The 144179-nt window shown below is 40.8% G+C and overlaps 2 protein-coding genes across 2 annotated transcripts; both read left to right on the forward strand.

Moving 5' to 3' along the window:
* The first annotated feature begins 23571 nt into the window (after window positions 1-23571).
* On the forward strand, window positions 23572-114359 carry UBR5 (ubiquitin protein ligase E3 component n-recognin 5). Its single transcript, XM_059815611.1, has 59 exons — window positions 23572-23633; window positions 43718-43762; window positions 44255-44336; window positions 44518-44594; window positions 45396-45515; window positions 48560-48749; window positions 50945-51104; window positions 57836-57985; window positions 59954-60165; window positions 63277-63393; window positions 63472-63582; window positions 64314-64468; window positions 66451-66568; window positions 67423-67607; window positions 68404-68513; window positions 70010-70122; window positions 76933-77076; window positions 77170-77281; window positions 77474-77628; window positions 78574-78771; window positions 79895-80105; window positions 84103-84229; window positions 85730-85881; window positions 86279-86374; window positions 86814-86937; window positions 87264-87361; window positions 88246-88394; window positions 88830-88921; window positions 89863-90009; window positions 90105-90223; window positions 90304-90430; window positions 90531-90660; window positions 90886-91046; window positions 91594-91833; window positions 92071-92194; window positions 92924-93035; window positions 94182-94313; window positions 95228-95485; window positions 95836-96104; window positions 98282-98493; window positions 98887-99117; window positions 100989-101062; window positions 101655-101827; window positions 101927-102040; window positions 102595-102815; window positions 103470-103590; window positions 103691-103789; window positions 104064-104307; window positions 104883-104994; window positions 105524-105668; window positions 105962-106092; window positions 106330-106390; window positions 106709-106884; window positions 107286-107370; window positions 108752-108907; window positions 109288-109401; window positions 110700-110844; window positions 111401-111486; window positions 112626-114359. Exons 1-59 carry the CDS (start codon window positions 23572-23574, stop codon window positions 112836-112838), a joined length of 8397 nt encoding a protein of 2798 aa, XP_059671594.1. The 3' UTR covers window positions 112839-114359.
* Window positions 114360-120940: 6581 nt separating this feature from the next.
* RRM2B (ribonucleotide reductase regulatory TP53 inducible subunit M2B) lies at window positions 120941-139906 on the forward strand. Its single transcript, XM_059836186.1, has 9 exons — window positions 120941-120997; window positions 125864-126019; window positions 127701-127817; window positions 128765-128898; window positions 129968-130062; window positions 132449-132582; window positions 135787-135891; window positions 136992-137105; window positions 137590-139906. Exons 1-9 carry the CDS (start codon window positions 120944-120946, stop codon window positions 137740-137742), a joined length of 1062 nt encoding a protein of 353 aa, XP_059692169.1. The 5' UTR covers window positions 120941-120943; the 3' UTR covers window positions 137743-139906.
* Window positions 139907-144179: the final 4273 nt, after the last annotated feature.

The raw sequence follows: 144179 nt of genomic DNA on the forward strand, positions 1-144179 counted from the left end.
AGCTCTCTGTCTGCCACAGCTGTGAGGTTATCCCCCTGAAGGCAGGTACTGTGTCTTAAGGCATCACCATAAACAGGTAAAGAGACTTTCTGAGGCTGCTGGATCTCCACTGGAGACCCGCATCCGCTCCTGCAGAGCAACAAGGGAGACTAGAGGCATCTCCAGGTTAAGAGGATGAAGAGTATTGCAGGTGGAGCTGCTAAGAAGGCATTTCTTCAGCAAAGCTGGCATGAGAGATCAGCAGCTTTTGCCTTTCACTCCCTTATCAGGGTGGGAGGGCACCTCTTCCAGGGCAGCACCATGCTGGACCACCTCCAGCTGCTCCACTTATGGAACTGGTGAGCTGTGGACTCAGCACAGGAGCCAACCAAGTAAACGGGAAGTGGGGCCACACCAGTGTGAAACAGCTTCTCCAAAATGCCTGCTACCTTTTCAGCAATTTCTGAAAATACGCAACTCTGTAATAAAGGGTTGGGCTCCTGACTCAACGTGGAGCCGTTTAATTTGCAGAAGCAGCTCACTCCTGAGGCAAGCTAATCTGCCATATGTTAAACAAGCAGTTCTTGATGGGCTGCTTCCCACAGCCAGAGCCACGTCTGCTCCTCCCCTTCCTCCCCAACTTCCCAGCATTGACGTATGTCCTGGGCTTGACCAGCCCCAGATGGGAGCAGGCTGGATGGCTGAGCTGGGGTGTGAGAATCACGCTGGGAAAAGTCACCCACCGTGAGTAATGCTGCCGGTGCCTCCGGGATGTGTCAGGAAGAACTTCGTGCTGCAGGTAGGTAAGCTGCTCTGTAATTAACTCCCGTGAGCTGTGGGAGAGCTTGCCTGCCCTTCTGGGCATGGATGGGTAATTATGGGCAGACACTGGAGGAGTAACCAACCACGTGCAGGTGACTTGGCCAACATCACCGCTGAGGAGCTAGTGACTTCTCAGGCATGGGGAAGTGGCACTCACGTTTATGTGGGTCTGCCTAGCTGGCCCTGCTTGAAAGCGGCACCAAACACAGCTGAGAAGGTATGTGGATGGATAGGAACTGTTTTGAGCAAAAGCCAACTCCACCTTGAATGTGTGCTGTCTGTCATATCAAGAACCAGCTCAGCTCCGTTTCCCTAGGGGAAGGAGGGACTTCTGCCACACGGAGTGTTACTCCAGCTGCCGGTGGGGTTGTCCCTGTACTCCCTCTAGCACAGAGGGTCTTTTAGTGGTTCTGTTCACTGCAAGTCACCCAGTGCTGTAAATGCAATGTGCGAGTTGCTGGCAACATGCTGATACGTGGATGCTGTGTGTTACTGGGACATGAAGAATTACCAGGGTAAAATTGCTGTGGTATGATGCAGCGTTCAGCTTAGTCAGGTCCCTGCCCAGTGAATTCAAGGCGAATTTTGACTTCTGCTAAGACCGGGCAATGAAACGTATTTGGGGCTGTCAAGGAAGTGAGTCCACTATCAAGCCTAACTTGCAAATGCTGTTTTGAAATTGTCTTTTCTTACCAGTGGAATAGGACAACCTCCTGCCTCCAGTCTGCTGCACTCCTAGAGAGCCTGCACAGTCAGATCTAACCCGGTGTGAGGAGGAGGATGAAGGACTGCATATGCCACAGCATCCATCTCTGATCTGGCCCTTGTCAGTCTCACAGATTGTCTTGAACTGACTCCCACGGTGACCTTAAAGGCAACATCATCCCAACAGAGTGAAGTCAAACAGAGTATAGGTTCTTCGGCTCTTTGCTTCTGAGCCCTTTAGCATTCCTGGCTGTCAAGATCTTCCTGACATCCATGAAGCTGAGAACCTTTCTCTTAAAATGTAAAAGCAGAGTGGAGGGATGGAAACTGGAAGATGTCCTTCAGACCACTGCTTACTGCCAGGTGTGACTGCCTCCTCCTGTCCTCAGCACGGAGCCAGGGACCCCCCCACTCAGAGTCCACCTTGTCAGGGGAGTCCATACAGATGGACTTTAAGATACTCCAAATGACACGAAACTTGCAAAAAAAACCTAAAAAAAACCCCCCAAACCCAAACCCCCAAACCCCCGAAATCTAACCCTAAGGGCTGGAAGCACTGCTGCCTTCATTGTGCTTCCAAATATAATGCCTGAATTAGCCTGTTCTTTCAAAGCCTGTCTTGGTCTCTTTTGAGCAAGAACAGATCAAGTACAGCAAGTACCGTTTGGAGTTTTGTCAATATATTTTCAGACCTAGCAGGTTTTGACAGCGTCTGACATACTGATTTACAGATATCAGCCAGAACCTCTTAACACCCCAACCACGTTATTAAGTGTGGTGTAAGGATATCGCTTCAAGCCCAGTCCGGACTAATCCTGGTACAGAAAGCCAGACATTATTTAACTGAGAGTGCAATTGCATACAGAGCACTGCAGCCACACACTGAAATCAGGCAACCATGTGCTCAAATGGATAATAATGATAATTTTCCCCTCTCCTAATTTCCATATGGAACGGAAGTAATTAGCCATTTAACTGTACACCTGTGTGTCCCGCCAAGTATTGCTGAAAGGCTTGGAGCAGACCCAGGGTGTCAGGCTCCAGCTCAGCCTCCTGCTCTTTGGAGTGGCATTGACTTCCCACACAAACCTGTAGAATTAACTCCTGGGGATGGTATTTCTGGATTCCCAACACACTGTTTATGTAAATAAGACAATCCTTTGATATCCTCTTGGTTTTGCCGGCATATTTAACACTCTTTAACCTTCATGGGAAAAGATACTCATGTTATATCAATAACTGCTTTTTACATCTTTCCTCAAGGAGTTCTTCCTCCACTTGAAACTCATAATGGAGCAATTGAGTTCATCCAATTCAAATTTAAATGATTCGTTGAATATTTTACACTGACTCACTTGTCACTCTGCTGCTCAGACACACTGACGCTTAGTCAACTTTAAAAGGGTTTTCTTTTCCTTGTTTTCCTCGTGCTGTCCTAAGGTGTCTTTCTTTCAAATAATGCTTCCCGCATCATCTCGGGCTCTCTTCCACTTCGGCTCTCCCACTGGCACATAGCGGTGAGGACCTGAAAGCAGGGCCACGCTTTCTTACACCTAAATGAATAAATGTTCTTCTTCCTAACAAGGTCTCGTCTAAACAGGCCAAGTGGAAAAAAATGAGTGCTACCCTTCCCTTTTATAGCAAACCAGTTAATTAATTGCTGACCTGCTCATGGTATTATTCACTCTAGCCCTGCATGTTTGAATGCAATTAAAGCAGTGACAGGTCTTTCACCAGCATATTTCAGGGCACCACGGTATCCAGCATCATTGCTAAAGATGCTTTACCCTATGTGTACACAGGATCTTGACTGAAACACCCTGCAGCACCACACCTTGGAGAGCAAAAGCCTGTGGCGTGCCTGTCATGGCATGTCAGTTGTGCTCATTCACTAAGTTTGTCCTTTCTAGAGCCTCTTCTAACCACAAAATGTCCCAACATCTCCCCACTAGCTCTGGCTTTCTGCCTGCTCCCTGCTCCTCTTGTGTGATGGCCTCTGCCATTGCTCCTGTGCTGATGAGGTGGTGCAGACCACTTGGAAGGTGCACTTGCATCAGCTGTTTGCCATCATGCAGATTTGGAGGGGGTGATGCTATTGAAGAGCTCCTCTCTCCCTCCATCAAGCCAGTCCATTCTTCCCAGAGGTAGTATCTGAAAGCTGCTGCAATGCTTAAAGAGAACAGCCTGCTGATAAATTGAAATTTCTTCTCTATGTCACAACCAGAGTAATTTCCAGGCACCAACATCACCTTTCCATAGCGCAAATAGGAGGACTGCAGTAGTCTTCAGGCCCTAAAGCTGCTCCAAAAATCCCCTTGCATCAGCTTTTGTTTTCAGCCAACATTACTGTATTCCTACTGCTCTCATTTAGTTCAAATAGCTCAGTGAACAGCGAGTCTGGCACCCAGAAGAGATGTAAATTGTGGAGCAGCTGAAGATGGTTGCTATCTGTGCTTTCCAGCTCCCAGGTGAATGAATGAGAGAGGTGGGTATTACCCAGCAGTGCACAACTCACCCCGGGGGTACAAACTCCCATCTGAAAATGAGTGCCAGGAGCCACTGGTGCTTACACAGTGCGGTGGCTTGACCTTGGCTGGATGCCAGGTGCCACCAAGCCGCTCTATCACTCCCCTCCTCAGCAGGACATGGGGGGAGAAAATAAGAAAAAACCAAAAAACCTCATGGGTCAAGGTAAAGGCAGTTTAATACAGCAAAAGCAAAGGCCATGCGCGGAAGCAAAGGAAAAGAAAAGATTTATTCTCTACTTCCCATCAGCAGGCGATGTCCAGCCACTTTGCAGGAAGCGGGGCTTCAGTATGCGTAGCGGTTGCTCCTGAAGACAAATTTCATAAATAATGAATGGCCCCCCACTTCCTTCTTCTTCTCTTAGCTTTTATTGCTGAGCAGATGTCATATGGTATGCAATATCCCTTTGGTCAGTTTGGGTCAGCTGTCCTGGCTACGTCCCCTCCCAAGATCTTGCCCACCCCCAGCCTACTGGTGGGGGGGGAATGTTGATGCTGCGGAGCACTGCTCAGCAGTAGCCAAAACACTGGAGTGTTATCATCACCTTTCTAGCTACCAATACAAAGCACAGCACTATGAGGCTGCTGTGGGGAAAATTAACTCCATCTCAGCCAGACCTAATACATGCAGTTAAGTACGTAGTGTATTTGCTGGGTCTTGTTCTTCCATTTTAGGTATCTTCTCTACCTAAATGTAAATAAAGAACAAAATGGTTTTTGCTATAAAAAAGTGCATTTTATGTTGTTAGTTAACAGTCTGACATCCGTTTCTGTTCAGTCCTCTACAAATGAAACTCAGCTTTGCTGCAGGAGCAGAAATCAATGTGCTAGTGCAATGTAAGAGAGAACTCTTTTAATGAGAACTCTCTCATTTCTACAACATCCATGTTCACTTCAACAGAAAACAGTTTGTATGTGCCACGGCCACCTTTTGTTTTCTCCTCTGCAGGATGAAGGTAAGGCCTACCCACTTGTCAGAGATGTGCCAAGGTTACTCGAACGCCAGGAAAGACCTCTGCATTTCCATCAGTCTGCTTAAGAAAGTACTCCCCCAAAAGACGGTGTTGGCAATTGATGTTGCCGCCCTGGAAGATGGACCCTGAGCATCTGATAGGATGTGAATGAGAATTCCCTTTGTGGCAGGCGTGCTGCACTAGCTGCAGCATCACTGAGCACAGGAGGAGACTTGCCTGTCAGCAGGGATCACTGGGCTTCTTGAGGCTTACGCAAGGATGCTTAGAGCTGCATGAGTCTCAGAAGTCACGTCTTCTTGGGAAAGTTGATTATTTCAAATCTCCTTTCATTCCAAATTGGAACATAATAGAAACATCAAAACCAAGCTTATTGAAGTCCTTTGTTTAGATGCTGGTGTTTTGATATTTTATGGGATTCATATCAAGTTGAAAAAGATTTCAAGTGCTTGATAATTCTGTCACATCGCAGTGAAATCAGTGATTATGTGAAACATTTCCACTGTTATTTGTTCTGCTAAGAAGAAAAGAATCTGTCAGTTTTAATGAGAAATGAGTTACCAAATAAATCTATACCATTCACCAACATCGGCTGGACACTCCAAAGACTACTAAAGATGTCTTTCTCTGGTGGTCAGTTCCCACCAGCAGCCTCCCATCATTTCTGTGACAGCTTCTCTCTGCGTGGATGGAAAAAGGCATGGGCTCTGGTGATGACAAAAAAAACCCCAGCCCTAATTTTGCCTTCCTTCTCTCAAGCTTTTCTTCCCCATTTAAAGAAGGATGAGCAGTTCTTGTTTGCAATGAGGATGTCCCCGGCAAGGTGCAGCAATGGCAGTGGCCCAGAAGGATGAGCTGTGCGGCTGTACAGGTCCTACCTCATGACACTGGTCAAGAGGGTCCCTTGGGAGATGGTCCTGAAGGGCAAAGGGGTCCAGGAAGGCTGGGCCTTCTTCAAGAAGGAAATCTTAAAGGCACAGGAGCAGGCAGTCCCCATGTGCCATAAGAAGAGCCGGCGGGGAAGATGACCAGCCTGGCTGAACACGGAGCTTTTGCTGGGACTCAGGAAAAAAAGGAGAGTTTATGACCTTTGGAAGAAGGGGCAGGCAACTGAGGAAGAGTACAAGGATCTCGCTAGGTCATGCAGAGAGGGAATCAGAAAGGCAAAAGCCCAGCTAGAGCTCAATCTGGCCACGGTCATAAGGGATAGCAAAAAATGTTTTTACAGATATAGTAACAACATCCTTTACTGGATGCGGGAGGGAACATTGTCACCAAGGACGAGGAAAAGGCTGAAGTACTTAATGCCTTCTTTGCCTCAGTCTTTAATAGCCAAACAGGTATCCTCAGGGTATTCAGCTCCCTGAGCTGGAAGACGAGGATGGAGAGCAAAATAAACTCCCCATGATCCAGGAGGAAGCAGTTAACGACCTGTTATGCCACCTGGACACTCACAAGTCTATGGGGCCTGATGGCATCCACCCAAGGGTGCTGAGGGAGCTGGCGGAGGAGCTTGCCAAGCCGCTCTCCATCATTTATCAACAGTCCTGGTTAACGGGGGAGGTCCCGGATGACTGGAGGCTTGCCAACGTGACGCCCATCTACAAGAAGGGCCAGAAGGAGGATCCGGGGAACTACAGGCCTGTCAGCCTGACCTCGGTGCCGGGGAAGATTATGGAGAGGTTCATCCTGAGGGCGCTCACAGGACACGTGCAGGACAACCGAGGGATCAGGCCCAGCCAGAATGGGTTCATGAAAGGCAGGTCCTGCTTGACCAACCTGATCTCCTTCTATGACCAGGTGACCTGCCTAGTGGATGAGGGGAAGGCTGTGGATGTTGTCTACCTGGACTTTAGTAAAGCCTTCGACACTGTCTCCCACAGTATTCTCCTGGAGAAGCTGGTGACTCGTGGCTCAGAGACTCGTGGCACTATTCACTGGGTAAAAAACTGGCTGGACGGCCGAGCACAGAGAGTTGTGGTGAATGGAGTTAAATACAGTCGGTGGCCGGTCACAAGCGGAGTCCCCCAGGGCTCAGTTTTGGGGCCAGTCTTGTTTAATATATTTATCAATGATCTGGATGAGGGGACTGAGTGCTCCCTCAGCAAGTTTGCAGATGACACCAAGTTGGGAGGGAGTGTTGATCTGCTCGAGGGTAGGAAGGCTCTGCAAAGGGATCTGGACAGGCTGGATCGATGGGCCCAGGCCAACTGGATGAGGTTCAACAAGGCCAAGTGCCGGGTCCTGCACTTGGGTCACAACAACCCCATGCAACGCTACAGGCTTGGGGACGAGTGGCTGGAAAGCTGCCCTGCAGAAAAGGACCTGGGGGTGTTGATTGACAGCCGGCTGAAGATGAGCCAGCAGTGTGCCCAGGTGGCCAAGAAGGCCAATGGCATCCTGGCCTGTATCAGAAATAGTGTGGTCAGCAGGAGTAGGGAGGTGATCGTGCCCCTGTACTCGGCGCTGGTGAGGCCGCACCTCGAACACTGTGTTCAGTTTTGGGCCCCTCACTACAAGAAGGACATTGAGGTGCTGGAGCGTGTCCAGAGAAGGATGATGAAGCTGGTGAGGGGTCTGGAGCACAAGTCTTATGAGGAGCAGTTGAGAGACCTGGGGTTGTTCAGTCTGGAGAAGAGGAGGCTGAGGGGAGACCTCATCGCTCTCTACAACTACCTGAAAGGGGGTTGCAGAGAGGTGGGTGTTGGTCTCTTCTCCCAAGTGACAAGTGATAGGACAAGAGGAAATAGCCTCAAGTTGCTCCAGGGGAGGTTTAGTCTGGTTATTAGGAAAAATGTCTTTACTGAGAGAGTGGTGAAGCATTGGAATAAGCTGCCCAGGGAGGTGGTGGAGTCACCATCCCTGGAGGTGTTCAAGGAACATGTGGACAAGGCATTGCGGGAGATGTTTTAGTGGGCATGGTGGCGTTGGGTTGATGGTTGGACTTGATGATCTTACAGGTCTTTTCCAACGTTAATGATTCTGTTATTCTCTGACACTAAGCATGGGCCACCTTCCGCAGTGGTGAGACAGGAGCTGTGTCAGCCTTACCTTCTCCAGTGAGTCTATCCCAGGGCCTCAGAGATTTTATCTACAGTATCCTCAAAGCAGATGTAAATAACCCGGTGGTTAAAATTGAAGAGCTTCTAGTAGGTTGTTTCTGCAGCACTAGCAACAGTGGTGTGCATAAGGAATGGATGGTTTAGGGCCGCTCACAGGGATCTGAACCTCTACCTGGAAATATCTCTAGGCATCAGATACATCCTGACGTGCCACTCTGTGAGAAACACTTTCACCACTTAAGTATTGTGAAAGACTACGTTCCTCAATTTATGGGTTTTTCTTTCATTCTATTTTTTTCTCTTTTCAGTGGCTGACTTCCAATTTGGGGAACACCTGGACACAAAAACTGAATCAAGCCCAAAAGAAGCCAGTTCTGAAGCTACAAGTAAACTTCTCCAGGCTACATGAAGCCGCAACAGCTCTTACCAAAGAGGGCTGGAGCTTCAGAGCAGTGATGGTAGCACAGGTAAACATGTCACTGAACTGCAGCTGCACCTGGAGGAGGAATAGCGCAAGACAGCTCTGTGAAGTGTTGTTACCCAAGATTTGTTGGAATCGATTTTCATCCTCTGTGGGTAATTATCAAATTAAATGGTTTAAGAATGAAAATTGGAAAAATTCTTTGAGAGGAAAAAAGAGTTAGCCCTGGAGTTTGGTCTCCTCTCCCAAGAAGCCTGTGAAGTATCTCTTACGATGTGGCAACAGTAACTTGATTGTATTATAAAACAGACTGCAAAAATGCACAAATCGGACTGACAAGCACTTCCAGTCAGCGGTGATTACAAAAACCCCAGCTCACAGCATGAGCCCTCTCTAACCACATCCAGGGGTTTGTATTTGTGAAAGGGATCAAAGACTGGACAAAACCGTTGTTGTCATCACCTTCATTTTAGATGAATTCTGAATCCCTCCATATGCCACTGCGTAAAATTTCAATTCTTCTCCTCCTCCTTTGGCAGCACTGTTAGGGTGTGAGACAGGGTCAGACAGTAACTTCTTGTATTATGGAGGAGTTTAAAATTAAGCCTGTGCTTTGATGAACTGTAACGATCACAGCTTATTTCAGAAGCATTGATCTCTGAGATGGCCCACATGCGTCTGGCAGAGCAGGAGATGCTCTGCACCTCCCAGGCTCAAGTCTGTGAGGGCTGCTGCTTTGGAAGAGACAATTACCTATGCACATGGATGTTGTGGTGATGAGCAAGGGCTAGGTTTGCTCTGGTGCACTGCCTCTAATAGTCCTGCCTGTGCTGGATGCTTTAGAGAAGACCCTTTCTCATTTCCAGCTGGAGATGGTGCAGCTGCAGCATGTCCTGATGTGAGGGGTCCAATGGACACCAGCGGGTTGCATGGGGGGGTGTCTGCCACGTGCAGCAGCTGCTGTTTCTGCTGGCTTCGTGTTACTACCGTCACCTTTTCCTCTGTGTCACACCTGCCTTTGAACTTGCCTTTCCTGTTTCTCCTCACTACTCAGCAGCTCTGCATCCGAGCAGGACCTGCCCGGGCTCTGCTCTGCTCTGCACTGGCGCTAGGAACGTGGCCGCGGTGAATGCTGGGATCCAACAGACATGTGGTGACACATTAACATCTGTGGTTGAGGAGATGATTCACAGGAGGAGCACATCTTTGCTTCAGGGCAACTGTGTCTACCAAAGGGTAGACAGGATGAAGGCTGCAAGAGGCCACTGCTTCAGCCATCCGACACCAAGTGGGACCTGCGAGTCGCCCAGCGCCCCGTTCGGGGTGGCACTGCCTTCGGAGTGGGGACAGGCAGACGGCTGCCCGGCTACAGTCAGCAGGCGCCTTGATGGGGCTCGCTCACTTCACTTCAAACCTCTACGGCAAACACATCTATTCCCCTCTAAATTTCCTCTGCAGCCAATGCAGAAGAGAGGTGCTCCTAGGGCATGGTTAATCCCACCAGCAGCTGTACAGCTCAGTTTGATGGGCATGGTGCTGTGTGGTGTGGGTGGGTTGTTTTGGTGTGGGTTGTGGTGTGTTTTGTGGGTTTTTTTGGTTGTTTGTTTGTTTGTTAGTTTTTTGTTGTTGTTGTTGTTTGTTTGGTGTTTTGGTTTTTTTTTTGTTTGGGGGTTTTTTTTTTTTGGTTGGACTTGATGATCTTACAGGTCTTTTCCAACCTTAGTGATTCTGTGATTCTGTGAGTCTGCCAGGTCCCTGTTTCTCCCCACTGGCTGTAAAGAAGGTGCAGGGAACTAGCTCAGGTGTGGGCATCACAGCTGTAAGAGCAGGTGAGGTGTGTGCTGCTTTCCGAGTCCCAAAGTGTGGGAACTGAGAGTCTTTGGATGTAACCTTACTCCATCTAACACCACTGGAAATGCTTGCTGTGCATGTATGAAATCCTTTTTGAAATGCAGAAAACCTGCTCAGAGCTAGGAAAGCTCCAGATGTTGCTATAGCTCTTGCAAAGTTTTCCCATTCCAGAAACTGTATTGGAAGAAAACTCTTTTCTTTAAATTACAACTGAGTTTCTGCCATTACAGAATGTCTTGGAGCCCTTCCTCCCCCAGCCTCACACAGGGACACAGGGACAAAGCTAACAAACACTGCTAGACCATCAAGTGCAGAGCTAGTCTAAACCTGTCAGGAATATCCAGGGCTGATTTCATACGCTAATTATATGTTGTGTAAAAAAGGATTTCCTAAGAGCTTTTTTTAAGTTAAACTGGAGATCTGGATCTTTTCTTTTTTATGTGTCAAGGGACTAGATAAACGAGAAGGGAAAATCCTGTAACAGCCACACTTCATGTATCAGTATCGTATATAAGCATCACACCTTCTCCAGAGTGCCTCCTTTGCCATGTAATGAACCCTTGTGTTTTAAAACTAATCTTTCTTCAAAGGAGCATCTTCAGGCTTAATATGCATTCCTGGTTTCTCTTAATTTATTGCACATCTTTGAAGGAGTGGAGATCCCAAGGTCCAGCTTTTGAGTGCTAATGGCTTTTAGCTGTGATAGGTCATCTTGACATGTGGGCAGGGAGGAGTGGGGAATGTCCTGGGCAGGCTTTTACAACGTCGTGAGGAAGGGTGGTGGGAGGCAGGAATTTGTCAGTGGTGCACCATCAGGGGATCCACACGCAGAGCGAATCTCATGGAGACTCTTAAACCATGGCCAGCTTGCTCCGCTCATCGTGCTCACAGCAGCCATCACTCCATCACTGTGCCTCACATCACCCATTTTTGGAAAAGGAAGTGTACAGATAAGCAATCCTAGCTATACCTGATGTCTTTACCTGTTTTATCCTAGTCACAAGCTGTACTGACATATGACCTAATGATGAATGAAAAACATGTCCTTGATGATTCCCCAATCATTCAGCTACCTGTTTCCTTGTAGAAACAGGCTTAAATGGACGTGTTCAGCTATGAAGTAGCCACAGAAAAGAAATCAAGTGTTAAGGGGATTGAGATAGATATCATAACTATGACCACTTGGTACAGAAATGGGGGCTTTAACATGAGCATGTTGACAGTATCGACCTGCAGCTTTAACATTGTCGATTGATTCACCTCAACTTCCTGGAGCATCCCCATGCAGAAAAACGACCTGAGGTGGCAGCATGCCTGCATGAAATCTCCGCTGGCAAAACGCACCCTGAGACTCAGTGCAAAAGAGATGGGACTGGGTGGCCCTGCCTCCGGAGGGTTAGCCTGGCTTAAAGTTACCTTATTGAAATCTCAGCATGGGCAAGGTTAGAGCCCAGGGAAGCAATGATCTTTCCTAAGAACCTCACTAAGACGACTGCAGACGTGCTAGCAAAGCAGCGTGGTCAGACCTTGCCTGAACACAGAAGTCAGGGCTTCAGCGGTAGTGTGGACAGAACCTTGGTGTTAAGTGTTCAGGGATGGCTCTGGGAATGGCTTACAGTCGCCTGAAGCTGCACTGATTTAAAATGGATTGTGAGGCATTTCCTGATGCTTCATTTCTGGAAATGAATGTGGACTACAATTTTGCACTGCAGTTTTTGGGAAATGCCCAGGCTGGCAAGTGGTGATGACGCTCTTACAGGTGCCTGCATTGCAAAATTCCCCAGCACACTGACAGGTTTCCTAGCAACTTCCTTCCACAGTCTTTGTGCTCAGATTTGTTTTGAGATGTGGGCCATCATAAAACAATATTTCTGCCTATTTAAACTAGTTTAATTCTTTTAAGTTAGCAAGGCAGGTGCAGTACAGCAGCAGTGTCTGACTTATATCCTTTTCAGCTATTCCCTCCAAAACTAACACAAACCTGAACTAATGTAGGTGGATTTACTTGCTTTTTTTTTCACTAACCAGATCACCAATCCATTGCTCAAATTGCTGAGCAGCAGGAAAACTCCAAATCCATCTTTAAAAAAAAAAGACACAGGAACAATCTTTTCTCTGATCTCTGCATCTATTACATTCTTGCTGAGTTTCTCTGGTGTATCTGAGACCAACAGATGTTGATCATGTGCTTTGGACAACTCCTTCCAAATACGTGAGAGACATCACATTTTTGAGCCAAAAATGCTCTTAAAAACAAGCAAAATCGAAGTAGCTAAACCATGCTACCCTTTGTGCGCATGCATGTTTATCCAGTATAAAATTGGCCATAGCTTTTACTTAAGTCTGTAAATTCACTGATAGCATCCAGGTTTGAATACGTTGACATGTTTGTTCAGTATTTTGTACTGGCCCAGACAGTCAGTTTGAAATTACACCCTTAACTACGAAGGAGGTGAGGGAGCAATTTGGTGAGCGGAGCAAACTTGAAAGAGTTTGGGTGTAAGGGGATGCAGGAGAGAAACCCACCTTATGCCTATCTCCTAGAGCAGCACTGAGACGTTATTTGTTACTGGAGTCATTCACTACACAAATACATATTTCTTCAAAGATAGCAGAGGGGAAAAAATTACTCCCCCTCTTCATTTAGCAACTGGAAAGTGAATGCCAAGTGCCTCAGTGTTTTCCTTTTCCTTGGCACCTGCGCGGCTCTGTGAGCTCTCTCAGAGAGCCATGAGCAACTGAAGTGCAAGAGGAAATGTGGAATCAAGTCCCCCTGTGCTGCAGCCAGACTCATTCCTGCCCTCAGCAAGATTTGTCCCTGCCTGATGCTGAATAAACCCCATATTCACGGGGCTTGGCATCCCACCTGGGCACAGCTGAGGCACAAACCCAGCCCTTCCAAAACCACCCTATGGGAACTCTTTCCCTTTCTCCTAGGCTTGGCTGCCACCATGACTATTTTAACCCAGCAGCAGGCACCTCCATCAGAGATTAGCTGCACTTATGCCCCTGTGTGTGTTGGGGATTTGCCAGCTCCTGCCATTTGCCATACTTCACTGCTGTAAACCACTGGATTTCTTGCTCAGCACTAGTGTTTGCACCAATGTGTCTCTGTCAGCTGTTGGCATTGGTTGCAGAGATCAGGGCAAACTTCCAGAGCAGATCAGGCCTTGGATTTCTATCAAAACCCATCTGTTCCTGGCTGAGAGTTATTTCCACCACCTTTATAGCTGGGTGGGATAATGAGCTACTGAACCCACAAATTAGCATAACATTCAGCTCTTTTAATAGTCTTCCTCTCCAGAAAGTCAAGGCTGCTACTGCATCTTGTGTACATCAGCCAGCCCAGCGAGCTAGGAGGACTTCTAGCTGACAGTGTCAATTGTTTTTAAAGTGTTACTGCACCGCTGACATTTGAAAAGCAATTTAATATTTCTCCCATGACAGTCACTTCAAATACTCTGGAAACAACTTGTATGAAACAGCGGCCGACAGCCACGATGCTTGTCTTTTCCGAGATGCCCAGGCTGGATTTGGGTATAGCTTGTGCCGGGCAGGACTGCAAGCAAATACACCTCCTCCATCAACCTAAACCCACTTGGTAATCAGGCGTGTGCGGGAGGGTTAGCCTCACACATCAGGCCCTGCCACAGGAGCGTGGTAATTAAAGAGTGCAAGGGCTGAAAGGAATTCATGCAGAGCTGCTGTGGCAGCGCACCCTCCACAGTGAGCTGCAGCAGCAAGGGTTAACACTGCTGCCTGCCTCCACAAATCTGCATAATGCCTTGCGTTTGGCAGTTCATTTGCATAATTTTAAATGACTCTTTTGTCTCGAAAATAAAATCTAGAACATAGCTTCAAAAATAAGTGGTAGATATTAACGTTTCATATACTAAGAAGGCTTGGTTAAGTCTATTTGACTGAACTTGTCAGACGAGGTTGTAAAAATAATTTCAACAGAGCGATGTTCTTTATAGCAGAGCCTTGGGTGTCCTTTCCCGGTGCCATTTTGACTACCCTAAATAAGGTCTAACGCACTCACCCACCCCACACAGAGGGGCTGAAGCTGGCCTACACACGCTCAGAGCATCCGGGAGGGCTCAGCAGCACCAGCCTTTGCGAGGGGGGTCCAGCCCACCCCTCTCATTAAAGTGGAGAAACAATGCCAGCAGCTGGAGACTGAATCCCTGTCATCACGCAGGTCCTTATTGGGGATCGGCTTACCTCCAGGCTGTAGATGTGCACCCAGAGGTGTCGACACACCGCTATGAGCTCAGTGTCCCACCTCCCACTGCTACGAGGGATTCAGCTCACCAGAGGACGGGTACCTACATTTCATCAGCTGATCACAGTCCCAGCTCCATTGACTGCTGTAACAAGTCTCCACTGACTAGAGTGGGAGATTAGTCACCTAAATTTAGTGTTCTGTTGCCTGGATCTGATTCCCACTCCAAGTTCAGTTGACAGCCTGTGAGTCGGTCTTTGTAGGCTGAGCCCTGTACCTCTCAGCTCTTCTCTCCCTCATCTTGGGAGACAGGTACAAGGCACGGTGACTTCTACTTGCACTGATACCTTTCAGTGTAGGAGAAGGGGCTATTAGCCTGAACTGGCACCTCACCATGTTTTAAATCAGTTTATCAGAGCAGCAGAATAAATCCTAGGAAATAGGAAGCCAAATGGATAAGGTATGCATTTAACAGTAAACAACTCACCTGTCACGATGACTGAAGGCTCTCTGAACTCCCGCTCCAGTGCCTTACACACTATAAACTTCTGTACATTCCTCAGGCACAGGCCTGTAATTTCTGCATTAAAAATTTACAGTATTTCTAAATGGAACATCCCAAAACAATGTGCCTGTGCTCTTACTTTGCAGTCCCAAAAGCTAGGCGACACCAGAAGACATTTCCCACTCAACGCCAGCTCCCCCCGGCAGCGTGCCCGGCAGGCGCTCTGCCCAGAGCAGCAGCGGAGGGGCAGGAGGGCTCGCCACCTCCTCCCCTGCCAGCTGGAAGGCACCGCGTCAGGGGAAGTTTTAGGCAAATCTAGCTGGGTCTAGGTAGCTTGTACAAGCTGTACGGCGAAAAGGACAAGGGAAGGTACGTAATCCTGAGTGAACAGGTCTGCCAAATGCTAGCAAGTTTCTTCCCGGCATGTTTAGTTCAGTTTTTCTTTTGTCCACTGCTCATAACCCAAATTCAGGTGAACTTTGAAGTTTCCTGCAAGTGATAATATACTGAATGCCCTCCTTCAGACTCCAGTTGCATCAGTTTTCAATAAAATGTTTCAAAGACGATTTAGGGCCATCTTTTTCTATCTTTGCCTTTTGCAATACCTGAACCTTTTACTTGACACTTCTGTTAAAAATTAGACAAAGGCAAAGGCAGATATGCAGTATTAAACATTTCAGCCCCAATAACTAAGGCCAAACACCCCAGTTCACCTCGGTTTACAGCAGTAGGCAACTTTCATTGCAAGTGAAACTACCTGTATGTTCAGTTAGTAGCAAGTAATTCTGTATTTGCAAATCTGCCTGCAGTTTCATGTTACTGCCTACCTATCTACACAAATACACACATCAACACATACGAAGGCATCTACAACAGACAAGTGTTGTAATTGCTGTTACTCACAATAAAATGTTCATCCATCAGTTAACTGTATCCATTTCCTCTTACACTGCAATGCAAAAAAACCTGCCAGACTATTTATCCCTATTTTCTTTCCTCCATTAGTTTCACTGAAGCTAAATGTTAACTACTGAAGCAGTTCCCAACACAGGTCTCCATGTACTGCATCTCCTATTGCCCACTGTCCCCACTGCATTTTTTTTTTCTCCCTTTCAGCACTGAAGCTCCACCACCATAAAAATCCTAAAACTTTATTTCATGAGACTCCCATTTGTTAGAGCTGCCTCTCTTCACATGAAGTCAACATCTATTTTTCTGACATTCAATCACTTCCGCAACTGGTTGTGATGACCCACTGCAATTATGTTCCCAGCTTGGGAATATGCTACAGGGACATGGAGGAACGGTTAAAAAACAGCCGTCCTGTTCTGTGTAAATGTCCTTAGTGATTTAAGGGGGAAAAAACAAAGAAGAAAAAAGCTGACAAGATTTTTAGCAGAATGGTGAGATCTTCCCTCAAAGCAAAGCCCATCATTAAAAGGAAATGGAGTGGTCCAAGAGATGAGAATGCTGTCATTCGTGGAGAGCTGTGTTTGAAAGCGTGCCTGCACGCCTGTGGTGGGAGCCTCTGGCTGCTGAAATGTGGAAGAGCTGTTTCAGAAGGGATGGTGAATTTGCAGCCTCTGTGTACACACACTCTGCACATGCCAAGTTTCTCCTAAACAGCCACTGTTTATCGCTTCTCAAATGACACAGCCTCTGGTTTGCTTAAAATGCCAGCTGTAAACGGAGGCTGCTTTGGAGCTGTTTCACGAGCAGCTCAGTTTTCTCTCTGTGTGCCTGTGTTATCGTTCAAATCAGCAGTTTGGGCTCGAAACTCATCTCCCTCTCACCAACCTCCAGTTCACGTTGCGGAGCAGCCTGAGAACACACAACCTGGCCTCCTTTGGGGGGAAACCGAATGGAAACCTGCGCTCCCGATGTGCAGCACAATCTCTGGGGAAGCTGTGGATGTTCAGTCCATAAGGCACACCCGGAGCTGGCTCCCCTCAAAATGCAGCACTGTGGATGGATGCTTGGGCATCAGCACCCACCACTTCACATTACAGTTGATTCCTCTTGAATTTTTTGAATTTTGGTAATTTTTCAAGTGGAATTAAAACCAAATGCAAGAACTATCTACTATTTCTTTCTATATTATAAATAGCCGTCCTTGACAGGTGGCTATTTGATGACAAAGGAACAGCGGCTAAAAAGTATGCTACTACACAGAAAGGTAAATCCTGGCCCCATTGGAGTCCATGGAATAATTCACTTGCTTTTGCCCTGGAAGGTCTCCGCTCCTTTCCCTGCCAGAAACAAATTTACTCTGCAATGATTTTGGAAGGTAATACATGAATCAAGACCACACGAAACTATTGCTGTGAATGCAGTTCACCCCCACAATTTAGAAAGGTGATTTTTTTTTTTCAAAACTGCCACTTTTGAAAGTAAATATGGTTAAGGCAAGAGTAACTAACCCAATCAAATGGAACTAAAAGGGAAATAAAAAGCTTTTTTTGTCCCATTTAATCATCCGGACTTCCTTGACAGCCTGCAGACAGATGAGCAAGAGAAGGCAATTCCACAGGGAACCCAGACAACCTGCTAGGGCCACATGCCCAGCTTTTAGGTTGCAAAAGTTCAAACAAATTCTGTCTTTCCTTACCAGGAGGTTACAGGAAGCTGCTCTGGTGTAAATGAGCACAACTCTGCTTTTCAGCTGCCTGCACAGGAACACCTGCCCAGGTGACCCAGCTGACACAAAGCCTCAGAGATACTCCCACCACACACACCGTGCACGTGAGCTCTGCCCACACCACCTTCCAGGGACGGTCACACAAGGTGGCTGTCCACAGCCTCTGTTCCCAGGACATTCCGTTTCTGCACAGTGCCCGGGATGCCTGGTGAGCTCCTCTTGTCATGCTCAGCTGCATTTGACAGCTGACAGGTCCGGTCTACACATACAAAAGCTATCACGTAAACTTTGTGGTTGGGCCTGGACAAGAAGAGATGCCCCAGATGCCTAGTCAGAAGGAAGAGGTGTTCAGAAGTATCTCTGTGGGAGCTGGAAGAGAAGGATGCAAGTAAGGGGCTACAACGAGGGTGAGGAGCAATGTCAAGTGAGGGATCTGCCAAAACAAAATCTCAGCCTGCCAGATACTGATGGATCTACAAACTCCACTGAGTACTTGGCAAAGACCTCATCTCAATCCCAGATATACCGTGCCAACTCCCCTAAACAGAAGAAAGTAACCCTGACTGTATACTAAAGAAAGGAGAAACATGCAGAATCCTAACTTCTAGCCCAGGAGCCCTTCACTGCAGATCCAGGGAGAGGAAATGCCGAGCAGCTCAGACAAGAAGGGGGAAGGGAGGTCAGGTACCTGCAGTATTGCCTGATTTTAAACAGATGTATTTCGGTCCATGTGCGGTAGCAAGTGTTGTATCAGCAGGCTGTGTGTCAAAGTGTCTAGCTCACTATATTAACTTCTGAGCATCTGAGTATCTTTCGACCAAATTTTGACACGAGGTTCTGGTCTCAGAGGTCTCTCTTAGCTGAGTTGACCCAAGCATCAGAGAGGGGGCAGGAGAACCGATTAGTACTGCAGCTAAGGGAAAGACCACAGCAGAGCTCAACCTTTTTTAGTTGCTGGAGTATCCACAGGGCAGAGAGAAATGGTGTTTGCACTATTAGACACCAAAGAACCCACTGTAAGGAAAAAATCCATGGGAAACAAGTTTTCATCAGCTCTGAACCTTACTAAGCTACCTGCTCTTTCGTGGCCTTAAACAATACTTCTTAAAGACCAGCATCATTTTGCGCACAAGATAAATGATTTTTCTATTACAGTGACCTTTCACTTGACAGCCAGGGACAAGTTAGAAAATAAGAGATTATAAACACTTAATACCTGGCATCAAGATGAAGTTTCAGTTGTCATAAACAAGCAATGTTCAAAAAAAATCAGGCTATGACAACCTGGGACATGAGCATGACAAAACGTAGCCCAGGACAGCAGAAAGCAAATGGCTGGCAGCGCGGTTCTCAGCTGGAATTGTCTGATTTCTAGTGTTAACTTGCAAACTATGCAGGTACTTGTGTTGCAAAACACATGGATGTGGTGTAAAAGCCTGATGTTCCCAGCCCCAAACAAACTACTCTTACGCTGTACCTAGGCAGAAGGAGAGCAAGAGGCAGCGAGGGCCCTGCTTTGCTTCAGCTTGTGGCACAAGGTGCTGGAAACGAAATTTCTTTCTTTGCAACGTACCTTCTTGCTCACTATAGCAACTTCTGCTCAGCCTTGGGAATAATCTAGAAGCTGCAGTTTTCTGCATAGCATTCTTGTTGACATTTCCAGGAATGCTGGCCTCATTTCCTCCACAGCAAAATACAATCTTAGGCTGCCAGCCTGATGTCATGTCTGTTGACATCTGGAGTTAACAGCCTGGAAAGCATGTACTGGGGCTCTCCTTAGCTGCCCAAAGCCTTTACTTCTGCTCAGGGCCTCCTCCCCGACTTCAGCACACCCCATCAGCCACAGGCACCTCTGCCAGCATCTGCTTGCACTGTTTGCAGAGCGAAGTCCCTTGCAGTCCTCCTACCCTAATCCTCCCAGCTCTAGCAGGTCCCCTCCCTCTAGGACTAACAGACTTCTGTGCAAAACCACCAGGCCTGCAGCTGCCAAGTGAGTTTAGTGAGCTGATGGGAGTTAAGCCTGTCCTGGTGCACATTATTCAGAAGCTGTTTCCAATGAGAAAGTTCCCGATCTACTGGAACTGGACATTTGTAGGGCAGGAGGCTGGATGAGATGACCTCCAGAGGTTCCTTCCAACCCATGCGCTTCTACCAGTCTGAAAACTTCAGGAAATGCTGACTCTCATCGAAACTCAGACATGACAGCAATGATCCCACAGGAGTTATTTTATATGGTATTTCCAAGCTGGCAAAAATTCTCGCACAGACAAGTATACCAGCAAGGAACTTGTTCTGCTGGTTGGGTGTTGGTATATTTATAGCTGCACCTTCATAAGGAAGCTGCTGCTTTATCAGTAGGCCTGAAAATAGCACCATCTATACACTGAGGAGTTGTGCAACACAGAGAACTAAATTTCTTAGGCCAAGACAGAAGTCCTGTCTTAAAGATACATTTTGTAAAGAAAGAAAATCTAGTTCAGTTCTTGATTTTTTTCATGACTTGGTAAATATGAATTTTTAAATACCATTTCAGTATTGGATGTTGTCATCCAACAGACTTAAGACAATCCAGACGACTTCGGAAAAGTCTTTTATTTTGAAGTTCTTAAAAAACAGAAGTTGTAAGAATAAGTGGTTCAACCATCAGAAAGAGATAGTATTTGGAGTAATTTCAGATAACTAAAGGATCATCAAACTCTGTTACCTGCGCGATTATCTTCTAAGAAATGAATCGCTGGACAAGACAGGCATTCAATGTATTACCACTTACTGGTACTCCAAAAGTCAACCAGTAAGATGCAGCCTTGCGTCCTTGTTAGAGAAGTAATAGGTGCTTCTGACAGTGCGCTGAAACTTCCACTGTGTTACAAACTCCTGTCAGAATAACAAAACTGTCGGCTGAACACTTGGTTTTGTGTCGTCTCATCTACACTTAGTATTAGTTACCATTTTAGACTGCAGTATAAACTCTTAGCTTGAACAAAAGCTGACATTTGCACTACTCAAGTTTATTCTGGCTCCAAGCACAAGTTCCAGTGGAATCAATTTTAATTTTTTTTCATTTTGCTTATGCTGAGTGTTTGCCTTGGCACAGCCATAGGCAATGGCTAAAACTGGGGTTCAGTCATAATGTAAATATAGCTACAGAAAAGGATTACTTGGAAATGCCAGCAGCAGACTGCTGAGCCCTAACAGACATGTGCCCCCTTTGGGCTTTTCCAGCTCTTTTCCTGTCTTTTATCTAATCAGTTTCCATAACCCATTAACTTTTAAAGCTTGCATGTGAAGGGTGGAAGGAAGAGAGTAATTGAAATCTCTTCCTTATGCCTAGCCCCTGAGAGAACTCCACTGAATAAGTCACGTTATTTGGAAATGTAAATGCTTTGGAAAACTAGATCTTGATCCTGAAAGCAAACAAGTATCTGGAGCTTCCCAAACCCTACGAAAAATTCTTGAAAACATTCCCAAAGATGCAACAAGACCTACTGCAGGAGTTCATGTGGCCCATCTTCCTACAGTTCAATGGAAAAGATGAATAACCGTCAAAGACAAATACTCAATTTTTGTCCAGAAAAAATAATCAAATTGAGATGCAAGGTTTTTCAGGTGATTGTCAAAACACACAAATATTTCTGACAAAATGACTGAGGTCAAAACAGCTTAGAAGAATCTCCCACTGTAATATACAACATAACTGTTTTCAGGAAAAGCACAAAGACTGATGTTTAAAAAAAGAAAAAAGAAAAAGCAGAGCAAAACTAACAAACTTTGGTACAACCAAATGCAGAACTAAATAATCCAAAAACTCTTAGCTCTGTCCAAACAGGAGAAAAAAGGTAAATCATGGATCTACTAATTTTCAAAAAGCACAGCTACTGCACTGTCTCACTACCAAACAGAATGAGTCCTATCGCACCCTTGTATTTCCAGCAGCCTGTTAGGATTTTCCCTACAGGATAAGCTAAATTACTTATTTGCATTCTTGAATCAATTTGAGTATCACTGTCACTTGAGAACAGAACATATGGGAAACAGTGTCTGAGAATAAGAAACCTGGAACACATCAAGCGAGTATTTCTTCTCTTTACCACACTTCTTTGTGTTAATGATAGTTGTATTGAAAAAAAACTTCACAAAATCCCCAAATCTTTGGGCTGCAAGCAGCTACATCAGCTGATTCTTGGATTAGCTCCTTTCCACCGTACTGGAGAAAGAGTCAGGGAAGAAAGGGGAATGGAAGATGGCAAGTTGCAAAATTCCTTAGATTTGATAGTGGAGGAACAAACTGAGATTTTTAGGGTTATGATTACACAGCCTCAGAAATTAATTATAACTCACTGAAGTAGGTTCTAGAATTTTTTTTTTACTATTATCATGTGACTGTCAGCATTCCTCACATGCTAAAAAATTCCAAGCCGGTTGTCTAAATTTCTGATTTCCTGAAAATAAGCAAGAGCAGGTTGCAAACCCAGCAAATTCCAGTTAAAAAAAAAAAAATAAAAAAAAAATCAAAGCTTGGTACAATCCCAGCCACGGTGTTAGTTTCTACAGAAACAAATGGCTGTTTTATTGACTTTGTTACTCAACTTTCAGCAAATTGAGATGTTAATTTGTTAAAAGCAGCTCCATTTGCAAGGTATGCTCCTTTGGAAAACTAGGGTTAAACCCTGTCCAGAGGGAGGGTACGCAGCCAGGGTGGCATCAAGTTCTTCATCGGCTTGGGGGGTAACTTTCTATGCTGATGCACCACCAGCCTGCCTGAAAGAGAGCGGGTAATTCTGGCTGTTGGAGGGAAGACTGACTGCGTTACTTATAACCGGGAACTACAAAGCAAGCAGCCGGCTTCGAGAGCCGGTGATGAAGGGCAGTGGGTTTGAAGCACACCGGCGGCCACACGTGCACCGGGGCGGGGGGGAAGCCCTGCTACACCACACCCCCCCCCCGGAACCCCCGGAGGCAGGCACGGTCTCACACACCCGCTCCCCTATTTCCACCCCCGAAACCGCTCCGGCGGGCCGCACCCCGCGCCAGTCCCGGCCGAGGGGCCGGTCACAGCTTCCCGCCCCGCGGCGGCCGCACGGGACCCGGCGGGGGTCAACGAGCCCAGGCACATGGCACTCACGGGGAACGGCTCAACCCCCGCAGCCCCAGCGAGCCCCGGGGAGGCGTTCAACACGCTACAAGGCTGCGGCGCGGCGGGAAAGGCCGGCGGAAGGGGTCGGGGCGCTGCGGCGCGGTCAGCCGCCCCTCAGCCGGCCCGGCCCCCGCCAGCGGCCGAGGGGAAGCGGCGCCGCCCACCCAGCTCCCGCCAGGGCCCGGCTGCGGCGGGGGAGGGGCCCCGTCCGGCGCCTCAGAGAGCCGCGCGCGCACCACCCCGCCCCCGCCTGCCCGCCCGGGAGCCACTCTTGGGGGCACGTGGTTTTTACGTCTCCTGCGCATGACGTCACCGCGCTCCGCGAGGCCTCCCCGACCAATCGGCGGCGCGCTTAGTGAACGGGCGCCGGGCGGCGGCGCGCGCGCCAGTCAGCGCGAGGCTTACACCGCGGCCGCGCGCCGCCGCCCCGCCCTCCCTGGCGCGGCGCACGGAGGGAGGGAGACGGGCCCGCTGGAAGTTAAGATGGCGGCGCGTGTGTGAGTGCGGTGCGGGCTGAGCCTTCTCCCGGCGCCGTTGCGGCGGGCTCCTTCTTCCTCGCGCTCCGCGCCGCGGCGGGTGAGCCGAGGACTCCACCGGCGGCCTCGAGCGGCCCCGGGGGAGGGACGGAGGCCGAGCGCCCCCTCCCCCGCCGCCCCCCCGCCCCCATTGTGTGCTCGGCCCCCACCCGCCCGCCTCCCTCCGCCGGGGGGGGGCAGCGGCGGCGGCGCGGAACATGACCTCGATCCACTTCGTGGTGCACCCGCTGCCGGGCACCGAGGACCAGCTCAATGACCGGTGAGGGGCAGGCCGTGCGGCGGGGGGCGGAGGGGAGGGGCTGGCCTGGCGGGGCTCGGCCCCCTGTGGGTGAGGGGAGGGGCCGGTGGCGGCCGGCCGGAGCGCGGCGGGGGCGCCCCGGGGGAGCGGGCAGCGCCGGCCGCGGGCGACGTCCCGGCACCCCCCCTGCCGTGCCGCCGTCCCGCAGCCGCACCGCGGAGCCGCAGGGCCCTCGCGCTTTCCTCTCGCAGGGGCCGGCGGCGAGGAGCGGTGCGGGCCGCGCCGCGCGCACCCGGCCTCTCCGGGCGGCCGCCGCCGTAAACTTTGCCCCCCCAGGGAGCGGGGGTGGGGGGCCGTGACTTTCCCCCGGGCCCGCCGCTCCTTCGCGGCCCCGGCGGGGACTCCGGCCTGCCAGGGGAGTCCCGGCGTCTGCCCGGGGAAGTGGGTTCCCGAGGTTCCCTGGCTGAGGACGAGGAGGAGCGAGAACGTGTCCATATTAATCAGAGATGGAGCGAGGCAGACAATGCAGATGGGGGATCGTGGTCTGTGTGAGAGAATGACGGGAGCGAGGATGAAGACGACGTACGCCGGGGATGTTACTCGCGCACGTACCGCCAGTGTGCTCTGCGTTCCCCTTCGTACTTGCATTTTTTTAAATAAGGAAGGAGGCCCGATCGCCAGATTACTGATGGTGTGTGGCTTGGCTGGGATGGGAATGACAGCTAGAACAGAAGCGCAGTCTGCTTGGAAACCTTGTAGCTAACTTTATGTTGGATTGTGGGAGAGAAATTGCAGGCTGGGGTGAGACTAGAATGCTCGGGAGAAACGAAATCCATGAACCGAATTTTCCTTACTGCTTGATGTGTATTTCACAGCACTCTGTGTGGCTGTCAAATATTTCTTCTGTAGCAATCACTAATGGTATGTCTTACAGCTTGTAAATTTTACTTGTGCTCTTTTATATAGAAATTCTTAAGAAACGTGTAACTTTTAATCTTTAATTTCTTATAAATTTATGTGTCAATAAATGGAGATCTTTAATCATCGCTGGATATAAACCAACATTTTTTATGCTGTAGATAAATGTTATTTAATTTTTGTAAATATTATTTAAATATTTAGAAATATTAAAAAGTATAGGCTCTTGTTATATTCTTCTGGTTTTGATCTTACCAGGTTTCAGAGCAGGTCAGGGTCCAGCTCAGTTCCACTATTGTTTGTAGCTAGGTCACTTTTCCTAGTTCAGTCTTTGCTGAGATGCCTCTATTAAAACAGCTGAAGTTCGAGGGCTTATGATGAGGAACATAGGTCATTATAAAGATAATTTGTGCCAAACTGCATCATCCTTGCCGTTAAACAGGGAAAAGAAACTTCTAATGATAAAATAGGTCCGAAACCTGAAGTGTGTTAGTGTGGAGTGTATTTTTTTTCCTTGACTTGATAAAGCATTTTACAGGATTCTGCTTCCTAGGAGGCCTACCCATTCCTAGGGGATTGATTGGCTTTCTCCACAGTAATACATTCAAATTTGGCATACATCTTCCTTTAGAGTGACAAACTCTGAGAGGTGATGCTGTACTAGGAGTTCTTCATTGCACTCTTTTGATTTAGGGTAAGATCTAGGACTTTGAACTTGAAAGGACCCCAGTGATTTTTCTTTTTCCTTTTTTTTTTTTTTTAATGTTGATAGGCCCTTAGAAAATATTTATCATGTAATTATCACACTTTGCTCAGACCAAGAGAGCTCATCTGTTATTTCTTTAATGTCACCTCTTTTGTTGACTTATTGATGTTAAATATGATGCCCCCTCAGTCTTCATAATGCTTCCTAATTTTTCTTTTTTTTTTTTTCCTTTCTTTTTTCCCCCCCTTTTTACCACAGCAGCAGCTCTTACAACTTCTATTTGATACAGGAAGCTTCATAATCTGTGGTAATTAATATATGGAGAAAGCTGCAGAAGTGCTATTAAGTTGTGACTTATTCTGAAAAAATTAAGTGGCTCCTGGATCTGAGCTGCAAGTCATAAATTTCCACTTCATAAATATAATTTTACTAGAAGTGCAGTAGCTGTGTATCAGAACTTGTCATGCAGTGAAATCAGAATGATTCATAAATAGGGTTGAGGCACACGCATATGTGCTGGAAATGCCAGTTCAATTTTATCAGTAGCATTGCTGCTTGTTACTGTTCCATCAATATAGATCACGATCTAGATAGCTTAATAAATTCTTATATACATGCACATAGAAGTTAGGATCTTGGAACATCTGGTATCTCTATGATGTTTCTTTCCCCCCCTCACACTTCATAGGCTTTTTTGAGTCTGAGCTGCAGACAGTGGTCAGTAGCCCAAGTTATTTTTTTCCTGTCTGTGTTCTGAATGATAATTGCATCTCAAAATCTGGTTTTGGGACCATAACTCTGCATTGTATGCTTTCATTTGTAGCGTACATAGAACATGATCAATTGTATTGCTTTCAGTAATGGATTCGTGTTCTGCATCTAAGGAATAATCACTTTTTAAAACACAAGGGATTTATTGGTGAAATCCGTGTGTGTTCAGGATACATGACAGTTTTGAATTTTTATAATAAAGTATTTCATACATTATGCTTAATAATCAGTGTAGATGTGTGAAGGGGGTGAAGTGTGTTTGGAAAACATCCTTCTCCTGAAGGTATTGCTCTGCTCTTAAGCAGTCTCCAAAATGTGAGGAAGTAGGTTTTTTCAGTTTGGTTTGATGCAGTTTGCGTCACTTCGTTTTACAGTTTTTATTAGATTTTCTGTGTAATTTGTTATCACTCTTATTTATGTAGCAACTTGGAGAACGGTAAAACACTTTGAAGGAAAAAAGGAAAAAGTAACTGTAGAACAACAAATAATTGGGAAGACTTCTAAGCATGCCTAGTCATCATCTGAAAGTATTTCTTAACTACTGTTTTTGAAAATACTAGTTAGTATTGTACCTTGATGGTAGTTATTAGACCTCTCTCAAAGAAGTTGAAGCAGTGTTGGCTTGTTCATGGTATTCACTCAGATGTCTGGAAGCTAGTTGCACTGAAGAAAGCTCACAGAGGACAAGATTATATTTACTTTTGTGGTTGTGTTAGGATTCATTTTTTGAAATGGATAGTAGTTTAGGATGTACTGAGGTAATTAAGCTTTTTCTGGTAAGTTTATTTAGGAAGATAGGTAACTTGGAATTTTTCCCCCATTTTTTCGGTTGTCTGCATACTGAATATGAGAAGTTTAACGGGAGAAAATTTGGGTATGGCCTGCAGTTTGAGAAACAACTCCATAAAATATTTGGGATGTAAATAATTAATGGCTTTGATCTTTGAAAAAGAGATGCCCAGCTTCTGTTGCAGTGGATGTTAGATACATTTTGTTGATTATCCTCCTGTTTCGTGTATGTTTCAGGGTTGTAGACTTTGTGCTTTGTGAAGGAAGTTTGACATAAAATTTCATAGATAAGTCAATCTTAAGAAATATACTAAGAAGAATTCACTGATTTTATGTTGGGTTAGGAAGTGGGTGTAACCATTACAAATAACCATTTCTTGGCTATTATGAAACCTTACTGGAGCAGCTGAACTTGCTGCTCTGTAGAATGGGAAGGGGAGTCTTTCACCTTACATGAACGGCTTTCCGTACATGAACTAACTTTCAGGGACAGGATTCGTCTCAAGGCTTTGCCTTTGTTTTTACCTTATACTAAGAAAAGTCTTGTCAGCTAAGCTACTGAAGTTCTAGCATAGGGTAAGATGTAATTTTTGAAGTGGTCATTGATTCAGTGTGCTTTTTTCTCTCCTCTTGAAGATGAGATGTAATGAATTTGGTTAAATAGAGGGTATTCTGAATTGAAGATGAGTGTTAAGAGAGGTGGTATGTAGTAAGTTTTCACACAGTAAGCTCTTTGAAACAAGTAATGTGACCAGGAAAAGTTCATTCAGTGAGTAGTTATGTACAGTCAGCTTTGGGGGAAGAAAGGATTATCTCGCTCTTATGTGAGTTTGTTTTTCTTTAATAATATATTCAATGCTTTTCTCTATTATTCAAATATTACTTACTTCAGGCCATGCCTGAACTGAAAAATTAACTAGTGTATTTTATATTGTCTGCATTGTTTACACCCTCTGATAATCAATTTCCGTGGAAAAAATACCTACCAAGAACATATACTTTTAGTCTGTGCCTGGGTATCTCATAGCTTATGTACATGAAAACATCATTGCAAGGTAATAAGCAAGTGATCAGTGGATATGTGGGCTGTTACTCTGGCAGATTTTCTTACACACACACACACACACACACCCCCCCCCGCCCCTTTGCATTCACTGATGAGCAAATCTGTTAAAAATCCCAAGCAGATGTTGCTGGAAGGAGCTGGTGTAGGGTGTGGTATGGTTCTGTGCAGGGAGCCAGCAGGGATGTGGAGCTGTTGTCCTGGCCCCACATGTCTGCCAGAGCCCTGCACAGAGAGGGAGAGATAGCTCCTGATAATGCAAGTGTTTGTTTAGTTCTGAACTCCCTCTTCTACATCCACAGGCATGCTGGGAGAGTACCTGTCCTCTTGTGGAGAGGAAGGCAGACCGAGCATGAACTTCCCTGTTGTTAACTCGCATGTAATCTGCATTGCTGCTCAAAGTTGCGAGAAAGAAGGGATTGACTGACTTATTCGTAAATAGAAAACCTGCAAGTTGTGTGCAGATAATACAGTACTTCTTTGAGCTCAAGCGATTTATTTTGGTGCACTTTAAACCGTTTCCTAATCTACTTCAGCAAAAGTGAAGTTAGTCTGCCTCAAACAGGAATAGATGGTTTAATTACAGGGAAACCATTGCTGATGTAATACTTTAATTCCCTGAGTTAGAGTTGCTTGATGAGACTTTAGTAACGGGAGAAGTGTTGACTTTGTTTTTAGGATTAATTTCTTGAAAACATAACAAAATTCAAATTGACTTCTTTTAGAAGAGAGTGAGGGAATGGCATGACTATCATGGCATTATTATCATCAGACTCTTAGTTGGAAACACTTTTTAAAAAAGAAAATGTTTTAGCTGCATCAAAAGCTTTGCACCACCACTGTGGTTATACCAACCATTGTAGGATTCATACATTGAGAAGCAGTGCATTAAGATTTGATCTTATTTCAGTATTGTTATTTAAGGATGATGATTTGGGAAGTTAAGTATCAGACCTTGCACATAAGCATCGTTTCATATCTCGTCGAACGTGAAAGGTTACTTACACACAGGCCAATAGTCTAGGCCTCTTTGGACTTTGCTCTGCCAGGGTGTTCTTCTGGTTACAATTGTTTGCTATGCGCCAGACACTGCTTTTTAGAGAGTATGTATGTAATTGTCTGTGAATGTTCTTGCTGAAACTTTTCTGAGATGTTGTAAGTCAAAGTAATTGCTCTTTTCTGAAGGGGGGAGGTTTGTTTTCCCTACTTCTTACCTGGCACTAACTTTTAAGTGTCAGATCCCACAGTAAACTGACTTAACTTGCTAAAATGTTATAAAGCTAACCCTGGTAAAGTGAAGTAAATACAGTTTTGTGGATTAGGAAGTTGAACTGGGCTGGGTGAGTATCAGAGTAGATGGCTAAGAAAGGGGGGGGGGGGGGGGCTTGAAAAGTGCTGCAGGAGAGAGTTAGGAGCAAAGAATGGGGAAGAGGAAGCAAGGTTGGGTTTCTTCCATTTTGAAAGCAGCAAGTTTATTTTGGCTACTGTAACGTGAAACTGTACTGTGAATGCGATCGGGGCTGAGAGTAGTTGTGACCTGTCACAAAAAATTTAATAAAATAATAATTGGGGCACAAATGCTGCCTCTTTTCCTTCTCAAATTATCTATGAGGTTTGAGCATATTTGTTGTTAGACCAATGATAAAGTAAGATTAATGGAGTAAGATATTAATGCCATATTTTAAGGTTGGCAATGCAAGTCAGAGCTGTCAGAAAACAACTTTTTTAATTCTAAGAACAGTAAGGTATCAGTCAATGATGCTTATGTGCTAATTCTTGGTAAAACTTAAAATCTATAATCAATAGCATACTTTAAAGTAATTTTGGTATAGTATGTATTTATTAAATGTTCTAGTTGCCATGTAGGATGCTTTTTACAAAAGATGTTTGTCAAAAATTTGTAATTAAACCATAAAATAGATGTAAAGGCTATGACACTTTTTTCTTAAACTATCTAAAGTTTAAGTAGATAACTGTTCAGTACGCAATTAAATTTATGTGAAAAATCACTTAATGCTTGAGAAAAACACCAAAGATGTACTTAAGAATGGGAAGCTCTGCAGTTTGTTGTAGCTGCCTTTTTACAGTTATGGCATGGTTAATTGTTCGTGGCTTAAACAAAATGGACAGTTGTATGTATTTGAAAATTACATAAAGAAGAAGGGGTTTCAAGGTAGATTTTATTGTAGTGATTACACTAACAGCAATCTAGGTAGTTAAATTTGCAAGATGCTCCCTGTAAAAGCTGGTGTTTTGTCTTTGCCTGCATCAACTCAACAGCCACTTATGCAGAAGAAAACCGTATACAAAAACTACTTGTGCTTTTCAGTTGCACGGACATTTTTTTTAAGCTTGAATTCAGTGAAGTCCACTAAGGATTTGGCCCTTGGCAACAACTTCACATAGAAGACTGCAGTAGTTTTGGCATCTGTACATGCCCCAGAGAAAACGCAGGGACAAGGCCTAGTTGTTATGGCTAGAGGATTTCAAATTGGGAGGAACTATTAGGAGAAAAAAATACTGAAATAAGTACGCAAATGTAATTTTCAAGGTGCACGTGTATTTTGTCCAAAACCGTAAGCCTGTCAGTTTAAATGAGGGCGGTCACAGCACTAGTTAGTCCACTACAGCAATAATTATCCAGGTTTCAGATCTTAATTCTTTTCCCTTTCTGGCATATAACTATTTTGACAATGAACTCTATGCTCTACTTTTTAGTCTTTCTGCGCCTAAAAAAAGCAGTCAACCAACACCGCTTCCTTTTCTTTTACCCTTCCCCTCAAAGGAAGAGTAACTATTTTGTTTCAATTGAAGAGCTTTTGTTACATTTGAGAGAGAACATGTACCACCACACTGATACAAAAGTATGAAGTTTGCCTCTTCTAAAGACTTCAAACATAACTGTAGAACTGAGTAGAAAGGCATAAAGTGGGTGCACTGGTCATCTACATTTATGTAAAACTGCCAGTTTGGTTCCAGTTGAGGAGTGATGTACCTATTGAATTTACTATCTTTGAAAATTTTGTCTTCCTGTGACAAGTCTCACTGCTACTGCCAGCACTTGTCAAGGGAATTTCTCATGGTAAATATGCTTCACCCTGTCTTTCAGCAAATCTTAGCTACTGTGCTTTGAAGTATGTTTTAGAGTACCAATCCACATTGGTACAGAAAAGTTTTGAATATTCATTTGCCACCCTTTTGTAATGCCCCAGTGTGATTGTTTTGCTGCAGTTCTAAAAATTATCTTTAAGATAGCATCTTATGGTAAGTGTCATTGGCTAGTTTTTGTAATCCCAAGTCTGTTGGTGTTATGCTGTAAGATGTCTCTTAGCGATTTCTTGAATTGTTTACATCCATAGTGGAGATGAAATGTGTATTTTCTGTAATTTTGTTTTGCACAGCTTTTCTTGATTAAACTGGTTACTACATTTTATCAGAAAAGATGCCCCACAATAGCTTTGGTCCCTTATGTTTCTGATTTAATTTTACATTATGGTGTTTTATTAAAGAATGCAGAATAAAAACTTCGAAAACATTCACATGATTAGTACTATTTTGGTGATTAACTGTGTTGGAACTTCTCACTACTGTTGTTGTTCTGTTGCCAGATGTGAGGTCTGCCAATTTAATTTGTGACAATGGTAGTGTAACTCAACAGATGAAAGTACGAAGGCTGCTGGAGGCTTCAATAATCTTATGAAATTTGTCTTTGGGGAAAAAAAAAAACAAAACCCAACACATTCAAGGGGGTATTGTTTTTGTTTGGTTGTTTTTTTTTGCTTTTGACTCAAAGTAGTCAGTATTGCGGGCAGTTGGGAATATCTTGAGTAATCTAGGGTGTTTATACCCATGCAGGTATAGTTTGCCTGTTCATTAGAAAATAGCCCAGAAAGAAACTCTGTGCTCTGTACACAGGGCTTGGTGGTGTTACTTTCTGCAGCATGTTTGCCGTCATCTCTAGTTAAGCTGGGTGCTGATTTTCTTCTTTTTATGCTGTGTAGAAGTGGTAGTTGACTAGTTTAAGCCAAGCCTGTATTAAAACAGCATTTTTTAAATTTGCTTACAGTCTTCCATTATGCTTCATTCTCTATTCTCCATTAGGTTTCCTCAAACTCACCTTTTCACCTTTGGGATAGATTATCTCTTTACATACATAGGTAGTTCCGATACAATGAGATGGATCTTGATTGGGATCTCTGAATTCTGCTAAAAAGCTAGAATTTTACTATATAGTTTCCAGTGTGGCATTGACTTAATATGGACAAATGTATGTGCTACAGTGTTTTTACCAAAAACTTAAATGGAAAATAAATACTTACCCATGTGAATGCAGTTAAGTGAGAGCTGTAGGCCTTACTCTCTTGTCATTTGAAGTCTTTGGTGTTTGTCACTTCCTCCAATAAGCGTGGTATCATTTTAATTTCTTGTTCATCTTGCAAAATTAATTTTCTTAAACGTGTCTCTCAGTGTTTATTCTTTCATTTATGGTATGAAGTTTTGCTGTTCTCTACCTAGCCTGAAAATTAAGAGAGCTGCATTGTTTTTTTCTCTTTCTAGTAAACATCAAGAAATGTTCTTCTAAAGAGGATTTATGGCTTTTAATCCATCTTATATTGTTTTTCCTTTTAATATAACTGAGTTATTGTTGTCTGACCTTTAATGAAGATCTCTTTCTTAGGTTGTTGAAACTCTTTTCTTCAGCTTTGACCATGCTTGGTACATTATTAACAGCGGTTTTCCTTCTCTCTCTTTTTCTTTTTTCCTTTTTTTTTTTTTTTTAAGGCATTATTTATGCAGCTTGCTGACTTTAGCAAAATGTATTTGTCTCTAGAGCAAGGATTTGAAGGTACTTAATAAAACATTCCAATGATACAAATCATAGCGTCTTCTGGGGCAGATTGGGTAGGCAGAATGTAATCTGGCTAGGATTGCCCCACTCTTGGTGGGAGGGCATGGGGGGTAACAGGCTGTTTGCTCGAATGGCCAAAGCTTTGTTTCTTTCTCTTGTGGTGCAGAATCTGTATCTGGCAAGATTGTTACCTGAAATAGTATGGCCGTAGGCAAAATGTGAGGCAGGAGGTGTGCAATGTGCTGCTTCATGAGTTCTTGTAGAGGAACCAAAACACTAGTTCTGCCGAGGGGAAGCACCTGGACTTTTGTGGCTGTGGTACAGACAGATGGAAAAGAGAGAATCTGTTTTTCGGCAATGCAAAAAAGTATTGTGATGAGCTGTGCACCTCAAAAGCTGGGGTTTCTTTTGAGTTATTTTGCCTGCAGTGTGCATCTGACAAAGCGATTTGGCTCCTTGTTTTTCTGGCGTGGTGTTTGCTCTCTACTCCTTATGCCAGGTCTCATTCCGTTCCTATCTAAATCAAAGATGCAGTGTCTGAGAGGAAGGTTTTGAAGATGTGTGTTTAGTACAAGACAGTGCAGTGTGAGGAGGGGAGTTCATGGTATTTGAAAGGCAGTTTTTAACAAGTTTGAAAAAGTGACAGGCAGATAATACTGTGATATCAGAGTTTGTTCAAGACTTCAAGCCTTGGAATTGGAGGAATTGGCAAGTAAAGGACTGGACATGCTAAATGATCTTTCCCTATTGCTAAAAACTAATTCAGCATGTGAATAAGCATGCTGGACTTCATTGAAGAGCACTTAGAATTCAGTGTCTTGTTTGTGCTTTGTTTTTAATAAAATCACTCGTACAAAATATACTGTTGCTTTTCTCCAGCCAAGACACAAAGTATTTAATAGCATGAGAGTTCTTACTTTAAAAAATATTTTTGTAGCATTTGAATGCTCTAATCAAAGGCCATTTTCCAACTTTAGACATAGTGGTCATGGCTTCCAAAAGCTTAGAGCAGGAATGAAAGGGAAAATCGTGGAGAGATTACGATTTGGGTTCTCACAGTAGACCCAGCTGGGACCAGAACCTGTCTCTCCTCGCTTTAACCTGGCGTGCTGGTAAATACACAACCTCCCCAGTGGCTCATAATTAGCTCTTGAAGGAGCTTTAACAGTCTATCACTACAGAACACAAAAAGGTTTTACGAATTTACAATGACTGGGTTTTTATCTTGATAGCAATTTTTTGTAGTGGAATCACTACAGAAACACTCTGACAGTAAAAAAAATACGATTTTTTTCCACCTTTGTCTAAATGTAGTCTTTTAAGTTTCACTTGTTCTAGTCAAACAAGCATATGGCTTCCTAGCTACGTTTTGCTAGCTAGCATTCATATGTTGCTCAACATAGTAATACTGGCTCACGTTATTTCATGTGAGTAGTTTTCAAGTATCCTTGAAGACAACCATGGGGTTCTAAATTCCCATTATCCACATTTTACTGTCACAGAAGGATATACTTACTGAAATGATGGATAGCTAAATAGTTTGCAACTTTTTATTGTTTTAAGATTCAGAACTTGCACCCAACTGAGTTGATTGATCCAATTGTTTAGCTTTTAATGGTCTTCTGGCTGAAGAAATAGCCTTCTGCTAAATGTTAAACAGAAATTCTTTGCAGCTACAAGGACTTTGTGCAGTTGAACAGAATCTGAGAACATAGAATGATGATTTGATGCATTCTACACCAGAGAACAGATCTCTGTCTTGTGTTGTCTGAATCTGCGACCCACACTTTTGGAAGCCTACTGTTGTAGAATAACAGCAGATTGAGGCTGACTCATTCTCCTGTAGTGTGGTGGTTTTTTTTCCACAGAAACACCACTAGGCGTTTAGGCAACCTGTAGCCATAGATCTACTTTACTACCAAATCCTCTGGACATTGTGCTAAATAACATGTGTAGGTGTGCTGTAACTGCTATATGCTAGTCCTGTCAGGATCATACCATTTGTGATTTCTTTCTGTTTGTATTCAGGCTTTTCATTACAACTTTTTTTTTTTTTTTTTAGAAAAGGGTCATGCTGTGTCATAGCTATTTTAGGATTGGGTTTTTGCTTATTTAAAAACGTGATTGACTTTATATTCCTCTTGAGCTATGTTATGGCTGTGATTTACACTGTGGGTTTTGGGTTTTTTTAAAATTATTATTCAGAAGGTTATATTTTCAGTGTCACTTAAATGATAAATCTGATGAAAGGGTCTAAGTAGATTTTGAACTAGAGGAACCGGTCAGCCAGCATCATTCATCATTAATCAGGGATTCTGGCAAACCTAGTGCTGCATTTCACAAGTCCTACAGGTGGCTGTCTTGCTTGCTAGAGGGATTCTGCTCCTGCTAGAGAAACAGAGTACTTCCATAGGGATATTTTAGTACCCATGAATATTTTTACTCAATGTCTAAACAATACTTCTCAGACATTTCCCTGACTTGTTGGTGTAACTTTTGTTCTAAGCCACTGCCCTTACAGGGATTCTATAGCAAAAAATGAGCTCCTAGTTTTTCAATGGCAAAACCCCATCCTTTTGTTGCCGTGCCTCCAAGTCAAATGTGTGGAGATCACATCCTGAAAGCAAAAAGCCCTCAGAATCACAGGATGGCTGAGTTTGGAGGGCACCTCTGGACGTCATTTGGTCCAACTCCTGTGCTCAAGGAGGGCCATCTAGAGCTGGTTGCCTGGGACTGTATTCAGATGGCTTTTGAATAACTCCAAAGGATGGAGACTCCACAACCTCCCTGGGCAATCTGTGCCAGTGCTTGGTCACCCTCACAGTAAAAAAAGTGTTTCCTGATGTTCAGACAGAACCTCCTGTGTTGCAGTTTGTGCCCGTTGCCTCTGGTCTTGTCACTGGGCACCACTGGGAAGTGCCTGGCTCTGTCCTTTTTACACCCTCTCTTTAGGTGTTTATATAAGTTGATAAGGTCCCCCCAGCGCCTTCTCCTCCCCAGGCTGAACAGTCCCAGCTCTCTCAGCCTTTCCTCATTTGAGAAGTGCTCCAGTCCCTTAATCATCTTTTTGGCCCTTCACTGGACTCTACCAGTATGTCCATGTCTCTCTTGTACTGGGGAGCCCAGAACTGGACACAGAACTCTAGGTGTGGCCTCACCAGTGCTGAATAAAGGGAAGGATTGCCTCCCTTAGCCTGCTGGCAATTCTTTGCCTAATGCAGCCCAGAATACCATTCGCCTTCTTTGCCACAAGACATGCTGGCTCATGTTCAACCTGGTGTTCACCAGGACTCCCAGGTCCTTCTCTGCAGAGCTGCTTTCCAGCTGGGCTGTTCCCATTACGTACTGGTGCATGACGTTGTTCCTCCCCAGGTACAGGACTTGGTGCATGCCCTTGTTGAACTTCATGAGGTTGCTGTGCTCTGGATGGCAGCATGATCCTCTGGCATATCAGCCACTCTTCCCAGTTTGGTGTCATCTGCAAGGTTGCCGAGGGTAAGCTCTGCCCCCTCATCCAGGTCATTAATGAAGATGTTGAACAGGACTGGACCTGGTATTGATCCCTAGGGTACACCGCTAGTCACTGGCCTCAAACTAGACTTCATGCTGCTGATCACCAACCGCTGGGCCCAGCCATTCACACAGTTTTCAGTTCACCTCGTCGTCTGCTCGTGCATCCATACTTCATGAGCTTCTCTGTGAGGATCTTGCGGGACACAATGTCAAAAGCCTTTACTAAAGTCTAGCTAGACAATATCCACTGCTTTCCCCTCATTCTCCTATACAGCGATATGAAATTGGCCTTGCTTTCTTAAAATCAGATCTGACATATATGCTTACCCTCTCTGTAGGGTGAAGAAGATGGGTTAGTCTTTTTACCTGCCTATACAGTATGTGTTTAATTCTGCATGTTAGGTATTACTGGGTATCTATCTTTAACCTTCTGATGTTGTTGCCGCTATCCTGTCTTTGCTAATTTTTCTTGTCCTGCATTAACATTGTTGTGGGCTAGCTTATACCTAACTAACTGGATATAGGTCATTATCTATATCAGTGTTGTTATATCATGAAATAATAATGGTCTGCTGTGAGGGAATTTACTTTCTGCAGTCATTGTATTACCTGAAGACTTTTCAGTGATATTGCAGAAAACTGTTTTCAAGAGATTCATTTGTTTGATGTTTGCCATATTAGCTTTCTGCTATAGCTTACTGATTCAGTACAGTGTGTTACCATTGTTCCTGAGAGGACTATTAAACAGTCAGAACTACCTTTATCAACCAAACTGCCAATCTTACAAATTAGAAAATAGTTTGGGAGCCATATTCTGTAAATCCGTTCTGGTTGATTCCATGAAACGTAAAAGTGGCTGTTACAATCAGGCAAGAGGGCCATCTTGTTTTCCTCCTGTTCATGGCAGTGACCAGTGCTAGGTGGTGGGAGAAGAGTATTAGAATAAGGCAAACATACTGTGATGCTTTTCCAGCTTCTAATGATTTGCAGCTCAGGGATTTCCTGAGCAGTAGGTGTTGGCTTATTATGTAATAACCAAATAGTCCTAGTTTATATTTCTTGGAATGGGGAGAGGACATGGTGTAAACCATAGTACACCTGATTACTGACTGAGTGGAGCAGAGACTTACTTTGTCATCTTGTTTGTTTCAGTGTTCTGTGTATTATAGTCTAAACACATCATCCCACCCCACTGCTGAGTAGTACTGGTTGCCTTGCAGGCTGTCATTTTGTACTTGTGCTTGGGATTTTTTTTTTTTTTTAAATATGCATTGCTTTATATTTTCTACAGGTAATCTTATTGCCTGCTTTTGTGTGGTACATAGGCATTTTTTTATGGATGCCTCCTTACCCCTTACTACCCAGAATGACTTAATACTTAAAGCACACTTGAATCTTCTCCCTTTCTGCCCCCTGTCCCCACCCCGTTGATGGAGAAGAGGTTTTTCACCTTTATTTCTTAATTTATTCTATTAGGAGGAAGGTGTCTGGTACAGTAACTGTGGAAGGCTGCCTCTTTGGAAACTGCTTTCTAAGGTTTGAAAAGGCGATCAGGGGCGGGATCCTTTTGTATGTTGTACTATGGCATGGAAGATAGCTGCATGTGACTTTACATAGTGTCCGGTGTCCAAGACATTGTGGGATCAGGAAGCAAAGATAATATGCTTGCTTAAGCTCATTGGTGTCCTTTTTCTGCATTTCTGAGACTCTGTTTTCATGACACTGATAGACAGACACAGGATTTCGTTTCCATGTGATTCAACACAGACACGTGTAAGAGGGCTTTGGTCTGGAGGCTGTGCAGCTCTGCTGGGCTAAAACCTGTTAATGGGCCACATAGCTGCCTCCCTGGGTCTGACTTGCTGTGCTCTGAGCACTTCAGGGCCTCAACTGAGGGATGGAGATGAAGGCTGTATTTACTTTTTAGGTGTTGATAGGTATGTTACTTAATACTGTTTTCCAGTGCTTGAGTTGTTTGGCGTTTTTTCCCTCTTGGATATCTGCTGATTGTTAGCCTTCCCTTGGAAAAGCATTGTATCCATTCTTGTATACTTCTTTCTGCTCTGGTGTGAAAGTCTCGTAAGTTTTTTGACTTGCAGGCTTCACTGACATATTAAGTTGTCTTAGAGAGGCCTGATCACTTAGAAAAATCTACCGTGGCTAAATTAGTTTTATTTTCAATTTCCCTACTCAAAATTGTTCATCATACCAAGCTGTTGTTTGTTTGTTTGTTTGTTTGTTTTTTTAAAATTTACCTTTTCTTTTCCTCCTCTGCAACTCTTACCATCACCAGGGGGTGCTGAAGTGAGGAAAGCTCTTGTGGTGGGGCCCCTGCCTGATATTTTAAAGTGTACAAATAACTTTTTAAGGCTATAAAGGAGCAACTTCAGGAAAAATCCAAGAGAATCTTCTGAATATTGTGTTTGGGACTCTGTAGTGTACAGAAAGACTTCATTCTTTCTGGAGACGTGCAACATGCCAACATTTTATTTTACATCTCTGCAGTTAAATCCTTTGGATTGCTTCACTTCAGTGTTTCTTACTGTGTGTTTTTTAAAGACCTAGCTGACATTTCAACATTTAGTCTAAAGTTGCAAATAAAAATGAAAAATAGCTTGCTTTATTTGTTACAGATACTAATCTCTGAGATGGCAGAATTTGTTTTAAAACTTATAAATAAACTTGCTAGATGTACTGTTGTTTGACCAAAGCTGCAAAATGTCAAATTAAATATTAGTACCTGTAAATACTGTATATGTTCAAGAGCAAGTAAGCTTTTGAGGGGGAAGTTATGTAAATCTTGCTACATGAGCAGTGTACTTACTGTGCTCTTCATGTTACTTGCCTGCTTGAGAAAGTCTTGCAGATGTTCACTGAGTGTAGATGATGTAGGTGTGTTTTATTTTTTTTCCTTTATTTTTGTAACTGTTAGTTTCCTAACACACGGGAAGAAGGATAAGCATACATACATTCATTGAACTATTCTAAAACCTTATAGCAGTAAGAAAGTTCTGCTTATGTCTTATGGTTTGTTTGTTGGTCTGTGAACTGTTGCTGGCATGATGGAAATACTTGAGAAGGATGAATATTCTTGCAGGATGACTGGCAAGGTAGGACTGCTGCTGACTGACTGCTGCAGGGAACTGGGCATGGTGAACACGTATTACAGAAGTCTGTAGTGTCTTAAAAATAATTCTTGGGACAGCCTGCCTGCTTTAAAACAGAAGATTTCCATTCTTACAAATTGGGTAAACGCACAAATTGTAAACCAGAATTTTGCTTGTGTGGATTTAAACACTTGTTTAAATAAGGTAAAGTTACTTTAAAATGTGCTGAAGTGTTCAGTATTTCTGTAAAATACTTAGCATTTTGAAATGGAGTTTCTCTGTAGTTTTGTTGCATTTTTGAGCCTAGCTTGGTTTTATAAAGCAAGATGTGGTGGAGGGATGGGTCCTCAGATAAACTTCTCTGGAAATAGAAACGTACTTTGAGAGAGGAAATATCTTGTGATGAATAAAAGCGTCACTTGTGAAGTCTGAGTCCTGACCTGGAGTCTCTTCAGTTGCTTAGTGTGAGTGTAGCTCCCTTGTATTCTGATCAGTTTGAAGAGGCTAGTAATCGTAGCTGCAAAACTCAAAATCAAAGCAATTCCTACTTAGCTTGGATGAACTGTCTTTTTTGTTTTCCTCACAATTGTTTTTGGATCAATATTTATAGGGATATTTAAAGAATGTGTATCTTAACACAGAAGCCATCATCACTAAACTTTTTGTCTAAAAGCGTGGCGAGCTAGTGCATTTCCCCAAAAATAATTTTGTGAGCAAAATACATATTGGTTCTACCTTTGTCCTTTGAAATAGTTTAATTGCCTTTAATGAGAATTTTTCAAAGCTTAGTCTGTCCATGCATTCATATTAGAGATCCATTTTACCACAGAAAGATCTCAGTGGAAGTGTTGGCCATCCTTAATGAGAGAGTTGGTTAAATCATCTCTGTCTGTACCTCTTACTCCAGTGCACCATCAACTGAAATTATTGAATCATGTTGTTAAAGTTAACCTGATCTTAAATATGCAATTCATATTTTTCCTTCAGAGGGTCGGTAGTATAATACCATGCAACTGTGCAAGTAGAAAGGCTTAGATTGCTGCAGGAAACGTTTTTGTGAAAATATTTAGAGTTTTTATTTGCACAAACATATTCTCCATACAGAATATACAAACACATCTTGCTTCTTTACTCTTGTTTTTCTGCTGGTTTAGTTTTGTGACTGGCATTCACGCGAATGCTGGTGGCAGCAGGAGAAAGGATGCACAGCAGCCCAGCAGGAACGCAGTGCAGGGGTACTACTCCTTTTTCACTGGGTGGTGTTCTGCATCAAATTCAAGTCCTCATGGATCTCTAAGTTTATTAGGCAGTACTTGCTAATTTTGCTATTACAGTAGTTGTATACAAGATGGTTGGGGGGTGAGATAGTTTTTACTTTTTTTCTTCCTTCTTTCTTTCTGTAGGAGAGTTTAGTACTTTAAGCATTGTCACTTATACCCTTTTCTGCTCCCTCCCCTTAAATGTTGACAGCAGCCTCTTTTCAATAACGTTAGATCTCTTTTGACCTATGCTTGTTGCAGATTGGTATTGCTAAGAGATTCACTGAGTATGCAAGTCTTAGCTTTCTGTGCATATTTCTTCTCTATTACTTCATTGTTTTTTTTACAAGTGAAAAAGGATTATGGTGATTTTTTACAAATTGAAAAATGTCTATTTTTTTGGTAGTGCTCAGGTTTTGTGACACAAAACTCAGATAAGTAAGCTTTAAATGTTGCTCATAGACTAGTCTAGTAACCCATCTCCAGTAAAGCACTACTTTATTTGCCATCAGCTTTTCATATAGGCAGTGCAGTGAACTCAAAGGTAGGTTTTCCTATTCTATAATTATTACTCATGCTTGCTAAGAGGAGAAATGTTAATGGAAAACTGCTCAGGATTCCTGTGGGAAACTGTTAGGCAATATATTTAAGACATGAAACTTCAGGTGTGTTTTACTTGTCATATATTATGCAGTAGATCCCTGCTTGCTTTATAAAACCATATGGTAAGCTGTGGAGTGTATGCCATTCATCTTCGGGGTTCATTCCACATTATCGCACAGTAGTTCACTGTTGTGGGATACCTTTCATGCAGATTGCATGTGAAGTTTGTGTTCTCTCTTTCGCCTTTGTGGGTTGTCTTCACAGAAACCTTATCTATTTATGTACCCTTGGCCTGTGTGAAATAGTTGTGGCTGGCAATTGGGAGTGTGAAATCGCCTACTTACAAACTAGCAGCTTGGCTTGGGTAGCAAAAGGCGATTCTAAGCATGTTCACTTCCTTCCTGCTGTCCTTTCGCTGTGGTCCTTTCTTCTTGTGCTTGAAAGTTATTTCTATCAGTATAAATTACCTTGTTTCTCAAACAGACATATATCTTTTTTTCCTTTTTTTCCCTCAGGACAAGTGCTTTAGAGTCAAATACTGTTGATAACGTTAAGACTTGGCTGGTTGAACCTCTAATCTGTATTCTTTCTCATGCTCAAGGTTTGCAAGTAACTGAAGTCTGTTGTCCATAGCAGTCTGTGTGTAGAAACTGAAGTGAAGCAAGTCAAAAGAAAGGGTTTAAAGACATGGATTCAGACAGAGGGAAACAGTGGAGAAGAGTGGCTGGAAAGCTGCCTGGCAGAAAAGAACCTGGGGGTGCTGGTTGACAGCCAGCTGAATATGAGCCAGCAGTGTGCCCAGGTGGCCAAGAAGGCCAACGCCATCCTGGCCTGTATCAGAAAGAGTGTGGCCAGCAGGAGCAGGGAGGTGATCGTGCCCCTGTGCTCGGCGCTGGTGAGGCCGCACCTCGAATCCTGTGTTCAGTTTTGGGCTCCTCACTCCAAGAAGGACATTGAGGTGCTGGAGCGTGTCCAGAGAAGGGCGACGAAGCTGGTGAGGGGTCTGGAGCACAAGTCTTATGAGGAGCGGCTGAGGGAGCTGGGGTTGTTCAGTCTGGAGAAGAGGAGGCTGAGGGGAGACCTTATCACTCTCTGCAGTTACCTGAAAGGGGGTTGCAGAGAGGTGGGTGTTGGTCTCTTCTCTCAAGTGACAAGTGATGGGACAAGAGGAAATGGCCTCAAGTTGCACCAGGGGAGGTTTAGGCTGGATATTAGGAAAAAAATTCTTTACTGAGAGAGTGGTGAAACACTGGAACAGGCTGCCCAGGAAGGTGGTGGAGTCACCATCACTGGAGGTGTTCAAGGAACATGTGGACGAGGCATTGTGGGACATGGTTTAGTGGGCATGGTGGTATTGGGTTGATGGTTGGACTTGATGATCTTACAGCTCTTTTCCAACCGTAATGATTCTGTGATTATTTTTTTTTTTGTTAGGTTTAGAAAGGTGTTGCTGATTAAGAAGGAGATTTGTGTAATGCTAGGATGAACGTGGTACCAAAGTTGGGATTTTTTTTCTTAATTAGGAAGACCTTGCATTACTTTTACAGGATTAATCTAATTTTTATATCTTAATGTAATGCGAATATTCTAATTAAATTTGGAAGCTATTTAGGGGCTTTTTCAGATTGCTTGTCATCTTTGGGAAGAAAGGAGCCCAAGTTTTACCTGAAATGCCTACCTGATATTACGAGAGTATCTTTGCTGTCTGGAGAGGATCTTTTCTAAATGTATTAGAAATTACCTTAGAAATTTCTGTGCTGGTTTCCATTTTTGGAAACGATACCCTCTAAGCAGGAGTGGTCTGTGGGTTGGCCCTTTTTTGGGTTCTGATCTTCCATTTGGTGAGGTGCCATGAAAGTGAGATGGAAGTACTTTGGGAAACATTCTTTCCCTTTTAGTAAAGGTGATGTTTTACATAATCCTATATAGAGTGAATTTTCTCCGGATTGTTTCTTCTACTAGTCAAAGTTTGTTGTTCGTCCCTTTTGATGCTGGCTTTTGTGCATCTGTTTTCCTGTCTTTTCTGTTTTGGGGAACTTACTGTCATATTTTTGGCTCTGACGTGCCGCATACTTGGATTTCCTAGAAAATTATAATCCTGCCTGCTCTGGGATACTGTATTCAAGCTTATACAAGGAAACACAAGTGTATCTACAGTTAACGCTCATTGCTTCATCTGCTTATTTTGTGTGCAAAGTTGTAAATGGTGGTAAAAAGGCAGGAATAGTGCTTTTTGACAGTGACTTGCAAAACACATAGGAATGCAAGAAAACGTGGGTTTTGTGGCAAGATAGTAGGTGGAAGGGTAAAACTCTAAAGCAAAAAACCTCCAAAACAAAAACCTGATTTGAAGCTGAACACCATCCAGTTCTTATACAGACTCCCAACACCGAATAGTGTTTATATCAAGCTTCATTAAATGCGGTGGTAAGTTGTTCCCATAATGTTGTAAATATGCTGCTTAAGTGGATGTTGTATACTGTGAGGTATGTCTTTCAAACAACAGCTTCATTTCTTTTTGTTTCAGATTAAGGGAAGTTTCAGAGAAGCTGAACAAATATAATTTAAACAGGTAAGGCATATCATCTTCTGTAAATCATTTTGGAAAGTACAATTTTTCTAACAGCAACAAGAATCAAATGATTGTACTGTAGATACAGCCTTAGAAAACCTCAATCCTACTAATACTAAAGTTCAGAAATGCTTCAGATTACACAGTTCTTACATTAGGAAGAAAATGTTAGGTTTTCAGTTATGATGAATTATATTATTAAATAATCTCCTTATGAAAAAATGACTCCTTAATTTGAAGTATAACCCCTGTTGTTTATTGCTGATCAAATTAAATGAAAACTCTTATCACCTTTGAAGGTTTTGTTCTGCATTTTCTGTGCTTAATGACCAAAAATACATCACAGTTGCTTCAACTGATGCACGTGTTTAGTCATTCTTGAATATTTTTATATCGGTAACTGTCACTGAACATTGTTCCTTCCATATACTACTTGTTTTTTATTTTTTTCAGACTTCAAAAATTTTATACATGCTCCATTTTTGTTTTCAGCCACCCCCCTTTGAATGTATTGGAACAGGCCACTATTAAACAGTGTGTGGTGGGACCAAATCATGCAGCATTTCTTCTTGAGGTAAGTTACTTAAATCTGCTTAGATAATAAACTTGAAACCATACAGTTAAAAGTAATTCTTCTAACATCAGATTGATCAACATTCTTCAGTAACGGAAGGCTTGGTTTTGTTTGTATTTTTTTTCAGTAACTTGTCTTACATTTCAATTTTGGACACTTGGTTTTCTTATTTTAAATATAGGATGGTAGAGTCTGCAGGATTGGTTTTTCAGTTCAACCAGACAGATTGGAATTGGGTAAACCTGATAATAATGATGGGTAAGAAACGCTTTTCTTCATATTAAATCATTCTTTTGAACTGTATAAGCAGCGTGGCTGCTTTTTTTGGTTTTGTTTTTGTTTGTTTGTTTTTAAACTAGATTGCCTTTGGAATGGGTACTTTGAGTAGATAAGTAATGATTATGGTGATGCAGCCAAACAGCCTAGCTTGACAAACTGGTGTAGGAATAAATAGTAGATGTGATTCTAAAAGAAGTGAGACAGGATCTCTTTAACTTCAGGAAACAAACTCCTCCAAAAATAATCCTTATGAAAGAAACTGTGTTAAATTGTTAAGCTTTATGTAGAATCCACTCTGAAAGTGGTCCCATCTGGAGAGGCTCATTTCTAGACCTGCTGTCTTCAGTCCAGGTAAGTCGCCCTTAATAGGACTGTTTAATGGTTCATGTTTAAGTGAAAACTGCTTCTTAATATCGAAGTAGCATGCTTAGGCTCAGGTTTATGGATAGAACACCTGGTGATTACAATTAGTACATATACGCTAACTGAAAACTTAGCGCAGTGGCTAACTCAAATAACTAATTAGCTTAATATGTATTTGCAACTGTGCTATTATGGATTGCCGATGTACTTAAGATCTGTTAGGCATGCTTTCCACTTTCTTTTTCCAGTGTACCTCTTAATATACAGTTAGATTAGTTTGGAATATTCCCCAAGGGTGTTGCTTAAGCTGGTATGTTACCAGACTAAGTCCCTGAGAATTTAGACCTGGGATTCCAGGTTTTGTTCTTAACCCATTTGGGATTGTTTTGTGACTGATTTACCATCTTTTACTTTCAGTTCAAAGTTGAGCAGTGGCTCAGGGGCAGGAAGGACATCCAGGCCAGGCAGGACTAGTGACTCCCCATGGTTTCTGTCTGGTTCTGAAACTCTGGGCAGACTGGCAGGCAACACCCTTGGGTAAGTTTTGATAGGATTGAGGCTGCAATCTGTTTGTTCCATATTTCAGTATATGTGTATACACATATATAAATTGTATGCAGTATGTATAAGGGAACGTATAATTACAGCAGTTGTGTAGGTAGGATATAATAAATAAAACTTTATTGACTTGGTTAAAATAACAGATCTGCAAGTGACCCTTCAGTACCTAGGATACGGAGTGTTCTTCATATATGTGTGAAGAATAACTTGGTTTTGGCTGTGTTGTCTTTTTTTGAACGTTTTTTAGTTCCTTGATTTTGAAAAGCAGTTTTTTAGAGGGACACTATCAATTTAAACACCTGACAAGCTAGCAGCATAAACTAAAATGAGTGCATTTATGCAGCACGAATCTTCATTATCTGCGTTTGCGGACATTTGTGCACTCAGTTTTATTGTGCCTTCCTCTCCCCTGCCCCAAGTAATGAGCGGTGTTTTGTTAGTTGGGGTCTTATACGTAGTAATAGGAAGGGAACATTTGGAAAAGGTTGTCGCTTAGAACCTTTGAAATTGTACTGTATACTAAATGTACTATACAGATTCAATTTTTTTATCATTAGCTTTAAAATTGATGGTGTCCCTTTATATAGCAATATAAATTAATCTTCATTACATAATCACACTGAACTCTTATGCTTTTGTAAGACATGTTAAACAGTGCTGCTTCCTAAGGTTACTAACTGTAGTAAGGAGAATTGCATTTACAAACTGTGATTTCTGCATGTGAATGATTTGTTAAGAGGGAGGAACTACAGCTTTTCCAAGAAAGTGGATTTGTTGTTTATTACCAAATAAGCTAATTTCATCTGGGGCTTAGTTGCATAAAAGATAACCCAGCCCCTTACTCCCCCCCCAAACTTTTTGTGAAACCTTTGTGCATCTGAACCTAAATTCCATGTGTTAAACTTCAAAGACAAATTGGTATTGTCATGTTTAAAAACTTTCTGTGGAAAGTGTAAGACTTTTTTTTTCCTTGTTACTTTTACCTGAGCATAACCGGTTAAAATTGTATGAAGCTATGTGCTTAGGAGACCAGCCCTGAAGAGTTCCTAATTTCTTCCCTTGCATGTTTCAGAACTAGGTAGTTGAAAGTCACCAAACTAGTAGAATAGCAGTAGACACTATAACTGCTCTATTAAATGAAGGAAATACTTAATGAAATGAGTCTAAAAACATTCAAACTGTAGAGCCCTTATATTAGATCACTGGATTTGGAAAATTGCTAGCATGCTGGTGGGCAGTGGAGAAAAACTAGTAGGTGAGCAGAAATGAGCAGAAGTATTTCCATTCTATATTAATATTTATTCTAGGTTTGGACAGCTTTAATAGGAATAGCTGTGTCCTTAGATTTATTTTTTTTCTCAATAACAGGACCAAGTTAGGACACACTTGGAATATTTGAATTATATGAATATAAATGGTTTTAACCATTAGATGTCTTAAGTCTGTCATTGATATAGAAAATGCATCTGTAATAAGTATTAAAATCTAATATGTAAGCTTTTCTTTAAACCCGCATCTTCTCTCCTGAGACTTGAATTGAGAATTGTTGTGTAGGAAGAATTTGATTTCCCCTCAGTCCCCTTCCCACCTTTAAAAACAGATTAACTGGCTTGTTTTGTTTAAAATGTCACATTCTTCTTTGGTTTGGTTTTGGGTTTTTTTTTCCGTTTTCAGTCGTATTTTTTTTTTTTTAGAGCTCTTTTTCTAACTCATGAGACAAGACTTTTCCTAAAGCCATTGTTGAATTGCTTTTTGTCTTGTCATTGTCTGTGTGGTTGCTGGCTAGAATCCTGGTACATGTAGATGTCTCTGTGACAAGCCCTTGTCTTAGGCAGATACTTGAGTTGTTCTGTGATTGCATGGTCTTCCTTTTGTCAGGAGGAAGAAAAAGTTAGTAAGCAACTTAAGCCATAAAATGTAAGACAAGTATTTTTACTTAAATAGCTTTTATAGCTACATGTGCTGTACTTTTAACATGAATTTATTAAATACTGTTTCAGAGAACATACCTTTTTTTCTTGTCTTGTTTTAAATGTTTTTCTTTTTCTTGAAAGTAGATTGAGGATTAGGGTGGTTGAGAGCAGGAACGTTCTGCTGATACTGATTATTAAATAGCAGTAATACCATATCCAACATCCTTTAAGGTATATTTCTACAGCAAAGTTTAGTTAACCTTGAAGAACAAACTGGAGTGCTTTAGCCTTTCATGACAACAGAGTATCTCGTTTTACATCCAGAACAGATTCAGTTGACACAGTTCTGTGGTGTTAAGATTAGTCTATTTCTACAAATCACTGCCTTTTTTACTCCTTTTTTTTGATACTGACTCACAGAAATGAAAAAAATGTTCAGTCAGTTTAGGCATGTTTTTGCAACGTATACAGTTGATGTTGATTTCTCCAGTAGGAATAGGTCCAGAGTAGAGTATCTCCTGAAAACCATCCATGAGGATCAGAGAACTATCTAGCATAACATTTGTTTTGCAGTAAAGAGTATTACTTGATTTTTTTAGTGTAATCTTAAGCAATTTCTTAATGTAAATCAAGTCTCAGAAATTTTAGAAGACCCATGTGAGTATAGTCACCTTCTGTCAAACAGAGTCCACTGACGATGAAGCTGCTGCATATGTGCTTTTATAGTAGGAAGTTAACAGCTGAGTGTTAGATGTTACGCTGCTGATACTGTTGCTTTTAGAAACTCTGGGAATTGGTGCATGCATGTACTTATGTATGTATACATCCACGCAACTATATGAGTAGGAAAGAGTACAACTTCCAGCTGGAGTCCTGTTTTATATTTCTTCTGTATAATTCAGAGCTTTATCAATTGCCTGGTGCTCTTGTTCTTACTAGTTTTGAGAGATACTTTCATAATGTTTGTCTGTGAAGTCAATCTGCAGTATTTTTCAGAGACTGTCTACACGTTATTAATAACAAAACTGAAGACTTACTTCTTGTAGTCCCCAAAGTATGCTGCTATATATATATAAAAAAAAAAAATTTATAATCTAAATCTTCTAGAAGTCGCTGGAGTTCAGGGGTTGGTGGAAGTGGAGGAGGATCCTCTGGTAGATCATCTGCTGGAGCTCGAGATTCTCGAAGGCAGACCAGAGTTATACGCACAGGACGTGATAGAGGATCTGGACTTCTGGGGAGTCAACCACAACCAGTGATTCCAGCATCAGTCATTCCAGAGGAACTCATTTCACAGGTACATGAGCTAGAAACTGCTTGTTGGCAAAAACCTGGAGAACTTCTCATAGCATATGAACAGGAATGTGTTGTAGTAGTAGTGCATTTTCTCCAAGGAGTGATGGCATATAATTGAAAAGATTGACTTTCTCTAGCTGAATTGCTTTTATTCTTAGATGCGTAGTGTGAGTGATAGATGTTTTTGGATTCTAGAATTTTCGTTTCCCAAACTTCCACTAAGACAAGGTATGTGTTTAATCTAGGTGAGGATTGTCATGCATTGTTCATTTGCAGATGGAAGATGTAGTGAGAAAATCAAATATTTGAGAATCATATCAAGCATGTAGCTAATAAAGTTAAGTTTCTTGAAGGAATATAAGGAAGGTAGGCAGGTTGTCTTTTTTTCTTGTTTGATAAAAGGATTAATCCATTTTCGATTTGAATGAAAGACATTAAACATATTTAATCTCTTCAAAATGCTAATAATTTTGCTTCATTGACACCTCTACTTAATTTTTTATAAATGTAACTGATGAATGTTGGGTATAAATTACTCTGCTTTTGTCTCTTAATGCCCTAAAGCCTGAATAATCTGATGGACTTTGCATCGTGTGATTAAGCGGAGTTTGTTAAAACAGCATTCTTCTCCATGTTTGAAGAAAATAATAAATTCAAAATATGTGACTAGTTAATGCATTTTAGTTGTTAGTTCAAAACAAATTGCTGGTCTGCATTTGGAATACAGATGTTAGTTACTATGCCAAAGGTAATCTGCTTGTATGCTTTGAACGGCCTATAGCATGACCGGCACAAGATAGGAGCTAGCAGGCAAGGTATCTATAGACCCACCAGTGACAGACTGGCTTCTAGTTCCTTTCTCTTTTTGAATTCAAAAGACAGTAAAAGCTGGAAGCTTCTGCCTTCACAGAGGCAAGATACTGGAGGTGTTGGCTACTGTGAAGTTAGCCCTGCTTTCAGGAGGTGGTTTGGTTAGATGACCACTAGCGGTCTCTTTCAACTGTGGAGTGGTGGGGTTTTTTTTACTTCATTGTTCACCTCCACGTTTTTTTGGGGGTGTTTACTGACATCCTTGATAACTTACATGAAACAGAAAAACAGACTAATACCCCTTGGTCCAGACAGTTCTATTCTGTATTGTATGGTTTGTTGGTTAAGTCATAACTTTGCTTCCCTTGCCGTGATCTTTTGCCCTTTTTTTTTTTTTTTTAAATGGCATACTTAGTCTACCTTTAAAACAGAAGGTGTCTAAAACATTTTTGGGGTAACTCTAAAGCAGACCAATGGGAAAGATCTTCAGAGCTGGTCTATATAACATAGATTCTACTGTGTCTCAAAAATCTGTAAACTTCTGGCATAGAATGTTATGACAAAAAGCTTACCTTTGTGTGCTGTTAAAATGTCCCTTCCTTTTTTTGCTTGTCAACAGACCATTTTATTTGGTGCCTTAATTTTACTGTGTTGTGAAAACATTCAGTACTGGTTTCTTACCTTCTTCACAGAGTTTGTGATCTTCTAGAACTCTGTCATCTTCTCTGGCATTCAGCAGAGGGTAGTCTGTCTGGAAAAACAAAATGCTCTGAGTCCTAGGGTTAGTGGACTAGACCAGAATGCTTCTGGTTTTTGTAAATTTATTGCATCTGTTTAACATTTGTAAGGTTTTTTCTGCATTTGTACTTTGCTAATAGAAATCTAACTGTTGCAGAAACTGCTGAAGATATAAGCCTTTAGAAATAGTATGATGAGAAAAAACAGAGGAAGTAAGGTGGTCACATGTTGAAGGGCAGTGGAAAGAGCAACCAGTGTCAAAAAGACAGGGATTGAGGTGTAGTTTTGGAATAACAGTTGATTGGCATAGTTAAGTTTAAACACTTTTACAGAAACATATAGAACATTCTCAAAAACAGATTTTGCTTATTCTTTAACTACAGCTTTAAGCATTTCAAGAAGTAGATTGTAAGACTCCATTAGGAAATTCATCACCAAAATTGGATTCAGTGGCCTAACTTGAACTGAGAGAAGGTTGACTATCTAGTACATGATACTGTGAAAAATCTATGTGAGCCTTTGCCTGTATGTAGTGTGATTGACTTTTGTTTTTTATTAGACTTCTTTTAGAATTAAGCATCCTTTTCTTATGAATGGTGGTTGGTGAGCTAAGGATGACCAGTAACCAATTATACTCTGCTTTCACAGGCACAAGTTGTTTTACAAGGGAAGTCCAGAAGTATTATTATTCGGGAACTCCAGCGAACAAATCTTGATGTAAACCTTGCTGTGAATAATTTGTTGAGTCGTGATGATGAAGATGGAGATGATGGGGATGACACAGCAAGTGAATCATATCTTCCTGGAGGTTTGTATCCTGCAGCTTTTGATAAGAAAATGCCAATGTGTTCTTATTTTTCTGCATTTAAGCACTGACAGCGTGCTCTGTGCTGTGCAAGGTATGCAGCAAAGACAGTTCTTGCTTATAGGAGCAAAGTCTAAAGATTCGCAAAACAAAAGATGCACTGGGATGTCTTGAGGGATTAGGTTAGGCATTGAAGAATAACTGTTCACCCTGATAATGGGTGGCATAAAAGTTATTATTTTTTTTTTAGGATCCCAGGCTTTGTAACATCAGCATTACTTACATCTGTATTTTGCTGCTCAACGAGATGCTGAGACTGCTGTGTGGCTTGCTCATAAAAGCTAATTCTAAAACCTTCTAGTGACTTGCATGTTTTTACTAACATATATTCTTAAGATACAGCAGGTTTTCAACCAAAAATTACACAGCTTTTTTTAAAAATCAAAATGCCTCAAGTGAGGACAAAACAGCTTACAGTTGTTACAGTTAGATTGAGGATTTCCCCTTGTAAATGCTGTAGTATTCTGGCTATATTGGTAAAATGCTGTAATTGAAGTCCAGCTGTTTTTGAAATATTGTCTGTCCCATACGATTGCTTTTTATAAAAGACTTTGAGTCTTGTTTTGCATTGGCTAAATAATTTAGGTAATCTTTTCTTGCCAAGTAAACATATTTGAAAACATAGCGGCCAAATCTAATGTTTGTGGTAGATGCATTGCATGAAAAGAACACATCTAAACTCTGACTACATATTAGCTTTTCTTTTTGAGTGTCAGAATGATGTTTTGATATTTTTCTAACAAATGTTTGGGTTTTTTTTTCTGCTCATCTGGTTCACCAGGAAGGTTCATGGGCTTCTTCCATCTTTATCTTGTCAGTCATGTGATTAGACAAAGGCTTTTTTGTTCTGCGGCAAAGGCTTTGTATTTCATTTTGCCTTTTCTGGTTTTAGTTGCATCTGTCAAGCTTCTTTATTTTGCTGTAGAATCAAGAGTCCTCTGGTGAAAGGGGTGAAAAACCTTTAATTTGAGTCTTGTTTTTCAGTGATCAGCTTAATAGCATTAGACAGATGCATTGGAGGAAGTAAATTCTCCTAACTCTTTCCAAGTATTCAAAGCAGGAGTTCTTACTCTAAGCATACCTGAATGCATTCCTCCAGAACCAAACTTCAGAAGATAAATCACTGTTAGTAATCATTTACAGTAGAGGTTCCTTTTAACCATACTAATCAGCTTTCTACAGCATTAACTATTCTTTTAGTACCTCTTGAGATCATAACGATCAGTTAATAGGGACTGTCTGATGACTTATGACTGGTAATTTTTATTTGAAGGTGCCGGCGCTACAGTCCGTGAGTCTTTTGTATTTGAGATGGGTTAAAGTAGTATGCAGAGTTTCACTGTCCTCACTAGCTGTCCAGAAAACAATTTTGTCCTTGGCTTAATTTTTAAAGATTCTCCCCTGTTTTGACTAATCTTTCCTATAAGGGATTGCAACCTCCTTATATTAGTATTTTTTTCCCTTTTTTCTTTTACCCCACAGAGAAACTGGGCTAACTCTTCCCCAGTTCTTGTGGGAAAAGATGTGGAAATGACAACTGAAATGAAACTTCATATGTCTTAACTGCAGTTTTCAAAGGTGTAATCTGCAATTAGTAGAATGTGCTATGCCTTGCCTAAGTTATTTCAGTTTTATGGGCAAAAATAAGTTTGTTGCACGGAAATGAATTAATTTGATATCTGAATATGATTAAAACAGTAGGAAAAGTCTAGCTGAACACTAGTCAGTGCTATCATGACTCTACTGTTGGTTCATTAAATAGTACAAATTACCAGCCCTTGCTTGTGTCACATAACCATGCAGGCTAGTTTTCAGGAAAACCTGATGGCCAGAGAAACTTGCCTATAGCTCTCTGGAAAAATGCAAACATTCTGTCCTTCAGAACTACGTAGAACCTTTTTTTAAGTGTTTTGCTCTAGAAACTTTGAACTCTTTTTGCTTTTACTTGTCTCACCTCTGGATGCTCTTTTGGAACTATAACATCAGAGTTCATAAAAGAAAGCTGTAGATAACTGATAAATGCTATTTGCATTCAATTCTTAGTCAGGTTTTTAGAAATTATTCTGAAGGATAAAGAACTTTTTTTTTTTCCTTGTTTTTTAATTATGTCAAATTATGCTTTAAAGCTTTTTGATTTTGTTCATTCCAAGCACAAATAAGCAAATGACAAGACTGCTTTTGCCTCAGGACTTTTGAGGCTCTTGCATTTTGATTAAAAGTATATGCTAATTTTTACTTTCTGCCTTCTCCATGTCTGGTGCTTTGTGACCCTTAAATTTAGGGGTTACTCCTCTAAGCCTTCCAAGACAGAGAAGCTTTTTTTAAAACACTAAGAGTAATTTACACTTTATTTTAAGGGAGGGGGGGGAGCAAGCTAAGATACTTTCCAACCACTGTGAAATTAATAAATTCTTGTTTAACATATCATAATTTCATTAATATATCAGTTGTGTTAATTCGAGTTAGTAAAGGTTACGCATCTGAATTTTTTTTAAGGTAACAAAACCCATGTCTCAATTCTTCATGAATTCTTCAAAATGTCTTAAGTGAAGAGCAGAACTTTACTTTTCTGTACAGATCGCCTTCAAGAAGTGTCTCTTAGTTACTTATTTTTGGACCCTTATGTGCTTCAATTTAGACTTCTCTAATCTAGTCCTGTTTCTTTTGTTTTTTGATAGTTAGCAGAGAGGAATGTGGGTTCATTTGATACATAACAAGTACATAAAGAAAATAAAGCAAAGCAAAACCTGCATAGAACAAGATCATTTAGCATAGAAAAGACTTGCAGGTCTTTGGATTAATTTTCCAGCTCATATCAAGTTTTATTAGAGGCTTCTTCTGGGCTTTATGTTCTGTTAATCTTCTGTATAGAGATTTTGTAGAAGTTAAAATAGCTTGTTGTTTGTATAGTTCAGATGTGTGCATGTTTGCTCAGTAACTCCTGCGTGATATAGTGGGTTCTTAACTAGTAGGACTTGTGAAACATAGGTTTGACAACATCCAGACTACTTTGGATTTTGGAACTGAGATGAGCTTGTTTAAAAATCCATTTAATTTTTTTTTAAAGGAGAGAAGAGACATGGGCTGCAGCAGTACTTGCTGTATTCTCTTGCAGTGAGGGGAGACGGGAACTGGAGCATAGCATAGGATCAGTTCAGTGGCTTGCCTTTGGGGAAAACAATTAGGTATATGGTTTTTTTCTGCGGTTTTATTGGTGTGGTTTGTTTTTCTTTGGGTTTTTTTTTTTGTTTTTCTTTGATGAACGTCAAGTTGGGTAATGGTTTGAATAAATATATCTTATGAAGAAATGAGTTCTGGAGTTCTGTTTGAGTCTGGTTTCCTAGGAAACCAAAATACATGTTTCTCTCCCTTCACTGTCACAGTTTTGCCAATTTAATCCAAACTTGAAAGAGGAGGAGATGCTGAAGACATTGAATTCTTGAATGTTTCATAAAAATATGCAGCTGAGAAGAGGGGGGAGAACTTACGATTGTTCCGTTAAGGGAAAATATTTAGTGTGAGCTCAACTTGAGATTGGAGTCTATCTAGGCAACGCCTTCAGTTAATGAATCCATTGATAATCCTACACATGGAGCTATTGAAAATAAAAATTTTCTCAGTACTTGAATTGCTGCTTATGTGCATACTGAAACTTGGAGTTTTTTTTATTGGTGGGGGGTTTTTTGTTTTTCCTTTCCTCTGCGCTGGATGTCCTTTTCCTTCCAATTTTCAATGTTATTTACTAGTGAATCATAGGTACTTTCTTACCTAAATAAGTTGATCAGAATTATCACATCTAAATGTGAAGGGTGCGGACTCATTCTGGTCCAACACGGCACAAGAGATGAATGATACCATCCCATGAGATTTTTCTGAAGAACAGGAAAATAAAGTCATAGAGAATGTTTTTTCCCCTGGATTCTTAAACTGGATGTAGCCTTGCAGTATCTGTGTTTTCACAATGCTAAAAAAATTCTAGTGATGTTTGAAAGGGAGTGGATTTGGCTCCTAGCCTTACTGGTTTTAGCACCTTTGCTGGTATAGAAAATGGAATAAGAGGATCTCTTGCAGAAGTATTGGAAGAAAATTAAAATCTGATTTGAAGCTGAAATAAGAGGGTAAGAAAAGACTTCATTTCCTCACTTGTCTTAATGCACATTTAGCCAAAAACCATGTTGTTTTGGTTCTCAAGTCTGATGGCTTGAATTTTTTATGTTCCTTTTTGGAAACACAGCTAAACTCAAGATGCCTAACATGGTGGAAGGGGTGTGTGTGTGTGACAAGTTAGCATGTATTTTCTGTCAAGAGGATTTCTGGCTTAGCTTACCTTCAAAATGGACACTATGTTTTTTTTTTTTTTAACGAGGCTGGAGAGTTCTTTTATGTACTGGCCAATCCTGTTCCTAAAAAGAGATCAAAGGGTTTTTGGGTTTTTTTCAATTTGTGGCTGGATAGTGACCAAAAAAAATGAGAACAAGTTGCTAGACTGCAGAGAGGTTGGAGCTTACCTAGGAATAGATGGATGTGGTGGGTGTGGGAGGAGGGAAGAGGAGCAGCATGTGAATATTGGGAGATACAACAGTGTCTCAGCTGTGTTTCCAGCTCTTAAACTCTGGTCCTTACAAGTTGACACTCTTAAGGTGAGGTGTGCTGCTGCTTTATCGTTGCGGAAAGCCAATGGAAAATAGATAAAGTAGCAGGCAGGATAAGGCCAGTCTGAGTGATCTGAAGTATTTTAGTAAGACAGCCTGTTTGCCAAATCCAATTTTTTTTTTACTAGGATTTCCAAGCAGTCTGTCAAGGATGACTTCCTAAAACGTACTGCATGAACCATTGAGTCCCAAATGGTATGTTTTTAGAATCACAGACTATACTTGGATTACTTACTTAATGCAAAAAGCATTCATGCAGGTCTGTCTTGCTTTGAAATCCACAGCGCTCGCTAGTTACAGCGCTGTTTTTCCTGGGACAGCTGGTTGTAGTTGGTGTGTGTTACATTTCCTGGAGGTGAGAGTTTAGAAATTTAAGGATGAATATTCTGATGTGCAGGGAGGTGAAAGTCTCTAACGCTTTCAATATCAATAAGTGGAACAGTTAAGTGAATTAATACTGGCTGTAAGTGTGGACTTCTGGCTCCTTTCCAGCTTTTTGGATACCCTCTCCTTTGTGTTCCTTCCCCTGCCCCTTCATTCCAGACACTGAGAAAAAGACCCATAATAATCAGTTCCTACTGTTAAGAATGCTTTTATTTAACTTCAAACCTTGATTTCTAGTCACAATTTTGTTTTATGCTTATGATGAGGTAGAGGCTGAGAACTGGATGTGTTGAAATTTTATGTGCTCCTTCTGTGTTTCCGGAAGGGACTCTGTGTATAGCCTTATGTTAACTTCACGAGTGGTTTAAGCAGATGAGGTTGTCCTGCTGCCAGAAGGAGCTATCCTGCCATTCCCTTGAATGGTGGTGAGGTTTGTGTGCCTGCATGGGTTAGCTGAAACCTAATTTGGGGTGCCTGATTTCTTAGTCAGATTTGCTTGAATGTTTGGGAAGGGGCAGACCTGTCTCCTTTGGCAGCAATAGGGTCCGGTCAGCTTTGCTGCATGTGGTGAGGCACTGCCTTTGGGGGTCTGTTTGACTACCCAGTTAAGTGAGTCTGAAGAGTGCTTCCCACCTTCCTTTTATACCCTATGAAGTACTGTTTCAAGCCAGGTGAATGCACTAGTTGTAGATTTAGAAACTCCACCTTGCCCCAAGGAGGCACCTGCCACAGGGATGAAGGAGGGAAGTAGGACTGTCCTTTCTGTAGCAGCAAGATAGTAGTCAGGTTTAGTTGTCTTGTCAGTCCATATTGCTGGACTTTAATAAATTACATGAATTTTCAGTAGCCTCTTTTGTGTGTGGATAGTAGCTATAGTTTAGTAAATGGAAGCAAATTGTTTTATACTTCAACTATAATCAGTACTTCAGAGAAACTCAAGTTTTCTAACATAGAAGCTAGGGTAGTCACAGTATTTAAGTTCATCTTTTTGGTTGTTTCGGGTTTTTTTTAACTGCATGGTATTAAAAAATGGTGCTTTTTCCGGATAACTGTTGTTGTTATTAATGTAGCTAGCATTTAAAGCTTTGTACTGAGAGCTGCAAGCTACTAGCCCGTGAATTAAACAAGTACGCCATTCTGTGAAAGAAATGTTCCATGGAGGAACGTCTTTGACATCAAAGATGTGGCTTTGTGAAGGCCAGCTTTCACCATCAATTCTGTCCTCTCTTAATTCTAGGTCATCTTTGGAGTTCTGTGTTACATGCATGAGTGTGTGTGCACATGTATGTATATGTATCTATCTTATCCTAGCGCTTTGTTCTTTCAAGTGACAGGCTAAAATTTGAGTTTCTGGGTTACAGAAAAATGTGCTTGGGGCAAGTCTTGTTTGGGAAACGTGGTTAGATAAGTGACAGAGCAGTTCTTGTAGGGAAGCTGGTTTTGTTCACTAGTCTGCCAAGCTTGATTGTAAATGTGGTTGCATAGGAGGCACATGAGTTTGCACTGGTGAATCTGAAGAGCAGAAATTCAATTAATAGATAGGATTTTTTTGTTTTGATATTTGTTTAGTTGCTGGTCTCTCTAGCTGATGTTTTAAGTAGCTGATTATTCACCTAAGACCCTTGTCTCCTCTTATAGAGGATCTTATGTCTCTTCTGGATGCTGACATACATTCTGCTCACCCAAGTGTCATTATTGATGCTGATGCTATGTTTTCAGAAGATATTAGTTACTTTGGTTATCCATCCTTTCGGCGCTCATCACTTTCCAGGCTAGGCTCATCCAGAGGTAATTTTGCACCTTTTTTCTTTGTAATAAGTAGTTTGCTGTGGAAAAAGCTAGTGATAGTACACACTGGTGGTTTAGATTCTGATTTAATGCGAAAGTAGACTGTGATAATGTTGTCAAATACAGAGTAGACAAATAGACTGTTAGTCATTATCAAAATTATTAATGAATTCTGACTATTAGCAGGTAAGTTCTGCAAGAACCTTGATAGTCATGTATTTTAAATCTAATTGTTGATCATTGGTGTTGCAAGATGTTCTAAAATTTTTGCATGTTAAGTTTATTTTAAACTTAGTAGTGTAAATACCTACTAATAAATAGATTGCATTACAAATACGTAATTTGGCTCGAAAATGAGTAACAATTAATGACATGCAGCATTCTTAATTTTTTTTTTCTTCCCCTTCTTTCCCCCCCCTCTTTCTTTTGGGTTGCTCTTTGTTCACTCTTCTTCACATTTCCTTAATTGTTCCATGACAGAAGTCACCTTTATGGAATGAGGAGCTTTAGATATTAAGGAGGGAGAAGAAATCTAAATTTCACTTTTTGGAAGCATTTTTATAGTTGAATAAGGAGAACTATTGGCAGCTGATGAAAAAACTCCTTGAGCAGTGTTAAGGCATTTTACTATTTTTTTTTTTTCAAAGCATATTACACTTAAAAGATTTATAACAGACCATGCAGCAATTCCCTATCTTTTTGAAGCTGTTGCGCAAATGCCTAGAGTATTTCCAAACTGTTAATCCAACCTCTGCTGTGATTGTTTGTTTAGTACATTTTTGTTGCCATTCATGAACATGTTTTAGTATATTAATTGCTGAACACATAAGTTCCTGTTACAAAATTATTAGTCGGGGTCAGTGTAATGTTTTCTAGAAAATAAGTACAGTACTTTATGAAATATATCTGTAAGACAAGCTGTTGTGTTTGGCTCATGTAAAAACTTTCCCATTTGTCTAATACAGCAAAAGACCCAAGACTTGGCATAATTTGTTGAAACTATGATATAATAATGTGGTCATCTCATACATGTAATTCCAGTTGATTTTTTGTGAGCATAAGTGAAGTACTTAATAGGTTAAGTGCATTATGTGCATGTACGAATATTCAGCATCTGACATAACTCCTTCTAAATTCCTCCTTTTTTTTTCCTTTCCTAAGGTTATTCTATATAAGACGTTACCACGAATTTTATAATCCTTATTTTCCATGCATAGTTGACTCTTGGAAAGTTAGTTTGATTACCTGATTTAAAAAATTTATCTGCATGAGCGAACTGCAGAGTACTGGCTTTAGACAGTTTGTAGGCCAATTGGAGGGGAAGCATTTTGGTAAGGAACATTTTCCTACAAGGATCCTTTTTAAAACTTGTCTGACTCTTGAAAAGTTTTCATTTGATCTGCTCAAAACAGATACACTTTAATATATTAAATCCAGTCCTATGGAATATTGCTTTAAACAAAAGGGGTTGGATTATCAAACATGTATATGAGAGCTTGTTTTAATGATTGCTTTCTTTAACCTTTTCAAATTACTGTTTTTTTGGGAAAGTTGTTATGAAACTCTCTAATAAATACTCTTTTTTGGTTTGCATAAAGATACCTAACAGACTATATAGACTTAGATTTTTTTGTTGTTGTTACTACATTGGTAGACTCTGCATATTGTACTATAAAACTTTAAATTGCAATTTTAAATGTATTTGGCCTCTTACAATGTAAGTGAAAATGCTTTAGCATTTTTTTATAGTGCACAAAACTGTAAGACTTCTTTATTTCTAGCTCATTTTTATGTTTAGTAATTCTAAAGTACATATGCTTGAAAGGGTTAATATATTGAATGTTGCATGTCAGGACTTTATTTTTAATCTGTGTGAGTAGATTTAACTGCTGTTAGTTGCATCCTGAAGGGTCTTTACTAGAGAGTGGCTTACTTTTATCCCACTGGTGTGACCCAATTGCATACCAGTTCTCCTTCTTCCCTTAGAGAGAGACTCTGAGCTGTTGCGTGAACGTGAGTCCGTTTTACGTTTGCGTGAACGAAGGTGGCTTGATGGAGCCTCATTTGATAATGAAAGAGGCTCTACAAGTAAGGAAGGGGAACCAAACCTGGACAAGAAGAATACACCTGTTCAAAGTCCCGTTTCTTTAGGAGAAGACTTGCAGTGGTGGCCAGATAAGGTATTGAAATTTTTTTACTGTTTTATTTGCATGCTGTGCAATAGATCTGTTTGTTTTTTCCAAATAAATACTCCGTGCTTCCTTTTTGAATATCACATCTCCATTTATGTGAGATAATGTAGTAAAGCATATTCTTTATTATGCACTTAGGAAAATTATAAATAACTAGTTACAGCCTTATAGCTGCACTTCTGTTATTACTGTTTTAATTTTCTTCTCTATGTGTTTTAAAGGCACTGCTGTAGATCATAAGGTTTGGGTTTTTCTTTTTTTTTTTCTTCTTTTCTTACTTAGGTGCTCAAAGCATTGAATAGGCAATAGTTTAAATTGTTTCATGAGTTTGCTATCTGCATCAAGGAAACCTTTTTTGGTTAGTGTTACTATTCCCAGAGATACTTGCAGTTTGAGTGCATCAGGCTTTTAAACAACAGTGAAAGCTGACATTTATTTGCAGTTGTGTTTTGAGTTGACCAGTAACTTAAATGAGTATTGGTTGCTCCTTCAGAATCCCTTTGGCTTTGGTTAGCTGGTTTTCTTTGTAACACTAATTCCATTTTCAAGGCAAGAAACAATTCCCACATGAGATATAGCTAATGTTCCTATTATTCTTGTATGTTGCTAACTGGGTATCTGTAGTAATTTTCTTTATGAATTACCTAGATGCTCAGGGAGATGTCTTTAAAAAACAAAACAAACCCAAGCCAAACAAACCAACCAAAAAAATTCCCAGGAATGGAAGTGATAATGAGCAAAAAAGTTCAGTTTTGGGCCCCTCACTACAAGAAGGACATTGAGGTGCTGGAGTGTGTCCAAGAGAAGGGTGACAAAGCTGGTGAGGAGTCTGGAGCACAAGTCTTACGAGGAGCGGCTGAGGGAGCTGGGGTTGTTCAGTCTGGAGAAGAGGAGGCTGAGGGGAGACCTCATCGCTCTCTACAACTACCTGAAAGGAGGTCTCTTCTCCCAAGTGACTAGTGACAGGACAAGAGGAAATGGCCTCAAGTTGTGCCAGGGGAGGTTTAGGTTGGGTATTAGGAAAAACTTCTTCACTGAAAGGGTTGTCAGACACTGGAACTGGCTGCCCAGGGAAGTGGGCAGTCTGCCCAGGGAATCACCATCCCTGGAGGGTCTTAAAAGATGTGTGGATGAGGCGCTTAGGGACATGGTTTAGTGGTGGACTTAGCAGTGTTAGGTTAATGGTTGGACTTGATGATCTTAGAGGTCTCTTCCAACCTAAATGTTTCTATTCTATGAAAAATTAATTGCTTTCCGCACTTAACTTTGAGGCATTAGGCCAGATAACTTCTGAAGATTCATTTTTGCTGATGAAGTAGAGATGCATCTCATTAGACTACAGTAGGTTCTGATGGCAGTTCTTTCTCAGAATATGCAATATTTATACAATAGCAAGTATTAATCATGACACAGATTAGCATTCATGCTACTTCTGTGCTGTGTTGGTAGGTGCCTTCCACAGCAAAATAATTCTCCTGTGATTTAACTAATTCTCGATCCTGTTGTCAGTGTATAAAAGAGAATTGCTTGTGATTTGCTTCTGTCCTTTCCTGCTGCCTTCCTTCTCTTCTTTCCCAAAATACTGGTAAACATTTTGAGCTATTGTTAAGAGATGTACTGAATCCTGTGTTATTCAAGGATACACTCACACATTTTGAAATGTGCACTTCTGGGCATGAAAATAGTAAAAAAATAGTGTGAATCCAGATTTATGAAACTGACAATGTTTCCACTTGTGAACTTCTGTAGCTGAAAGAAAAGTCTCTTAATTTAGGGGACATAAATGTACTGGATGGTGGGCTGTGTTTAATGGTCTGACGAGAGTTCAGTTTGCCGTCAGATGATTGAATTGCTTAAATGTGGTATATTGTAATCTAAGAGAGGCAGCTGAAGATACTGATCTGGGAGATAACTACTACAGAGAAGACTAGTTATCATGTAACTGTCTTTCAGGTTTGGAGCTGTAGAAAAGGCAGCATTTGACTTTATACTAGTTTAAGTTGGGTTTGTTTTTTTTGTTTTTTTTTTTTAAGCTGTATTCTCCCTTAAGTGGAAGGGAACTTTTAGTTGTTATCAGTAAAGAAGTTTAGAAAGAACATGGTTGCCCTATAGCTGCACTTGCTGAGGAGCACCGAATGGATGGGCCTTACAAATTTTTCTCAGTAAACAGAAGTAAATGTTTTGTGAAATCACTCAAATTCACAGCTTTGTAGTTTGAGATTCGTTTCAATGCAAGGGGGAACAGGAACATGGAAAAAGTGAGATTGTAACTGATGCATAGTTGCTGCAACATTGATATACAACCAAATCTAAGAGAGGGGAAGAAAGGCCTGTGGGATCTGGGTAAGGTACAGGATGAAGCAATTGAGCAAAGGAGTAGAAAGGAGTAGAAAGCTGCCATATGAGTTTTGGTAAAATGTCAAACAGGAGAAAAGGGCAGGGGAGAGGGGCGAGGAATAAGCCATAATTAGAAGCTTTTCCAGCATATCAGGTCATAATGATGCATTAATGTGACATGTAACCCACTGATTAGTTTTTTTCTTAAACTTGATTTTGTTTGCAGTTATTTACCTTCAGAAGTGAAAGATAAGAATTGTTTAATTGATGAGGCAATGAATTTGATAATTGATTTCTTGGGTAGTTGGAAGATACCTTCATGAGTATACTTAGGAATGGAATAATGGAATTATGTTGCTTTTTTGTTCATTTCAAAAAGCCAGAATTTTAGAGGAAAACTTTTTTTAAATGTCAGAAGTCAAGAGATCTTCCCATCTTTAATTCTATGAGCAGTGTTGTGTTCTTGAAATATTGTGGAAGCTTTTAATAAACTGTCCAAGTTAATTGCCGTGTATGTGTTATTGCTAAACTTCAGGAAAATAGTATCTGTTTCTTCCCTCACTGTCGGAAGCAATAATGCTTTTTTTGTGTGTTTGTTGGAGGGCATGCTGAACTTGAGACAAGCTGTAGTTATTTTTATTTTCATGTTCAATATCCATGGGAACTCTGAAAAAAAACAGTTACAAGGGGTTTTTTTGCATGTATGTATTTATATATATTTATAATATTGCTCTCTTAGACTTCGTATTTCTGTATTTGTAGGATGGAACTAAGTTTATTTCTATCGGAGCTCTGTATTCTGAGCTTGTGGCTGTTAGCAGTAAAGGAGAACTCTATCAATGGAAGTGGAGTGAATCAGAGCCTTACAGAAATACACAGGTACTGTACGTCTTAAACCATTCTGAAAGTAAGCATTTAATATGCTTGAATATCTAAAATATTTTTTTGTTTCCAAAGAATCCTTCGCTACATCATCCACGAGCCATGTTCTTGGGATTAACCAACGAAAAGATAGTGCTCCTTTCTGCAAATAGTATTAGAGCAACTGTTGCCACTGAAAATAACAAGGTATGAGATGTGTGCTGGTTGATTAATTTGACAAAGCTGTTTCTTTCAGTTACTTGCAGTATATTATAGAGAAGTTGATGCTTTAGCTTCATCAGTAGTAGAAAGTACTTAATTCATTCGTTCATTCTGCTGCTTTTCCTCTGTACAGATGTAAAAACAAAACAGAAACCCAACTGGTGTTTTGTAAAAATGCAAAAAGGTAAAAAAAAAAAAAAAATCTGGCAGATTTACAGCTGAAACTGTGAAAAGATATCTGTTTTACCTGATTAGCTGAAATACTTGACTGTTTGCTGTTACAGTAGAAACGGACACTGGTTTACGAATAGAGAAGCTTGTTAATGTTCTGTATATATTTACTAGAAAACCTAAGAGCATTGAAGCTTTCAATGCTGTAAAGTTAGTTTGCCCAGTTAAGAGTGGACTTGAAACTGATTTGGTAAAGTACATGCACTAGTTGAAGTATTTTTATCACCTCTCTGTATTTTTTTTTACCTTTTTTGTTTTTGTTGGGGACTGGAAATAGAGGGGGGGGAATTTCTGAAAAGCTTTTTTCTAGGGAGAGAAAAGGTGGTAGGGGATAAAATACTAAAAGGAATAATTTTTTGGTTTTTGTTTTGTGGCTTTCTTTTTTTTTTTCCTTTCAAAACCAGTAAATATTACATTTAAGGTGCAACTCTTGTTTTTCTTTTTTTCCTCTGCCTTTTCTGTTCCTTTCTTCCCTTCTTCCTTAGGTTGCTACGTGGGTAGATGAAACTTTAAGCTCCGTAGCTTCTAAATTAGAACACACTGCACAGACATACTCAGAGCTTCAGGGAGAACGGATTGTTTCTTTACATTGTTGTGCTCTTTATACGTGTGCTCAACTAGAGAACAACTTGTATTGGTGGTAAGTAAATACTGTGTTTGTGTAAAACAGTGTAGATCCACTGGATGCCTTCATGTCCTTGGCTCTGAGAAGCATTGCAAAACTGCTGAACCACTGTTGTTCTGAGTTCTGTAACTCTGCACTTGAGCTTAGGTTCCCTTTTTAAAATATATTTATTCTCTTCTTTAATGCCTAAAGCTTTTGGATCCAATTATAACATCTTGAAGAAAATAAGATTATTCTTTTAGGACATGTGTATAAATGCTTTAGCATTCAGATATATCAGTACTACACAGTATCAGAGAATAACCTTCTTTATGCCTTTCAGGCTTTTTTCAGATTATAAATATGGAACAAACTTACCCATGTATGAGGTCCACATTCCTCTGTCAGGCTCTGTTAGAAAATTTGGTCTGTTAGTTTGTGCTCCAAATCTTAAAGAAGGGAGAAATAACATCACATGCTCCTGCTGGAGCTTGTTGTTAAGATATAACACTTTTAAACATTGTAAAATATGAAATGTTAGTTAAAATATTTTAACTAATAATTTGATAATTAAGAAGCCTATGTTTAAAAAAAAAAAAAAAAAGCCAAAACCCCAAACACTCAAAAATAACACTCCCAAAAGAGCTCTGAAATTAATTTCTGATTTGAGTGAATTCACTGAACATTACTAATGTATTGTCAGTATGTATTATTTTTGTCAGTGTGTCAGGAGTCATTGTGTTACATATTATGCCCAAAGCTCAAGTAGCTTTTAGGCATGGATGACGTAAATATTTGATGATGAGTTGGAAATCAGAGCATTGAAAATTGATTCTATGAAACAGCTTTCTCATTAAATTCTAATAACTCTTTGGAAAATATTTAAGTAGGATCGTAGCTAGGCTTGTAAACCTAAATACAGACGTATTTTATTGTAACTTCTAGTCCAAAATCTCAAAATTACAGCTCTCTGGTTCTTGGCCCTTACATTCTGTCACAGCTGACATACCTTACTTAGAGTAATTACTCTTAGTGTAGAAACTAATAAGCCATAACATTGGAGATACCTGGCTATTAGAACCTGCCATCTTTACTGCTTTTAGAATAATCGGTACAATATATAAAAAGACTTCCTAGCATTTATATGTAATCTTTGAAAGGTTATTTATTAACCAACATGTCCTTTCTGGGAGGGGTTAAATGTCAGCAGTGGTGATTTTGTTAATCAGATTGGTGTAGACAGAAGCTTCTGTTACCATTGCTATCCTTAGTTACAGTGGTCTGTAGTATGCTAGACAGGATTTCAATTTCCAGTGTTGCACAGGACTGATGCTTTTCAAGATTTACTTAATATGAAGGAGGTTTTCATATAAAAGCATCAGACTCTATAACCCACTCACTAAAGCATGCAGTATCAAAATAATAAGCATGCTTAACTGTGTACATAAGCATTATTTTCAGTTAAACTGAGTGGATCCACTTACAAAAGAAGTGTCCTTTTTTCCCCTTTTGCAGCTTAAGTCTGTCATAACAGTCCTAGACTCCTTCAGCCATGTCCCTAGAGAGAAAGCGAGGCTTGTAGAATTTAGAACAAAAAAGCTTATCCTGTTCCCCAGTGACTACAAATTCTGGAAATTATCACTTGTCATGGGAAAGATATCCTCAAGTTCAGAGGGGACAACCCGCAACTTGAAAGCTGTGGCTGGAGCGTGCCATCTGTGACTGAGGTCTTGCAGCATTTTGAACTAGAAGGAAAGCCATTTGGCAGTGACATATCTTACCTGCTCTTCCTCTTCCTCCTCCTCCTAATAAACTGGCCAGTTGAAGTGAATTTGGAAAGTGGGGATGAATATAGAAAAAGATGTCATTTCTGCAGTGCGTTGTGGTTTTGGAGAAGGTGGCACAGAGACTTGTATGTTTGATAATGACTACATTAAGCGGAAGGAATAAACTGTTCAAAGTTATAAACAAGCATTTCTTTCATAGCTGTTTTTTAAATAATATGTGTTTTTCCATAGGGGTGTTGTTCCTTTCAGCCAAAGGAAGAAAATGCTAGAAAAGGCCAGAGCAAAAAATAAAAAGCCGAAGTCTAGTGCTGGTATTTCCTCTATGCCAAACATAACTGTTGGAACCCAGGCAAGTGCAACTGTCATAAGTGGCATTTTTACAGTGCTATATGATGAGCTTACAATTACAGCCTGCCCTTAAAAAAACAAAACAAATTAGGTTCTATTCTTGTTATGCGCAAAAGTTGTATCAGTAATATGGAATTAAAATAGTACATTTTAATTATATGACTGTAAATTGATGTGTCCTGTTAGTGTTGTTATTGTTATACAAGTATGATTCTTGCTGCAAACGTGGAGGAACAAGCTGTACTCATGCAAAGTACTTCCATTTTATCTTACCTACTGATTCTGTATTTTGAGAGAAAGTAAGTATAGGAATACGATTCTCAGTAGAGCACATAGCTTTGTAAATGTTTTGGCTTTTAAGTGCCTGCAATATTAGAGTCTGGGTTGTATTTATTCGTGCAGTGGGATAGGCCTTTGGTTTGAAGCCTTTACCAAAAAGGTTAATAGCTGATACAGAGGTGTAGGATTCTTTTTGTGATTAGTATTAGAACTAGTATGAGACAAAACAGCTCCTTTCCAGGGAGCACATTTCTTTTGGTTCCAAATCCATTCTAATCAACTTTGGGATGAGTCTTTGTTACTGGATGAATTGTTCCTTTTGTGGTTGAGCATCTAAATACTGTATATTAAACAGTTGCACTGCTAAAGCTGTTGCTTTCAGCTGTGAATTGCACAACAGCCTCTTTTTTTCCTAGCAAAGTGCATAGTACATCATGTTGACTTCCCTGTTCATCTAGTTCCATAAGTTTTCTTATTTTTTTGACTACTACATATGTCACCAAGAAAATGCATGCATATATGATTTCCCTCAGTATAATCCATTGTTCTCACAGAAATAAATATTTCTATCTGTAGGTGTGTTTAAGAAATAACCCCCTCTATCATGCTGGAGCAGTTGCTTTTTCAATCAGTGCCGGAATTCCTAAAGTGGGTGTGTTAATGGAATCTGTTTGGAACATGAATGACAGCTGTCGATTTCAGCTTCGGTCACCTGAGAGCTTGAAAAACATGGAGAAAGCTAGCAAAACTACTGAGGCAAAGTAAGTGTTGAGAACACACACACATACACATAGAACATTTATTTGATATTCTCTTGAATTGGTGATTGATTAAAAATTGAAAAGAAGGAAGGTCAGGTTTTTATCAGTTTGAACTTTTTGCCTTCTTCATAAGATTCTAGCTTTCTTGTAAACTCTGCTAAATGTGTAGAAATGCTCGCTGCAGGAAAGATGTCTCAGTTGTGTGAAACCACTATGGAAGTGTGAAACGCAGAAGGAATATTAAATCAAGACTTTCCTGCAGTGTTTCATAAACTATCCAAGATCTTATATTTGAATAACTGAAAGTGGTTTTGTTATGGAGCTAACTGTTTCCAGGCCCTTCTTCATAGCATTGAGAGGCCTGTTTCGGCCCCTCCGTAGTTCGAAACAAAATCATTGGGTTGACAATTGCCATTTAAATGTTTCTTAAAACAGATTTAAACCATTTCAAGAAAAGCTTGAAAAAGTTAACAGTTCCAGAGTTTCAGGTTACTGTATAAAGCTAATAATTTTTCCTGTCTTCAAATGAAGTGCATCTAAGGATGTATATTTTCTGTAATGTTGTATCTGTGCTCAGTTAATGTTATAAAGCTAATCCCTGATTAAGCAGCATAGCACCATTCCCAATATCAGATGTATAGCCTTGTCAGTTAGGATGGTTGTTCACAAGTACGGAGTTATTTCATTAAAGTACTATTAAAGGAACATGGCTGGGACACACTGTCACTTTGTCCATTGTCACAGAAAAGTTTTCACCTTTTTCTTTCTTCATTCTAAGTAACACCTTTTATTCTAGACCTGAAAGCAAACAGGAACCAGTGAAAACTGAGATGGGTCCTCCGCCATCCCCAGCTTCCACTTGTAGTGATGCATCTTCAATAGCAAGCAGTGCATCAATGCCATATAGTAAGTAATGTGTAGCTCATAGTAACATAAAATATTTGTGTAGATAAGAAGTTTTCATAAAAGGCTTTCATAAAGTTCCACAAAGATTCTGTATTAATTTCAGAATCCTTTTTGGTCTTTCAGTCTGAACTGAAATATATGTAAAGGCTTTTATAATAGGCTTTAGATAATCAGTGAATTGTCAGTGTTAAATTTAAAAGTATTCGTATAAGCAGTGACTACTTGATGTAAGGTGTATCTAAGCGAGCATAACACTTAGTTCTCGGAATCAAAAGTATCTTTCAGGAGGTGATGAAGAGGAAGTCTGAAAATAAAGTTGTTTATGTTTAATTACAATGTGATAGTGAGTTTCTTTACAGCCCGAAAGTTGTTTTGGAAAATTCCTTTTAAGATTAAGCTATTCTTGCACAGCTTGCCTTGCAGGTGAACTTCAGTGCATGAAGCAGTAGTTTGTCATCTATTACATAAAATGTCTAAAACTAGACATTCTTTACTAACATACAAAAGCAGTGAGAGAAGTTTTATAGTACAACTTGGACTTAAAAACCTAGAAGGCTGCATTAGAATTCATGTAACTGACCTCTTAAGCATTTTTTTTCTCCATTTAAACCCCTACATTTATAAAGGGTTAATTACAGTGCCAGCATTTGAAGACATCTTCTCTCTGCTCCTGTTTCTTCTAATTGTTCATATACTGCAGTTTTAAGAAGCGTTCACCTAGAGAATCAAATGGCCTCATTCAGTGACCAAGAATCTCATATGCTCAGATCTGCAGTACTAATAAATTTTACCAGTAGAGTCTTTTGCTACTTATTTCTTCTCTTCTGCAGTTCTTTCAGCTGTAATTTTTCACTGACTATAACTTCGCTTGGGATTTTGAACTAGTGTTTGAAGTTAACTTCTCAGTTAGCTTAGAAGTTCTCTGCCTCTTACTTTAAATATGTTGATAATACTTATTTTACTAATTAACATGTACTAATTAATTATACTAATTAAGATTAAGATTAAAGGTTTTTGTCAGTGTTAATTTAGCCATGTTATGTATTTAAATTTGATACTGAGTGTACTACAGTTAGTGTTCAGATAATGTCTTTGCAGCGGACAAGCAGACTTTTTGTAAGGGTGATGTAAACTGCTGTAGCTGGGCTGAATGAAGGGTCTTAAAATGTCAGCCTTTCTACTTACAGCATGAATATCTGAGCCCTGCCAAAATAATTTGTTGTATTCTAATTATTTTGCTTAAAAATCCTTGAAAATCGCTTTGTTTATCAGATAGGTTTTATTAGTGGTAATTTCATAGAAAAACATGAAAATGGTATGGTATACTGTTAGGTAGCTCTGACTTTTAAATTGTTGTTAACCTCTTATTAATTTCTAGATTTGACCGTTGGTAATCTTTTTGGGGGAGGAAGGTTTGGTGTTTACTGAACATTGCATTTTGATGCTTTGTTTAAATATTTCAAGTAATTTTTTTGGTAATAACTTTTTTGTCTCAGAGCGACGACGATCTACTCCTGCCCCAAAAGAGGAGGAGAAAGTGAATGAAGAGCAGTGGTCTCTGAGGGAAGTTGTGTTTGTGGAAGATGTTAAGAATGTTCCTGTTGGCAAGGTTTGTCTAAAATACATTGTCCTGCCATCTTTGGGGAAGGAGAAGAAAAAGTTTTTCCTTTTAGATAAGCTAACTGTTAAAAGAATCATAGTTTTGGGGATGGTTGAGAATGTTTCTGACCAGTATGACTTTTGTTGCATTTTTATTTGTCCATATCACAATGATAGTAATAGACTGAATGTGTTGTGAATAAAACATGATGAATCTTAAAAAATAACTTTCTGGTACTTCAAGTTGAATGACAATATTAAGAAAAGCAGATGTGGTTTTATCCAAAAAGGTTCTTCCTGGTGGCTTGAGCAATAGCTCCCACATGTCCAGTGAGATTGTGAAGAGTTACACGTGTTGTGACTGACTTTTACATACACATCAGCTGAACGTTTGGGTGAATCTGGTGTTCTGGCAACCAAAGAACAGAAATGTTTTTATTAGAAATTACATGCTTCATTAATATGACTATAAAGTTATTTGATTTATTACTGCAGAAAATCTGTTTGTTTGGTCCTGATAATTTTTCTAGAAAACCTTTGCTCTGGCTAAGACTGCAATAGAGGAAAATACTTGTTTTTTCCTTTGGCATTGTTGCTATGTAAAGAGTTGTTGTGCTATGTCAGTTCTCTGCTATGCTTTTCAAAAATAAGAGCAACAGGAAAGCCAATAAAGGTTTTCCACAAAATGAAAAGGTTGGATTGCTTTCTACTTGATTCATAGAAGACCATGGGGAAAAAAAAAGAAGTTACCAAAAGAGGAAATAACTATCCAATAGAAGGCAGTTGGATTTAGTCAGAGTTCTTTTACTTGCATCCCTAATGGGTTTACTTGTGCAGGAGTGGAGGATTTGCCTTGACCAGTATCTTTGAAAGGAGGAGGCCCACAATGAATTTTCATTATCAAGTTTAGGTCATATCTGCAAAAGGGAGTATGGAACAACTTAATTCATTGAAACACTTCAGTTTCTGTAAACGAGGTTTTGAGATCTAGTTGAAGTTGCTGAAACCATTGTTTGGCTCTCATACCAGTTTTGGGAAAGCCCCTGTTGTCCTTATCTGTCCTTCCTGGTTTAGATCCTAAGATTTTCAGGACAGAGACTGTTTTACTGCTTCTGTATACAGTTGTAAAGGTGTCTGTCTTTGTGCGCTGTGTCAAGAACAACTACTATAATAAATATAGAAGAGCTTGAATCTTTATATGTTGGTATTTTCACTGAAGTGCTAAAACCTGTAAGTGGGCTGTCTTCTGAATGGAGTTATTGGTGCTGAGTCTATTCTATATCAATCGTTTATGGCAAAGATGCTTTTTTTCTTCATAAAGCATGCTGTCCTTTTCCAGTGATGTATATGGTCATTCACTTTTTTCTTTTTACAGTTTTGTAACACTTGAACTTTAGAGTTTAGATAGAATCCAGCAGACAAAGCCATAAACAATTTTTGCCTAGGGGTGTCCAGGTTAAAGACAGGAATACAGTTTATGCCCTGTTACATGTTCTGTTTGTAATTTGGATCGGTTGTGTGATTGTATGAAAAAGACTGGAGGCACCTCAGTCTGCAGAAGGGTTACTCTTTACAGTGTTCTCCTAGAGGCTCCAGAATAGCTGATGATGTTCATTGTGGAACAATAATGTTCATAATTTAGCTTGTTGTGAGCTGAATTAAGCACAAAGAGGATCTGAATTCTGAACAATGTGACTGTTCTGTGCATAAATAGTTTTTGAATGTGTACAGAGGTTCAGATTGTGAGAATGTAATCATACGGGTTTGGGCTCTTAAGACTTCATGGGTTAAGAAGTCCTACCCTTTTAAAGTCCACCCAGATATACCTTCATCTGATCTTCCATGATCTTTTATTTGCTGAATGACATTCTAAAAAGTCACATCTTTGATGTATTGCTATGGATGCCCTCAGTGGCATGAACATCCTGCATGAGAATGTACTATTCCTATGTAACCTGGGAACTTGTTACCTTTCGTGTTTCAGAAAATTGGAAAGGCTTTGAAGCACTGTTTTGAGTTTTAAGTACTTGGATGTTACAAAGCATGGTGTCAAAAGAGCAACACATAGCTTCTCTCAAAGTGCTGTCATTGAGTAAAATACGTGGTCATGCAGCATGTGAATTGGGACATTTTTGAGAAATACGCACTGGTAATTTGGCAAGTGTTTTTTTGAGCACAACATGAAGTCAATTGCACTAAACTAACTGATCTGTGAGACCAAAAATCTTGCCTTATGTAATGATTCAGATCTGAAGTAGTAAGAGGAACAAAAACCTGATTTCTGTCCTTTTACCTGCAAGAGCATCTGAAATTTTGAATATTTATATTCCTTAGAATAAGGTGAATAAAGTGTGACAGTCATGAGCTTCTGTCAAAATGTTTGCCACCTTTTACAAGTATTTAGATAATCCTTTGTTTTACACAAAATAGAATTCTTCACTTAGGCTTCAGGAGATGGAATTTAGAGACAGGAAAGGGGTTCAGCCTTTGTTCCTAAAATAATTTTGTTTCTGGAAAATTTGTGTTCCTGTACTTTTGGATGTATGCAACAACTTTATGATGTCTCCAAAAAGTGCTTGGTTAAAATCCTTCCGAGACCACTGTTGTGTTCTGTTTGTAGAACAGTGGGCAGGTAGATGTTGTCAAGTTCTAACATGCCTTTTTCTCTCTGGGCCTTTACTGATCTTGATATAGTAACAGCCCTCCCCTGAGTGCTAAGATCTAAGATGACTACTTGTGGTTATTCTGATACCAGTAGATTGTACAACCAGCATTTTACACACTGCTTCATAAATGTCAATTGCATATGGTGCCAAAGCAACAAATGACCAGACAATGTGGCAAGACTGCAAAAGTTCTTACATTGGGGCAGTCTTGAAAGAAATTAAGAAAGCAGAAGTCTGCTAGATATACTCCTTGGAATATATTGTCTTCCAATCTCACTTCAATTTAAACCCTTCCTGGGCTTAGAACAAAACTAAGCCTTTATTCCTCCAAGTCTGTCATTAGATGGAGGAGGTAATGATTACAAGATTATCCACCTAATGGAAGACTGATGGAATGAAAAAAGTCTAGCACTTGTCTCTTTTGTTGTCTGCATTGGTGAGAAATCTGATGGAGTCTTCTTTCAGTGTAGTTTAGAAAAGATATGGGCTGAAATAAGCCTTTGTTACTGCTCGCTGGTATCAGAGGAATAGAAGTTGGTTTTGTCTATCCCGTGCATTTTGGGATACTTTACTTACCCACATTACCTTCTGGATCTCCTCTTCTGGAATGTCTTAAATGGTATCTGGAACCACTGTTAGAACAAAAGGGTAGGGAACCTGGGTTGGAGCTGCTTTTTTCTTCTTTGGCAGCTGCGGTTTGTTTTGGTCTGAGGCAGTGTCCAAGGCCTCTCCAAACTGCTTCTGTTCATCAGTTATCCTCAATCAGGTGAGACTTCTGTGTATTACCAGTTTTGCAGTTGCTATGCCCAGAAAGCTTACCAAGTTCTAGGGATTTTGTGAAACATAAATTTGGATTGAGTAGTTTGTTCTTTAACTTGTACTTTGTATTGTATTATTTCAGTCAGTCACTTGAACTTTTTATTTTTTGTTTGATTTCTGTCTGAGATTGAAGCTTGCCAATGAGAAGGATAAGTTGAAAGGGCTCAGGCTGGATATAGTCCCAGAAGAGTTACCTAATCCCTATTAGGAATCTGTTTTTAATCCTTCAAAGTTGAATGTTTTTTAAATTGTGTCAGTATTTCTTTGGAAGTGTTCATTCTACTTTGAGAGTAGAGGTAGAAGCCTTTTCTGCGATGTTCAAATTTCTTCCATTCCAACAAGGAGATTAGATAAGAAAAAATGTATTTTCCCTGGTCTTCTGCTGCTGTGTCTTGAGAGGGAATATGGTGATTCTGGAGAGGGAAAGATTCTGCAGATTACTGATGGATCCAAGCAGGTTTGCTTCCGAAAGGCTTAAGTGCTGGTAGTTGACTTTGTTCTTTTTAGAGACTACTCAGCCTGTCGTTTATGTGATTTTAAATGAACAGCTGTAAGAGGGAACAGGGGAGGACAAGCAGGGCTCAGGACCTGCCTCCACTTCCTTTTGAGGAAGGGACTTCAGTTGAGTGTTTTCTGCCAATCGGTGTGCTTTGGCATTGTGGTTTGAAGGAGTGTGGCAATGGGTTGATAGTAAGAGTAAAGCAGATAAACTGAAAGATGAACATACTTGTTATCAATTAATTTTTTTTTCCATTAAAAAGAAAGGTCAGATCTCATTATCCTGTAGTTGAAAATGCTCTAAAAAGGTATTTTGCTTCTAGAAAAAAATCTTTAAACTTCCATTTTATTGCTTGCTTTTTCATTCTGTTGTGTGATTCAGTTCTTTTAATTTAGTCCTAATAAGGCAAACATATATGTAGTTCTGTAAAATGCTTGTTTCTAACTGATGAAACTTTTGCATTAGCAATATGAACAGTGTAAGTACATTAGTTCTGTAAGCTAAAGTGTCTAAATCCTTTAAGCTCTTGCATTTTATTTTTGTTAATGTGTTTTTCAATGAATTCAGACTTAATAATTTCAGTTAAAGAGGAATGTTGATGTCGCTTATTTATTTGTTTAGTGCCAGCCCATTATACCACATTTCTGCTTTGGAGCTTTCTATGTTTTGCTATCAAGTGTTTCACTCAAGCTCCTAGATGTTTGCTACATCAATGGATAATTTTATTTTCTTTCAGCCAACTGTTTAACTAAAGAACTGTGTTTTAGTTACCCTTTGAAGAGGTGAATTTCTCCTCAACCAAATCTTAATAATAAAAATATTTTCCAACTTTTAAAGACACATTATTTTCTTCTTGAACCACAAAATGGGGAAGAAAGAAATATTTGGCGTGTGGACTCTGAAAGAGTCACCACAGAGTTCCAGTGCTTTAAAAACTGTCAGCATTTCTTTGAACACATGAAAAGTGATGTAAGTGAAAAGTGATGTAGGTGATAACACTAAGAGCAGCCAGAAAGCATGCAGAAGAAAACTTTTAGTTATGGAGATAGGATATGTTAAATATTTGGGGAATGTGCCTTTTCTCAAGGTGTGTTTCTTCCCCTGATTATAAATTTGAAACTTGATAAACAAGACTTCATATGCCCTGCTAGGCATTGACCATTTAGAATCTTCTGTTTTGAGAAGCAGCCCAAATTTACAAAGCTTTTGTAGCAACATTTAGTCATTAAAAAAAATGCTACATGTCAGACCTAGAAGCTGTGGTTGAACTATTGGCATGTGCTTTCAGGCTTACCAAGTTAGTCTGATTACCTTAAAATCACCTAAATGTACCTTGGTTAAATTTTTTGATCAAATCATGTTTTTTGTCTGGATTGTTGTCTTATAAGTCTCAATAGAAATCTGTCTTTGTATAGTCTACATCAGAGTTAATGTTCGTGAATCTTTTGACTAGGTCTGAATTTTGAAATTTTTGGGTAGTATTCTTACAGCCATCGGTAATGCTCTACTACTAGAACTAGGAACTCTGCTACTAGAGTGAAGTTTCAGCATATGGGGAGCGAGTGTTCTGACTCTACCCACAATAATCTTTGTTACAAAAGAACTGCTAATACTTTCATATTTGTCAATACAACCTTTTCTCTAGCACGCTTGGTAGGCTGCACCTGGCTGGAGAAATTAGGAGAAAACATGGAAATGCCTGGATTTTTGTTACCTACAATATCTTGAAAATTTGAGAGATGTTTTTTATTGTCAGGGATGTTTTAAAGTTGATTACATCTAGCTCTTTAATATCATTTTGTAAGCACTTTCTGTGTAGAAACTATTGAGAAATTAGGGCCTAATCAAGATTGACGGTTGCTTGTATCTAGTTTTGATCAAGACTGAGAGCATACCGAGATGTTATTTCTACTCAAAACATTGTCCTTCCCTCTTCCTCCTTCCCTCTTAGCTTTATTTTCTGTTTGAGAAAATTATGGTTTCAACTGGAAACTCAAAGGGCCTGGCTGTTTGGGGATAGCATAAGATGTTTCTATATCAAGGACACCTATTTTGACAGTTTTGATTAGATATGCATGGCAGCAACTCTTTAGAGAGGCTTAACAGTCTCAGAAATGACTGTGTCAGTGTGGGGTTAAATACCTTCCATTTCCCGGGGCGGGGGCAGAGAAAGACACAGATACATGAAGGATGTCTGGATAGACTTGTCTGTATCCTTCAGTCCTAAGGGACCGAGTGGAGAACTTTATCATCGAGTATAAGGAACAGGTAATAGACCCATTGGACCAAGAAAAAAAAAAAAGAAGAGTGATTTCCTGTTTCTTGTAGTACAAGAGCTAACAGGCACTTAAAGAAGTAAGAGGCTCAGTGTAGATGTTTTTTGTTGAATTATTAGCTAATATTTGGAACTCATTGCCACAAGAATAGTGTTTATTTCCAAAAGTGATTGGACAAATTAATAGGAGAAGGGTCTATCCAGGCTATTAAACATGAAGTTGTCCTGCTGTTTCCAGTAGGTGGAAGCTGGAAAGATACCAGGGAAGTATCAGTAGGAGCTTCTCTAGTCAGTTGGTGTTGGCTCCTGTCGGACACAGGATGTTGCAGTGGAGTGAGGGACCTTTGATCAGATTCAGGATGCCTATGAAGTCATTAAGAAATCCAAGTTTTTAAGGTTTCAGTAATTTTAACAAAACAACAAGGCTAATGACCAAGAGCCATAGAATTTTATCACTGATTATTGTAAACATTTTTCTTTTCCTGTCTGGTGTATTTTGAAACACAATAAACAGTTTCTATTCAAAGCTTTTGGTAAAACTGTAATGTGTTCTGCTTGTAGGTGCTAAAAGTGGATGGTGCTTATGTTGCTGTGAAATTTCCAGGCACGTCCAGTAATGCAAACTGTCAGAGCAGTTCTAATTCAGATCCTGATCCTTCTTCTCTCCTCCAAGACTGTAGGCTGCTCAGAATAGATGAACTGCAGGTATGTCTTTGTGAAACATTGAGAAAACAATCAGTATTTTGAAATGTCAGCGCTGTGAGCTTAATTGCATCTTAAAATCTTATGTGTTTTCAGGTTGTAAAAACTGGTGGAACTCCAAAAGTTCCTGACTGTTTTCAAAGGACACCTAAAAAGCTGTGTATTCCTGAAAAAACAGAGATCCTAGCAGTAAATGTAGATTCAAAAGGTAAGTAGCACTTACTCCGTAAGATACTCCATTGGATCCTTTACTACCTGTCTCTCTTCCTTGTGCAAAACAACTACTGTCAAAACAGTTGTTTCCATATATATTAGTAATTCCTTGAAAGGGCTTTAGTTAGTTCTTTACTGGATGCCATCGGTAAAAAGCATTAACTTTTTTCTTCATGTATCTTTGAAGGAGTGCATGCTGTTCTGAAAACTGGGAACTGGGTTCGATACTGCATATTTGACCTTGCCACAGGAAAGGCTGAACAGGAAAATAATTTCCCTACTAGCAGCATTGCGTTCCTGGGTCAGAATGAGAGAAGTGTTGCCATTTTTACAGCTGGACAGGTTTGTGGTTTTGTATCTCAATCATTTAACCTCACTGTACTTCACTTCTGTTATCTTTTGAATGGGCTGGTACAGCCTTTTGTAAGACTTTTCCAAAGACTGGCAAAGAAATAGTTCTTCAAACGGGTTATGGAAGACTTGCTGCTATCATTAATATTTTGAAGGCGCAAGGGGAATAGCAATCTAACTTACTTACGCACTTTTAATAATTTTACTCAAATTTTACTGTGAATAAAAAGTAAAAAAGGGGGGAAAAAAATTGACAGAGTAGTTCCTGTGTTAGTGTAAACTTGTTATCTAGCCATATTTTGGAATTGGTCAGATGAAAATCCACTCTTGAGAATAAATGGAAGTGTTAACAAACAAACAAACAAAAAAAAAATCTGTATTTGATACTAAAAATGATACGTCGAGGTTTTGTGCAACTCTTTCTACTATCCAATGTTAAGTATCTTATTTTATCTGATTACACAGCTTGATTACACTGTGCAGGCATCCATGAGGAGGGCTGAGAAAAAAAATACCAAAACCATTTTAGTAACTTCCACAAACACGATATACTTTGCTTAGGATAGTGGAAGGAAAGAAACATTTTTGGCAAAAGAACTGAATTTGAGTGTTTCATTTCAATATATTCAGCTTTCTTTGGAGCATTTAAGTAAGCTAAAAGTACAGGTACTATATGTTTCATTGGTAATGTTTCATAATGAATGTATATAATAAAGAAGATACTTTTAATAGTATTTACTATGTTAAGCACATTTCAGGCATTTGGGAAAGGGAGTGTGATTATATTACGCTGCAGCACTTGTAATGATAGGAGACAATGGCGTAAATGAGAATTTTAGGTAAACTGTTGGCAGTCAAGCAGAACTGGGCCTTTTGAGAAGGATAATATTTATAAATTGTGGAGACTTAATGATAAAACTTTTTTCCCAAATGTAGGAATCTCCTATTATTCTTAGAGATGGAAATGGTACAATCTATCCAATGGCAAAAGATTGTATGGGTGGGATACGAGACCCTGACTGGCTTGATCTTCCACCTATTAGTAGTCTTGGAATGGGTGTTCATTCCTTAACAAATCTTCCTGCTAACTCGACCATCAAAAAGAAAGCTGCTATTATCATTATGGCTGTTGAGGTAAAATATTTTCTTTACTACAGAATTATATGCTTTTTTTTTTTTCTCTTGCTTTTATAAAGTTATGCTTAAAACAGCTTCTTGTTTAGATTATTATTTTCACTATTTCAAAGAAACTGATTTCAACAGAAGATTCTCTTAGAAATATGAAAGCACAAACTAATTTACGTAGTAAAGTGAAAGATCCATTTTGGGGGTGCATGGCTTTTAACTAGTAATATTTTTTTAGGCATTACTTTTAAAACTCTTACCTTTTTATGTATACTACCAGTATACAATTTTATTTGTTTTACGGGTGCACAGTTTTTCTGAGGGTTCTAACAACTTGTTTTCTTGTGAGTGCAATACCTTTTTTCTTTTTTACTTTTTTTATTTTTAAATCTTATATTTGAACCATACATTACGAAATTATGCGAGTCAAGCGAAGATTTTTTTCATTTGAATCACCTGTGGAGTTCTGTACTCATCTGTGGTGCTGTATGAGTAGTTCAGCTGTGAATTTATATAACATACTTGTATAAACCTGTCAGTGATTTGGTGCAGCTTAGTTAGATCTGCTGTGTGCTATGCTGCCACTGGGAGATACTGTGTACCTGTTAGACTGAGATTGATTTCACAGTGGAATATCCCATCACTGTGGAAAAGCTTGTTACATATGGGGTGAGCCTCCCAGACCTTCAACAGCTTCTATTTGTTCACTTCTCAGCATGTGTATTGCTTGTTTAAAACAAATATGTAAGAGCTAGTTAATGTAGACCCCTTAGTTTTTTCAGTTGTACCTCTTTTCCCATGTTACATGTAGCCATGAAATAGAAGTAATCTATCTTAAGAACCCACTATGAAGCCAAAGGCATACCTTTGTGAGCCTGATAGCTTCTGCTGCTTAAGCATCTCCTTTCCTTTAACCTGTCTGTGCCTGAATGCATGCTGTTTTCTGTTTTTAACAGTGCTATAATCGAGATGATGCATATTCTCAACAGTTTCTGCACTGACTTCCAGCCAATGTTCTAGATTTAGACCTTTCTATTAATTTCAGAAACGGAAAACTAGAAGTACTTGGGCAACTTGGATGTCTGCCTTTTGTATTTTAAATTGTTAAAATATTTTATTCTTTTGAGTACAGAAACAAACTTTAATGCAGCACATTCTCCGATGTGACTATGAGGCTTGCAGACAATACCTGATGAATCTTGAACAAGCAGTTGTCTTGGATCAGAATCCACAAATGCTGCAGACGTTCCTTGGCCATAGATGTGATGGAAATCGCAATATTCTGCATGCTTGTGTGTCTGTATGCTTTCCTACCAGCAACAAAGAAACCAAAGAGGAAGAGGGTGAGCTCAACGATATCATGAAAATACTTTGAAAATAAACTTTTTATGAATTTTCAAGAACATTTGAAATAAAGACTGCATTCTTCATATATGGATATCTTAAAATTTAGTACCTAAAATGTGTCCTAGCCTTTCAAAGGTGCTGAGACAACATTTTTATTACTCTTCTGAGGATTTATAAGAATTCGATAGTTAAGAATACTAATTTGTTTTTATTAATTGTAAAAGACAAACTTTTCACATCCACATGTTAGTTTTAGATGAAGACAAGTATTTTTCCACCTTTATATCACTAGTATCCCCATTATATCACTAGTAAACTTTTAAGAGAAATGTTATTTAATATTTTTCAAGTGTTACAGTATATGTTAATGCCTCCAATAGAAATGCTATTTGCAGTTGACATGTATTAAGAAATGTGAAAGAATGACTTTCTGTTAATGCCAGTTACTGACACCATTTAAAAATGTCTATTAAATACTGTTGTGTAAAAGTATGTTAACAGAACAAGGTTGCTAAGTCAAGCACTCAAAAATTAGGAAATGCCAGAATTAAGTTTGCCCACGTGCTGTACATGGGTATGCGTTGTGAAATGGTCTTTAATTACACCATCATACTATTTTTTCCACAGGACTACCTCATTCAGTGCACAAGATGGACGGTGCTCACCGAATGGGTAGCTATTCAATATTTCTTTTTATCCTCATCATTCAGTGTGTGGCCCCATTCCTTACTTATTGCACACCATACAAACCCTGCACTGAATAATGAATGAACTTCCTTGTGGGATTTTTGTATGGTGCTGTCATTGAATTTTAGTCATTTATAGACCTTAATTGTTCCTCATATCCCTATTTATAAAATGGGGGTAATGCTGCAGCTTTCTCATCTCTTGCAGGTATTATAGCTTGAAGTTTTTCTGTATTCAAAGCTATTAACTAATTTTGAGGGTTCTATCTGAGAAGCCTAGGGCCTGATCTCATTTTTTTTAGTAGGTGTTATTTCAAAATACTTTATTCTAGAGCTGGATTAATAGTAGTTTTAGTTGTTCTGTGAATGTTAATTATTTCTGTGAGTCAGGCACCTTTTAGGTGTCCAGAAATGAGTAAAATGTATCACGATCATTGGTAAAAACTTGTTTCAAAGTTCTGTGTGCTGTTAGATGTGGCAGAAATAGGTTCCAGTTCACCAAAGTGATGTTCAGTGGCATTAAACACAAGATGATGCTTTCCCCTCTCCTTGCCAAGCTGTTGCTGCCTTACTAAACACCTTCTAAATGTTGCAGCAAACAAGGCAAAAACAGCTTGCTCATTGTACAACCCTCCATCTTCAGTGTGTCGTCCATCCTGTGCACTGATTGAGGCAGGGGTCTTGTTGTGGGGTGGGGTGGGGGAACAAAGAACCCCAAAACAAAAAAACAAGCCAAAACAAACAAACAAAACCCAACTGTATAACTGAAGGTTGTTTTACTATAAGCACACAAGGAAGCTGAAATAAGGATGCATGGGCAAACTTAATCTGACTTTTCCGAATTTGAGTGCTTGTCTTTGCAACCTTGGCATTTTTTCAGTAACTTCATTTGGATGTAATTTAACTTTCTGAAAAATGAAAAACGTGAACCTGATAGACTTTTAACACCCCTCTGCCTCTCTCTTTCCCCTCACAAAAGTTGTTTTAAAAGGGGATTCATATCTTTAGTTTCAAATCACATTCACCTTCCACTGTAACTGTTAGTGATGGATATTAGGACAAGCTTATTTTCTGTGCATCATCTGGAGTGCAGTGGTGACTAATGTTACTGTCTGTAATTTATACAGCCATCTGTTAAACTGTAAAAGAATTTTGGTTTAGGAGTAAAGGCTTCAATTACAGACTCCAGATATGGTGTTCCTTAACAATTACAGAACATACTGCCCCTTCTAGCTAGTACCTGCCTTAGATCCTACTCTTTTCTTCATGTAGATTCCTCCTTAACTGCTGGAAAGGGATTATGGAGGGCAGGGATAAGCCTTTTTTGTTCTCAAATCCTGTGCCTAGTTTCGCCATAGCTCCTGCAGCGTTGGGTAAATGAATTGCAGGAAAAGTGGCTGCAGACCTGCAAAGCTGGGGGAAGGCTGCTCTGCTTCTCTGTGATTTCATATCTCCTCAGTCTTGCCAATAGAAAGGATCTTGGAAAAGACAGGTCCAAAAGAAACATCCAAAGCATGTGAAACCATTTAAGAGTTATACTAAATTTCAGATAACTTTACTGAACACCTACAAACTGAGTTTTTTATAGAGAATTGGGACAGATTTCGTTAGAGAACAGAACAGCAAATTACCGTTAGAGCCAGGGCATTTACAATTGATGGGTCTCCAAAAATGAATACTAACTTCCTGAGTGAAACAGCAAAAATTCAGTTATAGTTTACTATGGGACCAAGGATAGGTGAAATATCTCTATTGCAGAGAACGGTTGCATTGCTTTGTATTGCTTGAGGGATCACTCTCAAGAGCTGTGACCCCCTGTGTAAGGGGTCCAGAAGTACTATGTGATGGGTCATGAGTTAAGAGAACTAGTAGATCTTAGAAAGGAGTACAGCACAAATACAATGGCAATTCATTTACAACTACAGGTCAACTAGTATAGAACTAGGGGCACAAGAGTAGTATTGTGCTAAGGGCTTGATAGTCATCTGCTGTGGGTAGTAGGTGATTTTTGTCTAAGAAACCTGCACGTGCCTGAGAACAAGCAAAACCTAAGATATTTGCTGCTTCAAGTAGTGATGACTAGAAAGATCTAAAGAATAAACATACTATAAAAGCTGGACAAACACCATCGAATTACCTTATTCTGTGAACTCAAAGGTATTAATAATACATTCTTGTTTAAAAAAACAGAGGAGAAAAAAAAAAGGGGGGGGGGATTATCTAGGTCTTAATACTGTCGGTGGAGAAAATATGCATGCAGAGGATGGTGACTGTCAGTTTGAAAAGCTGTTAAATGGAAAGTGAGCACTAGCCATAGCAACTTTTGAGACACGTCCTGAAAGAATGATCAGAGTCACTGTAAGGAATTTTTTTTCTTTTTTCAGAAATACCTTTTCCTTCTAATTTGTACCAAAAATTGTCTTTCAGTCTGTTGAAAGGAAAATTGCCCCTGTCATGGCCTGTATCATGCTGAAAGTGGCTTTTCTTTCTGGATCCATGGCTGTAGTGATTCATAATCTGTGATGTAGTGGCTATGCAATCTTTAATTGCCAGTAGCTCCTAAAGAAGCAATGACTGTTAACTCTGTAAACCTTGTACAGCTGACCTTACTGCTTTATCTGTGTATTTATCTTGCAGATAAATAAATCTACATTAGGCCTTTGATTCAGGTGGCTGCTTCAAGTTGTACTGTAACTGTACAACTAGGCAATTTTTTACGTTCTGTATAGCACTTGGCATAATTCAGTCATTATGACTAGGAACTTTTGATGTTATGGTGCTTAGGGTTTTAGATGTTAGAAGAAATGCTCATTCTTTCTGATGAAAACTGGTTGATTGTGCTACCTTATTATACTCATAACACAGGTAGCTTTCCTAAGCATGCTCATAAGTAGAGTGTGTATCTTACAGGCCCGCAACTTTGCATTGTTGTTCATAGCTGCTCGTTGTGAAGTGTGAGGGTGTTTTTTTGGTTGTTACTACTTTTGAAGACTTGACTCAGCAAGTGTCTAGAATCAGTTATGTGATAGGTCCTTGTCTCTTGATGATACTGAAAGCTGAAAGCTCATTCTGGAATTTGGGTGCCTTGAATTTCCTTCCTTGATGGCCTTCTAGAAACCAAACCCAGTCAGAATCATAGTTAAGCTTGTCCAAAATAAAAAGTTGTATATGAACCTGCTCTGTCCCTCTAAATCTTGGGGGGGGGGGATGATGCAGGGAACATTTTATGCTTAGTGACATTTCATACCACTTCTTCATAATTCTCGCAAGTGAAATTTTGGCATTAACACTTTTCTTAATTTTCCAGAAGCAGAGCGCTCTGAAAGGAATACATTTGCTGAAAGGCTGTCAGCTGTGGAAGCTATTGCAAATGCAATCTCCGTTGTGTCAAGTAATGGACCAGGAAATCGGGCAGGATCATCAAGCAGCAGAAGGTAAACTGACTAACACTTTCTTCTTGTTTTCTGTATGCTCATTTCCGTATTAATTACCAATCTCTTATTAATTCTTTCCTTCTAGTTTAGTTTAAGAATGGGCTCTATTGCTACTTCAAAGTCAGATTTCACTTCTTCAAACACCAAACTAGAGCTCTAATTGTTTTTTGAAGGCTTTTCTGGTGCGAGAACTAATGGTGGGATATTTCTAAACTAATTCTGTTTTCTGGGGTTGAGGAATTGTCTTCTCAGTTGTAAAGTGGAAATGCTCCTCCTTGTGGGGAAAGGGAATTTGAGGACAATGTCTAGTGTTCTTTTTACCAAGGAGAATTAAATGTCATTGAAATACTATAATAGTGCCCAGGCTTGCTCTTTTAAGAGATTTTCTGAGGGAGGTGGTCACTTACGCAGAGAAATAATACTGAGATCAACATAACACCAGTGGGGAACAACTTAAGTTGATTCTTTTTGTCCTACACAATCATTGTTACCATGGGAGTCCTTTGTATCGAGGTGGCTCTAAAGGATAGGTTTCTGACCCTGACAGAATCCTAATTTCTGATGACCTTTATGTTCTTCCTCTTTCCGTGATGTTAACTGAGTGGTGCTCACATCAAGGGAATTTGACAATATCTGTACTGAGTTGTAGTCAGTTCAAAGCACTCTGGATAAGGGCATAGTACTTTTTTTTTTTTTTTATTAGCTCTTTAGTCAAAGCAATTGACCTGAAATGATGTCTTTATCCTTCCCAAGCTACAGTCCTCATCACCATGATCTTTTTGATATGGGAGATAAGACTAAGGGTTGAAGCTTCCCTCCCACATTCTGTAGGAGACATTATTCTTAAGAGGAAGTGCATTAAAAAAACACAAAACGACCTTTATGTTTGTACCTCTTTGTTTGTACCACACTGGGTTCTTTGGCTTTTACCTTATTGCTACCACCTTTCCCTCTAGTAAGATGATACAGAATTTCTTGAAATTGTTTACTGACTGTCCTCGGTGAAATAGTATTTTCATGTTAAGTAACTTTAAACAAATAACTCCTTTCAAAAAAAATTTTTTTCAAGTCCCATTTTTATTGTTTCATTAACCTCTTCTTGCAGTAAGATTTTAAAAAACAGCAGCAACAAGAGCAAATCCTTGCGCAAGCTTAACACCCCTGGCAACGAGCTTGGGCTAAAAGGAATGTCGAATAGTGGCAATAATGCCCATCAGCTGGTGCTCCCTGCAAGACGCAGTGCTGTGGTGACTAAGGGTGCATTCTGGGCTCAAATCTGTCTCGATACATTGCTGGCTGACTCTTCTTCCAAGGCCATTATATTCTGTTGCCACAAAATGGAATACAGGAATGAAAAATACCTCTTTGCTCATTCTTCTTTATGCTGAAGAAAAATGGAGATAAGATTTCAGTTTCCTTTTTCAGTGTGAAATTCTGCTTTAAAATGTTCTAATTATAAATGAAAATGAGATAGAATTTTTACCTTGTTTTTGTATTCAGTTTGAGATTAAGGGAAATGATGAGAAGATCCTTGAGAGCTGCTGGGTTGGGCAGACATGAAGCTGGTGCTTCATCAAGTGATCACCAGGACCCGGTTTCTCCACCAATAGCTCCTCCCAGCTGGGTTCCAGATCCTCCTGCAATGGATCCGGGTAAGTCTGCTCATGTATCACGTTAGACTATAGAACAAGAGTTTTAATAAAGGAACCGATGGCTTTTAAGATGAATCACTTAGGTATTTTAGTCTCACACTGAAATCTAATGTCATTGAGGTAGCAAGAGGTCATTGAGGTAGCTTTAAGAGTTTACTGAAGTTTTTACAGCCATTTTCAAATCCAGTACGTGTCTTTCTAACACTGGTGTCAAACTTCTGTGAAGTGTGTTTTGTGATGTTGAGTTACATTACAAATCTAGGAATGTGGCCGTTTGTAGGAAAGAGTACCAGTTAAATACAGAAAACCTGCAGTGTGTTAGACATTGCAGAAAGAACATGTTGTTAGGGAAGTTTTTATGTATTGATATACATCCTGCTGTTCTGTTTACTGAAAGATGGTGACATTGATTTTATCCTGGCCCCCGCTGTGGGATCTCTTACCACAGCAGCGACTGGCACCGGCCAAGGACCTAGCACCTCCACAATACCAGGTGAGGACATACTGCTTATCTGATTATGCTTTAGAAGGAAAATGATCTCAAAAGCTGTCTTTGCTTGTACAGACTTTCTGCATATGAAAATGCCTTTTATCAGATGAAGATTGGATTGAAGCAGAATTTTGCAAGTGTGCAGAAAGTAAATGAAGCACCACGCTGTGTTTTATGTAAAAAATATTTTTATCTGGGGAATGACAAATCTGTAAAATACGGTAATCAGTATGAAATTAGGATTACTGTCTGTATTTCAGAGTGTAATTTGGAACTGAAATTTACAGTACTTCAGTGAAATGTTGTTGAAACTGGCAAACCACTGAATAATCAAGCTACTGATTAATCACCCCAGTGAAAAGTCGAATTACTTGCTTTTAATAGGTAGTCATTTTTTGAGAAAAAAACGTTTCTCTGCAATTTTTTTTTTTTCTCATTACAGGTCCTTCTACCGAACCATCTGTAGTGGAATCAAAAGATCGGAAGGCAAACGCTCATTTCATACTGAAATTACTATGTGATAGTGTTGTTTTACAACCTTATCTTCGAGAATTGCTGTCAGCTAAGTAAGGATTTTCATATGAATTCTCACTATCCTTTGTTATATCACCTGAAATTTATTACATAGAACCTTTTTTAAAAGGTTATTTAAAGGTGTATTAATTAAAATGGAGAATGTTAGAATATTGGCTGTACTTGTGACCTGCCGTCCCTTAAAATTAGGTCTATTTCACAGAAGTAAAACAAATAAAAGAGTGCTTATTTGCTCAGTGGTTTTTCTGTTTGCACAAGATATTAGCAGTCTTAAGTTCTTATATATTTGTTTCCTACCTCTCCTGTTAAAACACACTGAAATTTTTTGTTATAACTTCTCTGTTGGCTTTTTCCCTAGGGATGCAAGAGGCATGACACCATTTATGTCGGCAGTTAGTGGCCGGGCGTATCCTGCTGCAATTACAATTCTAGAAACTGCACAGAAAATTGCTAAAGGTACACCAGTTTCAGTAATTATTAGTGTGTGGTTTCCTTCTGAAGTTTGGCATGTGTGCAGATTCATTATTAACAGTGCTTTTTTTTGTGTGAAATTACATGTGCTTGAGCAACTGGTGATGGTGATAAACACCTCTTTCCGAAACACTGTATATTGCTGCACGTTTTGGAGATCTTGCTATTATGGAGTATCTTCCTCTTTTGTAGTGTGTATATTACGATAGATTTCTATGAATACTATTGCATTTGTGTTCTTTATAGTCTTTTCAGCATTTCATTGCTTTACAAATATCAGTGGATTAAGGTACGATTTTTCAGTAGCACGAAGGTGTCACCTGGCACTTCTTTCTTTGAATTGGAAAAAACTGACATGATAAAGCAGTATGCCAAACTAGATCCTGTTCCTGAAAAGACTTCTATACAAACACATGTATTGTGACTCTTTTTCGATGTTGGTATTTAATTGTTTAAGAGAAATATGTGAAGTTGAATTTAAGGAGAAACTTAAGCAGATTAGAACTGTGGTGTGACAAGGTCTATAGGACTGTGTGTATTCCGTGTAAGAATATTGCCCATGAATTATTTTTAAATCCTTCAAAATGGTGATCCACTGAATTGATTAGAATATCAGTTAATTTAAAATTGGGGAAGAGTTGGTGGTTATATTTTTCAGTCAGGAATTTGCAGCAGCTTCTATAAGAAACAGCTGTAATGTGACAAGCAGAAAGCTTTCTCAAAAAACGGTGACAGAGACTTTATTCGAACTTCTAATTCTGTATGGGATTTTGTAATGGCAAACGTCTGTCAAGTATGGGTTCTGTTGGTGGGTTTGAGGGAGGGGGGATTGCGTTGTTTTTAACACTGATATTCTATTGTTCTTTTAGCTGAAGCAACTTCCAGTGAAAAAGAAGATGATGTGTTTATGGGAATGGTTTGTCCTTCTGGTACAAATCCAGATGACTCTCCTTTGTATGTTTTGTGTTGTAATGATACATGCAGTTTTACATGGACTGGTGCAGAACATATTAACCAAGTAAGGCTTTTTTTTTTTTTTTTTAAGTAAAAAGGAATGTGTTTCAACCACGTATTGTGTTAATCTACTAATCAATTTTTTAAATTACTAAAGTTGCATTGTTTTAATTACTGTAACTTTTAAGTCTGGTATAGTTATTGCCTCCACTAATTGCTTTGTACTCTCAAAGCTGGCTGTTGGTCAGAGTATGGTTGTTCATGGGTGTGGCTTTTCCCCTCTGGCTAGCTTTGGAAAAAATTTTTATGGAAACAGCTCTTTGAAAACACTGAATATTCTAACTAACAACAAAGTCTCACTTTCTAGAATTGACTTACTTCTAAGTGAAGGCATCAGTTTGAACAAGTGCAATTTTATTATAACCTGAAATGCTGTGAGATTGCAAGCACTGTAGGGAGAAAACTATGCATAGTATTTTTGCTAATTTTTTTTTTTTAGGATATATTTGAATGCCGAACGTGTGGCCTATTGGAATCTCTTTGTTGTTGCACAGAATGTGCAAGGGTCTGTCACAAAGGACATGACTGCAAGTAAGTATCGTGTTCTGTTTCTTACAGTTAAATCAATATTTTGTGGTTTCATTGGTTTACTGATAGTTAATAGGTTTTTTTCCTTGGTTGAAGTGTTCAGATATTAGAGAAGAGAAGATTAATAACATATTTAAAATATATTCTTCTCCTTCTGTTCTGTAAGATTTATTTTATGGGTCAGAATTGAAAGAGTAACTTGAAGCAGCCTTGTACTTTTCACTTGGTAGAATTTAGAGTAAATGACTAATTCTGTCACCCTCAAAGTGCTTAATATTCTAAGAATAATATATCTAAATAATACCGTGTTTTCATTTTGGGTGCTTCCAGGAGTTTTCTGAAGGCAATGAATCCTGATGACACATCATTCTTGTAAACTTTCAGAAATCTCTAAGGTCAACTGTAATAAAGGGAAAAGTGAACAAGCAGTCAAATGAACAGTCAAGATGTCTCTGATCAACCTGGCCAAAGCTTTGAAGCTGCAGATGTTTTGTGCCACTGTTACAGGGTGTAAATGTTACAGCATTAATATCCTAGCTATAATAAGCTAACAGATACAACTATAAAGATATTCTCAGCATTGCAACAATTACTGAGATTTTACTGTGTGTCGTGAGGATTTCCAACTTAACTTTCTTGGCTGGAGGCTATTTTGGGGAAAACTAAATGGTCTTTGGATGAGTTTTACTAAGGCACTATGAAAAACTCTGTAGTGAAACTGCCCTCTTAAAATGAGTGTAGGAAACAAGAATAGCAAATGTCAAGTGTTGCCACATATAAACTCTGCATTTCTCTTTTAAGTTAGGTTTTTGCATCTTGCTGCTATAATAAACAATAAACTCTAGCAGGAATCTTAATGTGTACACTAACATCCTCAGTCTGTGTAGGAAATATTTGGTATATTACTGAACAGTGTTGCAGCTCACCTTTTCTATTTCCTGTAGGCTCAAACGAACATCTCCAACAGCCTACTGTGATTGCTGGGAAAAGTGCAAGTGTAAAACACTAATAGCTGGACAAAAGTCTGCTCGGCTCGATCTCCTTTACCGCCTGCTTACCACCACAAATCTTGTTACCATGCCAAATAGCAGGCAAGTTCATATTTGCAATGAAGAGGGCAGAATAATTTTTATTATTTTTAAATATGTGGTATATCATATCTCCACTAACCAATTTTTCATTACAGGGGAGAACATCTGCTGCTGTTTTTAGTACAGACAGTTGCCAGGCAAACTGTGGAACACTGCCAGTATAGACCACCTAGAATTAGGGAAGATCGTAATCGTAAAACTGCAAATCCTGAAGGTAAGAGCTGTTTCAGTGAAATAAATGGCAAATTCCATATTTCAGTACCTCTTTCTTACACTGTTTTTTTGTCTCTTTAGATTCTGATATGCCTGATCATGATTTAGAACCTCCTCGTTTTGCCCAGCTTGCTTTGGAACGTGTTTTGCAGGACTGGAATGCATTGAAGTCCATGATCATGTTTGGCTCCCAGGAAAATAAAGACCCGTGTGTATTTACACATAGTTGTCAATGTAAAGTTTGATCTGATATTTGAGAACTGCTGACTTACATAAATTTTATTTCCTCTCTTTTTGTTTTTTCCAAGTCTTAGTGCAAGCAGTAGGATAGGTCATCTTCTGCCTGAAGAACAAGTTTACCTTAATCAGCAAAGTGGCACTATTCGCTTGGACTGTTTTACGCACTGCCTTATTGTCAAGTGCACAGCAGACATTCTGGTAAGCACCCTTAGCCATGTTTTACATAAATTTTCTGAATAACGTGAGATTGTAGCATATCTCAGGTGATACGCTTGGAGACTAATTTGAAAATAACTTCAAGTTAGTTACGGTTTTGTGAATTTATACTGTTATGACTGTCGTCTCCCTTTGAATCTTAATCTGTCTTGTTTCATGCTTCTAAATTACATACCATTCTTGGGTTGTAATGACTTGTTTCTACAGCTCTTAGATACTTTGCTGGGTACTCTGGTAAAGGAATTACAAAACAAGTATACGCCAGGACGTAGAGAAGAAGCTATTGCTGTTACAATGAGATTCCTGCGTTCTGTGGCAAGAGTGTTTGTCATTCTTAGTGTGGAAATGGCTTCCTCCAAAAAGAAAAAGTAAGTGGTGGGGGGGTGTGTGTGTGTTGGTTGTGGTGTTCTTGTTTTTTTTTTTAATTTAAATATTTATTCTCTTATTAAATCAATTGGTACAAATCAACAATAGGCAGAAACATATGAATTAATTTGCGGTCTGTAGGCAGCATTGTGTGGAAAGGTGCAAACCTCAAGATTGCACAACAGCTGCTGGTATGTCATGTACCTTTTTAATACAACACTTGTTAAACTTCCATGTTCATACTGAACCTTTGCTTAAAATGTTAGGATTTTTGGAAGTAGGGTTTTTTTAACATGTTAAAATTGCAATCTATGGTTGTTTGTCAGTAATAGATTTAGATATACAGCCTTAGTCTGGAATTACTGAATGATAGATGTTTTTAACTGACTTGAATAGCTGCGCATATTGTTACTATACACACACGAATGTATGTATCTGTTAAAGATAATTGTCTTGACTGTCTGAAAAAAAAAAAAATTGGTATCGCCATAAAGTTTTTTGGAAAAAAAGACATATTTGACCTTTATTTTTCCATATTTTTTTCCCTAGCAATTTTATTCCACAGCCAATTGGAAAATGTAAACGTGTATTCCAGGCATTATTGCCTTATGCTGTTGAAGAGTTGTGCAATGTAGCAGAATCTCTAATTATTCCAGTCAGGATGGGAATTGCACGTCCTACAGCACCCTTTACTCTTGCTAGCACTAGTATAGATGCCATGCAGGGAAGCGAAGAACTGTTTTCTGTGGAGCCTCTGCCACCCAGACCATCATCTGACCAGTCTAGCAGGTAAAATTCACTAAAGCTCACTATGCATTCTTCACAAAGACCTGTTAAAGGTGGTTTTGTTTTGGGTTTTTGTTAGCTTTTCATTAACAGAGGTACGGTGAGGCTTCTTGTTCTGGCCAAGCATTTTGGAAGTATTTTCCTACTGACAGATTTCTATAGTAATTTAGGTTCATAGTGATGTCCAGAGGTCCAAATCTACTTTTTCAGTTGTGGTTTGTTTTTATTTTTTTTTAAAAGTTCTAGTCAATCTCAGTCATCCTACATCATAAGGAATCCTCAGCAAAGACGAATCAGCCAGTCACAACCAGTTCGTGGCAGGGATGAAGAACAAGATGATATTGTTTCCGCAGATGTGGAAGAGGTCAGTTTTCTTTTTTTTTGTGGGTTATTTTTTTTTCTTCTCAGTATGGCACCTAATGCATTAGCATATGCTTCAATGTCTGAACCAGAAATCCATGCATCAAGACCTCCGATTTGCAAAAGATACTGGGTAGTACTTAATGAAGTCCTACTGTGCCATAAACATTTTGTTTTAGCAGAGCTTTGTAATCGTTTTGTATTCAACAATATTTAGTAATATCACAGTATATGAAGTGCCTTGCATTTGACAGATTTGCAATATGATTTAAAATACAAATAAATACATCTGTCATTTCCTTTATAGATTATAACTCCCTGTTAAAAACTAAGTCTTTCAGCACATGGTTGCTATTATGTAGGTTCTATTAGAGAACTAGAGGGTCTTTTACCAGGATAGTAGATCTTCAATATTCAGAAACTAGTTCTAAGTTTTATAGTCAGTTTTACCCTTCCAGCATTAAAATCTAATGTCCAAGACTATGTTTTATTTGTGGGCCTGATTTCCCCCCCCCCCCCCCCCCCCCCCGCCCCAACACTGTGGACTGTACAACCATGTACAACTACTCTGTCTGTAAGTATGTTTTCTGTTCACATCAATTCAATTGTGAGGTCATGTGGGTTTTTTTGTTTCTTAGTTTTTAAATCAAATGTTGCACCGAGTTTTTGAAAATACATAGATTATCTCTGATATGGAAAATATTCTAGCATAAAATTACAATGCTCTTTACAGGTTGAGGTGGTTGAGGGGGTTGCTGGTGAAGAAGACCATCATGATGAACAGGAAGAACATGGTGAAGAAAATGCTGAAGCAGAAGGACAGCATGATGAGCATGATGAAGATGGTATGTATAATCATGCATATTACTGCTTGAATGATCATCAAAAACAAAAGGCGTCTTTGGAGTCACCAATGATAATGATTTGAGAGACTTGCATGAGTAGAGAGAATCCAAGGGTTTCAGACTACACTTCTTAGAAAAGGAGATGAGTAAAATTATAGATAACTTGTAGTAGGCAAGGACATGAACATTTTTGGTTTTCTCTTTCTGCATGAGGAGAAAATACTAAGGTGCCAAAGGATTAAAAAAAAGTCACCCAAATGTTGTTATATGCTTGGTTAACAATATCTATTTTGTCTACTACTATAATAGTCTACTATATTTGCTACTGTAAAGTGTTGTTGACATAAACTTCTTGAAGAACTGAAAAAATAGCCTAGCTCTTGTATGGCTAATGATAGAATAGTGGTTATGGTAGACGTGTTCTCAAAAGGGTTTTGAATCATGGTGAGCTAGTTTTCAAATCAATCACAAAATATTAAATAACAGTTCAATATTTTGTAGAAAAATTAATCCGTTATGTATGAAAATTCTTGCCGTTAATATGATTTGTCTTGTATCATTTAGTTTGGGATTAGATGGCCCAAAGCTATGATTAAAAAAAAAATTATCTTCTCTTTCTGACTGTGCCTTGTGTTTCCAGTCAAGCCATTTACAGTACAGGAAATCTGTTTATTCACTTCCTGAGTATTCAGAACATTAATTCTCAAAACTTAAACTTGAATAGAACCTGTATTTTTTAATTACTTTTTTTTAATTTAAGTTTTCAGGTATTCCTTAGATACTCATTTGAAACAGCATATGGTTAATTGTCCTAATACATGTGCATGAAAAGTTGTGGAGTCTTTTTGCTTGAGTGACTAATTCTGAATCCTTAAAGTCTTAATTTTTGGTATGTGCGTTGAATGTATATGTGCAGTATGGAGTGAGAGGGCCAGGGGTTACTAATTGCTGGAAAATAAGAAAATACGCTCCACGTATTGCTGCATGTTTGCACTGTTTTTATGACCTTTCCCTGCATAGCTATTAACTTCTGCTGTAGTAAGAGGCTCTGGGTTTTGTTTAATGTGTCTTACATGAGTCACTACAGTCATTCTATTTTTTTCTCTTTCTAAACATGAGATGTTTTTATATTTTTTTTTTTTATAGGTAGTGATATGGAGTTGGATTTGCTAGCTGCTGCTGAAACAGAAAGTGACAGTGAGAGTAACCACAGTAATCAGGACAATGCTAGTGGGCGCAGAAGTGTTGTCACTGCAGCTACTGCTGGGTCAGAAGCAGGTACGCCACATCATCTTGTGTTTAATCTAGCTGTTTAAATTTAGATGTTAGGAGTTGTACAGGAAAAAGAAATGTGTTAGTGATTGAATATGGCTTTAACAAGGGCAGAACTGGCTTTACCTGAAAAATACTATTCTTTGCCTTTGGATCTGGACTGCATCCAGCATTCCAGAGGTATACTGGAGAAATTATTTACTTCACAACTAGATTGGACAGAGTGAGAATTACCTGATTGTGACATTTTAACAAATACCTTTGCCTTGTAATTTTATTTTCCCTTTCTTCATTTTTTTTCTCTTCACCCAGCTTCTTCCCTCCCACCTCTACCTTCCCCACGTTTCCTGTTTTTCCTTTGCTTTTCCTTTGCCTATAATTGTAAGGTACTATGTAGACTTTTTGGACAAGGAGATACACTAAGATGTGGCCTGTCTTTTTTGCTCTTATGAAGCTTCTGCATGTGTTAGCCAGAGCTTACCTGGCAGTCTTGTGAAATGAAATGAAATGTTTTAACTCATTTTTAGTGTAGAAGTTAGATATGGTTTAAAACAAAACGCAAAACCTGACCAATCATGTTAAGGCTTTTTGAAAGCAACTGCTCTACTGTCCAGTTTGGAAGCATAATTTTTAGAATTCATTGCCTGGGGGCAGAATCAGTGAAGAATATTTAAATCAAATTATTTCTTAATTTATCTTTTGAAATGTAAGTAATCTTACTGCTTTTTCATGAAACCTATGGAAAATTAGCAGTATGTTATGAGGATAATTTATTAAAGATTTTCAGTAATGGTACATGAACCTTTTTAGTACATATAGTTTCTTCTTATGGAAAAAGTTTACAACACTGACATGATATATGTGTATGAGGACAGATGTGCAGTTGTTCGTTACTGTTTGTTGCTTATTTTCCTCAACAGGAGCTAGCAGTGTTCCAGCATTTTTTTCTGAAGATGACTCTCAGTCAAATGATTCCAGTGACTCTGATAGCAGCAGCAGTCAGAGTGATGACATAGAGCAGGAGACCTTCATGCTTGATGAGCCTCTGGAACGAACCACAAATAGCTCACATGCCAATGGTGCTGCCCAAGCTCCCCGTTCCATGCAATGGGCTGTACGTAATACCCAAAACCAGAGGACTACCAGCACTGCTCCTTCTAGTACCTCAGCCCCAGCAGGCAAGTCTGAGTATGCATGAATGTCAGTTAACTCTGGCTTTGTTCCTTCCTCTGTTCTTGTTTGTTCTTTTAAGGTTGAGATCTTATCTATTTGTCTTAGAATGACAGTGCTGACCTATCTTGACTGTTCCAGTTCTGGTTTTGAATTTACCAAAAAAGGAAGGAGATGTTGTAGTTCTTAAGATATGAATATGCTTACTGTAGCTAGTAATTTTTTGCTAGTTACAGTTGTCATGTCAGTAATATTTACAAGTTTATTTCTAGAAATGTTCATGATATCAGTCAATACAGAAAATACATAGCAAAGGTCAAATAAATTCATTAATGTCATTATCTTCTTTTACGTTTAGCAAGTTCAGCAGGCTTGATTTACATTGATCCATCAAACCTACGTCGGAGCGGTACCATCAGTACAAGTGCTGCAGCAGCAGCTGCAGCACTTGAAGCCAGCAATGCAAGCAGCTATTTAACATCTGCAAGCAGTTTAGCAAGAGCATATAGTATTGTGATACGGCAGATATCTGATCTGATGGGTCTGATTCCCAAGTACAATCATTTAGTATACTCCCAGATCCCAGCTGCAGTGAAGCTGACTTATCAAGATGCAGTTAACTTGCAGGTAAGAACATCCAAATCTCTGTAGAGAAACATAATTTCAATACAGTTGGGGTTTTTTAGGTAAAATCATAGAATTGTTGAGGTTGAAAGTGACCTCTGAAGATTGTCTAGTCCAAATTTCATGCAGGGTCAACAGGAGAAGGCTGCTCAGGACTGTGTCCAGTTAGCTTTTGAATATATCCAGGGATGGAGTCTCTACAACTGCTCTGGGCAACCTGTAAAGTGTTTGACATCTCTCATAGTAAAGAGTCTTTTTCTTGAGTTCAAATGGACTTTCCAAGTATTTCAATTTGTGCCTATTGCCTCTTGTCTTTTCACTGGATATCACTGAGTAGAGTCTGGCTCTGTATACTTTATACCTTTTTATCAGGTATTTATACACACTGATAAGATCCTCCTGAGTTTGTTTCTTGAGTCTAAACTGTCCCAGCTCTCTCAGCCTTTCCTTATATGAGAGATAGTGTAGGCTGAAGTAGCTGTAGTTACTAATTTCATTAAATTGTTCATATTTCATATGCATACATTCTTTCAAAAAAGGAATTTCAGCTGATTTTTGTTTTCCCCCCAACTAAGTCTGACTGATATTTAATTAATAGTTAAGTCAGGATTGACTGCTTTGGAGATATTAGTGATCTCTACTAGAGATCTTTTGCCCTATTCTTTTTGACATGAACTATTGAGTCTATAAAAGAAGAAGGTAATGGCCAAATAATTAAATGAGATAAAAGATTTGTACATGTAAATGCACTGTTCGCTGTCCCTTCTTTGAGGGATATGATCATCCTTTCCCTGTTATGTGCATATTTTTTGGTACAGTGCTCTTGACTATCAGTTTTTGAAAGTACATGTAAGTACATGTTTTGAAAGTACATTAAAGGGAAAACTGGTATCTGGCATGTATAGAAAGAAGTTTCAGAGACTGACAACACAGGAGGAACTTCACTGTGTTCAGAAAGTATGTAATCAACTTGCATGTGGGCATAGTATATAGAGTGTAATCATCTGTACTGAATTTAGTTCAAAAATCAACTGTCAGAATAATACCACTGCTTTGGGGAGTCCAAGAAATCAAGTGATGCTGTTTTCTGTTAGTAGTACTGTGTGCTGGGATGTGAAAAACACATGACAATATATTTACTTGTAATTGAGCCACAAACTGTTTGTATGGCTCTGTTTTCACAGTGCAGTAGAAGAAAAAGGGTTCTGATTTCAGAGAGGAACATTACAAAGATATTCTGGGACCAAACACTGAGAGAAATATACAGGGAAAGAAATAAGAGAACATAGTTCTGTTATGAGGGGGCTAAAATCTGTTTCTGTTCAGGATATTCTTGGTGGGAAAATATTATTTCTGCTGAGTAGAGATGTTTTGCAAAGGTTACCTTCTTGCCAGAGGAGTGCACAGGAGAGCTGTCCAGCTGAGGTAGCAAGAGATTTGTATTAGCATGTGAAAGCTTGACAGTGGAGGTTTCGTTTGGATACAAAAACGGGGTTGAGACAGCATTTTGTTTAGTAGATACAAGAACATTTGAAGTGTGAGGGATGTTTCTGAAGACCAGAATGTAGAGGAATGAAGAAAGCAGACTGATAAAAAAAGAACAGGTCAATGGAGTTAGCAAATGGCAAGAAAAGCAGGCTCCAGAGACAGTTTTGGGAACCCGTAAAGAAAAGACTGGACCAGGAGGAGAGCTTTGTATGGAGGCATAGTTCTCTATGCAGGTCTTAACTTTGTCATCTTTACTGAGTAAGTTGGAAGGGGTGAAGAATGGTGAAAGATCTGGCAAGTGAATGCCATAGCAGTTTGAGGGCTGTTAAAGCTACTAGAAAGTCAGGAATTGGACCAGAATCCTCAAGATGTGCGCACCTGGGAGATGCTGAGTGGTCATAAGGTGAGAAGTAGAAAAGATGCCCTAAAGGAAGAGAGGGATGGTGAGAATGCTCTACAGACACCAAGGTATTAAGTGATGAGAGCTGCATACCACTACAGTAAATCAGCAGTCTCAATAGAGCTTTCAGAAACTGTTCATTGGTCATTCTTGAATGTGGTTTTACAGCCTCTTTGTTTGTAGGAAATCAGGTGTAACTGTAAAAGCCATGGTGGAGGCTTACCTTGAGATTGCATTCTCATCGTCTAGTTCTCTGTTGTTTGCAAAACTCATTAAATCTCATTTTCTATAGAATTACGTAGAAGAAAAGCTTATTCCTACTTGGAATTGGATGGTTAGTATCATGGACTCTACCGAAGCTCAGCTGCGTTATGGTTCTGCATTAGCATCTGCTGGTGATCCTGGGCATCCAAATCATCCTCTCCATGCTTCTCAGAACTCAGCCAGAAGAGAAAGGATGACAGCTCGTGAGGAAGCTAGCTTAAGAACACTGGAGGGAAGAAGGTATGAAAATAGTTTGATTACTGCATGCAATATGAATTGCCAGTTTTACAGTCAAAGCTTCTTGTTCACGTGACATTTTAGGAATCTAACTTTGTAATGCAGCAGTGTAGTTACAGTTACTGTTTTGATTTAAGTTGGCTTCCTGTGTTGTTGGTACTACTTGGTTTATTCTGGCATACTGGATTCATCTTGAGTATTAACTGTTTATAATATACTGCACCTGAGCTGCTTATAGTAAAGCATAAAACTATGTTACTCTTATTATCACACTGTTTTTGTGGGATTTTTTTTTGAGTTTTTACATCCATATTTCAAATATAGAGACTAATATGTAAAGGATGCATTCTGCTGTGATGCCTAATCTCTCTGTATTAAATCCTTTTCTTTCACTAGACGCGCTACTTTGCTCAGTGCTCGTCAGGGAATGATGTCAGCACGTGGTGATTTCCTGAACTATGCACTGTCTTTGATGCGTTCTCACAATGATGAGCACTCAGATGTTCTTCCTGTTCTAGATGTCTGTTCGCTAAAGCATGTAGCATATGTTTTTCAAGCCCTTATTTATTGGATTAAAGCAATGAATCAACAGACAACATTGGATACTCCTCAGCTGGAACGAAAAAGGTATTGAGGCTGATTCATAGAAACAAAAAACTTTTGCAAAAGTGGCATATGCCCTTTTGTTTGTCATTGGCCTTGCTATTCAGCAACTCATATAAATACATACATATATCTGTATATCTGTGTGTGTAGTCACATGCATATTATAAAAAGAATATATATAATGGTATATAATGTACGTATATTTGATTGATAAGCCTGTTGCAGTATCCTGTTCAAATCTTTTTATGCTGACTGTGGTAAAAGGTTTTCTTATCACTGAACTTGAGTTTGATTTTTAACTCCACGGCAGTGCCTCTAAAAGATGTACTCAGAACAATTTCTCAGCTGAAAAATGCAATTTGCTCCTCACGTTTAACATGATAACAACTTATTTAGAATTCTGTCAAACATGTTAAGAATGGCATGGGAGAAAAAGTCAAAGTCAGGTATGATGCAATTAGTAGTTCTGTTTTGCATTTGGTTATGGATATTTGAGACTTACCTGATGATTTAAAGCACAGTAGGGAAATTAATAGCTGAAAATGTCCTTAAGTTGAAAATCCATGCTACTTCAACTATAGCATTTTACAAGGTGCATTTATTACTTCTTAAAACATGGTAAGATTTTTTTTTTTTTAGAAATGTTCTTTGATTTGAAATGGAGATTAATGATCATAGAAATGTCCACGTGTTGGTAGCCTACACCATCTGTTCCCATTTCTTACTAAGTTTTGAGGTTAATGTACCTGAACAGTTGTAGTCAACAGTTAAATAAATGCAAATCTTTGCCCCTTCCTGCCCCTAATTTTCAATATCGCAGGTTGAACTTAACTTTTTCTTTTTTATCTATGAATTTAGTAACTGTAAAATATGAGGTATCGATATTTAGATATTGGACTGCTGCTTTAGCTCCAATGTTATGTTCAATGTATCTTGGTAATGTAAGGCTTTTATGACCTCAAAATGTATACCAGAGGATGTTGTTGTCAACAGTAGTTTCCTCACAAGTAGGGATGATTTAATACAGTAACTGATTAAGGTTTTGTGCTGGCTGACTTGAGCAGTTAGAGCTGTGGCTTTAAGCCTTTTACAGGCAATAACATACTTCTGGAATCTGCTTTGTCCCCAAAAATTCACATATTGAAATCTGTCAAATAACTGTTCATCAAAGAATTGCAAAATTCCCATGAAATGCTTATAAAACTATGAAGGCCTAGACCTTTTCAATTAAAGGTGAGTGGTTCAAATTGAAAGTCACTTGCTTCTGTTAGATGACATTTTAATAGCCTGTATGAAACAAAATTTTATCGGTCTTCATCTAGTTTCAAAACATATTTCACAATGCACAAACTGCATACTAATACTAACGGAATACTAATAAAAGTTCTTGATCCTTTTTATAATACAGTGAAATCCATTTCTTTTAATATGCAGCTTGCAGACTTAACCTTCTGAAATGTGATCAGTGACATTATTTTTATAGGACTAAGCATATTCTACACCAGTAAATTTTAGAATAGTATTCGCTTACATATTTCTTCCACTAATGCAGGGTTCCTAGGTTTTTTTATATTGACATAGTCTTTAAAAACAAGCATACCCATCACTGTCTGAAGCTGTAACTTTTTAGATCAAACTTGGTAGGTGGCCAAATGGCTATAAGGGTAACTGTGAGTAATGTGGTGAGTGAGTATGTAATGAGAAGTACTCTATAGTACTTTGATTTTTAGAGTGTGTTTGTTCTTGTTATGTATAGCTCTCAAGTATACTTACTGATTATACTCTTGCTTTTATTGATTGCTATAGATGTAAATGTTTTGCCTAATGTTTTCTTCAGGAGGATTGACTCTTGACTCTTCTTTTTCTTTTTCTTTTTTTTTTTTTTTTTTTAGAACTCGGGAACTTTTGGAACTGGGTCTTGATAATGAAGATTCAGAACATGAAAATGATGATGACACCAATCAAAGTTAGTATACAGAAACACTTCTATAGTATGCCAAAATGCAACACTTTTTTAGTGTTTTTTTCCCCTTTAGCTGGCTGAGACTTTGAATAAATTTTGCTACTTGTATATATTACATTCAAGGTGGGGTTTAGTAAGATTTTCTAACCATTGTTACTTTAACAAATTTCTTCTGCCATTGCCTGTTGTCATTTTGGGGCCCTCTTTTTGTCTCCTTTCTCTCTAAACTGCAGAGTTTGTGCCCTTACTTATCATTCTACACAATAACAGAATTTAAAATTTGAATTGGAGTTAAACTGATTTTTTTGATCTGATGAAACTGCTGCTGAAAATGGTAGAATATATACTCTATACTAAGTACATATAGTGTAGGAGTGCATGTTCAGTAAAGTTAGTTACAGGAAAAAGAGTAAAAGTGATGACTAAGCAACTTAATAAAAATATGGATTTGTGGAAGACTGCTGAAGAAGTATTAAATTTGCAGAGATGCTCTTCCAGTCAGATAGCTAAGAGGGAAATGTATTAATTTTTGGTATTTTAAATCCTTTGCTTTTATAACTGTGAAAATTGAATTGAAATCTTCTCTGATATTTAGGTGCTACACTCAACGACAAAGATGATGATTCCCTCCCAGCAGAGACTGGCCAAAACCATCCATTTTTCAGACGATCAGACTCTATGACGTTCCTTGGCTGCATTCCACCCAATCCTTTTGAGGTTCCTCTGGCAGAGGCCATCCCCCTGGCAGACCAGCCCCATCTATTACAGGTGACATCAGAGATGGTGTTCTGGAAGAAAACTGCAGTTTGCTTTTTCATTTCTAACTGAAGTATATTATTTACCCAGAATGCTTTTGTTAATTTTCAGCCAAATGCTCGCAAAGAAGATCTGTTTGGCCGACCAAGTCAGGGTCTGTATTCATCTTCTGCCAACAGTGGGAAATGCTTAATGGAAGTTACAGTGGATAGAAACTGCCTTGAGGTAGATTTAAAGGTTTTATTATTTTAAACAATAGGGTAATTTAAGCTAGTACCTTCATTCCTTAAAAAGACACTTTAATGTTTTCAGAGAGAATTTTATGTAGCTTTCAGAATAATTTAAAAGCCCAGTAAGTGTGAAAACTTGGACTTTTTATGAAAGTATGCTTAATTTTTTTTTTAATGTAGGAACTTTTATGATTACTGATTTATGGCAGATTTCAGGCAAAAGTTTTAAAGGCTGCAGTACAATCCCGAGTTAACTTTGAAATGCCAATTATATAATTAATTGTGATAAAAAGAATTAAATCTCCTTATAGCCCAGTAGATTAGACTTGCCTACAAACTGAGCATTAAATGGCAAGCGTATGAAATGCAAACATAAAGCGGGAAAATGGTTTTTCGTATTTGTTAACATTATTGAGGTTATTGTGTTTTAACAGGTCAATTACAGTGCTTACTTTTGTGTGGTTTAAAAATTTTATGCATATATATACCCTGAAAAAGCCTTCTAGATTGCTTTGAAAGTGCAATTAAATTTTACTTCTCCTTGTTTAGGTTCTTCCAACTAAAATGTCTTATGCAGCCAACTTAAAAAATGTTATGAGCATGCAAAATCGACAAAAGAAGGAAGGGGAGGAACAAAACGTGCCTACAGAAGAATCTGAGAGTTCAAAGCCAGGGCCATCAGCTCATGATCTTGCAGCACAACTGAAAAGCAGCTTGTTGGCAGAGATAGGATTGACAGAAAGTGAAGGGCCACCTCTCACATCTTTCAGGTAGTTTGAGTTAAAAACTACTCTATGAAATATTACCAAACTGATAACAGAATATTTTGGACTTTGAAAAATCTTTTTAAATTAAAATGGGTAGCTTACTTCAGTTTGAATTTGTAGTTTGTGGTTGATAGCCTTTAAAATGAGCAGTTGAACAGTCTTCAAAGAGGTCTGTGCAAACTGTACTAAAAGTCCTTTACTACCCAGCTTCCTGCTGCAGACCTATTATGTCCTGGGTAGCCGAGTTTGAAAACTGGAATTGACAGCTTGCCATCTGTGTCTGGTGATACTGACCACACTTCATGCAGTTAGGGATTGAACTGCCCTCACTTTGAACCTTTTTTAAAACCTTTTTTGAAACCTTTTTTAAAAAAGGTTAAGGTTTTGATTGAAAGGACACCAGTAACAGTGAATTCCATATAGCGGTGAAGTTACATGCTTTGAGAGTAATTTCTCTTTGGAAGCAAGACTTGTGTTTCAGCTGAAACTAAGCAGCTTCATGTGCATTTGTCCACAAACTTACTGTACTGTGTTGTTGTTTATCAGAAATAGCGAACTTACTTGAAGGCAGAGGGTAAGAAAAAGCAGAAGCACACAAAATGAGTCTGAAATTTAACTTGATTTGCCCTGTCTGTCATTTTTTTTTCCTTCCATCAGGCCACAGTGCAGCTTCATGGGCATGGTTATATCTCATGACATGTTGCTGGGACGTTGGCGCCTTTCTTTAGAGTTGTTCGGTAGAGTATTCATGGAAGATGTTGGAGCAGAGCCCGGATCGGTATGTATTTCCCAGTGTAAGGACAATTCCTCTTACAACTAAATTGTGAACCTCCCTCATTATTATGATTTTGGTTTTTGTTTTTTTGTTTTATTTTAAGATCTTGACTGAATTAGGTGGCTTTGAAGTAAAGGAATCAAAATTCCGCAGGGAGATGGAAAAGCTTAGAAACCAGCAATCCAGGGATTTAACGTTGGAGGTAAAAAATGTTAGTTTATCTTCTGAATTTGTTTTCATTTAAAGCCGAATTATTGCACATTGCAGTAACTTGATAGAAGTTGCATTTCAGAGTCTGCAAGCAGGTGTCTTAAACCTTACTTTGTGAGCCGTGTTGCAATTACTCTGTAGTCTTTCACAGTCTAATTGGTATTTTCTGAGTCTGTGCAGAAGTGTCCAGAAACTTCTTGTGAAGCTGAAATTCTCTTGGTATGATGATTGGTAAAGAAAAGAAGACTTTTTTGTGTTTTTACTAGGTTGATCGAGACAGAGATCTTCTAATTCAGCAGACCATGAGGCAGCTCAACAATCATTTTGGTCGCAGGTGTGCAACCACTCCGATGGCTGTACACCGAGTAAAAGTCACTTTTAAAGATGAGCCAGGAGAAGGCAGCGGTGTAGCACGAAGCTTTTATACTGCTATTGCACAGGCTTTTCTGTCAAACGAGAAACTGCCAAATCTAGATTGTATTCAAAACGCCAACAAGGGTACCCATACAAGTAAGTGATGCACAGCAGTTAATCTACAGATAACATTCATAAAAGTCTTGGATGCTTTTTTACATTGAAATACTTGGCATTGTCTCAGATTGTCAGCTCAGCACAAGAACTGTGAAAATTGTGCATGTTGCTTCTGTGAGGCAAGGAAATGGCTTTTTTTCTGCTTTCAGAAACAGGAAGCTCTTGGTTTTTATTGAAACAAAGAGTCTGCTTTAGATGCTCTCAGCTTTTTTGAGCATCTGTCTCTCCAGTAGGTAGTAATTGTCAAGATCTTAGATAGTAAAAACTTATACCTTTTAACATGACTGCTCCGTTTGGCTTGTTACAAATACATTTTAATGTTTTTGAAAGTATATATAAACTCTTGAAGTATTTTGGCATTGTAAGTTAGTACAAACACTTCAGGTTCCTTTCTTAAGTTTGGCTGAATCCCAGTCACTACTTCAAGTGAAGTGGTTCTGTCTCATTGATGTCTTTCAAGCTGTCTTCCAAAACTGTGTCCTCCTTATACTGACGCTTACGTAGGAGAGAAAAGTATCAAGATGTTTAAGCTTAAGAGGTTTTTTCCCCTTCAGGTCTGATGCAGAGATTGCGAAATAGGGGAGAGAGAGATCGGGAAAGGGAGCGAGAGAGAGAAATGCGGAGAAGTAGTGGCTTACGAGCTGGTTCTCGGAGAGATAGGGATAGGTAAGTGATATATTTTTAATTTCTTGGAGATAATTTGTCAAATAGAATAATTGCCTTGGCTATCTTCAGGAAAGATACTTCCTCCAATGAAACGTGTCTGTCTTTTTTCATTTTTAAGAGCAATTTGCAGGGTAATTTCTTGAAATTCAGTATATACTTTAATTCTTTAAAGAACAATTATGCTTACTTTAGCATTGATAGATTATGTCTCAACCATATGCCATCAATCTGTCCTGCTAAAACAATACCAAAAAGTTGTGTGCTAGAATAAAATTGTGAGGTGGTTTAGAAACAACATTGCCGTTGGCGGCATGTCTGACTGCTGTATCCAAAATAGTAGTAGTATTAAAATCTCGGGTTCATTTTGATTCTCTGTTTCTGAATCGTTCTCTCCAAGCAGCTATGAGCAACACTACTATTCCAGCATAAAAGCTAATGCTATTTTGAATCTGTGTGCAAATGATATTGTTCCAGGGGATTTTTGTGTATTTCCTCTGAAATGAATACCAACTGCTCTCATTTTCTTAAGGGACTTTAGAAGACAACTTTCCATTGACACACGGCCTTTTAGACCGGCATCAGAAGGAAATCCTAGCGATGACCCTGACCCTCTTCCAGCACACAGACAAGCCCTTGGAGAAAGGCTCTACCCTCGGGTGCAAGCAATGCAACCAGTAAGACTTTATCTAATACACTTAATGATATGTTGTTCTTGTCATCTTTGAATTTAAAAATTAATTTCCTGGTCCATTATGGTTTAGCATGACTGAAAATATTTGAACATGTAGGGCTGTTTTTATATTCTTTGGCATTTTCTTAAGATTTTGTTTCTGTGATTTGTCATTTAGCTTAGGAGGTATCTGGTAATGCATTCTATATTTAAAATACTAAAACTTTCATAAAACCATATTTGAAAATGAGAGAACTGGAGGAGAATAGTAAGACATATATCATTCCTTATCCCCAGGCATTTGCAAGTAAAATCACAGGAATGTTGTTGGAATTGTCCCCTGCTCAGCTGCTTCTGTTACTAGCTAGTGAAGATTCCCTTAGAGCAAGAGTTGATGAAGCAATGGAACTCATTATTGCACATGGCAGGTAAAGTATCAAGGATTTAGATAAGAAATGAAAATTGATTTTGTGGCCAAAGCACTTGTACTGTGCTGCATCTAACTCTGATACATGAAGCTTATTCCTTGCTTTGTTCTAGGCATTTTTCTTTGGTAAGTGTCTCGTTGACTTTGGTTTAATCTAATCTGTCTGGTTTCAGAATATGACAATTCCTTATTGTGAAATGAAATCTGCCTTTTTTTTCCCCCCCCGCCCCGTGTCAAGGGAGAATGGTGCTGACAGTATATTGGATCTTGGACTGCTAGACTCTTCAGATAAAGTGCAGGTAATGAACTGTTGCACAAATTAAGTTTCTTAAGATCCAGTCGTATCAGTTAATTTTAAAAACTTAAGCAACTGGAGCCTTCCTTTATCATGTAAGACAAAGTTTTGTTTAATTATCTTGTGGAGTTATCTTTTTTTTTTTTTCCTTTCCTTTGAAAAGATTAAGCAGTAATTACTCAAAAGTATAAAATGTTACCATTAGGAAATATTGTGGAAATTCTTAACCAAAGGAACTTGAATCTTTGGGTCTAGTAGCTTGTTGATATGTGTCAGTAACTAGAAGTAAGTTTGTTAATTGCTATTCTGACTTTCGAAACAGGAAAATAGAAAGCGACATGGTTCCAGCCGCAGCGTAGTAGATATGGAATTAGATGATACAGATGATGGGGATGATAATGCACCACTTTTCTACCAGCCTGGAAAACGAGGTTTTTATACACCAAGACCTGGTAAAAACACAGAAGCAAGGCTGAATTGTTTCAGAAACATTGGCAGGTATGCTACTATTAACTTTCTAGTCTGAAAAAATGTGAAAGACTAATATACAAAATACCAGGGAAAGTACCAATGATCCAAGCTGCAAAAACTTTTACTTTTATGCTCTGTATTTCTCACCTGGAGCTAAATAGTAGGGAATTTGTGCGCGTCAACTCAAGGTTTCTTTTCCTGTTAAATTTTTATTTTTATCATCTTTTACAATCTGGAAGTTTTATACTGCAGGAAATATTTTTTTTAAGTTATGTATGTCCATTATTTTCTTTTGGGGATTGATAGGGCTGGAAAGCTAGCTGCAACTTGATTCTTAGAATATTTTGACTTTTTAAATGTGGTTTTGCTGAAAGATATCCAATGTAATTTCTGTCACACCAAAACAAAACCCAAACATTTGTTTTCAGAATCCTAGGATTGTGCCTGTTGCAGAATGAACTATGTCCCATCACGTTAAATAGACATGTAATCAAAGTTCTTCTTGGCAGAAAGGTAAGTTGAACGTAGAAATTTGAATTTCCTTTAATTACATAAAAACTCATCTTTAAAAACTGCTTTTTTCCCTGACCTGCATGTATTGACTAGCAGAGTTGATACTGGAACTGTAAAGATGCCTTTAAATTTAATTTGAGGAGTATTAATTTTTTCATTTCTTAGACTTTGAACTGAGTAGATATACTAGAAGTCAGGTATTTGACTAAGATGGAATGATTTGTAATAGGTTAGCCTTTGACTCTCTTCAGAAACAGCTTACTGTCTCCCCTTTTTCTCTTCCTGAGACTGAAGACTCAAAGAGGTAGTGTTGGACAGTACTAACAATAGCATCTCAGCTTACTGAAAGCATTTTCCTCGATATTTGGGAGAATTCATTGAATTGAATTGTAATTAAAATTTTGTCTCAGGTGTAGGTGTAATTTAATTCAAGCAGTAATTACCTAAACTTCTGGCAAAAATGCTTCCCCACCCCAGTAAACGCTAATTATGTACAGCACATTTCATGCATTAGTCAATAGTATCGTAAGTTCTGTCTGATGCAACAAATTTAAACCAAGGTTTGTTACTCCTGGTCTTTCCTTAAAAACAATGTTGATCACATAATCAGTTATGCAACATGCATATGATCTTTAATGAAAAAGGGTTAATGGCAGAAAGATACGCCTCGAAATATCCCCTGATATCTTCCCAGAGAGATTCCCTCCTAATTCTTTTCTTCAGGTTTTTCTTCTTGAGTATGTATTCCTTCCAGTTAAATGTTGGATGCATCAAAGAATATTTTAGTTAGGTTTAGTTTAGTTTAATTAGTAGATGACTTTTCTCTCCAGGCTGATAAAGAACAAAGAAGCAACGAACTATAGAAAACAGCAAGTAGTAGACATTGGTAATTGAGTTGTTGGAAACTGTGCTATGCAGCTACTGGGCCATCAATCATTTAAATATGTATATACAGCAGCAGTATGTATGTGTTTTAAGTGGAAGGGAACTTTCAGCATTTTGGAGCACTGATGCAAATTGTTTCCAACTTCAGTCAGCCTCCATCAAATCCCTATTGATGTAGGTGATATGTAAAAGAATTTGTTTTAAAAAAACCCTATAAATTATATTTATAACCTCTGTGCCCTTAACAGCAGGAAAGGCTTTACAGGTCTATTTTTACATTCTGCTAATGCACTTCAGTTGAGTATTCTAATGCACTTTCAAAAGCAGGCTGAAAATAGGAGTTTGCCTTTATTTCCAAGTGTTTGTATGCTTTGTTACATGGGTTACACACTGCTGTATACTAGTGCATAGGTTAGGCACAGATCATGCAATTTTGAATACATTCTTAAACAACTGGTATATTTCAAACATTATTATTTTTATTTTTTTTAAATAGGTCAACTGGCACGACTTCGCTTTTTTTGATCCGGTTATGTATGAAAGCCTTCGGCAACTTATCCTTGCTTCCCAGAGTACAGATGCTGATGCAGTGTTCGCAGCAATGGATTTAGCCTTTGCAATAGACCTGTGTAAGGAGGAGGGTGGAGGGCAGGTAAGCACAGCTAAACCAGTGTCTCTGTAGTTTCAGAATTTGATAGCTTATGCATGTTGTAGTGTACACATAATCCATGCTCTTCTCAGACGGCAGAGATAATGATTTACCCTTCCTAGATTCAAATACAGTGTTCTCCTTAGACATTGAAGTGTGGGGTTTTTCCTTGAAGGTGATGTAGAACCTACCATAAAGCCTGGATAGCATAGTCAGTGCTAGGGAATTTTTAAAGATAACCTGGAGTAGTAAATTTTGCCTGTTTTTAGAGGGATACTAAGCAATAAGTCACTGTGCAGCATACTGTGGCTGTTGTAATAATCTCATTTCCTTTTTTTTTTCCTTTTTTCTCTTTTTAAATGGTCCTTGTTACTTTGCCATAGGTTGAACTTATTTCCAATGGTGTAAATATACCAGTCACTCCTCAGAATGTATATGAGTATGTCCGGAAATACGCAGAACACCGAATGTTGGTAGTAGCGGAACAGCCTCTACATGTAAGTCTTTGGTGGAGTGTTTTTTTAAAAAAAAAAATAATAAAAACAATCAGTAAGTCTTGACAGCTTGATTAAAAATATTTAATTTTCCAATTTTTTGGTAATTGTATAGCTGTTTATGCAGTACTGTGAAGGCTGAGTACTTCAAGCAATTTTTCTCTTTTATAGAATGAAAGATAATTTCTTCTAAACTTGATCTCATTGGTTAAGCATATGCATTCATTTATTAAGCTCAAATGGCATGTATCCTCTTGGAATTTTTGCTTTGTATTTAGCAGCTACTTTGTTCTAATAATCGGTCACCTTTGATTAGGTTTAGCCTTGTAAACAAACGTTAACAAGAAATTTCAAAATATTTACATAAATCACCTTGAACTTCTGACTTGTGTCCTTGTTTTAAAAGGAAAAATCAATTATGAAACAGACCACTTTGTTCTTATTTTACTAGCCTGGCAAGAAAGCTAACAATTTACTGTAAAGCTATATTAAAAATAATTTGGGTTTTGAAGCCCTTTTAAATTAAAAGTTATGGAATAATATATTTTTGTAAACAGTTAATGAAGGTCCAGTACTTAGAACCACTTACTCTCTGTCATACGATACTATATCTAAACTTGGTCATTTCTGCTGACTGTGGTTTCCTGCTGCGCTGCTGAGATATGCTAGCAGCCTGCTAGATAACCTCTGTGCAGTTTAGGTCCAAAATTCTCACAGAAATAACATGTTCCTGGAATTAAGCTTCTTTATCTCCATGTCTGCCTATATTAATAGTTTGACTCTTCTTTATTTTACAAGTTGAAAACCATAACATTTGTATTCATTTTGGAATTTACTAAACCAAATTTATTCATATTCTTCCATTTTGAAAATGGAATTTTGAATCTTTTTCAGGACATTATTTATATAAAATATATGTGTGTGTGTGTATAACACTTTTAAAGCAGAGTTGGCATGTAAGTGTCTGAGGAAGCAAAGTAAAAGTAACATGCAAGATGCATTTCTTGTAATTCTTATCACATTCAGCATAGCTCAGCAAAATACCTGAACTTTTTAGCATTAGGGAGTGCATTTGCTTCTGCTCCTGGTGAAATATTAGTAGGTAGGGTTTAACAGATTGGTGCAGTTCCTTATTTCAGAAAATTTGCATCTTAGATGGTAAAGCTTTGAAAGAAAAGGACAGCTAGGAGAATAATGAATTTTTAGTTAATAGGGGATTTCACATGGAACTTCAGATTGACTTTAAATACATTACTGAAAGTGATATGGCTATAACGTGAATCTTGTGGTTTTCACTTAAGGCAATGAGGAAGGGTCTCCTGGATGTACTTCCAAAGAATTCATTAGAAGATTTGACAGCAGAAGATTTCAGACTTTTGGTAAACGGCTGTGGTGAAGTAAATGTGCAGATGCTAATCAGCTTTACCTCTTTCAATGATGAGTCAGGTATGAAATAACTTATTCAGAAACAGAGTTGCAGGGATAACTTAACACTGTTCTGTGTGGAGTAGGCTTACCAGCAGTAAATTTAAACTACCTCTTCAAATTTGACATCAGTTAATAAGTCACTGAAAGTCTTAATAAAATTATTGCTGTGTTTTTTATATACCTTTGAAAATATTTACCTTCAATCGGGGGCGGGGGGGGGGGGGGAAGCACAGTTTTTTCCGACTTTGCTGTCACTTGATGTTAAATACAAGGATTGTATTATTAGTAGCATATCTTTCCTTCTGAAAGTTCTGACCTAACTTTAGAACTATAAATGCTATGGATGCAGTGTAATATTTCTTACGTAATTTTTAAACTATATTTACCTGCTGTTAGACTTTTTTGGGAGGGAGGGGGTGGGAGTTGTACTGACGTATGTCAGAGTTAGCCTTTACATTTAAAAGTATGTGTATTAGTTTTGAAATTACTAGTTTCTCCAATATCAGGACTTTATGAATGAGATTGTAGCGGAGATCCAACCAGCTGAATCATACATCTCTTTTATTTCACACAGGCGAAAATGCTGAGAAGCTTTTGCAATTCAAGCGTTGGTTTTGGTCCATAGTTGAGAAGATGAGTATGACAGAAAGACAAGATCTAGTAAGTTGTCCATTCCCAGTGGAAACGTGCAGAAGAACTGGAATAACTTCGGCATCATTACTGTTTTTAACTGTGTCTCCCTGCAGAGACTTTGTATGTGAAGGGTTAAGGTAGCAGAGCAGGGTAGTAGGGCTTGATTAGACTTTCAGTTCTGGAAACATTAGGTGTGAAACCTAGACCTTCTTGCAACTGAAAGTAAGCGTGGTGTGTCTTTATCCATATTCACAGGTCTCTTACGGAAGCACAGTTACAGTCTTTGCACATTCTTAAGCTGAGTAACTGGTTAGTCAACAGTGTTGTGGGCTAGTAGGGTTTTGAGGTTGAGTTCTCCTCCTGGATCATCTACTCTCCTGACTTCTGTGTATCCTGAGAGCAGTACCTGTGTCCTCTCTGTAAGATGTCAGTAATGATACTATCTCCTTCTCAAAGCCCTTTAAGAATAGCTGTGATGAGAAGCATGAAAGAACAAGATACTGTTCAGGGGGTTTAATTTTGGAAAACTTGCCTGTAAATTGTATTCATTGTATGCTTCTTAAAACTATTTGCTTTTAACTTCCTACTACTTAAGGTACTATCTTTCCTTTACAGTTTGCTAAAAGGAAACAAGGACTAATCTGAAAAGCGGATAATCTAGAGCACATTTGTTAAGGAATATCTATGGTTACATTTTGGTAGTGACTCTGCTCTGCAAGTCAGTATTTCACACTTGAGACGATAAACCAAATATTCTCTGTTGCTGCCTTTTGTCTGAACAAGTACTATACTCTGTAATCACTAACTGATTTGTGAGAGATTTCTGATGCATTTTGTATTGGTGACAGTCACCAACTTACCAGATGGATTTGGGGACATTTCATTTACTGAGGATTTGTTGATACAGGATCATTTTGAGTGCTGCTTTTATCAGTTTTAACAGAAGTACATAATATAATGAGCAGCTGAGCAAAGGAAGTGAAGGAAGCTACTACAAAAGCATGTAGCATGACCACTGAGTTTAGTCGGCATATTGAACAGAACGTAGTACGATCAAACTTGCTGTGACTGTGCAGTTCTTCTGTAACCTATCCCTACACAACATATAGGCAGTATGAATTTTAGCCTTCTACAGCAAAATTTTCAATGCCATCTTCTTTTTTCAGGTTTACTTTTGGACCTCAAGTCCATCGTTGCCTGCCAGTGAGGAGGGATTCCAGCCTATGCCATCAATCACAATAAGACCACCAGATGACCAACATCTTCCGACAGCAAACACTTGCATTTCTCGCCTTTATGTCCCACTCTATTCCTCTAAGCAAATTTTGAAACAGAAATTGTTACTCGCCATTAAGACCAAGAATTTTGGTTTTGTGTAGAGTATAAAAAGTGTGTATTGCTGTGTAATATTACTAGCTAAGTTTTGTAGATTTTTCCATTTGTCTATAAAAGTTTATGAAAGTTAATGCTGTCATACCCCTGGTGGTACTTTAAAGATTGAAATGCAAACATTCCTGTACTAAATTTGTAACGTAAAGGCCTAAGGAGCACTGGCAATATCTGATTGCAACAGTTTGCTAGTCAATAACTCCTTTGCCTAACCCCAGCCAAAGATGACAGCAGAACAATATAATTTACACTGTGATTTATCTTTTTGCTGAGGGAAAATATGTAAAATGTTCTGAAAATTCACTGCTGCCTTTGTGGAAAGTGTTTCAGCAAAGGTTCTTGTATAGAGGGAGTAGGGAATTTCGAAATAAAAAATTAAGTATGTTCTGTGTTTTATTTTAACTTTTTTTATGGTGTTTAATTTGTGGTTGGCTGCAGTTGTGTATCATGTATATTGAACTTGTAAAAAGTTCCTGACAGCTCAGATCCCAGAGTTGGGATCGTTCACTTACGAAACCACTTTCATTGCAATTTTTGTTCTGATTGCATTGAACTCTGGCGCATCAGATACCATCACTAATATTTTGCATGTAATCTGTACCTTTAGTGGTTTGGGGTTTTTGGTTTGGTTTTTTTTTGTACATATGATGAGGCCAATGCACAGTATTTCGTAGTTCACAATCAACATTTTTGTATCCCTGTTTCAGTGAACAGACAGTCAGGAGATTGTTCCACTACCAGTTCTAACCTGACACTTGTACTACGTTATCTAACTATGTAAACTCAGCCTGGGCACTTTCTGGTAACTGTAAAATGTTTATAAGATCATGATTAATGAAGATACATTTTGGAAAACTTTAATGTTCGTGAGCAGCTTAACTTCTTTTGTATCTAGCCTTTTTTTAAGTATCTTGTTACAGTTTTTTAATAAAGAAATTATAGACAAAATACCAAGTCATACTGAAGAAACAATAGTTTTTATTTATTTAGTCATTTGTATTTTAGCTAACAGCATACACTAAACATAGTTGTTCATTAAAAATCTGGATTTTGTAACTGAAAAATTGACCTATGGAAGACATTCAGCCCACATTTTACAGTTAGCAGAGAATCCTGAATGAAACAGGCCAGGCAACCCCTTCTTTTCACAGAATTGGTTTGAAGGGAAAGTGGCTTGTTCTGAAAAATCTCAAGGTAATTAGGTTAGAATAAAATTCTCAGACTGCATTGTAGTGGGTTCTCCTGTATGTTCACTTTTGAAGTGGTTGGTTGGTTTTGGGGAGGGCAGTCTTTGACCATAACCTAGGACTTGTTTTCCCTAATGCTCAAGAGATTTTTGAGAGATAGGAAGTGATTAATAAAGGAAGGAGCTACTCTTTCTTTGTCAAACAGGATTTCTGAAAGCTTAGCAGGCTGAAGTATTGAAGGTTAAGGGCTTTTGTGGTGGTGATGATCTCCCTCTTTCTTGCTTCTCCAACCCCATTAGTCCATGTTAGTGGTTTTTTTTTTTTTTCTTCTTCCTTTTGTTGGGAAGAGCTAAACTAACGTTCCATCAAAATCTAAGTAGAATTCACCTTTGCCAGAGCTCCACCGGGTTTTCCTTTCTGTCAGCTAGTTGAGGATGACTAGAAGTTACCTACAGCTGTGATTTTCAAAAAAGCCTCTGTTTTCATCATTTATTTAGTTGCTAGAGGTATCAAGGACAGTTGAGATCAGACATTCTGATCACCGGTTGCCAAATTGATGCTGAAAATCCTGTTTTCTAAATAAGGCTGACTGTTTCAAGCTTGTGTAGTTAAACTGCAGATAAATCAAGTAAACACATGTAGAATTATTTCTGCATGTACTTACACTTCCTAAATTAATGGTCCTAGAAAAGGATAGTTTCAATGTACAAGGATTGGAGTATTCTGGATTTCCTATTGTGACCTCCAGTTCATCTTAAGTTCAAAACTGTGTCAGATTTTACTATGCTAGTATCAATTAAAAATAAAAAGCAGTACAGCTACACAAGTCTTAGATATAGGTGTATTAGCATAGAGAAAATTTATACTGGTATGGCTGTTCTCATATACTATGGAGGATAGTTATAAAGGTACAGAGCAACATATACCTTATGCCTGGATTTCTAACTGGTGTGATTATTTCCATTACCAAAAACGCCTCTAACTGAAATGTAGTAGAAAGCAACAAAAGAAACTGTTTAGAATAGGCATCAAATCTACAGTCTGTAAAATAAAGCTCCCTCCCTCACAAAGTTTTGTGAGACTTGATGTATTAAAAAGTATCCAAGGCCCTTGGATGAAAGGCCATATATAAATGTAAAGTACTGTGTGTATATATATATATATGTATTGTGTGTATATGTATATAAGTGTATGTGTATGTATAACATATAAATATATGTTATATGTATATATATTTCTGTATATAGCTTAAACATTTTTTTAAGTCCTGTAATGTATAGCTAGACAAAAATTATGCAAATAACTCACAGTAGCTCACCATATATACACACACAAGGCATTCTGATAAGTGGAGAGGGAATCTAGAATGATTTATGCTGTCGTCATTGACTTGAAATGTGTATGTAGCTTTATAAATAGCTTTTTTTCCTCTGTATGGTATATTTAAACTATATCAAGATTTTAATAAGAAAAATGTTTATTAAAATCATACACCTCATCTCCCTTTGACTTAAGCCCTTCTGTTAGTTCACTTTTAACATGTGGTAGAGAAACTAGTTAAAGGAAAATTCTGTAATGTTTACATTTTTTTAATAGTCTAAATCCTTAGCTGTTCATAACTGCTGAAATAGGAGATAAAGGTAGCTGCTAATAAAATGTTATCACCAACTACTAGACTAGTTCCTATTCTGAATCTAGGGAAAACTGACACCTTAGTGCTAACTTCTATGGCTAATTCTTCGCCTTGGTTTCTGTTCCTTAGCTAACTGTAACCAACATAGAAAGTAAATCGCTTGCTCTGGCTTTGTTAGTTTTCCAGAAGTGAAAAATTGTATGGACTTGACAACAAGTGGCCTTTCCCATCTCTTTGGTTTGGGAGTGACTTTTCTTTCCTGCAAGTTAGTCATTTGGTCATTAGATAACATGCAGTGAAAAAGCTGTAAACTGAAAAATCTGTGAATCAAAAGCAATACCCTTCTTGTACAGAAGCAGTCATTCAGGGAGGTTGAGGAAAGGAAATTTTCCTAATCTCTTAATCTATGTTTATCTTTGTATAATTTGCACAATTATGTACAGACCTGCTGTTTTTCGGAAGTTTGCTTCCACGTGTGCATCCAAGAGAGAAGTGCATAAACCTTTCCTCAGTAGTTGGCGTGCAAGTGGGAGAAGTACCCCAGCCGCAGTTCTGCTTCTCACGGGGAGCCCTAATTCAGCACACCACTTTGTCATTCTTAACACCATATGAAAGATTGTTCAGTAGATTGGTAGTAACCCCATCGAAGGAAGCTTACTGCTGTTGTCCTTTAACTCCCTTTTTATAGTATCCTTATAACCTGTGGATCATGTTTCTGTGTGTGAACCTGTAAATGCCATTCTTGACCTTTTTCTCTGTACTCTTCGCTTCATTGATACTTGCATTTCTCTGGCTTCCTCTCTCTAGGGCAAACTACAGATACCCTGCTTAGTAGCTTTGATTCCCTTTCTCTTTTCAAGCTTCATGTGATTTGACTTTTTTTCTGAACTCTTCAGTTCACCTTTTTAATAACAGGTGTGCCAAAATCAAACAGAAAATTCTGCAAGTCTGGATTAACTGGATTTCAGTGTGTGTGGCATTTGCTTATCCCAAGGTCTGAATGTCCACACACAGATTGAAACGTGTAGGTGAATTGGTCATGCGAAAGCTTCAGCAACTATCTTGAACTCCTGGTGCTGGAAGTTCCCGCATGGTCTGAGCGGGGAGGACACAAACAGGCTTCACAACTGGAATCTGGCCTCCATTGCAGTGTAGTCATTGCCCAGCAGGACTTCCCAGCATCATCAGGAGCACCAATGGGTCTGTTCCTGGTTGGAAATTGCTTTCGTGGTTTTCATTTGCAGCTATTTGAGTATCTTATCATTGAGCAGATTTGCTGAACTAAGAAGCATGGAGGGCTTTTAATTTTTTATATATATTTTAAGGGTTTTCTGTGGAGTTGTCTTTAAGAGGATAACTTCATGTTTTACTTGAAATACAAGTCTGTAAGTGAGACTTTTTTTGCCCTTTGTCCATGGCTTTCTTAATATAAAGGTAATTTTTGTCATTAAATACCACAAGTTACTATTATAGTAATATACCATTTAGTATAGCAAGAAGTGGCCGGTTGCTCCCAAGAGTTCCGGGACTTTTTCCCCATAATGGTGAAACTTTTCAGTATTCCTTGTCCAGTGACAATGGCAACTAACACAAATGTGTATGTTTGAATACTATAGTCATGTGAAACTATTGAAAAATAGGTTGCTGCCACAACCTGTGGTAAGGTTTCTCTGCAAGGAGACTATTTTAAGAAAATAGTTGTTTTGGACATACTGAAATTAATTCACAAATTTATTTTCATACAGTGAACAGTTTTAAGCTGAAAAAGCGGACTTCACTTTAATTTATAAATGAAAATTCTTCAATTTAATTGAAATGGCATTCTTCATATAAAAAATTGTATTTATAAAGCATTTTTTAAAAGCAGCTAAGTATTCCCAAAATAAACAGTATCTTTTGAGGGGAGGGAGGGAAGAGGCATTATAGTTCAAGGTGTGATGACTGCATTTTGGATGCCTTAGTAGATAAAATTTTGGGACATACTTTGTATCAGTAACTTACTTTGCCTTGCCATGTGAGAGTACTTTGCCCAAAAAGTTGTAATTGATGCTAGTATAGATTACATTTTTTTTCATTGCTTTTATTATTTTCAGAACTACAAAATAGAGCATGAACTTGCAGATTGTGCTCGTTCATGTCTTTCCAAAGGAGAATGTGGACAGGCTTTTTTTTGTTTGTTTGTTTTTTAAAGTGGATCAAAATTACTCCACTGGACGGAGCAAGCTTTGGGAATGCAAAGCTGTGCTAGTAAGCCCGTAAGATCTGGGTCTGTCCAACCATGTATTAAAGGTGTATGCTGCTGCTGCACCTCCATTAACTGCAATTAGCAGAGCGAGAGAGCTGTTGCGAAGCCATGGGCTGCCCTGCGGGAACGCGCGTTCCAGCATGCCGCTTTGCTCAGCGTCTTCTCCCCTTCCTGCTGTGGAGTGTCCTGCATCTCCGGGAAGTGCCACCACGCTTTCAGGACGTGACAGTAGACATGATCCTGCAGATCTGAGTCCCTCCCCATGCAGAAACACCTCCACAACTCCTAGTGCGTATGTTTGTTGTGAGCGAGCACAGGTGAGGGGCCATGGGGACCAGGGCAGGACAGCTGCTGCACACGCCACCGGGCAGTTAGGAGCTAAGGAATGAATACAGCTTCCACCACCCGTCGGGGAGCTTGTTCTAAATAGGACATCGTAGGTACAGCTGAGTAATCTGAAATCTTGCAAAATCGTGCATAATGCTCTATTTCATATGCGTATTTATTCTGCTTGTAAACTATTTTACAGTTCCACAAGTGTTTTTCCGTGTTTCAGTATTAAATACATGATGTAATTAATTTATGTAAGACAAAGCTAACAGAAGTCGGTGGATTTTTGTGGAGGTGCAAGAACAGCCAACTGCTGTTTTGTTAATCCTTGTGGTACGTTTCCTTTGCAGTATTTTTCCTTTGTGTATTAATCTTTAGGCACCATGTAAAAGGGCAGGTGTGACTTTAAGAAGTTATCCCCAAATATTTGAACTCCTTTCTATTGCTAATTATATTAATTTGTGGTAGTTCTTAAACCTTGTCAAATATTGAGCAGGACAATCCATTATTTGGGGAATTTTGAAACAGCAGCCAGGATAATCAGGTTAGGGGGCTAAGACAACTGATAGGCAGGTCAATGTTATTTAATATGATTAGTAGGCTTGAGTTTTGCTCCTTGTTGGTTTTGGCCCAGAAACTCATGTGTCTCCCTCTTAAACCATCAGCACACTCTGCATTACGGACACCAATATAATTTGTCAGTGTTAATGGGTCAGTTGGGTTTGCTCTGCATCAATCAGTGTTCCTCTAATCGTTTGCTCTGGACAAAAAACTGGAATCCCTGGTGCTCAGTATGCCAATGAGCAGAGTTGTGGTTGGATGTGAATATTGAGCAACTTCTATGGGTTTCTCTGTGTACTTTAAAACTTAAAGGCTGACTCAGAGTGAGCAATAGTCAGGCAACAGCAGATGTTGTTAGTGTAAAACCACCTTTTCTCATTTACTGTTTGTGTGGTTCTGGTGTGCTGTTTAGCAACTTGCTGCTTAGACATGTGTTTCTGCTCCTCAGAAAACTTGGTGTAAGAAAACCAAAGCTGTTCTCGTGCGGACCAGCACAGTCATCCATGCTGCGCAGATCTTGCCACTGAACTTTCCTCACACCCTGCGCCTGTGAGGCTTGAGCTCCGTTCACAAGGTGTAAAAAAGCCACGGGAGGTAGATACGGTCTGGAGGAGCCCAGCTGGCTTGGCTCCCACTTCCCATGCTTGGGAAATGGGGAGAGGGGAGGTCTCAGTCACTCTGTGGTGGCCAGGTCTCTTTAAAAAGAAAAAAATCTGAAATTCTTAATGACAGGGAACTAACAAAACCGAAAGTTACCTTTCTGGAAAAGATATCCTCTGGAAGAGGATACCCTCGCAGCCCCTACCTGTGCACTATGTACCTTCCCTGGCTGTGGGGCAGCTGGGGATGTTTGGCTGGCACTTCGACTGGGGAACACGGGGCAGCGTTCGCGGGAATGGTGCAGAATGTCTATGGACTCATCTCCACTGAGGAACACCAGGCCTCCAGGTCCTCTTCCTCCTCCTGAACGGACCACCCTGGGCTCCAGGCATTTCTCTTGGCCTCTAAAGAGGGGCAGGACTGTGCTGCCTGACTGTCTTGGTGCTTATAAACTTTTAGTTCTTGCTCACTGTGTTTGCTTTTAGATTTGTGTCTTTGATTTCAGGTCTTCATGACAAACCAGGCCGTACCCACTGAGTGGGACTTCTGTTTTCCTATGGACTATTTGATTGTTTTGGTAAATGACCCACATGTCTACAGGAAAGGGGCTCAAGGGCCTGGCCAGCTTTGGGATGAAGAAACCACTGAACTCTGATGGTTCCCAGCTCTGGATGAAATCTCTCTGCTTGCAAGAAGGGACAGAAACAAATGTCAATAGTACTTCCACTCACGCTCTTTGCACTCAGGCACCTCCAAGCACTACAACTCTGGCTGTTTGTTGCTCAATTACTGGAGGGTGTTCTGAGATCTGTATTAGCTCAGGATGGATTACAAAAGACTTTTTTTCTTACAGAGGCTGCTCTTTGTTGTACGCTTTTAGAGTGCCTACCTGTACCCGGTAACAGACAGTTCAGGTTATCTCTCAGTGCCAGCTCCCACTTCTGTCTTCAACTCTGTAAACGTTCCTCAGTAAATATTTGCAACAAAGCAGTTACCTCCCTCTGCTAGTTCATCTTCCGTTACCATCTTTCACAGGCTTGTCTAGCATTTTCTCCTACTTTGGGGTTGTTTCTTTTGTTGTTGTTGTTGGTTTTGGTTTTTTCCTTACAAACTAAGACCCTCAGTTGCAATCAATGCTCTACCTCCCTCAGTTTTCTGTCTCCATCTGCCTCGGCAGCAGTGGAGACCAGGGCAAGCAGGCACAAACCTGCCTGCGCCGGCTGCCCCCTGAGACCAGACACCGGGTCGAAGCACCTGGTCCTTTGCCTGGGCTCGCTGGAGACCGGGTACCCCGGAGTCCGCCGCCGCCGTGAGCCCAACGGTGCGCTGACGGCTCCTGCCCAGCGGCCGCCTCCCTGTGCTCAGGGCCGGGGCCGGGGCCGGCGCGCGCCGCCCTCAAGCCGGGCCCAGGCGCTGCCGCGGGGCCCGGGGCCGCCGCCGTTGTCTGCCCGCCCCGCCCCGCGGAGGAGGAGCGGCAGCGGCCGCAGCCGCTCCCCCTTCAACCGCCACCGCCCTCTCGCGGCCCAGTCGCCGCCGGCCATGGGCGAGCGTCGGGGAGGAGCGGCCCTGCAGGAGGCGGCCGGGCCGGAGCGGGTAAGGCCGGGGCCGGGGGGCCCCGCGGCGGGTGTCCTGGGCGCGCAGCCACTGCCGCCCGGCGGGGGGGACCCGCCCGCCGCCGGGGAGAGGTGCCATGGGCGTGCGGGCGTCTCCGGGAGGCAGCGCGGCCGGCGGCAGCGCAGCCCTGCCCGCCGCTGTCGCACCTCCGGCCTTGTAGGCACCTGCCCGGCCGGGGCCCTGCCCGAGCCGCCAGCTCCGGCCGGGCGCCGCGGCCTCCTGTGCCGCTGGGGTGCCGGCAGCTCCTGTTGCCTCCCCGCCGGGCTAGGTCTGCCCCGGGGAGCGCGGGGCTGGCATGGGGGGGTCCCGGCCCCCCGGCCGTGGTGTCTTCACCCCTGCCCGCCCTGGGGATCCGCTGACAGGGCTCCGTGGCAGTGCTTTGGATAGCCCTGGAAAGGGCACGGGGTCACCCTCTTGTCCTTGTCCGCTCGGGCTCGGGAGGGTCGTAACCTTCGGGCACCGTGACCGCGGGGCGCACTGAAAACGTATGTGTGATGAGTAAATACAGTCAGCCAGGATCCGGGCCGGTGTCAGCCAGGCCCAGGAGGGCCTGGGTCGCCTGGCACAGGGCCTGAGCAGCTCTGGGCCCTGCTGCCCTGTGGGGTCTGGGCTTGCAGAGCTGTGCCTGGGACTGGAAAGGCAGAGCTTTTCCTCTCTGCCCCGAGCTGCCATGGAGGCAGGCATGGGTGTTGTCGGGTGGTCCTGGCTTCCCAGCCCCTGTGGACCGGGAGAGTCTGCCCCTGGGAGGTGTCTCAGCTCTGTTCTGGGTTCTCTCCAGTACGACCCTGCGCAGCCAGGCTGAGGTGTGCGAGGGTAAAGGATCTTTACGGCAGAGAAGCCCAGGTGGTCTTCCCAAACCTTTGCGTCTCAGCAATACTCAAGTTTCCAAAAAATGGGGCGTGCTGTGTTAAATAGAAGCCTGAAAAACCCCTTAATGTTTCCCTCTGTAAACAGCGGCCTGCTGTACCCACACGAAGAGGTGCGCGCTCTGGCCTGCCAGAGGCCAGCAGTAGTCCTGTGCATCCCCTCGGGTGCGCAGAACCGGCAGGTGTTGTGCTCCTCAGCTGCAGTGCGATGGAAGTCGTCTCTCCCGGGAGTGCCGGTGATCTTCCCAGTCTCACCGCTAGCATGGCCTGCGCTGCCCAGGGCTGGCCTGGAGACTTTGGGAGCTAGTGGAGTGCACGTGCAACTTCTTACTGGGGTGCGGAAGGGCTCATGTTCATGTACCATAACGTGGTATGTGCCACATCACACTGCTGGCTCTGCCAACGCCTTTAGTTTTTTTCCTGGCTATAACTGGTATAGGGCATGTAACCCACTTGTAACACTTGTACACATAGCTCAACAGCTATTGCTGTGGGGTGGTAGTTGTATGTGTGTATATGTGTTGTTTCCTAGTTTGCTGAATTTGAAATTAATGGAAGGCATTTCAGTACCACTAGGCAGTCTTTGTTGTCCATTGGGCTTATTGTCATCACCAGAAGAGTTTACCTCTAGCAGTTGCAGAATGATTGGGATATGATGTACTGGAGTGTGTCCAGCAAAGGGCTGACAATTAAGAGACTGGAACATCTGTCATACAAACAGAGGCCGTGAGTACTAGGGCTCTTCAGCCTGGAGAAGAGAAGGCTCCGGGGGATCTCATCAGTGTGTGTAAATACCTGATGGAGAGAATAAAGGAGACGGAGCCAGGCTCTTCTCAGTGGTGCCCTGTGATGGGACCAGAGGCAATGGGCACACGCTGAAACACAGGAGGTTCCATTTGCACGTAAGAAAACACTTCTTTATTGTGAAGGTGGTCAAATGCTGGCACAGGTTGCTTATAAAGGTTGTGTAGTCTCCATCCTCGGAGATACTGAAACCTCAGCTAGACCTGGTCCTGGGCAGTCTGCGCTGACTGACCCTGCTAGAGCAGGGGTTGGGCTGTGCCCACCAGCTTCAGCTCTTTTATACATTTGGCTTATGTTATCTCAACAGAAAGTAGCACGTTCGCATTATAAACTGGATGCTCTTCATTATTATGGCAAGTGTTGACTGTTTTATACACCATCATAGGATTAAGGAAAAGATCTGGGGTGCAGACTGAAAGCAGAAGGTGTATCAGCCTAGTGACTGTTACCTTCTCTAGCTCCCCGTACCCCTGCCAGTGCCCCCGGGGCCAGGAAGACAGGGCTGGGGACGTATTGTGCTCCTTCAGCGCAAGGTGGTGGCTGCTCTGAAGCCCCGACAGCGATCAGAATGTGCCATACATCCAAAATTGAATTAGAGAAGGATCTTCCATGAATTTTCCCCTGACTTGTACCAAGACATGTACTGTGTTAACAAACAGGCTAGGTAATGAGTATTACTCTGATAAAACTTTGTCTAAGAGGAATGGAAACCAAAATGGAGAGAGACAGGACTGCCTCATAGCCAGGAGCTGCCTGGCTGCCGACTTGGAAATGGAGCCTGCCTGTGAAAGTCCTCTCCACCCCAGAAGGGGTTGGGGGAGCGGGAGGTGGGTTGAGTGGGCGGTTCCAGTATGGTGTAGTTTCTGTGGGCTGATCCTTCCTTTTTAAAATTTAAAAAAACCCACCTATTTTTAAAACAACTTGTACCATTTTCCAGTTCCGTGCTGTGGTTCTTCTCGGGGTCGTGCCATCACTCTGAGTCTTTGGCTCCTGGAAGCCATCCTTCTGCTTTCCTGCCATCGAGACTCTCCAGAGTGTACACACTGCTTCACGGGCCTTTTCTTCTTCTCTCGCCTTTCTGTCTCACTGTGCACTGACAGTATTTCTGGTGTGTTGACCCCTCTCTCTGTGGCCTGCGGCATGGCAGCTGTTAAAGGCCATTGGAAAAATGACAAGTGCTCCTTGCCTCAGTGTTGGTCTCCAGTTTTCCTGCCATACTGGAACTTTGCTCTTCCTGTGCTGCTCCGCTTCACTTCTGTACACCAGAAGTATTTTTCAAGTTATCTCCCTGCATTATGGGCCCTGCATGCTGGGCTTTGAATGGTTCAGGAACATCTAGGCTGAGGTTAGTAACTGCTAGTCCACCTTGTTAGGCTAAAATAAATACTTGGGGATAGTCCCCAGGCAGTACAGAAGTGTTTTGCTCAGGAAGATGCTGGGCTAACAAGGAAGACTTTTGCAGTGTTTCCTTTCTCAAGGTTGATGGCTGGTGCAGAAGCAGATGGAGATGCTAGCTGCATGGCAGGCCTTGAGAAGGTGTGTGCTAAGGCAGGGTGCTGTCCCCGCCGAGCCCAAATTCTCCCCTGTGGCACTACTAGTGGGTTACTGCAACCATGTCTGTGTCCTGGGAAGTACAAAAGGTCTTGCACTCTTGTGGCCTTCAGCAGAGATTCTGCAAGGTGATGCTGGGGAATTTGTCTCATGTAATTGAGTAATATTTAAAAATACAATAAAGTGGTAAAATTGTAACCCAGAGTATGCTTCCTGATGTGTTTTCTTTGGGAATCTGCGGTACGTATGCCAGCTATGCAACGTGCATGTGTGTTTGGGTTTTGTTTGTTTTTTAAATGTGAGTAGAGTTAATTGTTTGATTGTATTTTCCAACTTGAAGTAAAGGATTACTTTTTATTATGTGAGTAGTTACAAGCAGACTGGGTAGGGAAAGGACTTTGGCACCTCGTAGGAGAGTAGAAGCAACGGTATTTGAAACCTTTTGCTCCCCTTCCCTCCTGTATTATATATAATACCTCATATACTGCCTGTGGTTAGTTATCCTCTACAGCAGTGTCAGTGGGATCTCAGAACCAACCCAGAAATGCGTCCTGCTGGCTAAACTTTTGGTCAGTGTGAGTCACCAGCCCTTCTGGAGAGGTTGCAGCATGCCGTCCTGACAGCTTTTCACAGCGGTTGTCTTCAGTAGGTGCTTGGTGACGTGCCTGGCAGGGATGCTGTCTGGTGTTGATCCCAGTAGCAGATGTCCCCAGCTGGAGGCGAGGTGAAGGCCCTGTTTGTGGAGTGCCCTCTCCGTGCTGCTCTTCACTGGGCTGTCTCCTAAACGTCAGCCATCCTCACCTCGGCTGGGCTGGTAGCTCTCTGAGGAAGAGCTGCGTATGGGCGTTCTCCGGGAGCCTGCACAGAGGGAGCAGGGTGGGGATGGGCGACTCCAGGCAGGGGTTTTCCTGCTGCCTGCTGTTGGAAAGAGAGGCACATGGCTTCATATTGGCCCTCGAGGGACAGCCTCCAGAGCAGCCTCCAGACCCGTGCTGGTGTGCGGGTTGCCTTCTGTTCACCGCAGGATTGCATGCACAAACCTCCACGCAGAGACTTGCTGTGGCACAGGGCTGTTCCTCTACCAAATGGGATTAGTTGCTGTGATCTCATAGTATTTTTAAGGAAGTCCGTCCAGGCCCAAGTGGCTTGATGCAAAACTAATGATTTGGAGGTAACCTGGGCGGTGAGCCTTGCGGAGCTGTGCTGGATGCAGGCTGGCGGCAGTCTGTGGTGACCTTGCAAATATGTCCCCATGTGCAGTACCGCAGCAGCTGATGTTGTCTCCCAGGGCAGATTTCCTCCTCGAGCTGCAGAAAGGCTTTATCTTTGGCACGCAGATGTTGGGCTCTTCCTGGCGACAGCGCACCTGGGAGGGGGCGGTTGGTGTGAGCGGTGCTGGGTAGAGCGGGCAGAGCTGGGCAGACAGGCAGCGCTGCCGCCCCAGCAGCAGGAGCACGGATGGAGGGCAAGGAGGCAGGTACCCCAGAGCCGGGTAGTGCATCCACCCGAGGAGGGCAGGTGAGTGTCTGCATGACACGGGTGGCTTTTGAACCATGCCTTTGGGATATGGTGAGAGGAGGAGTAGGTCACAGCAGCCTTAACCAGAATTGTGCTTTCTCTTCAGAGCTCCTCTCCGAGCACTGCGGAAAATGGCTTGGACCCTGATGAGGAGCCTCTTCTTAGGAAAAACCCCCGACGGTTCGTCATCTTCCCCATCCAGTACCCAGACATATGGAAAATGTATAAACAGGCTCAGGCCTCCTTTTGGACAGCAGAAGAGGTGAGCCCTGGGGCCAGTGGGTTGGCACAAGGCACTCACACCAGGGTCCTGGTGCTTCCTTCCTGGCTCTGCTGCTGGCTTCTGTGTTGTAAGGGTTGGAGTTAATTGCATTGAACATGAGGTGCCTGCACCAGAGCAGGACTCCCTTCATGGATGGTGGAAAGAGAGCTGCTTCCACAGGGTGACTCAGTGGAGCTGTTTTAGGTGTTTGGTTTAGGATGAGGTGGAATTGTATCCTGGGGCGCTTCTCTGGTTATAGAGGGAGCCTAAGTCAGATAGCTCTGATTTGTGGTCAGATACCTCCTACCCTGCTGTAGTCTCTGTACCTGCAACTAACTTCTTGCCCATGTAAGATGTTCAGGGCAATTTCATGTGAATGCTGTTCTTTAACGTTAGGCACCTATTTTCCAGAAGGATGGTGATAATCAGGGATACTTGCTAAAAATGCTTCTAATTGACTCCTGATTGCCCTGGTTAGAGGCTTGCCATGTGTTGTAATGCAAGCTGTAAGTTTTTCCCCGACGTTGCTGGTTAGCCAGACCTGACCAATACTCGGCTCGCTACAGTTGCAGCAGTGGAGGCTTCTGAACACTGCACTGATCCGGAGAGATTACCTGCCAGCTGAGCTGGTTGTTCCAACTCGAATCTTCTGCAGCCTTTGCTCATTTGTGAGCAGTGGTCTGCAATTGCAGAGGAGCGAGCTGAAAGCACTGGCAGGCTCTAAATAGGCCAGAAAGCATCCTGGGATGGCAAGGAGCAGCTGTCCATAGAAGTGCTATTCCGTTGCCTGCCTGTGAGGCTTGCTGCCCTGTTGCAGTAGAGGTTGATTTAAGCCATTAAAGAAAAGGCATTTAAACTCCTGCCTGGTCAGCGTTGCCCTTTTACCATATTACTGGTTCCTTCTTACACTGTCCTACCATCTGTCAGTGCGTTTCCAAATTAACTGGAAAGTTAACTGTAAAACTGGTTTGTGTGTGTGTTTACATACACAGGTATATGTGTACATGTTTATATGCACACACACACACACATATGTTTTTAGGCCTCTGTTTTTTTCACATCTGGCCCTACTTAACTGCTGCTGTGGTTCAGAAATCCCTCCAAACAAACAAACAAACAAAAAAGGCCGATGCAAAGGAAGTTGTGGTTTTCTACTGTGGCTAGAGTTCAGTCTGGTAGACGAGAGCAGTTGCACAGCATTCGCCCTGTGCAATTCTTTGGCGGGATGGAGGCTGAACACCTGCCAAAGGCAAAAGTCCCCTTAGTCTGTCTTTTGGTACACCTGGGTATAGGTTTCTTGGAGTATCAGCATTTATTTCAAGTAGAGTTCAAGTGTCTCGGAGTGAGCTCTGCTTATTGGTGCATGTTCATACTCATGGCAAGAAGATACTAATGCTTTTCAAAATCTGATTTATTTATAATTCAGTAGACACTGATTTTTATTGCAAATTACAGAAGTGTAAACTGCAAAGCAAACGTGTTGTTTTTGTTGCAGAGGGAGACAGCAGTACTGCAGTGTGTCTGTTGTCTTTTACAGTCACATGTATTTAAATTCTCTACGTGTAAAGATTTGAGAGCAAACACCAAAACTCTGCTTCAGTCATTTGACTGGGCTGCTTCTGTTCTTACAGAACGACAAACTCAAAAGGACAATAATGTTTTTACTTTTTCTTTTCATTAGGTTGATTTGTCAAAGGACCTTCCGCACTGGAACAAGCTGAAAGCAGATGAAAAATACTTTATCTCTCATGTTCTGGCATTTTTTGCAGCCAGTGATGGAATTGTAAATGAAAACCTGGTGAGAAAGCTTTACAGAGAGCTTGAATACTTACTCATTTTATTGGCTTATTGGCTTTTCATTTTCTCACATTAATGCATAAGTTTATTAAATGTGTACTCTTTTTTTCTTCCCATCATCTCACCTTTGCCAAGGGGGATAAGCAGCTTGTTCTACTGGGGCCAGTGTCTGAGTTAAACTGGGTCAGCTGTGGTCAGCCAGACTCCAAATCACATCACTCTTGGACACAGTTTTTAAGCTCAGCCTTCTGCCTGGCTGTGTTGATCTGCATTTCTCAATGAATTAATAGAACCCCGCGCTTCTTCCCATACTTGTGTTTGATGAGAAGTAGGGAGGGATTGTGCTGTGCCATGCTCTGTATTCTTCATTTTGGTGAAATCCATTTTGCTCTCACTGAACGGCATCCTAGAATATTTTAGGGCTGCAGGTGGGTGCTGCTTAAAAGGTGGGGAAATCTTTCTGCTGAAATCCGTTCTGGGCTGCAGAATGTCTCACCACAGGGTATCAGTGGTATCTGACTGCAAATGCCCAATTTAGATCTTGGATGTCTATAATGTGTAGAATATATCATAGTATATGTGCATATATTGCATGAACATGTCTTATGTCATACTGTTTATTTTTTTAATGATGAACAAAAAGTCTAAGGCTTTGTTCAATATGAAGTGTTTACTATTGCAATATTTTGCTCTTCTCCTCCTTTATACATGTGCCATCATGCTTCACTACAGCTCTCTATCCAATATGTACAGCAGATGTATAGCTACCTTGCTTTTTTTCTTCTGCATCACATCTATCCTATTGACATATCTGTGACTAAAGTAGGGCTGAACTGCTCCCATCCTTTCTCTGTGGTGGAGATCTATTGTCTCTCCCATTAAGCTTAGAGTACTGTCATGCAGTAGTGGTTTTACTGTACTCACTGCCATGCTTTCTGGTTTTGGTAGGTGGCGCGTTTTAGTCAGGAGGTGCAGATCCCAGAAGCTCGTTGTTTCTATGGCTTTCAGATTCTCATTGAGAACGTTCACTCAGAGATGTACAGCTTGCTCATAGACACCTACATCAAAGATCCTGAGAAAAGGTAAACCTCTGGGTGTGTTACAGACCCATGGGAAATCTGTCACCTAGTCCAGTGGCACTGTTGTTGGGCAGCAGCAGCTGTCTTCTGTTTCATACTGACTTACTGGGGGAGTTGGCGACAGTTCCTTAAACCTTTCAAGGCCTGCATGCCTGACCCCCAAAATGGAGAGGAGTATTACTGAGCAACAGACTTGTGTGGGAGTGGCAGAAGGTTAGTTAATATTTGTATAAATCTTGGCTTGCGGGAAGTGCAGACTATGTGAAATGTTAAAGGTTAGACAAGCTCCTTGTGGTTATTGTGCTCCTGAGGTGCTTGCTCTCACATCAGCAAAAGATCTGCCTCAGGAAATTGAGTGCTCATCATCCAGCTGGTGTTTCTAACATACACTAATAAATGTATTGCATCCTTTCAGCTTTTTTGTTGTCAGTGCATTTTCATACGATCTGAACTGCTTATTTTTGAAGTATTGGGTTCTTTGGAGAGCCCCATCACCTCTGTTGTCTGGAGAACTTCCTGGTCCAAACGGTTATACATTTGAAAAGAAGCACTTTCCCTCAGAGACTGCACCATGGTGATGGTCAGGCAGACCTTGGTTTCCCACGGTGACATCCTGGTGAGGGTGGGAGGATTGCAAGGTTTCCTTTCAGATGTTTAGCATGGGAACAGAGCCTGCATGCTTGTGGGAATTGTCCAGTTCCTTTTGTGGAGTTGGGCAAGATGAGGTGTAGGTCAGTGGGTAGGGAGTGGCTGCCATCTGGCTTGCAGTCTGAGAGGCAGCATGGCCTGGTGGGTGGGCACTCCTGGGATGGGACGTTTGAGTTCAGGTCCCATCTCTGCAGCTCGCCTCCTCTGAGACCTTGGCTTTGTCACTTTCTGCACATCTGCCTCCCTGTGCCATTGTTATCAGAGATCATCACCGCTTTGGGTGGGAACAGTCTCTTACTTAGGTTAGTTCAGAGCCTAGTGTAATGGGTTCTTCTGTCTGGTGGAGCCAGAAGGGACAACCAGGGCAGATTTACGTAAATCACTTCTTATTATTTTGATGTTTTCTCTTTGTTTTCTTCTATAGGGATTTCTTATTTAACGCTATTGAAACAATGCCTTGTGTCAAGAAGAAAGCAGACTGGGCTCTGAAGTGGATTGAAGACAGAGAATCTACTTTTGGTGTGTAGCTTCTTAAAAGCTTGTTTCTGTTGCACGTGTCACAAACTAATCCTCTGGGAGTGAGCTGCATCCCTGGAACGTGAAGTGAACTTGTCCACAGATGTTGTAGTGGCTTGTGGGTCTCTGGTTTAACTAAAGAACTAGAATTAGCTTCTGGTGAGCATGTATGTTTTTGTCTTCAGCTAAAGCAATATAGTAATGGCAGTGCCCACCAGAATCATGTTACGAAAAATGCTTGTGTGTTTCTGTCTTTTTTTGTCTTTATACCAAGCAACCCTAGTTTCTTCAGTTTTTGCTTCTAAATCGTGTTTTCTAGGACTTCTGATTATTTCTTCCAGTTGGCTCCTATTTTATACTCCAGTGTTCAGAACTGGACAGCTGAAGTCTTGCAAGTCCAGGCTTTTTCTGTGTTCATGTTCATATAGACAAATTCGTGTGTGATGTTAGCCTTTTTTTTGTAACAGCATGACTGAGCCTGGGCAAAAAAGGTTCAAGAATCATCTGTCTCTGGTGTTTCTGGTTTGCTGTTGGGACCAGGTTTCTAGTTTTTGTATCTCATTTCAGAGCTGGGACACTGGCTCAGCTTCCATCAGCACGGTGCAGGGCATCCCTTCCAGTGTTCTGCATTCAGCTTACAATGTTGACTCTGGAGGATGTGTTGTAGCTGAAATGAATAATGGGCAGACTTTGGTGAATTTTCTAAACCAAACATCCTCTATACTTAGAGAAAGTGTAGGAGATGGAGAGATTCAGCCAGACGAACAAAATAAATCTGAATATCATTCTTTTGCAGCATCTGTTCACAGCTCTTGTTTGAGTGGGGTTCTTCTTGTAGCTGTAGATTCTCCTGTCCTGGAGCATCCCACTGCCTCCCCAGTCTGGCTTTGCTTGCTGTGTGTGGTGTCCCTTCTTCATCTCCTTAATTCGGCTCCCAGCAGCATGGGGTGTGCCAGGAATCAGAAGGTTCCCTGACTCAAAAAGCAATGTTCCCCCCACTCCCTGCCCCCAAACTTCATGCATCCTATCCATATTTTTTGTGAAGTCCTTTTGTACTCTTCTGTTTATCATCTTATTGAGAAAGCTTCCCAAGTTCAAACCATTCGGTGAGCCCAGGTCTTACAGTTACGGATTATGAGATATGGTATATGAAAGTGGCTGGATGGCTTCTTTGCTTGGTGTTTCCTTCCAGCTTGGGGACCCAGCATGTAACCAGTCTCCGCGGATTTGGTTGATTTCTTATGCTGAGGGTTCAATTGCTCTATCTGTTCTGTGGACTCTCAGCCTCCCAGCACGTGCTCATGTTATGTGGTGCTGCCAAAGGATGATTTTTGTTTCAGCATAACTCGTTTGTATGACAGCTAGTCAGGTGGAATGTAGTAAAAATCTTACCGGTATTCAGTCTTGTGCTTCATTAAACCTATGTTGTATGACCAGCCTTCCTCCACTCCTCTCTAGAAATAACCTAGGAGATTTTTAAGTGTTGCCAGACAAATTCTTTCCTTAGTAACTTCTGTGATACTTGTAAGTTCATGTTGGTCTTCATGCTTTTTCCCTAACTTGAATTTCTTCAGATGAACCAGCAGATGGCATTTGCATCTTGTAGAGGAAGTGGGACATCTGGCTATTTTGGGGTTATTTTATTTTTTAAACAAAATTCTATGCAGTTCTCACTGGGAAAAGGCACCAGCACTTAATGCAAAAGTGTTTGAACATGTATTCACGTTCAAATATACCCAAGGATCTTGTGAAGTTGTTTAAAATAGAATACACCGAATGACCTGTCTTCATCAAACAGTCAGATGGTCTTGTAGTCTGAAGAAATGCATTTCTGTGGAGAACAGGGAGAACTGGGACCAATAATGCTTTGCTTTTCTTGGGTGAAAGGTGGGATAACAAAAACAGTTGTGTCTTGATGAATGATGTTCTGTGTTCTTCCACTCTTGTAAGAATATGGTTTTACGTAGATGCTCAACAAGCAGACATTGAGATGTAGGGTTTTTTGTTTAATTTATAGGAGATAGGCTGTTCTCTCAATTTTGTCTGTTAGTTACACAGCCATTTTCCTGCCTTTTTAGGAGAAGGAGATAAAGGAGTACTAATGTCTTGGCGACTTCCAACAATTATGTTCTTTCCCTTCTGACCTGTGGCCTTTCCAGTAGGCACCCTAGTTCTTCAGTTCTGCTGGGGTTGCCTGTGGTTAAGTGCTGTTGGGTGTGTAGACCCTGTATGCCTCGGGATCTGCTGAAAGATGTGGTCAGATTCAGCACCTGGTGCTGCAAAGGGGATTGCCTCTCTCCAGCATCAGTCTGTCTGATGCAAATGGTGCATTTTGCTGACGAGCAATACACTATTTTGTGTCTAACTGAAAATGTGTTATGTTAAACAGGTGAGAGAGTGGTTGCCTTTGCTGCAGTTGAAGGCATCTTCTTTTCGGGTTCCTTTGCTGCTATATTTTGGCTGAAGAAGAGGGGCCTGATGCCTGGACTGACTTTCTCCAATGAACTTATTAGCAGAGATGAGGTAATGTGTCATGTCCTACATAATGTCTGGAAAGGAAAATGAGTTTCCAGGGGAAGGGCAGAATTGTATTCATAAAGATCCTATAGTCTTGCCAGAGCGGCCCACCTCTGGTGGCAGGGAGGGTTGGAGGGAAGGTGAAGAGAGCAGAAAGCAGTGTTTGGGTAGGAACCAGTGAAAAAGAGAATCCAGCAGCGAGTAGGGGATGCATTTCTGGGTACAATGGAGCCTTTTTAATGTTGACGGTGCTGGAGGCCAAGGAGGTGGTAGAAGTCTGAGTACGTTGTCTGCTAGCAAGTGTCAGCAGCAGGGTTTTGCAGGGAAGGTCCACTGTCCTGGTAGGACAGAGGTCCTGGTTACCTGCCAGGTAACAGCAGGCCATGCTCCCTAGACCTTCTTATGCAGTACTTCTTCTGCATCTGCTTTAACATCACCTCCTAGGCAGCACAGAGAAGAGAATTCCTTTCCCCAGAGCAGTGCCCGACCCTGTTTCTGCGGCCTGAGGGAGGAGCTGTAACTGCTGACATGTAGGAAGATTGGAGTCCTGCAAAGGAGCAGGCTATTCCCAGAATATTTGTAAAAAGGGGAAAGAAGCAGACATCTAGCTGTAAGTTACTAATGAACTTAAAGCCTAGGTGCTGCTATGTCCCTCAGCAGAAATACCTGTTTTTAAAGGAGTAAACATAAATATTAGCAATACCCCAATGCATAGTATGATCAAAAAGGTGGACTTTTTGGATTGAAGGGGATGTTTGTTTTCCTGTGCTGTGAAAGGAGGCAAAGGCCTGGCTGCCCAAGGGCTGGTGTGGAATTGCACAGTCCCCAACTGCAGTAGGGGCTGGCTTGGGGAAGGACCTAGCTAGGACGTGACTCCGAGCCTTGCTCTGCCTTAACTGCTTCAGGTCAGGTTCAAGCAGCCTCCTTGTACCTCCTTGTACCACTCCCCATCTGCCCCTAGTTGTGGGTCCCAGAGCTTGCAGATGGCCTTCTGCATCCATCGCCTGGCCAGCTGTGGCAGGTTGCTGCAGAAGCAGCAGATACCCTTCCTCTCCATGTTCTTGCGTTACTGCACAGTGATAGGATTTCCTGGGAGGGGGCAACTACAGGTCTGCATTAGAGGGGAGTGCTTCTTAGCTTAACATGTAATGTGTCTGAGGGGCTGCATGTCAGCACACCGAATGTGGCAGGCCACGTGCTGACAAGCGCCCTTTCTTTTCACTGCTTCCAGCACCACTGTGTGCCAGTTGGCAGCAGTTGCTTACGGTTGGGGCCTGTCTTTAAGGTACCGCACAACGTACAGCGCTGTCAGCACTGAAAAAGTGGAAAGACCAGTTTTGTGTGCAGTATAAACGCGTTCGTGGTTTGAACTTACCATAGCTGGTCTAACAGAATAAAGAGCTTTATCATAATGGAAGTGACTTCCATGAATTAGATAAACTGGTTTGAAAGGAGGCATCTTACAAGATGCCTTTAATTTAAAAAACACTTTTGAAGAAAGTGATATAATCAGTAAGCAAAATCAAACAGTTCTTCAGCCTTCACCTTCCTTGTGTCTTCTGTTTCTGTGAGTCACCATGAACTGATCCATTCGAGCGAGGACATATTTGTTTGTTAGAAGGATCGCTTGCAGGTGAATGAGATGTAAGTTCCTCTGTACAGCAGTGTAACTACTTCTCTGCAGAGTCAAGCACCAAAAGACTGAATTTTTCTTGAGCTCCGCTGGCATAATTCCAACTGCAGAGCTGTTATGAAGGGTAAGGCTCGGGGCACACAGCACCTGCATCGAAAACCAGGAAATGCTGTTACAAAAGCAGTGGCAGTAAAAAGAATCCACAATGGAAAACTACACGAACTGTTTTCTGATGCACCTGAGCAGATAAATCGTTAATGCTCAATATGTTTTTTGAGCTGCAGGCTCTGTTCCCAGGCTGTTCTTTGAGCTGGTGCATCTCCGATTCTTAAAGGTGCAAAGCTGCTGGGAGTGCCAGTCAGCGGAGCACTCTGGTTCAGGTGAGAAGCCAGGCACGTCCTGCATCCTGCTGGTGATGTTGCCCTGGACAAGACCATGGGAAGCCCTGCAGCAGGCAGCTAATGCTATCCCTAGAGGGGGAGTATTTCCCAAATTATGTTGTTTCAGGGCTGTTTCATGACCTGAAGCACAAGGATTTTGTAGCCTTTCCAAAAAAGTTTTTGCTTCTTGGTTTTGTTTTGACCCTTGTTAACTGGATTGTCTCATAGTCTCATAGCCCATAGTCTGCCAAATCCTTCTGACTGGTTTTCGCTCTGGATGTGCCCTCATGGTGCTTATACACTGTAATCACCACTTTGCTGTCGAGAGGAGAGACAGTAGCACAGTGCTCCTTTAGTCTAGCAGCGGTGGGTATGGCTGAAGCCAGAGGCACAAGCTGTAGCCAGACAAACTGAAATAGAAACTGAGGCACCTCTTGAGCAGCTGTCTGGTACCCCCCTCAGACTGTGAGGGATTGCTTGTCTCCTGATGTTGTCTTATCCTGGCTGGAGGCTTTTCCGGAAATTTTGGGAATGAACACAATTTACTGGGCTCTGTGCAGGACAGCTGGGTGAAATGTGAAGGTGGGCTGAGTTGGGGCACAGTAGCCTTAAGTATTACAAACCTATGAACATTGTGGTAGCAAATTCCTCGCAGTAATTGCATGTTGTGTGGAGAGATGACTTATTAATCTTGGATTTGATGACTCTAATCTGAAGCTTCCTTTCTGAAAATGCTGTGAAAAGAAGCAAGGGAAGAAATGCTACTAAAAGAACTTAAAACAAGTATTTCTGTACAGGTATCTCAAATTGGAGAGCAGGTAAACAGTCTGTGTTAACTGGTAGGCAGTTTTTCAGGTCTTGATGTAGGGGTCTTTCTGCAAAAGCATCTCTGATGAGAGGCAGGGACCCAGCAGGGCTCTGTGTAGGATCCCTCACAGTAGAGCAGCTCTCAAAAATATTTACCTGAGAAACATGTATGCTGAGCGTTGTTTTGGTATAGGTGGCATGTGTTGGATTTCAGATGTTGCTACCTGGGTCATAAACTAAAAGTGCCCGCTACAGGTGGTAACATTAAGGCTGTCAAAGAAGCAGGAGGCTAGGAAGCTTCAACATGAATGAGGCTGCCTCAAAGTAAGAGCAAACTATGTGGAGGAGGGAAAAACTGACTTGTTTTTTCATTGTTCTCTGTTATTTCAGGGTCTACACTGTGATTTTGCTTGTCTAATGTTCCATTATTTAGTGAAGAGACCACCAGAAGAGCGGGTCCGTGAGATCATTGTTAATGCTGTTGAAATTGAGCAGGTAAGCTTGGCCATAACAGCATTGTGAGCAGCGCAGGACCAGTCTTATGTGCAAAAATAAACAAATTAACTTCTGATTTTTGGGATTCCATATTTGATACTTGGCTCAGGGCTGGATCCCTGATGCATTATACCATCCTTTCCCTCTTCCTTAATGGTGACAGTAGGAGTCAGAGACTGTCTGATTCAGTTGTGTCAAGCAACTGGGAGAAGCTGAAGCTGGCAGCTGGTTTCCTCCTTAATGACAGAAAGGAAGAAAGGCTGTCTTATTTAGCATAGAATAGAATAGTTCCAGTTGGAAGGGACCTACAACAATCGTCTAGTCCAACTGCAGCTGTCTCTTAGAGAAGAGTTTGTTTACCTCTGCTTTCAGGATCTTTGTTTCTCCCTAATGTATACACCTCCCTGCTTGTTCTCAAGAGAAGACAGGGTCTGTTCTGGCCACATGTACTGTGCTGGGTTCTGAGGTTGCTGTCAGGTTCTTTCACATGAAGTGGTACCCATATGCAACTACAAGTTTCTGCATTGCTGAGTGTTTGGCAGGATTGTAGTTTACTCTTTCTTTTATGTTGTCATCTAACTACTGCGATGATGACAAATGCCCCAGCTTTGCCTCACAACACTGACAGGTATTGCATCGGTGGCTAAACATACACATGGCTGGGTTCAGCACTCATATATATCACTATCCTTTCTGATCTGTTGTTCTACCATGGCTGGAAGCCAAGGAAAACTGGAGATTTCTGGATCTATTCCTGCTCCCACTAGTGTGGTCTGTGGGTTTCACTGAACTTGGAGCTCAAGCTTACACTGAAGCTTGGGATCTTATGGGGGGAGGGTGGGGAAGGGCAGATGAGAGGGGCAGTAATAAAAATTCGTGTGCCTTTTCCAGAAAAACATGCTAAAAATAAAGGAAGATACAACCAACCACTGAAAACAGAAGACACTTGTTGAGTTTAGTGATGCAAGTTAGTTATTCAGACAACTGCCTGGGGAGCCTGGAATATCACAAATTGTGTTACTGTGAAACACAGGTGTCTTCTCTCCTTTTCCCTTCTTAAATTTAATTTCTCTAAATGTCATCTGTATTTTAACTTCTAGGAGTTTCTAACAGAGGCGTTACCTGTAGGTCTGATTGGAATGAATTGCACTTTGATGAAACAATACATTGAATTTGTCGCAGACCGGTTACTAATGGAGCTTGGGTTCTCAAAGGTAAGAGATGCAATTGCCCAAAATGCTAGCCTGCCAGGACAGCCCAGGAAAGCTGTCAGCACAAAGCACTCTCTTAATGTGCCTGGGAGCAGATCATATTTAGCGCTTGCACTTTCTGTGAGTGACAGCCGAAACCACAGCATTAATACGTATGCTTCACTGTTTAAAAGAGCAAGAACAGTTTAGGCCATTGTTTCCCTTCAGCTGCTCTGCAGGTTTGTAATGGGAAACTTACGCTGTGCTCAAGTGCTGCAGTCCTTGAAGGATAATAAGGACCTTGCGCAGGTGAACTTCACCATGGACCAAACTCCTGGGGAGTGACAGTACTGAATTTGCTTAGATAGGTGTCCATAGATTTTACAACATATTATAGCAAGGGGTGATCTAGTTTGAAAGGGTTTGACTGTTTTGTTTGTTGGGGTTTTTTAAAGCATTGTTACCCTATCAGAATCACCAGTGTAATAATAGTGTTTCCCTTCCCCAGGTCTTTCATGCAGAAAATCCTTTTGATTTCATGGAGAATATTTCTCTGGAAGGAAAAACAAATTTCTTTGAGAAGCGGGTTTCGGAATATCAACGTTTTGCTGTTATGGCAGAAACAATGGACAATGTCTTCACTCTGGATGCAGATTTCTGATAACTTGGCAAATGAACAGTGACTGTTTCCCTTTCCCCATCTCACTTTCTGCTGTGAAGTTGTCTTCATTTCCTCTCCTGGAATGGGAGTCTACTGGGATTTTTTTTCCTGGGTTTTCATGTTGTTTGTCTGAGGACTACATATATTTCTGTGTCATTTAAAAAAAAAAAAAAAGGGGGGGGGTCCTTTTTAAAAAAATTTATATGCCTTTTAAAAAGGATGGCCTTTTTAAGATTCCCTTGACTCATTTGCTATGATTGCTGTCTTTAAAAATGACCTGGATACTACTACTTTTTTAAGACTTTGGTAGTGTTTTAAGAAAGCAAACTGCATATATACCTCATGTTATGGTATTTTAATCTGAAAACCAAATGAGGTATTACTCTATGTATATATGTTGCTATAAATTATTTTCGTGGTTTCTATTTTCATGTTTATAGATTTGGTCTAGAGTAAAAGCTCTTTTCTTTTGTCCTGCTGCAGATAGAGTAATAAGTGTATATGGGAAGACATTAATAAGGTAACAACTATAAAATCTTATTAAACGCAGGGATACAGTTTGATCTCCCCATTTAACCTCGGTTCTGTCTGAAAATGTTTTTACTCTGCTTGCAAACCTGATGGCTGTCAGTAGGAGTTTAAATCAAATACATACAATTTTTGTCTTACAGCTGTTATTGAGCAGGTCAGCGGACTTTGAATGGTCCTTGAAAAGGCAAGCCTGTTAATCGTGGAGAAAAAACACATCCTGTAGTTCTTTGGCTTGTGCTGCCTGTTTTTCCCTGCTTCTCTGAACAAGTGCCTTATTAAGCAGTCTGTAGTTGCGCTGAGTTGCAGTCGGCATCTGACACTGGAACAGTCAGCTCTGGGTGCTGTCTGTCTTCCCTCTGTTGTGCTGGATGATTTGATATTCTCCCCTTCTCGGTTTCACTTGTGCATTGATGGGATTCCAAAGGATTAGCTCTTGAGGTGCTACAAACATACTACTGGGGCTGTAAGGAAGCACCAGTAGTATATGAAGGTACTTCAAATTGCGTGTTTAATTTGAACCATTGAAACCGTTGTCACAGAAAAACTTATGGAGGAAGGTATTAAACCTTTCAAAAACAAATCTTGAAGTAGTGTGGATTAGCAGCATCTTACAAAGGACTGCTGTTTGGTTTTTGGTGTGCTCCAGTGTGTGCCTGAAAAGTTTTTTTAGTTTCTTGATGTCACATACAGAAAGTGGAGCAATTGAAGAATGCCTAATGTACTGCAGTGGTACTTGGGATGGGAGGGATACTATTCAGTTCTAGGTGGATTATTTGCAAATAAACATGCTCGGTTTTTTTCAAAGGTGAAGTGTGTATACATGAGCGAGACAAAGGCTTTATTAAACTATTAAACCCAAGCATTTTTTCTCATAATGTTCAGCAATTTGTATAAGAGCTTTTATAAGTCTGTCTTGTTGTTGCAAACATCTTGTGCTGCTTTTGATATGCCTGGCATGAGGTGAGCTGACAGCCCGGGGTTATCGGTGATGGGGTGGTGTAAGTGTTATGTCCCTGCCAGACCAGACCAGCCGTAGCCCTGGGTACCTGAGTTCCATGAAATAGGTCCACTGCCTTAGCGTAGTTCCTAGTGAACAGTTGTCCCTGGTGTAAAAATAAGCAGCAAAACTGACTTTTTTTGTTTGGTGTCAGTAAAAGATCATGAGTATGTAATGAGCATGGAAACAGGACAGCTTTTTTTTCCTAGATAAGAGCCTGCATCATTTAACATAAGGTACTTGGGGAGGGCAGAGGGGGCGCTGGAGAATACAGAGAAAAGCTGGAACTGGTGTCTCTCGCTAACGTCCTGCAACTGCAAGAGAACTATGGACTTGGAGAGAAAATCTAGCGCCTTTTGGAAATACTGTGTTGATGGGAGAGAAAGAGAAAATGTTGTAAATGGGTCTGTTGTTGGAGGAATGGAACCTATTTTTATGTCACTAAAAGTACTAAAAAGCATTTATTTTGAGTGTTGTGAATTAAGATGAGAGTATACAGAATATTCAAATATGAAAATGCTGTGTGCTCAGGTTCTGTAAATGTATATGAGATACCAAAGTCTGGTACAACAGCTCCCACTCCATTTGTATGTAAAATATGTGTGTAGTTTCAATAAAACTTGAACGTGGAGAGGAGCATGCCTTTGCTAGTTACATGCTTGCTTGTGAAATCCAAAATGATAAAATGGGGCTGTGCCAGAGTAAGTCAGTGTTCACAGCTTTTGGGTTGTGGGAGAAAGTTACGAGTGCTCCATACGCTGTCTTGCGCTTTGTGAGCTCTTGACTTGCTGTTTCTTGTTCCTGGGAATGGGGTTTGCAGTCTAGGGAGCAAACAAATATATTTTTTTTCTGGAATTTTCTGGCTCAAGGAGAAATCTCTTGGGAGTCCCTTAGATTCAAAGAAGAAACACTCCAGAAATGTAATTTTGGTGGGTGGTATTGGATATCTGATGTATCAAGAGCATCGCGCCCTCAGGTCGGGCACCCTGACTGTGCCTGGGCACAGCAGTGTGGGGTTCAGCCCCCTGCGCTGGGGCCAGCCAGGCCTGCCTGCAGCCAAGCACTGGGCAGCTGGGTCTGAGCTGGCAGCGGTTCACACCTGATGGCATCTGCGCCCTCAGGGGTGTCAAGTCTCTGCTGCCCCTTTGTGCCTCCTTGAGACAGGCATGAAGGGCACAGGGTCCCTTCCTGTCCCACCAGCGCTGGGTCTGGGCAGAAACGATGTGCCTCTGAGGGCTCTGGTGGACAATCTGGGTCTGGTTCTGCGTGTCTCACTGCGGCCATCGCGCTTAAAAAAGCCTGATGGATGTGTGTGTGTGTGGGAGAGAAGTTGTGATGCATCCTTTCAGTATATAGCCTGTGTGCTCTGGGTTGGAGTCCAAGGCTGGTGCATGACTCCCATTATAGCCAGCGGGACGGAGAAGGTGCTTCTGAAGGGGTTTGTCTCATGGTGACGGAGGTGTCTGCAATGGTCAGGTGAGCAGAAACCTCCTCTGGGGGCTGCAAGGGGAGCTGAGGCTTATGGATAGAACCCCAGCTTTTAACATCCCGAACGGCCTCTGTGGCTCCTGCTGTTCCCATTCAAGCAGACACGTGGGTCCTAGCAAAACCCATGACTTGATTAACAATAGCCACAAGCGGACAGTGTGCTCCCAGCCCTGCTCCCTGGTCATGAAACTACTGTGGAGCGCAGAAGGGCAGTGACTATTCCCAGCCATTGCTGGGAAAGAGAAGAAAGTGCGTGAAGATAGGGCAATTAGCAAGCTCTTTCTTGGTGTTTTCTTGGCAGCCTGGAGGCCACGTTGCTGGACTGGTAAAATTTTTGCAGCAGATGAGGACGCCGTGTGTGTGGCAGCATACCCGGAGCTGCGGCCAGCCCCTGGCCGGCTGACACTGTGCTAATCCTGCCATGTTTCTCCTCCTTGCCTTTGAAGGTTGTTAAACAGCAAGCCTGGCCTCCCTGCCAGTCGCTCCCCAGCTTGCCAGAGCAGTGCCTGCCTTCTAGCCCATCCGAGGGGACGATCCGGGCTGGTTTTCCTCCTGGTGGAGCCCTTGAGTCAGCAAACACAAATGTCTTTCTCGCTATATTCTCTAGAGCACCTTCTGGGAGAGAAACAGCCACCGGAGATGCTGATGTGTTAATATTATGTGTAGCCGAGTATGTGATTGCCAGGAGGGTGCTTGTGTGACTGGGGACCACTCTCCGCATTACGCTCTGCAGAAATATGCGCGTGCATGAATAAGCTTTATATATGTGCACACTGATGTACACATCTGGTATACATAGACATACACGCTACACATATGCAAAAGCAGAGTTGAGGGGAGAAGCCTTTGAACGTCAGGTTTTAGCAAACGCTCTCCCTGGAGCAGAAGGGTAAGATGGACACTGTAATATTGCTATTAAGAGATGTTATTCCTGGTTTGCTAGCAGCTGCCAGCTGCCTGCCCTGATCCTCGCCGCCTGGGCACAGACGGCGTCAGCAGCACAGCCAGAGGCTTCTCCCATCCCATTGTACGTAATCTGGCTCTAGGAAGCAAGGCTGCCCAAGCCATGAGGCTAGAGCTGTGCTCTGCTAACCAAAATCTTAAGCTAGTTTTTTTTTCAGCTTAAAATAGAGGTAAATCTCAGGAATGGCTGTGTTTGGCCAGTGTGGAGCACACATGCCTGCTTTGAAGAACAGTAGCTTTGGATTTTGGCTGGTTGAGTGTAGCCGCGTGGCTGGGCTTGGGAATTCCCTGTTGCATTTTGACCCTTCTAATGACATAAGAGGATTTGTGAGTGACATACATGAGATTTCTATGACAGGCACCGGTGCTACCAATACCGCAGCTTCTTGCGGAGCTCTGCTGACAGAGGGCTTCTGCACTGCAGATCCTTCTTCCCAAATCTGCTTGAAGGGCTTACCTGGGAAATGTCCTTCCCCCAGGACTGCTGTTGATTTGCTTGCACCATTCATCGTTGCATTGGCACTAGTGTGGCTGCTGCCGGGTTTGTGGGGACGAATCCGTATTATCGATCCCTTTTTTTTTTTTCTGTAGTGCACAGTTTGGTTAACGTTAATCTGGGAATGGCCCCGGGCAACTGCTGCAGCATCTCTAGTAAGCTCCTAGTAGGAGGAGGAGAGCTGCCACAGCGAGCTGCGTGGACCAGCCTGGCATCAAGGGCGAGGTGTTGACTCCTGCCGTGGGAACAGGCCACCTTTGGGCCGTGATGGTGCCTGTTCCTTTAACGAGTGCCTCTCGCTGCAGAGGCAGGGGGAGGTCATCACCAAAAGATGATGAAAAGGGATCAACGGATTGATGAAAAGAAGGTATTTTGGATGCCTCCATGAGACCAACTTTGCCTCCCATCCCTCTGGTGCCCAGTGAATGTCAGAAAAAATCTGTGCTGGGCACAGTGACTGCTGGATGGCTTGCTACGTGACCTGCTCAAAGCCTGTCCCTGCAAGCCCCTCCGAAACATCACGCCACAACTCCTACTCAGTGGCTACACAGAGAAACGAAGCTGCTGGGATGCCGTAAGCAGCTCTGCACGGTTGCTTCTCTGCCTGCTCTGCCTGATGGCTGGCGTGGTGATGCCATGACCTTTCAGCTGTGGCTCAGGCTGAAGTCCTGCCTGGCTTGGACCTGGCTCTCACTAAGCCCTGTGGAGAACCATTTGTGCAGTGCCAGCGCCAGATGAAAGGCCTGCGGTGAAGCACGGGGCTGACAACCCGGGGGCAGATGCTGACAAGAACCATGTCTGCTCTCCCCAGCCTGGGCTCGGAGCAGGCTGTGCACTCATGTGGCTGGTGTGGTTTTGGGGGCCTTTTTTTCAAGCCCCCCAAGCAAGGTTCTGTCTCACGTCGTCCGTAAGTTATTACTTTTAGTGAGGAAGCTCCCAAAATCGCACTGCAGGCTCTGGGTGAACAGCAGAGTAGTTGGTGGGATATTTTTTTTCTTGTCAGTTGGCAGATCCAGGAGAAGTGTTAAGAACAAGCCTCAACGTGCAAATAGTTTTTACTCATCTGATGAAAGCCTCTGGCACCACAAGCTAACTCGAGCTTGAGAGCTGCAGGAAAAGTTTGGCTGCTCATCACTGTTTCTTAGCCCACGGATGTGGTTCAGAAGAGATTATACCCGGCTTGTTTTATGAGGAAATGCAAGAATCCTTTCCACAGCCGGTGACCTTACAATGCAGGAGGTTGTTCAGGCTCTCCACCCGTTCCGTGTCTGCAGGTCTGTTACCAAATGGCCTGTCCAGGGCCCACTGCGTGCTGGTGGTGGTCACTTTCGCTGGCTTCTGCCACGGGGCATCTCCAGAGTGGGACGGGCTGTTTTGCTGCTTGCACAGGCAGTTTTGAACGGTTAGTTGAAGGCAGACTGAGCTGGCACATCTGCCACCTCCTAGGAGACTGGGACCACCCAGGGAAGGGCTGGGGGCTCCTGAAGGCAGTGACATGCCTTGGGTAGGAAAAGTATGACAGGCAAAAGATGTGCTGGTGACACTGGGAGTGACAGCCGGTTTACTCCTCATTGCTTAGATGCGAGCAGTTGTGCGACAAAAATAATCATCATGCACAGACTCGTGCGGTCCCTCATGTCCTGCATTCACTTTCCTGGTGGCTCCATCACCCCAACTCCGGGGAGCTGAACCCAATGGTGAACAGCACAAATATTGACTAATAAATATTCAATAATAGTACTGAATAATGACACTAGTGCTATACCATCTGCTCAATTGGAAGTCATGACAGAAACAGCTTTGGGGGCCTGGAAAATCACTAGTGCTGGGAAAATTCACTGCCAGTGTTAAATCTGAGGAGCCCAGAGCAGACCTGGGAGAGGCCTGAGCCCCAAGAGTTTCAGCCCCACCACGGCTGTTGCCACTCTGAACATGGCAGTGGCAATAGCGAAGGACTGAGAT

The sequence above is a fragment of the Gavia stellata genome, chromosome 3, assembly GCF_030936135.1.
Source record: "Gavia stellata isolate bGavSte3 chromosome 3, bGavSte3.hap2, whole genome shotgun sequence".
Lineage (NCBI taxonomy): Eukaryota > Metazoa > Chordata > Aves > Gaviiformes > Gaviidae > Gavia > Gavia stellata.

Excerpts from the sequence above, each read along its gene's own strand:
- UBR5 (XM_059815611.1), top strand. The coding sequence starts at position 23,572 with ATGACCTCGATCCACTTCGTGGTGCACCCGCTGCCGGGCACCGAGGAC. Across the intron at positions 88,395-88,829 it reads GTGCAGAACATATTAACCAA|GATATATTTGAATGCCGAAC; the intron begins GTAAGGCTTTTT and ends TTTTTTTTTTAG. Across the intron at positions 103,591-103,690 it reads TTGGAGCAGAGCCCGGATCG|ATCTTGACTGAATTAGGTGG; the intron begins GTATGTATTTCC and ends TTTTATTTTAAG.
- RRM2B (XM_059836186.1), top strand. The coding sequence starts at position 120,944 with ATGGGCGAGCGTCGGGGAGGAGCGGCCCTGCAGGAGGCGGCCGGGCCG. Across the intron at positions 127,818-128,764 it reads GAATTGTAAATGAAAACCTG|GTGGCGCGTTTTAGTCAGGA; the intron begins GTGAGAAAGCTT and ends TGGTTTTGGTAG. Across the intron at positions 137,106-137,589 it reads TGGAGCTTGGGTTCTCAAAG|GTCTTTCATGCAGAAAATCC; the intron begins GTAAGAGATGCA and ends TCCCTTCCCCAG.